The following is a 144179-nucleotide window of genomic DNA, read 5'->3' on the forward strand; positions in this document are numbered from 1 at the left end:
TAAAAATAATTTAAATAAAAAATATAATACAATAGATAAAAATTAATAATGGATATCACATTCACGACAGTTTTAAACTGTCGCAAACAAATAACAAAAATAAAAATCAAAGACATATTTACGATAGTTCCAACCGTTAGGATATCACATTCACGACAGTTTTAAACCATCACTATTTCTAGTTTAAGTCAGTTTCAACCCGTTGTGAACTAGCGCGTCGGTTGGTGTGACGGTTTTGACAATAGTCGCAAAATAGGTTGAGGACACACGATTTTTCAACGGTACCGTACTTTAACCGTTGTAGATTGTAAATTGTGGCGGTTTTAACCGTCGTAATATACCAAAATAACCATTCAATTTTTTGTAGTGATTGGTTATAATGAATAATTTCGTAAAGTGATCGAACCGGGAAGTGATAACTTTGTGATGCATCATTCTAGTAAAATATAGTATTGAACAATGAACTGATTATATATTATAATGAAAAAATTAGGCGATCGAAACAAAATAGAACGACGGCGGCGGCCAGCGAGAACAATAATTTGATGAGAACAATTTTGTGTGATTTAAGGTTTAGTTGTTGGCTCTTTAAAAAAGTAAAAAAGGGTTGGGCTAATGCAAAATTCGAGCTTAACAGTGAACTAAATAAAAGATTAAATAAATAAATATAAATATCGATTTGATTCATCGGTTTGACGGTTTCTAACATTTAAAACCAACAACCAAATCAAACCACGTCGATTTTTATTGGTTCAGATTAATTTTTGAACTTAACCAAAATAATTGGTTTTTTTTTTTTGTTTAGTTTGATTTGAACTATCGATTTAATTGATTTTTTTATTCGCTTACACCCCAATTTCTAGCACTTTCCTTCCTCGGAAAAACAGTAGCATAAAGTAGGATTAATGTTTTCCAATTTTTTTAATTTTACGGAATTATTTAGCTTTAACTTTACTTTTGTCAATTATTAAATATTATTTCATTGAATAAGTATAAAGATGGCGTGGAATAAAAAGCAAAACAATTTTTCCACTTGTTAGAAATAACTTCAACTTTTAACTCTACTTCATGATAAAAACTTTAAAAATAAAATTGGATCAGTAATTTACTTAGTACATCCTTAAAAATGTGATCAAGATGACAACAATGAAAATGATGTTTTTACATGAAGTGGTTCCTTTATTAAAGAAAATATAAGGGGGGAAAAAAAGCTCTATTTACGAAATTTTGAAAGAGAAAAGAACTAAACTTTGTGCAATCTTTTTAGATTTAGCATGATAGACAAAGTTAAGATCCAAAAGTCAAATAACATTAGCTATGCGGATAAATTAATAAAATGAATAACTTTGCACAGAACAAGTTCCCTCCATCAATTAATCACTGAACTTAACTATTGCTGGGCAATTGATATCACATTTTTAACCTCTTGGGCTTAACAATCTTTTTCTCAGCAGGTTTTCGTTCTTCAACGGCAGGAGCTTGTGCGATAGGCTCAGATTATAAATCTCGATAGTCTTTTAAAATACACAACTTTTTAGCATTTTTAGCATCAGATTATATTAATAGGATTCAGTTTCAATATAAAATATACAAGAACTGAACTAAAGAGTAGACTCGCAAATAGGGTCCAATTGGCCAAAAGACTTTTCAGTTACGAAACTAAAAGAAAATCTTAAGACAGAAACAGAATTAGACACTACCTCCTAGTTAGTTTCAAGAGGTGAGTTTTAGTTAGAAAAACAACAGAAGGCCTAACTATGTTGATTTGGTTCTCATACCATAATGATACAAAAACAGAAAATAGATATCTAGGTAGTTTGGTTCAAGTTCATCAATTGCATAGTTTGGTTCAATTCTTCAACCAGAGCAATAGGAAGTAGAATAAGACCTTGGCTTTCAAGTAGCTGACTTGTTGCTTCTGATTGCTCTTCAACTAGTTTTCCCATTATCTCTTCAAGAGGCCCATTCAGCATTTGATCCTTGATATAATGCTTATATTATAACCCTGTAATAAATAAATCAAAAATCAAACTCTACTGTTAATGAATTTGACAGCATGCTATAAGAAGTTATTTGCTTGGACTTGAATTTGAACAAGAACATGATTTCAGAGGTGTACCTCATGAAAAACTAGTGGTATAGCATTTGAGTCATTTTGCAATTTACTTCCACTTAGATCCCGCAGAGGAACAATTTCCTTAGCTATTGTAGAATTTCTATTTGCAATTGATGATAAGTTGGTATTCATTAATCGAATTGAACAAAAAATCTTATTGAGAAGACCTGAATAAATCAATGTTATGCCCATGAAGTTAGTTCATTCTGATACTGCAAGCTCTTTGTGCGCATCAATCGCACGAAACGTTCTGCTCAAATGTTTGAATGAATATTTCGAAATAGCATCCATATTAACAAGTGAGTTAGCCAACTCCATCGCGTCATTTCGCCATCCTCCAAAACCAATCCCTTGAATCAACGTTGTGTAGGTTGTTTCATTTGGCAAGCATCCTCTCTGATTCATAGCAGCAAGCACCTCAATAGCATCTATGACTCTTTGCACCTTGCACAATCCAAGAATAACAGCATTGTAACTAATAACAGTAGGCTGAAACTCGCGACTCTCCATCATGTCAACCAGCAACTCAATTGCTTGATCCACCAACCCATCTTTGCACAAGCAAGAAATAAGTGAATTATAGGTGAACTCATCAGGATCAATGTCTTTGCTTAACATCTCCAGAATCATCCGTAACGCTCTAATTTTATTGCCGCTGCTCCACAATGCACCAAACAAGATATTATAAGAACTTGCTTTTGGAGGATAACCCACTTCACTGAGCTTCTCAAAGATGTCCAAAGCCTCGGCAGCATGTCCATTCTTACACAGAGAAGCCAAGACTGGGATATAGCAAAGAATATCAGACAAATGACCATCTGATATCATGTTATCCAAATACTCTATAGCCAAATTCACTTTTCCTTCTTTGCAAAATGCAGAAATCAATGGATGATAACTATAAGCATCAGGAGCCAAACCTCTCTTCTTCATACTCTTGAACACATTCTCAGCCTCGTAAATTTTACCATCACGACAAAGCGAACTAATCAATGTGCTGTATGTCACAGAACTGGGCTCACAACCTTTATCCAGCATAACTGACGTCAAATTCTTCCCAGCTTCCCATTTCCCCTCATTCAAAAGACTCTTCAACAGAATATTATAAGCACTCACACCAGCAGCACAACCCTTACCACTTATACTACTAAGATACTCAAAAGCTCTATCCAACATCCCTTCTCTACACATACCATTAACAAAAACACTGTAAGTATACTCATCAGGTCGAAGCCCTCTCGATAACATCTCATCCAAAAGCTTCATGGCTTCATCAATACCATCTTGGATAATAGTTGCTTCAATCAAAATATTATAAGTTATAACATCTGGCTTACAATTATCTTTCAACATCTGATCCATAACCCTTAAAGCCAAATCCAGTTTACCCCTCCGACAAAGATTCCCAATAAGAATAGTATAAGTAACAACATTAGGTAAAACGCCTCTCTTTCTCATTCTATCAAACACCTTATTGGCATCATCAACTCTACCAGCTTTACAAAACCCGTTTATAACAGCATTATAAGCAAAAGCATTAGGCTCACCGTGCTTCTCCAAAATCTCCATAACCTGAATAGCTTTCTCGATTTTCTTAGAATTGAAAAAACCCTTGATCAATTTTGTGCAAAAAATAACATCAGGTTCATAGCCCCTATTAACCTTTTGCTGAAGTAAGTAGAGAGACTCATCGTACTTTTTCGTGAAATTTTGATCAAGTTTTGGCCTGATTTGTTGTTGGTTGATTCTTGTTCTTGGGTTGTTGTTGGTGTTACCTTGGTTTAGAAATGGGGTTGAGGAAGTGACGAATGAATGGCGGTTTGGGTGGTTTCTGAAATTGAGAGTGTGTGACAAGAATTCAGTTGAAAATGTTGTCATTGATAAGGACGATGATGCTGTCGGTTGTTGTAGTTGGAGATTCATGGGTTGAGTTTGGAGAGAATGTAGTATCACAGAATGGATAAGGGAAACTCAGCTTGAAACCAACACAAATCAATTCAGACCTTAATAATGGAGTAGTTTATTTTATTTTATTTTTCCATTTTGATTTTATCCTAACCATATCCCTACCATAATTAGGTTTTTTTTTTTTTTTTTTTACAATTTCTCAATGCAGCCAAATCTTAATAGATCTCTTATGCACCACGCAAAATTCTTTTTTTGTCATCAATTTTCGTAGATGCACTTTTGGAAGGACTCATGTTTTGAAAAAAAATGTGTTTCCTTCCGTACGTAGATCTACGGAAGCCAATGATTTCAGTTAAGGAAGTCTTCAGTAGATTCATCGACGGAACGTGGTGAAAACAGAGTGTTTCGTACATCTACGGAACAGTCTGCTATATTTTCAAACCATGTTGATTTCACTTCAAACTCAATTTTTATTGCAAAAATGTAAAATTAAAGTAATACATTTTAAAGACAATAATAGGTAGACCAAAAAACATACATCGGCAGTCATAACGAGCCGGCGGCCAACCATCCAAAATACAGTGCTATCTCATCAAAGGGAACTGTCTCCCGGTGCTCAGCATAGCAGTCATAACGTACGTCCTCGGCAGCCATGCGCCCCGCGGGTCCTCTCCACCTCCTCAAGTGCATCATCCGGATCGCACCCCAGCTCAGCAATCAACATCTCCATCTCTTCCTTCTTCGTCAACTTACCGTGACCAATGAGGGTACCCCTGATATGTAGATGTAGAAGGCATGTCACATCATCAAGAGTGATGGTAATCTTACCGTGAGGAAGATGAAATAACGAAGTCTCCGGATGTCATCTCTCTGCAAATGCCATCAGCATCCCATTATGTATCGTCGTGTAGCCCACCTGACAGAGGTCCCTCAGGCCAAAAGATGCTAGTACATCCTGGAACCACGACTCGTCAGTCTGCGCAAGACCCACAATCTTTTGGTCGTGGTTGTAGAACCTCTGCGAATCCCTATTCTGATTTTTTTTTAAAATAAACACGATTATTAATAAGCAAATTTAGAAACTGAAGAAAAAAATTAATTAGCATAGAAAATTTACCTTTCCATCCCATATACGCCTGGTTGCATGATCGTCATACCCTATCAAAAGGGATGCGTCTATAGGACCCCCCGGGTACCAGATAAGCTTTGGCACCGGTTCATCCTCGTGTCCTTCTGGAAGTGGCACAGTAGATCCTGCATCACCCGTCACTGGCACAGACACATGAGTAGAAGTAGAATAAGTGCCACGACGATGTCTGTCGGGGGTGGCATCTGAGAGGAATAGGGGTGTTCATTGGTCCGGGCAAATCCGAACCAAACCGGAATCCAAACCAAACCAATATGTTCGGGTTGGGCATTTTTTCAGTTCGGGCAAAAACCGAGCCGAACCAATGAAACCCGATGTTAATTGGTTCGGGCAACGGATTTCTAATTTACTACCCGTAAGCCCAACCCAAACCAATTAAAATTAAATTAATTAATTAATATATTAATATATTTATTAATTTTTATAGAATTAATAATGTTATTAGCACTTACCAAGGCAAATTGAAAAAAACGTGTCAATTTATTACCATGGTCCATGAGTGAGTCTTAATAGACTAGTTACTACCATGTACCAAGTACCAACAATATATAATGAAAAAAAAAGCCAAGAGTCTGTGTGTTAACATTTTTCAATAAAAGAAGAAACGGCAGTCGGCGGAGATTATCAATACCAACGTTATCATTTTTATTAATCAAAGCCACAATCAATGATGAAACATAGAGAAACCAAACATCATATTAGAACAGTTATAAATCGAAATCAGTCTCACAAATTGCATATCAAGCATCTGGAATTTCTTAAATCTCAACCTTCTTTCCGAATCGCAAATCCCAAATCGTTATCGGCAAATCGTAAATCACGTATCCAAAGTTGTATATTGCATATCTGAAATTGCAAATCTGCAAATCCCAAATCCCAAATACCAAATCGCAAATCCGCAAGGTATGATTTAACAATACAAATTCTTTTATCAGATACAAACTCGTTGTTTTAATTTTAACACTCCAAAAATTCAAAGAACCTGTCCAAAATAATGATTTGTTATTTATATTGTTTTAACTTTGTTTATGTTATTTGTAATGTTTTGTAGACATGGAAAAGATTACCGATGGTGTTATATCTCCTCAAATTCAAATGTCAGATGCTCAAAATCAACAAAATATTGAAGTTGTTTCTGTTGTGCAAACAAGAGTTGAAGTTGTTGATTTGGTTCATGAACAAGGGCTTGAAACTCCATCATCATCACCTACCAAGGTAAAGAAAAGAAAACCTTCTAGACCTCCTTCTAGTGCTTGGAGACATTTTACAAAGAAGAAAGATTTTGCATTTTGTAACTATTGTTTCACATCTTATGCTGCAAATAGCTCTAGCCATGGAACTAGTAACATGCTGAAACATTTGAAGGTTTGTCTAAAAAACCCATATAGTAAAATTAGTAGTTCACAAAAGACACTTGCACTAGGAAAGGGTAGTGATGAAGATGACCTTAAAAGTGTTAGCTTTAAGCTTGTTGACTTTAATCAAGAGAACTCTAGATTGGCGCTTGCAAAAATGATCATTATAGATGAACTTCCTTTTAAGTTTGTTGAAAATGAAGGGTTTAAGAAGTTTATTAATGAGGTACAACCTAGGTTAAAAATTCCTTCCCGTGTCACTATTGCAAGAGATTGTATCCAAGTCTATAATGCTGAAAAAGAGTTGTTGAAATGTGTTTTGTCTTCAAATAACCAGATGGTTTCACTTACTACTGACACATGGACTTCAATACAAAACATGAATTATATGTGTGTTACTGGTCATTATATTGATGATGGGTGGGCTTTAAAAAAGAAAATATTGCATTTTGGCTTGATTTCTGACCACAAAGGTGAGTCCATTGGAACCTTGCTCATGTATTCACTAAATTTTTGAAGGTCTTTTATGATGCAACACTTTCTTTTTCTGCGTCATTGCATGCTACTGCCAACACTTTCTTCAAGAAGTTGATTGAGATTCAAAAGTCATTGAATATGTGGGTGAATAGTGATGATGATACATTGAAGAAGATGACAACAAAAATGCAAGAAAAGTTTAACAAATATTGGGATAGTGGTGAGATAAACTTTTTACTATTTGTGGCTATTTTTCTTGATCCCCGTTATAAGTATGATTACATTGAGTTTTGTTTTAAAAAGATGTATGGGGTTGACAAGTCTAAGGAGATGATGACAAAGTTATATGATCTTGTGAAAAAGTTGTTTGAACAATACATGGTAGAGTATCCTATTTCTATTGAAACACGTGGGTCTAGTATGATATCTTCAAATGTTGCTGCCCCTGAAGCTAATGGTGGGAATGTTGAGGAGGAGGATTGGGAAAACCAATTTAGATTTAATGTGAGGATAAAACAAGGTAAAGTTCAAAGAAATGAGTTGGAAAGATATGTAGAAGATGGTATTGAGGAAAGTGTGGCTGATTTTGACATTTTGAAATGGTGGAAAGTGAAAGCAAATAAGTATTATGTTCTTTCACGCATTGCTAGGGATGTTTTGGCAATTCCAATCTCTACGGTATCCTCTGAGTCTGCATTCAGTAGTGGTGGTCGAGTGCTTGATGCATTTCGTAGTTCTTTAAGTCCCTCCACAGTTCAAGCTTTGATATGTTCCCAAAATTGGATTAAGTCTCCAAAGATAATAGAATTTCAAGATGAATTGGATGAAGAGGAAAAGATTGAATTCGGTATGTTTATAACTTTTCAGCATTTTAAATTTTTTACTTTTAATTGTTGAAAATTCTGAACTAATTTATTTTGTTAATAATTTTAGAGTTGTCCCAACTAGCTCTAGATAATGATGGGGCTGCAACTGGTGTTGGTCGTAACACATGAAGGTAATTTATTAATTCTTTTAGGGTTGACTTAATTTAAATCATTTGTTATAACTTTGTTGTTGTTAACTTGTTACTAATATATTACTATTGTTATTTTACAGTTTTGGTGTTTATTCCTTGTTTTTGGATGTTGTCTGGTGCTGCTCTGGTATTTCTTTGTTGCTGTTGGATACTTGTTTGCTGCTGTTGTTGTTTGTTTTGCTGTCTAGTGCTCCTATTTTTCTGTTTATTTGTTGCTGGTGAATGTTGTCTACTGCTGTTTAGTGTTGTTGAATGATGCATGCTGCTGTTTGTTGCTGTTGGATGCTGTTAAATGCTGGTTGCTGCTGAATGCTGGCTGGTGATGTTTGTTGCTGTTTTTTTTGTTGTTTTGGTGTTATGTCATGTTGTTTAATTGTTGTCTCATGCTGTTTTAGCATGGTTTTTAAATACTTTATAAGCATTATGATGCTAGTTTAAATATATTTGAAGTTTATGTGGACAGATTATGAATTTTGTATGCATTTTGCTCTTGCTTATTATATAATTCTATTTTAATTTGAGTTATGGTGATTCTCTATTAGATTGTTTTTAGCTTGTATCAAAGCTATAATGGGTGAAGTAAGAATTTACTTGTGTGTAAATAAATTATGTTTTAAAAATATTTTTGTATATTTATTTTTAATATACCCGATCAATCCAATCCAAACCAATCCGTTATTTTTTGGATCGGTTTGGTTTGGGTTTTATGAGAAAAATATTAAAATCCAAACCAAACCAATCCATTTTTTCCATTGGTTTTGGTATCGGATTCTCTCAAAACCGAACCAAACCGGCCCGCGAACACCCCTAGAGAGGAACCCTCAGCATCATCTCGGGGGCTCCGTGGTGTAGTAGTAGACGGGGAAGGCCTCTCAACTGGGATAGAATGAGAAGGCCCGGCTGGAGCGGGTGTATCAACTAGAACAGGCGTCGAGAGCCCCTCAACTAGAACAGATGTAGAAGGCTCCGCTGGAGCGGGTGTATCAGGTGGAAGGGAAGCTCCAGTAGTGACCTGAGATACTACACGCGTCCGTTCACGCCGCACGAATGCGTGTTGTGCAGTCCTCCCATGTATATCCCTATCCAGACCGTGAGTCATAATGTATGCATTGTGATAACATTTACTTAGCTACTACGTATCCATACATGAACAATAATTTATAAATAAACAAGAAAATGAAAAAAAATACTTTATTCGTAGATGTATCTACAGAAGCATATTAGTTTCAAAATTTATGGTACTTCCGTAGATGCATCTACGGAAGACCCTAACGTTCATCTCTTCTGTAGGGACATCTACGGAAGGCACTGAAGCTCAGAAATTCAACAATGACGTAACTCCACTGTTCAATCAACCAAAAACTCCATTTTTTGCTTGATTGTCCGTAATAAACCTCAAACAGCACCTACATTGTCTCTAAACAATATCTCTAAACTTATCCAATCATTTCTACACCTAAATATCAAATTCTAATTCGATTTCAAAAATACTCTAAAATAACTCAATATTTCAAAATCTTACCGATTAAAATATAGATTTGAACTTGATTTGAACTTGATGTTGACAATGTATCCGAACTAGGGAGAAAAAAATTTAAGCTTGGAATTTGGGGTTGAGAGAGTTTGAGAGTGTTTGAGGGTTGAGAGAGTTTGATAGTTTGAAATGAAATGAAGAGAATGAGGGAGGGGAAAGGTCTGGCGCGAGTTATAATGTCAAACCTTTCCGTAAATGCATCTACGGGAGAGTTCTGTAAGTGCAACTACGGAATAAAACAACATTAAACAAAAAAAATGGGTGCTTGCAAAAGTGTATATACGGAAGCATGATGGCATTTTAGTCAATTCGATGGTGTGTTAGAAACTCATGAGGTGAGATGAGAAATTGTCTTTTTTGTTATATGTTAAATATATAAATTTGATTTTAAACATAATAAAAACAGTTTATGGGAAATTCAGAAAATACAACGACTCGTTAAAAAATGAATGTATTAATTTAAGAAGTTATTTGCTTGGAGGTGAATTGAGAGTAGCATAGGTGTACCTCATGAAAAACTAGTTATTAGGGATTGCAGCCAAACTCAAATAAATGGGGCCATCTGTATCCGAACACGAGCCAACGGATGAAAACCATAATTGATTGAGTTCGGGTTCAGGTGCCACTTGATTTTTTGGTGTAAATTTGGGTAGAATAAAACTTGCATCCAAAACCACACCCGCTTAAATTGAAATTACACAAGTGTCCCTAAATATATATAAGTTTAACAAACTTGATGGAAAGTTTTAGACTTTAATTTAAATTTCAATGTTGATGGAAAATTGTAATGTTGATGTTGGAAAGTTGTAGTAAAATTGATGAAAAATTGTAATGTTATTGTTGAAAAGTTGTAGGAAAATTGATAGAAAATTCCAATGTTATTGTTGTATTTTATGTGTTTTGTCGTGGATTCAGGTGAAAAAAACTCGAGCCCAACGGAAGTGGGTGTGGGCATGGGTGTTATTTTGCCACCCGAATAGTCTTTGGGTTTGGGTTTGGGTTTGGGTTCGGGTGATGATTTTGGATGCGGGTTTAGGTAGTGTGAAATTTGTATCCGACTATACCCGTTGTAATCCCTACTAGTGAAATAGAATTTGAGTCACTTTTTCAATTTACTTCAACTTAGTTCCTACAAAGGAACAATTTCCTTAGCTATTGTAGAGTTTCTATTTGCAATTGATGATAACATTAGAACTTAAAAAGTTATCTTTAGTTGATTCGGTAAGCATTTAGCATAGTCGATGATGTCATCCAATATGTAAGTTTGAGCTTGACTGATACAAACCAACTTATATAGGAAAGTAAATAGGAAGAATCTCTTTGGTTAGATAATGATAATGGCAAGAATTTTGAAGGTCTGCATCTCCCCAATGCCAAAATGGCCCTTTTCTAATCAAATTCTCAGATATTCTCTCTCACAATTACCTCCCCTATTTATAGGCAACAATCATTATCCTAATTAAATAATTTCTATTCTAAAACTACAGTTATGACAATTACTGCAATTACAATTACAATTATCTTTAATAAAAATTGTCTATTAATAATAAAATTGTCTCCTATTAACTAACAAGACTCTTGCAATCCTAATTAAGGGCTTGTATCTAACAATACTCCCCCCTAAATAATCACCTTGTCCTTAAGGTGATTACAAGAGAATAAAATAAAAACTAATTACAAAACTACTTTACTCGTATTGTCATTAAAGCCAAAGTGTTTGCAACATCTTGCAGCCCAATTTAGCCTCCAGGGTCCCACAGTTTAGAGGACAGATTACCAACACTCTTTTTTGTCGTTGTGCGATAGATAGAAACACTCTTGTCTGACCATTTCATCACTAGAAATACAGCCAGCATGCAAGATATTTCTTTATTCTTCTTATCCACAGACCCTTCCTCTCCACCAGTTAGATTTACGTTCGGTGATTCTTCCTTCACGGACAATTTTATTTTCTTGATTGTACTCCGTTGCACGCCACCAATTTTCTCTTTTCACTTACCTTTCTTCAATTTTTCTTTTACCTTTGAGCGATCCGAAACAACAAACTTACGACCTTTTTTTTCATTCAAGTTCTCTTCATTCCTCGTTCTTTTTTTACCATGGATATTATGTTTTCTTGAAAATTTCCTTGATTCCACTTCTTCATTCTCCATTCCCAAATTGCTTGATAACTGCCTCTATGAAATCTCTCCAAGTGGAAAATCAATTGGTTGACAACCATTATTGGTACCATGTGATGGCTTTACCACTGATCCATTGCACGAATTTTGGTATTTGATCTTCTTTACATACATCTCTTGCATCAAAATAATTCACAACCTTGGATAGGTGAATTGTATTCAATCGATCCTAAAGAGTAATCACTTCTACACATACTTGCTTCCGGTTATCAAGATACCTAGGTTTTCTCGCTCACCAAGTATCAGTTTTTAGGCAAGAGCATTTATATATACACAATGGGCTTTGTCTTTACCTAAGTGTATTTAATTTACAATTACTTGCTTTCAATTAAGTTCTACTTATATGGTTTTCTCATGACATTTGAATCAAGTAAGATTTCGGTTCAATCATCAACCAACAAGGGTTTTTTATGATTCTACCACATTAGGTTGATATAAATTCATTCAAATTCAAGTGGAAAAACATGTCCACAATATTACCATAAATAATTAGACTCATTAAATATAAGAAAGGAAGAGTTAGAATTAAGAAAAATCAAGTTTTATACCAAAATAGGGTCTCTGAATCGATTCCGGAGAATCCCTGAATCGAGTTGAGTAGGGGTGGCAAACGGGCATGCCCGCCTAGTTTAGGCCCGTCCTGCAAAAGCCCGCGAAAAAATGGGGCGGGGCAGGCATATTTGAGAGTGCGGGTTTAAAGTCTTGCCCTACAAAAAAAGTGAGGACGAGGAGGGGAACGCCTGCAGGCATTGAGCTTTTTAGGCCTAAAAATAGTAAAATTGTATGAAAAAAACTCATGCCCGCAAAAGAACGGGGCAGGTTCATCAAAGAGAGAGGGCCTAAAAACTTTTCCCGGCCCACGAAAAAATGCGGGTAAAATGGGCTTTCCCAGCAGTCCGGGCCCGTTTTGCCACCCCTAGAGTTGAGTAAATAGAGCCAAAATACACTTTCTATGACACTTCATGAATCGAGTCACAGACCATCGAAAATTCGGTTTTTCTCTGTTTTAACACTTCCTAAATCGATTCAAATGGTGCCTGAATCGATTCTTGGGACTGAATCTCAAAAAATTTACCATTCTAACACCCTAATATCATTATCTAAACATACCAATCCATCCCAAACACATACTAACATGAATTAGGGTTCAATACACCAGAAATCATTTACATGCAATAGGATTCAACAATTCAAAATCAAGCATGATCATTCTTCTTAAAATGGGTATCACTCTCATGGAAGCAAGCATTAGAACTTGAAATCATGTAAGATAAACACACAACATGCATATGGAAAAACCCACAACCAACATAAGAGATCAACATGAAATGAAAGTAAGCAAAACATGAATATTACTTATAATCCTCATTCCCACATGCATATCATCTAACTCTAACCCCTTGTACCTATCTAATGGAACCCACCTTCACAAAACTTGAAATTGATGATGATTAAGGTGAGAAGGATGGAATCATGAAATGGAGACGGACTTTGATGCTAAGATGAATTTTTGACAACTCTTCTTCTAAGAATACTCAACATTTACGCATGCAACTCCTTGATGATCCAAGTTGGTCTTCTTCTCCCACTTTTTCCTTTTCCTCACGCCTCTCTCCTTCTCTCTACTCTCCCAATTATGATTTTAAATTACATAGAGAGAGATTGGAATGCTGGAAATGAGGATTTTGGGTTGAATCCTAACTTAAATAGGTAGCATGTGAAAATACTAGAACGCCCGAAGTCGTTAGTTCTTCTACTATTCAAACCACTTAATCTATCTCTTTCTCAATTAGCCCACTTAATTATGATTAAGCTTCTAATTCCAAATACTTAATATTAATTTTCCATAATTGAATATTAAATCTTCTTAGAGTGGCGTCGAAATATTACTAATATATTATTAATTAAAATATGATGATATATATAAATAATTAAAATATCCTTTTATACATAAGATAGATTGTTGAATAAATAATTAAACTTACTAAAAAGATAAATATATTGTATATAAAATATCGGGACATTACATTTCTCAAATCACTATCAAGATTAAAGTTCAAGCAATGCTTGAAATTGTCAATTTTTTAATGAGTAATCCAAGACCAAAGAGAGCAACATAGTTGTTGATGGTTAAATTGGCATGAAATCCTCTGCAGTGGCTGAATGGTCCTGGTCCATCTCAGCCACTCATTTTAATCTAATATAAAAAATCATTAATATTAATTAATGCATAGATGGCTAAGATTTGGAGCAGCATGAACAACATGAGAGAGGGGCAAGAGAGGATTCGTTTTGCATATGGCATATGTGAGGTGAATGACCTCGTTTCCCGAGCCAACTATAAACTTTCACTTTATTCTTGTGTGGTTTTTATTGAGATGCCAAAGGGTATAAATTTTAGAGAGATAGAGAGGTGGCTAAGGTTTGAGTATTTTAGGGGAGAGATTCATTGGGTTGAGAAACACCTTACAAACATTTTGTTAGTGAAATTTCATTAAAGAAATTATCTAAGCTTTTTCTCGTGTTTCTCTTAGGATCTTCTTTGTGAATTGAGTAAAAAAAAGTAAATGGTGGAAATTAAAAATTATTCTTGGAGAACATGAGAAGCTATTTTCTTATAACTTCTTTGCAACTTCGTAACAAATTTTATATTATGGATTTGAGAGTTTCTCTATCCTTCAAACATATATCAATATGGATCGAACTGACTAAACAAATATCAATGTATTTATTTCTCTTTATCATTTATCTCATTCTTTGGTTATTTGTGAATTTTACTTAGCAAAGTAGTTTTTATTATTGCTTGAAATTGTTTTTTATCACTCGTGTTTGCTTCACACATTATTATCGCTGTTGGCTTGAATTATGCACAACTACTGGCAGAGAGGGGATGGTTTTAAACATTGTCAACTCCGCTCAAACCTCCATGTACTATCTCTACCCCCACTCCCAAAACTTTGTCGGGATAATTATTAAGTATTCTCCCTCACCCCAATGGGGGAGAGTCTAGTGGTTTTCAAAATATTATATTTTTGATAGATTATGTAAGACTTTTTAATAAAATTTTAACAAGAAAAAGTCTTTCATCAAAATATGAAAAATTTAAACATTCTTATTTCTATTATGTTTTTATATCTCTCTCATCTCCTTCTTTCTTGCATCTCTCTCATAAGTCATATCCCTTATTTCTTTTATATCTTTATGTTGACTATGGATTCTCTCCTTCCCTCCTTTTTTCTCCTTCACCAAAAGGAGTGTATTAAAATTAATGCAATTAAAAAAATTGATAAAATGAAGAAGAGAGAGAAAAAAATTGGAGAGAGATAGAATAAAAATTGTGAAGGAGATAATTTAAAAGAATAGATTGAAGGAGAGGATTCAAGTCCCTTTATGTATCTTCCATCTTTTTTTATTGTTTAATCTGTTTTTTTGTATGTATGTATATATATATATATATATATATATATATATATATATATATATATATATATATATATATATATATATATATATATCATATTTTTCTAACACTCTATGGAACTAAGGGTGACAAACGGGCATGCCTGCCCCGTTTAGACCCGCAGACGGGGCAGGGTGGGGCGGTCATAGTTAAGGGTACTGGCCTAAAACCTTGTCCCACCCCATAAAAAAGTGAGGGCGAGTCAGGCTAAGCCCGTGGACGCTGTACTTTTTAAGCCTAAAATGCAAAATTTATGTTAATATTCGTGCCCGCAAAAGCCTGCATAAAAAAAAGGGCGGAGCGGGACGGTCACACTAGATAGTGAGGGCCTAAAACTTTGCCTTTCTCGCACAAAAGTGCGGGCAAAAGGGACATGTCCAACAAATTGGACCCATTTTGCCACCCCTATATGAAATGGTAAGGTAAAGTGGGGTAATTATTTTCCAATTCCTTTTTATTCATATAAAAATATTTAGCTTTATTTTTTCTTTTGTCAATCATCGAGTATTAGCGAATAACCTTTATAAAGATGAAGTGGAAACAAAATTTTCACTTTTTAAAAATAACTTCAAATTTTAACTCTATTGCAAAGTGCGTAAAGGTGTGTTTAGAATGGCGGTGGACATAATTAACTTTAGTAGAAATAATTTTATCAGAATTGAGTTTATCGAAATTGATTTATGTTTGGATACATTTATTTAAAAGTGAGTAGAACAATAAATTTCATTGTAAAAATCATCTAGAATCAATTCTTGAGGCAGAATGTAACACCCCATACATAACTGACTAGTATATTATGCATGAAACGTTAAAATTGATATTGAGTACATAGACAAGTCAAGGTACAATATTTGATCCATATAAAATACAGCATGAAAATCTACCAGGAAGCATAATACATGAATCTTCAATGGATCTTGCACAGCGGAATGTCAAAACCAACGAGGTCTTCGAGTCAACACCACTTCAAGCCATCAATCTGAACCTATTATCTATCAAAAGCTACTAAACTGCACCTGAAAAAGATAAGTTGATTGGGGTGAGATTACTAAATCTCAGCGAGTCCTCATATCCTGTGGGTCCACTCGGTTCTACAGGGTACATGCATCAACAAAACTGAATCCACCATTGATCCGGGGTTTATCCTCACATCCGGTACAAGTACGGAGAAAACAAGGAATCGTCCACCATAGGACTCATCATATCACAAGTATACAAACACGTATGCCAAAACCCATACCCGTGTACGGGGAATCCAGAAGCGCGTTAATGCCTCGACTAGGTTATAAAACACACCCTCGATGGGTTACCTCCCATGCATATATGTCAAGAGACTTGTACAAGCACACTGCAAGAATGATTAGACGGGTTCGCACAAGCCTAGATAGCTGCGAGATGACCTTAGCCTAATTGGCGTCATAGTCCCATTAACCATCTTCACGCACGTGTGTTAACGCCGAGTAAAAATACGCCATCTTGACACATGGGCCCACCGGGCGAAAGCCTAGTGCTTAGTCTACTTGACTTCACTAGAGGTGGTTTACCTGTTATACGTAGGCCTACTTAGCCGCATAACGCCGCCATACCGAGCACGCAAGTGTGTTAACGCCAAGTGAGTAAAAAGCCCCGTACGGCACTCACAAGCACACTGCAACGGTAGCTCAGGTGCGAGCCCCAATGATCATAAGATCGAGCTATAACATGGACCACAAAGTCCGGAACACTCCATTGACCACAAGGTCGGAGTCACGTTCCCAACCTAGCCCCCGGCCCGCTTCGATTCAAGCATACACACGCATAACAAGCGCTAAGTCACACAATACAATCAATGTCGATCATTTAACCAAAACAACGGTGTCAACAGGATTTTATGCACATCACATAATTGCATATCATCTCAAATATGGATATAATATTCATAATAGCAATAGGCATTCTATTTAATGTATGATATAATAATTAATAACAATCGGAAACACATAAATCCTCGTGATAATTAATATCCTGGTTTGGGGACCAATTTTATTAGAAAGTACACGTCGCTAGCTTTCCAACGATATAATGTTTGCGCGAAACAGACTAACGACGCAAAAGTTGCGAATTTCTAAAGTTTGCTGATTTTTGCACTTTTGCCCAGGGTAACCGATTACCCAGAGGCCAGTAACCGGTTACTTGCATGCAAAATGCCCAGTAACGCAATTTTCTACAGAGTAACCGGTTACCCAGAAGCAAGTAACTGATTACCCTGAAGCAGAATCAATTTTTCTACTTTTTAAGGGTTCTAAACCAGTCCCAAATGCTTCTAATTGATTCTTAGCATCACCTATATCATTTCCACGAATTTTTAACATGCAACACTGATCAAGATATACCAGCCAATGACTAATCAAAAACAACTAACAATTAACACAATTAACATGTTAGTGACATGAATTTATGATTATCTCTTACAATCCCCAAACCCAAATTGTCCCCAACATGCAAAACCCCAAAGCTTCTATCTAAGGACTCACCTTGGATCAAATGGAGGTTGAGATGATGATCATGCAGCCATTGGACCCTTAACTTGTTCAAAGATTCACCTTCTTCTTCAACAAACCCGTAGCTGCATTTTACACACATTCAGCATGGATCACTCAACTTTGAACCTATTTATCTCCATCAATACAGCACCTACGAACGCAAACCATATATGCAAATCGAAAAGAATTTTGTTAGCTTTCCAACGAGACCAGAATCGTTACAATCGGAGTTACGAGCAGAGAGATATTACCGTTTTAGTGGAGCTGTACCAAGAGTTGCGAAAATGGCTATGTTGAACATGAGTCCTTCTTCTTCCATGCTTCTAATTCTCTCCCTCCTAAATTCTGATTTGGAAAAGATATTGTCTTTACTAACCACTTTAAGATCATGCAAATGAAGAATAATGTCCAATTTACCATCCAACTAAGCCATATTTACAACTTTTCCATGTAGTTCCATTCTAACCAATCCCCTTTGTTTCTAACTACTCCACTAACTCTTTTTAATAATCATTCTTTAGATTAATAGGAAATAAGGCCAATGTGCATTCTAATTATCAATTAACCAATTAATGATAATATCGGGTTGGAGAGTCGGGGTATTACACAGAAGCTACAAATTTTAGCTTCAAATGGTTTGAAGACAAAATCAATTTTACTTTTGTCAAACCAAACATCTTAGAATCACCCATAATCAATTCTACATCCCTAAAATTGCTTTTGACCCTTCCAAAAACTAAACCAATTATGCATTAAATCTTTAGGGCCCGTTGGGTGCGCATGATATGATAGAGACGTGATAGGATATGATACAGATATGATAAGATTTATCTTATCATGTGTTTGATTCACATATAATACCATATAGTATATATATATATATATATATATATATATATATATATATATATATATATATATAAGAAAAGTCTCCCTTTTCTTGATCAATGGGACTGTCCACATTATTCCACATCATCTTCGATCCATAACTTCCAACTCTTCTGCCTTCCAAACTTTTCCCATTAATTTCATTCAATATGTACTTACAATATGCGGTTACCAATGATTGCTCCCACAAACCTTTGTATTCAGTATTTCATATTTTGCAACGGTTCCACGCTTCATTATTCCTCTACTTAATGGGCAGTTTGAAAGTGGTAGATCTGTGATCGAAGAATAACGTGAAATCAAAATTTGTTTAATTATTAATATAAAATTTTTTATCACAATTTATTTTCGGTTCTTTGGTGGGCCGTTTGAAAGGGGTAGATATGTGATCGAAGAATAACATGAAATCAAAAAGGAATAAGGCTACGGTTTTCATTGGTAAATTCTTTGTTTAATTATTAATCAAATTTTACTTTGTTAAGAATTGATTCATACTTACTTTCCGATTGGCGGAGAATCACAATTTTCAATTTTCATTCTTCAAATTACGATTTTCATTGGTAAATTTTTTGTTTAATTATTAATCAAATTTTACTTTGTTAAGAATTGATTCATACTGACTTTCCGATTGGCGGAGAATCACAATTTTCAATTTTCATTCTTCAAATTGGAAATTGAGAAAATATTATTGATTGATTGGTTTAGTGGTCCAAAACCTATCACTATGTAATGGTATTTACATCCTAAATGTAAGTGGCAATGATATGATATTAAAATTAATCAAATTTTATGGATTTACTTATTTTTTGTTTTCATTTTTTCTCTTTCCATAGGAACAATCATGCATTCTAAGGTGGATAAGAAAAAGAAATGAAAGGTTGGAATGAAGATATTCTGATATGATGCACCTACTCAGATGGAGAGGAATTTTGAGATTTAGATGATTGAATAAGTGTCTTCATATGTCTCTATATTGGTGTGTTAGCGTATGATATGTGATAGCAAGATTTAGTTTCTAAAAACTATTTTTTAATTTTTAAAAATTACAAGACCAAAATGCATATTTTAGTGGGTTGTTTTATTCCTTATATATTATAGCGACGGTTAGATTTATGTATTTTTAAATTATTAGATTTGAGAAAATTATCTAATTTTGTAAGATATAAAAGCCTTTTTAACGACCCACACATACGTTAAAATCATTACGTTGGGAATAATTTAATTGATATAGAATCAATACATTAAAATCATATCAATTACTTACCATTATCTTAATTGGTATAAAATAAATACGTATTGTATTGATTTTTTTGATAAAAAATGCATAATTATTATTATAAAAATAAAGTGTTTTAGACATATCATTGCCTTTATATATTGTATGAATTTTCTTCATAAAAAAATACATAATTACTGTTATGAAAAAGTTATCACATATTCACATTAGTGGTATTGATATTAAATTAAATAAAATAAATAATATGTTTTTACTTTCTCTTTTGTTGTAAGTTGTAAGTTATAAGTATTTGTCTTAAGAATTCATATCATGGTGAAGAATAATTCTGGTGTAAAATTCGAAGTACGAAGGTTCCACCAAAACAAACAATTTATTCTTTGTAATCTAATTGTAGTGAATTTTACAAAATAATTAAGAATTTTTTTATATAAAATAATAATTAACATTAATTAAAATTTAAATAATTATAAAATTACAAATAAATAATTACAAATTTCAAATAAGATATCATACTTTTTTTTTTAATATTTCAACATATATTATATGATATATTTATTTTAATTATGTAGATTCATTATGGTTAATTTATTTATATAATATTTGGTTATTATGTACATTATATTAAATATTTAGTAAAAATAAAAGTATTTAATATATAATCATTTTCTATTTAGATAGTTAATAAAAGTGTATTTTCAAAATATTTAAATTACAACATGTGCCATCATCATTCTCTGTATAGAAAAACTAACTAATATTTTCTATTTTCACTTTAATAAAATTTCTTATTAATACTACTAAATTATTTAAAATATAAAATCTGAAAGTATATATATATATATATGACTTGTATATATTGAATAATATTTGACTTGTATAATATATTTTTATATATGGAATAATATATTTGACTTGTAAATTAACTATTGATTCAATTAAGTTTAATCAATTATATGTAAATTAAGTTCAAATGATATATATATATATATATATATATATATATATATATATATATATACACCTTTGTAAAATGATTATATTTTTTAAAATTTATAAATTGGTAAATAAATTTTTTTTTTACAATTAAAAAAATTCATTGACATTATTGATTAAACAATTTCAATTTTTTTTGAAAAAGATCATGAATTCTAGTGTGTGTGTATATATAGATATATATATATATATATATATATATATATATATATATATATATATATATATATAAATATATATATATATATATATATATATATATATATATATATATATATATATATTTATATATATATATATATATATATATATATATATATAATTTGATAAAAAATTACCCATGTAAGAACATATATTTAATTTGATAAAAAATAAAATTATTATTCATATTTTTAAAATTTTAATAATTATTTTATTTTAATATCAAATTAGTTTTTATTTATATTTTGTCATTTAATTTTTTATTTTAAATTATATTTTCGGGATAAATTAGTAAATCATATTCCGGATAACAATTTGAACTAGTGAGGCAAGATAGGATAAGTTTTAGGATTAACTTATCATATCTTGTTGTGTCAACAAACATTGAATTGAGATAGGATATATGATACATATATGTTATCCTGTCTTTTATCCTGCGCACCAAACGGACTCTTAAAATCTTATAATTCATGATAAAAACTTTAAAATTAAAATATGGGTCATTAATTTATTTAGTACATCTTTAAAAAATGACAAAAATGAAAATATTGTTTAATACATGCCTTGGTTCCTTTATTAAAGAAAATGTGCCAAAAAATAAACTATTTAAGAAATTTTGAAAGAGAAAAGAAATAAACTTTGTGCAATCTTTTAGATTTAGCATGATACTCAAAGTTAAGATCCATAAGTCAAATAACATTTAGCTATGATGAGGATAAAATTAACAAAATGAATAACTTTGAAGATGCATGCATGCACAGAACAAGTTCCCTCTATCAATTAACCACTTAACTATTGTTGGTCAATTGATATCACATTTTCAACCACTTGTGCTTAACAATCTTTTGGCAGGGTTTCGATCTTTCAACGGCAGGAGCTTGCGCGACAGGCTCTGATGAAAATATTGATTATAAAAATATAGTGCTCAAAATAACAATAATTTGATAAAGTTTTCATGCAACATTGAGATTTAAGTTGATAGAATAATGAAGACTCTCATAATGTTAAATATATGAAATAATTTGAAACAGAACAGCATCACACACTTCCTCCTAGTACAAAAGTGTTTCAAGAGGTGTGTTTTAGTTAGAAAAACAAAAGATGTGTGCTAACTATGTTAATTTGGTTCTCGTACCATAATGATCCAAACACAGTAAATAGATATCCCTCTAAATAGTTAGCTAGCTAGCTTGGTTCAACAATTGCATAGCTTGGTTCAATTCTTCAAGCAGAGCAATAGGCAGTAGAATAAGACCTTTGCTCTCAAGTAGCTGACTTGTTGCTGCTGATTGTTCTTCAACTAGTTTCCCCATTATCTCTTCAAGAGGCTCGTTCAGCATTTGATCCTTTATATAATGCCCATAACCCTGTAATAAATAAATCAAAAATGAATTTGACAGTATGCTATAAGAAGTTATTTGCTTGGAGCTGAATTCAGAGTAGCATAGTTGTACCTCATGATAAACTAGAGGTATAGCATTTGAGTCACTTTGCAATTTACTTCCACTTAGTTCCTGCAGAGGAACAATTTCCTTAGCTATGGTAGAATTTCTATTTGCAATTGATGATAACATTAGAACTTAAAAAGTTACCTTTAGTTGATTCTGCAAGTATTTAACATAGTCGATGATGTCGTCCAGTATGTAAGCTTGAGCTTGACAACCCTGCAAATTAAAAATTCAGTTCATTATGTGTAAATATTGTGAAGTACTATTCTATCAAATTCATCAGAAAGAAGAACTTTTTGACAAAGTATTTTGACATTGTTTTGACATATGTTAAATCATAAACAAGAGATTACCCCTTCTTGATTTGGAAGCAATTCATGTAAGGCTTTGAGGTTATCAGCAATACGTTGTCTGCGATGCTGTAATCAAAGAGTCCATGGTAAGGAAACTAAGTTGTATGAATGAATTGGAATAAAATTGTTAGCGAGTTGACAAGAACATAGTAATGAAAGAAAAGCTTTACTTACACGGTCAGTACAACGCGATTTCTCACTTTTCTGTCTTGTGGAGCTGCTTCCTGATTTTGGAATTGGAAGTAAAAAAGGTGAAGCATCACCAACCATTCCCATTGAATCAAATCTTGAAGCATTATGCTTATCTCCAACTGAATCACTTGGCCATGTTGCATCACACTGTTACAACAACACTTTAAATAATCAGTTTCAGAGGGATTATAGAAAGATCTTATGTCTAACATGTTCATAAACTGGTTTGCCTCCAACTTATTTCTATAAAAAATTTCAGGACAACTCATACTTTAGTAATAGAAATAGTATACAAAAGCACTTATATAATAAGTGCTTAGTTAATAAGAGCTTAACTAACCTCAGCATTGAGAAGGTTTTGAGTACTTCCAGTTTTAGCTGTAATTGCTTCTTCTTCTTCTTCTCCATTATTTCTCCAAAACCCAGCATGCTGAAAAACAAACATAAAAACAAAAAATCTTCAACTTCCAAATCTCACAACTACTTAATGAAAGTACTAGTTTTTTTTTCTTCTGTTAATTAACGTTACCTTCATAATACCATAGTCATTACTTGAAGAACCAATCGGTTTAAAACCAAAACCAAAAGCTTTTCCTTGATCGTTGAAGCTGTTTGTGCTACCAAGTGTTTGATAATTGTTCCCAACCAAGTTATACTCGGCTGTTGGAAGATAAGTTGAAGATTCAGAGAGATATTCAACATAGTTACTATAAGGTAGTTTTGGCACACAATTCCACTGTGCCACACTTGTTTCAGATTGTTGATTTTGAATGTGATGATCCTCAGGGACTTCATGGTTGCTCGTTTCTTCTTCATTTTCATATGAGACTGGCTCTGAACTGTTGTCTTTGTTGTTACTTTCTCCTTCCATTTTTTCAACACCAAACTAAGAAAGACAGAGATTTAGATTATGAAGCGATTCATATAATACAAAATGAAGAGAAGAGAGAGAGAGAGAGAGAGTGAGGAAGTTAGAGAGAGAAATGGCGTGTTCTGTTTCTGCTCTGTTGGTGGGTAGGCAGGTACATGCAACGACGCTGAGAATGTGAGTTGTTGTGCTGTGGAGTTGTACTGGTTGTGGTAGTGGCATGGACTGTACGGTGGATTTTGGTGCATGCTTTAGTTGAAATGACGCTTGTGCCCATGGAAATAGAAGTATTTATTATACACAGCATGTGGCTAAAAAAAAGGATCATGAAATTATAACTACATTCAAAGTTCATAATAACATGCTAAAAGCATGGACATATCAAATTTAGATTTCTTACTCGCATCAAACACTAATAAAAACAGCATGGGGCTTCTACTTCAAAATCAATCAAAACCACCGGCACTACTATTACAAACTCGTGTTTTACAGTCCTCTTATTTTAGTGTGTAGGGAAACTCTTATGATGTGGTATCCGCGACTCAGACTCTAATGGATGATGTAGTCAATGATATGATAATATTGTTGTACGTATACATTTTTCCCAAGCGTAGGCAGCAAAAGTTTCATTGGAAGTTAATCACACTCCATCAGCATTTGCAGACAAATTGTCACCCTTATCAGATAACATATCAATTATAGAATACATTCTCATATTATTTCATTCACTTCATCTCTATTTAACTTATTTTTTTAAACTCTAATTCAACCGATAAAAAATCACTCAAATATTTGAGTTTAATTCCAGTAAATATTAGATCGGAGTTTTAAAATAATTTATAAAAATGAGTCTTGACACGAGTATCAATTAACCACTTCCTCTTCATAGAGGGCATTTCTTCGGAAAGATCAAACCTTTCCTCATAGCCAAGACCCTCATATAAAGCTTAACGATCTTCCTTCATCTTAATCTCTTCACAAGTAAGAGAATCCAAGGTCACTGTATATTTGCGATAATCTTGTGAGAATCTTGTTTGAAGTGAACCCAGGCCCAACACCTTTGAATTCTATATGTACATTTACTTAGAGGTAAATCCTAGAAGTCAATGGGGGAAAGGTAACTCACCAGGAACCCATCAGAAGGCATGATGAGTATCCAAAGTATGAGAGTTTCTAACACGAAGTGATCCCGGAAATCATCCCTGTCCCCGTTGTAAGCACCATACTAGGGATCATCCTAACATAGTGAGATCAACCACTAATCCCAAAGATTATCCATCGAAGTATGCACCGTGACAAAGAAGTGGTAAAATAGGCAGCAAGAAGGCCCCCAAAGCCCATAATAATCCCAATGTTGAAACACCTTTATTAAAGCCCAAGTGCTCATGGTGGATCTGTGAGGGTGCAATTTTTAAGAACCTCAACACCTCCTCTTTGAATCCAGTCAAGGGAAACCTCACAAGCTTATTTGAGTAAACAAGAACTTGTAGAAGGGGATGAATAATTCTGTAAGTTGCTACAGATCCTTTTACCCAGTTCCACAGGAAGGACCGACTAATTAGAAGGACAAACCACTTATATATTAGCCTCTTCCACGATCGTAGGGCTATCAAAAGAGGAGGGACTCCCCAATATCTCACAATCTACCCAACTATATCGACTTACATCAGACGCCTTAACAAGATCGATGCATCTTTAGGACACACCACTGGCTAATTCTTGAGTACTCAAGCCAATTGATAGTGGTGAATTAAGTCTCAAGACTGATGTGATCCTTAATATCTGCATCACTTGAATTTCGACAAAAGCCACACATATAAATTATAATGAAGGAGTGAGCTTCTTCCCTATTCAAACCAATAAACTCCATCTTAGATGGGGCCAAAATATGAGGGGAAGAGTTCCTGACATCTATGGAGGTAATTGACTTGGGACTATGTAACACCCTTCTAAACCCCACGGAATTTTATAAAATAATTTTCAGAGTAAAACATGAAAACAAGGGTGCCACAATTCAATTCGAAGGTTACTAGGTCTATCAAAATCATCATCTCTTCTCCCCCTCTTTGTCATAATAAAAAAGGATATAAATACAAATTTCAAAAGAAGATATTTTAAGAAGCGTTAATCCCAAAAATTAATTTATGCTTGTTTAGAGTCTTTCTTTGATGCCAAGACTCACAAAAATTAAAAATTAGAGATATCAGAACACAGAATACTCCTTTTAGCATTTGGACTTGTTCATCAGAACTTAAGTCTTCAGATCTTCAGAGCTTATTTTCTTTGGACATCAGAACCTCATAACTTTAGAGTCTTATGTTTTTGATCTGCTACTGTTCGTATAGAGCCTTTGTAGCACAAAAGCGAGAGTTAGGTTCTTCTGAGGTAGGCCACGATGTTCATCAGATTCAGAACCTGTTTCTCAGATGAGACACTCCTCTTGAGTATTAGAATTGGTAAAGATAAGATATCCTGATTATGAACCGTCCTAGGTAACTCCCTTGGTTCCAATAGATTAGATAATATCTTTAGAGTCTTGATACCAGAGATCTTCCATTTTCAGAACCTGATTGATAGATCCATTTCATTAAAATCCTTTTAAAATAATATTATCACATACATACCAACACAAAGGCATTTTTGTATTAAATGGTACATATCAATAAAATAATTAAACTCAAATATTTCTGTTTTGTAATTATTTTAAATGTTTAGTGAGGATTGAGAGCTAGTCCCTCATACCCCCCCCCCCCCCCTCTTTTTGATGTGGTTTATTTTGCACTTGCATATAATATGGCTTTATTGAGAAAAAATCCCTGATCTAGCAAAAGAGCAAGAGGTTAGGGTCACCCTCTACGAATTTTATGGCTCGAGCTCCTACTCCTCTTCCGATTAGATATGACGTCCTTACCATCAACCAAACTCTCTCGGTATCCTCTTGTCAAGGTCAGTATTTTGTCAGGGATGTTTCTAATGGGGTTGAAGAACAAGTTTCTCCTCCACTTGCTAATAATAAAAGTGATCGAGGTAATGACTGCAACATCTTCAAGAAGAAAGCTCATATAAACAGGCATGATTGTCTGTAGACGCCTCCGCCTCGCTTATTGTGTCTTCTAAAGGGTCATCTCCTCTTTTGCTAAAGCTGCCAACCATTCTTCTTTATTAGATTTCTTGTATCTCTCAAGAAGCACTTGTTTCCATATTTGAGAAAGATATTGTCTATCTCCAGAATCTCCCTGAATCAAAGAAGATGGAACTCTTTTTTTATGCTTAACTTTCCATGCTTATCGGACGGCTTCTCTATTTTAAATGGATGTTGTTGATCGGGTGGTGTCTTATCCATGGGCAACATTTATGTAATAATGGATTATGTACATTATATTAAATATTTAGTAAAAATAAAAGTATTTAATATATAATAATTTTCTATTTAGATAGTTAATAAAAGTATATTTTCAAAATATTTAAATTACAACATGTGCCATCGTCATTCTCTGTATAGAAAAACTAACTAATATTTTCTATTTTCATTTTAATAAGATTTCTTATTAATACTACTAAATTATTTAAAATATAAAATATGAAAGTATATATATATATATATATATATATATATATATATATATATATATATATATATAGGGAGCATATCAAGTGAGAGCAATTTTAAATGAGAGGATGAGAGGAATAAATATCAACCTTTAGATTCATCAAGAGAGAGAAATTAATAGCCACATTAATGTATTAACATTCTCTCTCTTGATGAATCTAAAGGTTGATATTTATTCCTCTCATCTCTCATTTAAAAATGCTCTCACTTGATATGCTCCCTATATATATATATATATATATATATATATATATATATATATATATATATATATATATATATATATATATATATATATATATATATATATATATATATATATATATATATATATATATATATTTGACTTGTATATCAATATATTTGCCTTGTATAATATATTTTTATATATGGAATAATATATTTGACTTGTAAATTTACTATTGATTCAATTAAGTTTAATCAATTATATGTAAATTAAGTTCAAATGATATATATAAGGTAGTTTTGGTACACAATTCCACTGAGCCACACTTGTTTCAGATTGTTGATTTTGAATTTGATGATCCTCAGAGACTTCATGGTTGCTCGTTTCTTCTTCATTTTCATATGAGACTGGCTCTGAACTGTTGTTTTTGTTGTTACTTTCTCCTTCCATTTTTTCAACACCAAACTAAGAAAGACAGAAATTTAGATTATGAAGCAATTCATATAATACAAAATGAAGAGAAGAGAGAGAGTGAGGAAGTTAGAGAGAGAAATGGCGTGTTCTGTTTCTGCTCTGTTGGTGGGTAGGCAGGTACATGCAACGACGCTGAGAATGTGAGTTGTTGTGCTGTGGAGTTGTACTGGTTGTGGTAGTGGCATGGACTGTACGGTGGATTTTGGTGCATGCTTTAGTTGAAATGACGCTTGTGCCCATGGAAATGAATTTCAAATCATATGAGTTGTAACTTGTTGCTCAAGAGTGTGATAATGTTGAGGAAAATACTTGAAGAGAAAAACAAGATAAGGAATGATACATTGAAATCATTGTTAAAGACATAAACAAAATTTATGGTGGTTAGACTTTGAGCATTTTTAGTGGGACATGGGGTCAAAGTGATTTGTATGATTTAAAAAAAATGTATAGTTGATTTGAGTAGTTTTTACTTTAATGGTGGTTGTTTATAAAGAACCAAAACTTGATCTCACATTTTACAATTTTTTATTTGTAATTAATTTTGATTCAAGTTAACGTTAATTTAATTATTTTAATTAAAAGACATAGAAGTAAAAATTATATTTTTGACAAAAATATATTAATAAATATATAATATTATAAAATTTAAAATGATACAAAATGCACACCAATAATATATATAAAAAAATTACATTGGGGGTTTGTAAATAATTATTATAAGGATTTCATTGGTTGGGATCCATTTGATAAATTAAATAGGATTGGAAAATAAAAAGAAGAAGAAATTTCAAAGGTAAAGTTGTGTGTAAAAAAAATACTAATTACTACTATAATATTTATATAGAGGTAAAATTATGTTAATATAGCCGTTAAAGTTTCAAAAACTATATAGCCGATGGTTTAATGCCGTTGGATTTTGTTATCAATACATTTAATGATAAAAATAATAATATTTTATGTTTGAAATTGAATAGCTCACGTTGCTTCAATAGATGGTGGAAACTAAATTTTAGTTCATTTAATGCCATGTCATACTTAATGCATTGCAGGTTCCTTATGATTAACGTGAACTATAAAGAATTTTATCTTAAAGCATCATGCGCTAAAGATGCTCTTAGAAGTTTGATTTAGGTGTTACCCTATTTAAGTATCTTGGGCTTTCTATTGGCACAAATCTGAGAAGAAAATAGATGTGGAAGTCAGTGGTAGATTCAATAAAATCCAGATTAAAAACTGACCCAAGCGGGTTGTGGTAGAGAATAGTTCGAAGTAAATACAGGTCGGGAAACGAGAATGTAAGCACAACTTCTTGCCCAATATCTACATGGTGGAAAAATATAAATCAAATTGAGTCTGGAGTGTGGGAGTTCTAGGGTGATTGGCTAAATACAAGATTAAGAAAAGTTATTGGTAAGGGAAACAAAACCATATTTTGGAGTGATTGGTGGTGCAACAGAGGGCCTTTAAAAAAAGTATTTAACAATCTATTTGCACTAGTTAGGGATAAAAACATGAAAGTTGTTGATTGTGCCACGGGGGAGGGTGGATAGAGAAGGTGGATAATTAACTGAATTAGGGGTCTAAATCATAATGAGTGCAAATACTTGAAAGATTTGTTGAACGTATTGGAAGAGGTGGATATGAATGACATGGAGGAAGACCGTTGGATTTGGGAGGATGGAAATGATTGACAATATTCAATAAAATATGCATATAAGGTACTCATGTTTGACAATACAATCAACTCTAATTCAAGTCTCGCAATGGTCTGGCATAGAGAGATTCCAACAAACGGTTCAGTGCTATTATGGAAAGTACCACAGAACAAAATTGCTTCAAAAGATAACCTCTTTAAAAGATGCATTTTGAACCAAAATGAACTAAGTTTGAAGGAAAATTGTGATACAATGCGCAATAGAAAACACAAATTTTTCTTTAGTGAACCCTACGAATTGGCATGATTAGTGATAGAAACGGTTACCTCTTGTGGAGATTAAAACCTTTGATGCAGAGTCGAAGGAGTGATCACGAGCGTTGATGAAGAATAACGCTTCTACTCAATCCACACGAACAAATGTCTTTAGTCTCAGTACTAACTGATACGAATGAAGGTTTTGAGTAAGAGAGAAAGAAAATATGCCTAGGTTTTACAGACCAGATTTTCATCAAGACTGAATGCTTCTGCACAAGGGTTCTATTTATAGAACCACTTGTTGATCGGGACTTTATAAGTCTATCGGGATACTAACTGCAAGTATACAGTCTAGTCGTTTTAGTTTTAAAAGATATCGAACCCACAGAGAATGAGGATCAATATAGTACGATCTTATTTTACTATGTTAGCTAAAGCTATCGATTTCTTGGTTGTTGGGAACAGAAACTACATTATTTTGATTTGAAATCTCAATCCTAGCTGTGACATTTATAGCTGGTACATGTAACTTTGTTACTCTTTTCAAATCAGTAAATGAATCTGGCAATTGGTTTGCTAAATCTCGTAAGTGGACTATTTTCTTTACATTTTCTTCCCACAATCTATTATATGGGTCCAAATGTAGTAAATGAGGTACATTCCATGTTATGTCATTTTCTAGTTTTTTATCCTCTCCCCCTAGAGTTGGAAATATTGTTTCGTAAAAATGACAATCAACAAATCTTGCCTAAAAAACATCACCTATTAAAGGTTCAAGATATCTAATAATAGATGGTGATTCATACCCCACACATATAACTAACCTCCTTTGAGGTCCCATCTTCGTTCTTTGCGGTGGTGATATTGGGACATATACTGCACATCCAAATATCTTTAAATGAGAAATATTTGGTTCCCTACCAATTGCAAGTTGATAAGGGGTATGTTTATGATCAGCACTTGGCCCTAGACGGATAAGTGTTACAGCATGTAAAATTGCATGACCCCAAACAATAACTGATAGTTTAGTTCTCATTATTAATGGTCTAGTAATATATTGAAGACATTTAATTAATGACTCAACTAAACCATTTTGTGTATGTACATGAGGAACATGATGTTCAACAGTAATACCAATTGACATGCAATAATTATTGAATGATTCAGATGTAAATTCACCAGCATTGTCAAGTCTAATTTTCTTTATAGTATAATCAGGAAATTGAGCTCTAAGTTTAATTATTTGTGCAAGAAATTTTGTAAATGCCATATAACGACTTGATAGTAAGCATACACATGACCATCTACTAGATGTATCAATCAATACCATAAAATATCTAAATGGTCCTAACGGTGGATGGATAGGTCCACATATGTCTCCTTGAATTATTTCAAGAAATGCAGGTGATTCTGTCTGAATCTTGCCCGGTGAATGCTTTGTTATTAGTTTGCCAAGAGAGCAAGCTTCACACAGTCTATCTTCTTGTGTAAAATTTAAACTTTTCAATGGATGACCATGTGTACTTTCAACTATTTTACGCATCATTGTTGAACCAGGGTGAGCTAAATGGTCATGCCACAAAATCACAATTTTGGGATCTTCTTTTAGTACTAAATTGCATTCAATTTCATGTATATATGTGTAATGTAATCCAGAAGGCAATTTTGGTAGTTTTTCTAAAATTTTCTTCTTTTCCAAAACATTAGAAGTAATATTGATGTATTTCATATTAACTTCAGTTGCAGTTTCAGTATCATATCCTTGACGATATATGTCATTAAAACTCAACAAATTTCTCTTTGACTTTGGATAGTATAAAGCTTTATTAATGACAAATTTTGTCCCATTTGGTAATACGAACATAGCATTACCCGTTCCTTCAATTAAATCTGCAGGACCTGAGATTGTATTTATTAAACCTTTAGTGGGATTTATTTCAGTAAAATATTTCTTACTTTTGAGGATTGTGTGTGTAGTTCCACTGTCCGGAATGCAAATGTCTTTGACATGTTCCATGTCTAGCCTTCTTGAAAATAAAAATAAGATTAAATACAGTAAATTAACAACATATTTAACATTATTATTTCATACAAACTTAAGATACACCTTAACAACATACAAATTGTTAAGTAGATACATATTTCAAATATAAAAACAAGTACACCAAACATTATTCAAATACATATTTTAAATAGTTACCTAATCTGTTTCACCTCCAACAAAATCAGTAGTTTCAAAATAGGTATTATCATTTATGGGTTCAATCTCATTATAATTCACTTCTTTTCCCTTTTCTTCAACATATGCCATTTGTCTTTTACACAAATGTTCTGGTGTTCTACACACCTTAGACCAGTGACCTGTCTTTCCGCATCTGTAGCATATACCCTCATAATTCCTTGAGGGACCTTCTTGGATATACTTACCCTTTTCTTTGCGATTCCAATTATTTTGGTCATATCTGGGGGATGTATAACTATTCACATGACCTCTTCCACGTCCTCTACCATGAAAATGGTTTCGACCGTGGAAAAGGTTTCGACCATGATATCCTCCTTGATTGTGACTATCAAAACAAGCATAACCATTATTACCATCAAAATGAACATGACCACCACGTCTCTTGAGATGACTAAAGCCACCGCGCCCACGATTAAAGGTCATGGCATTAGTTTCAGGATATGGCATTGTTCCTGTGGGTCGTGCCTGGTGGTTTTTTATAAGGAGCTCGTCATTTTGTTCTGCCACTAGAAGGGCTGCAACTAAATGAGAATACTCAGTGTATTCCCTCATTTTATATTGTTGTTGCAATAATACCTGAGATGCATGGAAAGTCGAACAAGTTTTTTCCAACTTTTCTTTTTAAGTTATAATTTTGCCACAAAATTCTAGCTGTGATATAATCTGGTGCATATCAGAATTATATGCAATGACAATTTTATAATCTTGGAACCTTAACTTGTTCCATTGATCCATTAATGAGGGTAACATGAGTTTCTTCTGATGTCCAAATCTTGATTTAATTTTGTCCCATAAAATATTGGGATCTTTAGCATTTGAATATTCTGTTTGCAATCCATCATCAAGATGATGCTTGATTATTCTGTTTACTTTTGACTTTCTCTTTTCCATTTCATCTAGGTCGTCTGTCGATTTTTCAGAATTCTCTCCTTCAAGGATTTTGTTAAGTCCCTCACATGTAAGGTACTTTATTAAATTGTTGTTGGAGGTTATGAAGTTGTCCCCAATTATGCTTAGAATTTTGAATTGATGCTTAAGATTTGACATGATTATATCTATAATTCAGATGAACATAATCAATATTTAAAACTAAAAGAAATATCAATTTATTCAGTTACAAAATTCACGACTACATATTATTCAAAAACCTCTATTAACAAACCAAGCTAAGATCAGTAATGGTAAGATGATAATTATGATTAAATCTGAAAAATCATTACCTAATTCTTCACGCTTGATAATACTGACAGCAAACAACATAATTACAAGTAGAGAGATGAACAAAATGAGAAATTTAGCCACTTGAAAAATATGGAAAGATAGTTTGAGAATGGTGTGAAAGTTATGAAAGAAGTAGAAGTATTTATAAAGGTAATTTTGAAAAAAATGGTCGTTATATTACCGTTGGGGAAAAGGAAAAAGGAAAAAGGAAAAGTTAAGTGTGATAAAAAAATATTTAGCCAAATTTTAATTGTATTAAATATCATCTAGTAGTTACAAGTGTTAGAGTTAATTATAATCTATAATATATAAGGTAAATGAACACATATGAAAAAAAATAGAATATGCGCATGAGGTTTTTAGACCTCCACTGAATATAAAAGAATATTTGCATTAAGAGTCTCAGACTTCCATTAAATATAAAAGTTAGTAACTGCAAATGGGGCTATAAATCTCCACTAAAATATAAAGGTTAGTAACAACATATGGTGATTTTTAAACCTCCACTAAATATAAACGTTAGTAACAACATATGGTGGTTTTTAAACCTCCACTAAATATAAAAGTTAGTAACATCATAAATATAAATTTATGTTAGTAATTGCATATGTGGTTTTATACCTCCACACAAAATTATAATGAAAATAGTCAGACTTATTATAGAGCACTTGACAAGTTGTCAGTTTTCTATAACAAGGAGTAAAGTAATAACGATAATGATAATAGCCACTCTAGTTATAAATTACTTGACTGATTGTCAATTTTCTATAACCGGGACAGATGAAAAATAGTAGTAACAAAATTAAAGAGGTAAGTATAGAATATATACCTAGTGTATTGAAAACTTCAGATAAAAACGACCGTGTTGTTAACATGTTAAAGAAAAATAAATACAGAGAGATAGAAGAGATTGGTAATATCTTGTTTTATCTTTGAAGATGATTTTTGTGTGACATTACATAAACCAAAGAATGATATTTATAGTGCTAAAATTTGAGTACTAAATATAATGATACATGCTATTATACAAAAGTTTGAAATTTTATGTATAAAGTAGATATATGCTATTCATGAGTATTTCAAAATAGTAATAATAATAATTGCCGTGGCTTTCCCGCAATAAAGTCAGTTAATCTGCCGCCGTTATGCCTCTGCTCTGTGTTGCTGCTCAACCCTTCTCTCTTTCTATCTCTAAAATCTCAGGGCTTGGATTCTACCCTTTTCACAATCGCTACTCTTTGATTCCAGGTTCGATCCACTTCTCTTTGATTCTTGTAAAGGATCTCCTTGTTTCCGGCGTTGATTTCTGTTGTTATTATTATTGTTGTTGTGAATTTTAGGTTTATTTCCTTTTTGTAATTTGGCTTCATTGAGTTGGTTCTGCAATCTCTTTGTGCTTTGGTTTATCTAGTTTCTAATTCGGTTTTGTTTCAATTTATTTTTATTTGAATATCCGTTTCTACTTTTAGGGTTTTGATTTTATGACTTGGATAACTTAGAATAGTTGTTATTTGATTTTGTTCTGTTCTCTTCAATTTTTCTTGATCAGGGAATGGCTGGGGTGTTGAGTAAGGAGTCTGGAGTGGGTAAGTCTGTGGAGGGGATTTCGCGTGCCGAGGAAGCATTGGCGGGATGGGGATCTTCTGAGCAGGTGGAGAATAGAATCACATCTACTTCTCCCCCTTATTGGGACAACGACGAAGACGATGGTGGTAATTTCATTTTCCTTTATTTAATTCCACTTGATGGGCCATGGTTGATTGTAATTTTTTTCCATAAAAAGGTTAAAATTCTTATTTCTTCTCCTTGTAGGACTAAAACCTTCCGAGTTATATGGGAAATATACATGGAAGATAGAAAAGTTTTCCCAGATTACCAAAAGGGAACTTCGCAGTAATGCATTTGAGGTTGGAGGCTACAAATGGTATGAGGGTCTAGATAAACTTATGGAAATGTGTTGCTTCACTTTGATTGACAGTCTTACTCTTTTAGAACTATTTGTATGCATGAATGTTTTGTGGTCCTGTAGCATTAATTCTATCAAAACATCACAGACCAAATTATGTTTTGATTTGTCAACCTAATCATTCTCTGGTTATTGGCAGGTATGTTTTACTTTATCCACTAGGTTGTGATGAACGCAATCATCTCTCGCTGTTTCTGTGTGTAGCTAATCATGACAAACTTCTTCCAGGTAAAATCAATAATTTGTTTCTCAGTTTACATTAATAATTTATTGTTAGTTAACTTTTACGTATTTGACTTGTTTTCCCTTTTCTCATTGGGGTGATACAGGATGGAGTCATTTTGCACAATTTACAATATCTGTGGTCAATAAAGACCCAAAGAAATCAAAATATTCTGGTTTGTTAGCTAATAATTGGCTTCATTAATGGAGATGACAATTTTTTCTATCATTATTACTCATTAGTTGTTCTTGGTCATGAGTTTTTCAGATACATTGCACCGATTTTGGAAGGAGGAGCATGACTGGGGATGGAAAAAGTTTATGGATCTGTCAAAGATGTCTGATGGATTTGTTGACACTTCTGACAATTTGATGATAAAAACTCAAGTTCAAGTCATCAGGTATTCCATTCTTAAATTCATGTTATTTAAGACCCCCAGAGATTGACATTCATGTGCCAATCTTGTTTGCACTTTAACTAAGAGCATTTAATTCTGACGTGGTGACATTATATTTCTTATTGGTTGTTGATGCAGGGAGAAATCAGACTGGCCTTTCCGTTGCCTTGATTGTCTTTATAGGAGGGAACTTGTTAGGGTATATTTGAAAGATGTAGAACAAATTTGTCGGCGTTTTGTGGAGGAAAGACGGAGCAAGCTTGGGAAGTTGATTGAGGATAAAGCTAGGTGGTCGAGGTACTTTGTGCTCTCCTTTAAAACTGTTTTGCTTCTGACATACTATGCCTAATCTTTTTTATCACATGATGTATGCTGTAAATGTTATCTTACACCAAAGCGTCGCCTAATAAAAGCAAGGATCCTTACATTTTTCTTTGACACCCCCTATTAATAATAGCACTCCATACATCCACATGAAAACATGAAAAATCTATTTCTGGGTTGACCTATTTCCTTTTCAATCCAGAAAGGTGAAAAAGTTTGGACAATTGGGAAGAAAAGTTACAGAAGTGATTGAGTTCCTTTGTTAAATCAAGTCGTTGACCATGGTTTGATGTATTATAACAACCGCCTGTGTTTGGAAAATTCAACGTACCAATGAACCTCTTAATACAGCTTAAATATTTAAACCAATTTAATGGTATTACAGCGTGAAGCCATTAATATCTACACTTAATAATGGCTAGTTATTGGGATTGGGATGATAAACTTGTAGGGAACTCAGGTAAAATCACAGAAAATATTCAAACAATTATTTTTAATCTTTTTCTTCATCTCAGTCTTCACATTTGGCTCCTTTTCTTTTTTGTTAGTTGAATTTTGTTCATGTCAGTGTTTACTTTATAACTGAGTTGATGTTTTGAATTATCTATGCATTTATTTATTGTAAGATATAAGTATATCTGTCATGTATATATTATTTTAATGAGTTAAACTTGTGCATTTATTGTACGATATATATATATATATATATATATATATATATATATATATATATATCATGTGTATATATATAAAATAATATATATATATATCATGTATATATATTATTTTAATTAGTTAAACTTGTATTACTCGATTTCACATAAACAAAAAAGTTTGCTTTTGTAACCAAAACGAAAGTTTGCTTTAACTCTTGATTCTGGCAACCTTGGTTGTGGTTGTCTGATTTTATAAGTTAGTTAAACAGTAATTTTCAATATGCAGTTTCTTTGCTTTCTGGAGTGACATTGACCAAACATCTAGGCACCAGATGTCTAGGGAGAAGACAGATGTAATTTTAAAAGTTGTAGGGGAACACTTTTTTATTGAGAACGAAGTCACCTCTACTTTGGTAATGGATTCCTTGTATAGTGGATTGAAGGCTCTTGAGGGCCAGACTAGCAAGAAAGATTTGGTAAAATTGTTGGATTCTGAAGAAATAACAGCACCTATTGTCCGTGTTGAAAAAGACACGTTTGTACTGGTGGATGATGTTTTACCGTTTCTTGAAAGGGCTGCTATAGAACCACTCCCTCCAAAAGATGAAAAGGGTCCTCAAAATCTTACAAAGGTAAGATGTAGAGTAATATTTATTAAAGTAACTAAGGATTTATATGTTGACACCTAATAGATGGTGATATAGATCAGCACTGACCCAATTGACTTGTGATGATATTAATGGAACTTTGGCAAGGGATTTTCAGAGGACTGAGTTTTGAATAAAAGAGTATATCATATTTGTTGAAATCTGTAAAAAAGTTATACTGAAAACTTGGATACTGTATTCTGAATTGAGTATGTTTAGATTGAGGTTTTTCAATTCTTCTTCATCAGCTGGCCATCTAATTTGTCATCCCTATAAATTAATAATGGGTTCAAATATGGATTAGTTAGTTATTCTAAAATTAATAATGGGTTAAAATTAATAATAGTAGTGTACATTTTTACCTATATAATTTTAAAAAGAAACAAATCTAACCTACTGATAATTGAGACATATATATTAGACATTTGGAATGGTATCTTTAGTAGCCTGGTTTATTATTATAAGTACCAAAAGGGCTATGGTATATATGACACCTTTTGGCTTTATAGTTTTGGAATCCTTTTGTTTGCTTAAGAACCTGTTTTCTGTGTTTTTACAGGATGGAAACTCTGGGGAGGATTACAATAAAGATTCTATGAAGCATGATGAGAGGCGTCTCACAGAAATAGGGCGCAGGACTTTGGAAATATTTGTCCTTGCTCATATATTCAGGTAACTAAAACAATACTTTTGTAATTAGTTTCATTCTGTTTCTCAACTTAATGGCATGCTTATACACTACCGAATTTTATCTCTCTGGGTACTGTTTATTTATTTGCTAATATAGTGGGTTGGGTACTGTTATGCATGAGTATGAAGTAATCTTGTTACAAAGTAATCTTGGATACAATTAATTAGAAATCCTAATTCCTAATGTCATGTGTACAGCAAAAAAATTGAGGTTGCTTATCAGGAAGACGTTGCTCTAAAGAGACAAGAAGAACTCATTCCTGAAGAAGAGGCACCGAAGCAAGCTGAAAATGATCAGAAAACAAAAGGTAATAAGTGATTTTCAAGAAGCTATCATCATCCCCTCTTTTTTCAAGAATTATTGTGAGTGATATATAGGCTCCGGATGTAATAAGTGATAAATTTGCCTCAATAATATGGAACTATGGAAGTAACACCGAGGACACATACACATCAGATAATTTATTGTTTTTCTACTGGAGTATCATATAAATTAACTTGTCCATTGCAAAATCAGCCAGTAGAAGGTTTGCAAATGGAGTTAAGATCCTCTCCATTTCTCAAAAGAAATGGAGAATGCATTTACTAAAGTATTGGTGTATGAATATATATATTCTTGAAATGTGTGACATACTTTATATAATTTGACTTGTATTTATTGAAATCATTGGTAATGGTATTCTCCATTTCTCGAGAAATGGAGAGGATCTCAACCCTTGCAAATGACTAGAATCCAATTTATTGTACTTTTTAACATTAAAAGTTATTGGTTTAAGATTAATTATTTGGTAGAATTTGTTCATTATTTCTCAGTTTCAAAAAAATTTACAATTCCATAATTATAATTATGATTTCTATTGTTATTAATAAATACGTATCGAATCTACATAAAGACTCAAGTTAAGGAATAGTTGTATGACAAATTTTTTTAAAAGTTAAGGAATAGTTGTATGACAAATTTTTCTATTTTAAAATTTAATCATCTCTATATGGATAATATAATAAATATGGATAATATAATAAAGTTTATACAAAAAATATAAACTTTATTATATCCCCAAAGTACAACCTCACTTCTTGGTCATAAAGAAATTTAACCCAAAAAGAAATAGATGAACATCTCTAAATAGATGAACATCTCACTCTCACCTCGCGTAATAAGGTCTGTCGATTTACCATGTTGAAAGTATTCGAGAAATCTATCTTGAGCATAGGCAAAGAACAATCTATGTGTCACTTACTTAACACACTGCTGACACTGTGAAAAATGGCCTCAGCATCACTCGATATCCCAACCCCAAACTGAAAGTCATTGAGATAGCATGCCATGTTTTTAGTGACTCCTTTCATAGCATCCTTGAATATCAACTGCCTCCAAATAGAATCCACAACAATTGGTCGTATCTTAACACCAGACTTTAATAGCGGCGTCAAGGGTATAGAGGCAGCAAACTCTGCCAAACTCACATAACAGCTTCCTCCTTGACATAAGTTAATAACCAGTGTGACTGCATATAAAAGATCTCTTGCCACAACTGAACCTTCTCCACACACAGTGCGTCTAATATATGTTGAGCACGCAAACTGTTTCTACCACATGAAGTCCTTTTGAGAAATGATTTAATACACTTGAAGATGACAAGCCACTAGGGGAGCTTCAGAGAACAAGGTGGTTAACATGGAGGGAGGTGGTTTGTACGGGTGCTTAGCCTCCAAAGCGTTTATTGTATGTCTATTATAGGGACCACTTCGAATGACCCCGACACTTTTACAGCCGCAGTGAAATAGTCATCTGCAACCTCGCGAAAGAATTGCTTGACATTATAGCTTTTCTTTTTATCTTTCTCCTTAATATGAACTCCCCGCGACCCAAGTTATCTTGTTCAGAGCTGCCTAACACACTATCAACTAACTTGGCAAGATCAATTATGTCTCTCAAAGTAGCTAAACACTCCTAAAAGTGGCGTTGTTTTAAAACCATAGATATGAAATTTTAATTTTAAATAATATTTTCTTCTTCTACAATTGATTATAAAAAAATCGACTGGAAAAAATAAATATATATATTTTTAAAATATTTTTGTAAAAACGTTTTCTAAAATATTAAAAAAATTATATTCGTTTTTATAAATTAAAAGACTAATTTTAACATCCAGTAACAAATATACATAATTAAAGATTAAAGCATAATCAAAATTACAAAAAGATATATCTCAAAAATATTTTTATGAAAGTATTTAAAGTAATTTTAAATTTAAGTGATTTTTTTAAAATTTTAATATAAAAAAATTATAGTAAAATATTAAAAATAATATTTTAAATAATAATTGTTTAAATTATTTTTTTTATTTAAAATTTTAAAAAATTCTATCATTTTTCTAAGCAATAAAATATAATACTATAAAAATCATTTTTAAAAAAATAGACTCTAAGGGCTTGCTTGATTACTTTTGGTTTTTTGTTTTCAAAATTTGTTTTATAAATTTATTTTGAAAAAGTGTTTTTGAAAAGAGAATAAGAAAAAAAATTGTTTAGTAATTTAATTTTATAAAACTGTTTTTAAAATGAAAATAAGAAAACTTGTTTGTTAATCTATTTTTTTAAAAACAATTTTTGAAATCTATTTTACTATATTCAATTCTAAAGTAAAAAAATAAAAAAATTCATGATATAGTTTATGAATTAAAAATTCATCTAATATATATTTATGAGTAAAAACTATAATAATATGCAATCAAATATTAATAAAATAGTTTTATGTACTTAATTTTAAATAATTAAATAATATCATCTAATCTAATATACATATATAAAAATTAAAATATCTGGAAAAATCAGGTTTAATCCCACTAATAAAAGTTTTAACTAATCTAATTTCAAGGACAGATAAGTTTTAATATGTCATACCATCATTTTTTTTTCTATATTTTTAATTTATTTTTATCAAACATAAATAGTAAATGGTGTGGGCCCAGTTTGAATTATTAGTTGTAAAAAAAATTTATTTATTTTTACGGGAAAAGATTAACTCATTTCATTAATAATAATATTCTGAATACATGTTGGAATATCATAGAAATTATGAAAACTAGCCATAAATGGAGCCACCCGTGCAAGAGCGTGAGCAAACCTCATTAGCTTGTCTTCTAACGAACTTAACATGAGAGTTCCTAAAGAAAAGGGCCATTAACCGGTTACATTCTCCCGTAATAGCTCAAAGATCCGAGTCATTAGGTCTCGGAATGGTCACACTATCCACAACCCGCTTAGCATCTAATTCAAAATTCATATTATCGTACCCCATATCATGGACCCAGTTAACAACTTTCAGAAGGCCTAGAGCCTCTCCAATAACAACATCGGTGCAAGGCGAAAACCATTCAGTCCGATAACAACCGCAGAGGGGAAGATATCATGGATCCATATTGTCTGCCCCTCTGCGGTTTTTCCCATCTGATAATAGCTGGCGGGGAATTAATAATCCCATTATTGGGAAGATATTGCTGGGCCTCTTTCCAATCTGTCAATAACTGATTTTCCCGCTGACAAATAAGCGTCAGAGAGTCTTCCACCTGATTCTAAACCTCCCTTTCCAGATACTCCATAAGGTAACTGAGAAAATCGCTTTTTGGTCTTGATTGGAAACTTGCAAAAAGGAGAAAACCACAAACGCAAATAACTCTCAAGTACTACTAATCCGCTGCAACAAAGGCCACATCAGCTGCTGTCTCCACAATATTCCACATCAGCAGCCTCAACCTTCTATTCTTCCCTCCATAACTTCCAACCCTTCTGCCTTCCAAGCCCTCCACCTTCCACACTCCAAAACGGTTTTATCATTACTATATATAACCGATCATACTTTCACATTCTCTATCATGTTCATCAAACCTAATCGTGGAAATTTTGGTTTATACTATTTTTGCAATTCCAGCCATTCCCACGACTATTCATGGACAGACCGGTATTTAAATTTTGGTTTATACTATTTTTGCAATTCCAGCCATTCCCACGACTATTCATGGACAGACCGGTATTTAAATTTTGATTTATACTATTTTTGCAATTCCAGCCATTCCCACGACTATTCATGGACAGACCGGTATTTAACATTTGTTCCTTTCTTTTCTTGATAGAAAATATCTTTCATATTATTTGCAGGTTGAATTTGTAGTGTATCATTCTGAAGTACCAATTGGCGTTTCATATTATTTGCAGGTTGAATTTGTAGTGTATCATTCTGAAGTACCAATTGGCGTCACTCCATAGTATATGGTTAGTTTTTTACATGCTTGTTTCCAATCCCTATTTTCTATTCTTTTATTCTTTTAGTAACAATTTAAATATTATCCTAATCCATGTGTTTTGGATTTTTTTCTGGTGCAGACAGTAGCAAACATCGTCTATTCTTTGACTGCCCTGAAAGTTTGAGCAATAAGGGTATGTTTGGTTCAAATGAGGGGAGGGGAGGGATTTTAATAGAGGGAAGGGGAGGGGAGGGGAGGTAAGGTAAGGGATTTTTTTTAATCAGATAAGTGTTTGGTTCAAAAGAAGGGAGGGGAGGGGAGGGATTTTAATTAAAAATAGGTTTGGTTCATGAGGGAAGGGGAGGGATTTTATTAATAAATTATATTTTTATCCTTATGATTTTATATAAGTGATATGATATTCAAATATGAAATATTCATACATATTTTTTTTTTGTTATAAAATTTTAATATTGAGGGACTAAAACGTTATAATTTACCATAACGTTAATAAACCGAGTACACTTGATTCAGATTATAACTCTCCGACACAAATAAAACTATAAGCTAATAATAAATTTTAAATTATGATGAATGATCTTTATACGTAAAATAAATAATTATTATTAAAAATAATAATTTAAAATTTTTATTAAATTAAATATACAAAATAAAATAAAGTGAATGATTTAAAATTTGATATAAAAGAAAATATAATAGAATAAATAACACTATTAGAATAAAAAATGAACATAAATAAACATTAAAAAAATTATAAAAATAATACAATAATTATGATTTATATTTAGTAAAAAAATTGAAAAAAATTTAAAGGTAGATAATAATTATAATAAGTTGATGGAAACAATCGAGAAAAGTTATATAGAAGAGAAGCAGTAACATGAAAAGAAAAAATAATTTGAAATATTAAAATTAAATTGAGGATATTTTAGTAACTATAATAATTTTTTACATATTAAAATTGAGATTCCCTCCCCTCCTCTCCAAATCCCTCCAATTTGGAGTGACGCAAAAAGTGTGGTTTGGAGGGATTTTGCTCCCCTCCCCTCCCTTCCCCTCTTAAAATTTGAACCAAACATATTTGGTTAGAAATTTCCCCTCCCCTTCATCTACCCCGAACCAAACACACCCTAAAAATAGAAATCAAGTCGGCTGGTGTCAATATACAATGGAGAATCTGCTTGAAATTACTGGGTTATGCTTGCGCTAGTTTTGTCAAAATTGTAGATATTATAATATGTAAATAAGATGATATTTTATATTAATTCATAGAATGAACTTTAATTTTTTATATTTTAAGTGCAAATGTTAATAAATAAATCTCATAGATTGATTGATTGATTTTATGTTTGAGTGATATTTATATTAAATCTTAGTAATTATCGAAATTGTAGATATTATAATATGTAAATAAGATAATATTTTAGATTAATTCATAGAACTAAAGAATATTTTAGTTAGGTCAAATTAAGAAATTAAGTTTATCAATATATATAAAGTTAGTTTTATAAAATATTATTTGATATTTATTTATCGTAAGGTCGAACAAAACAAATAAAAAATAAAGATATAATATAATAAAATATTACAAATTAAAAATGTATACATAATTTTGAAATGTATAAGAAAATAGAATCAAAGAATAAATAAAAAAATAGTATATTTTTTTAGGTAAATAAAGAGTTTTGAAATAAAAAGACATAAATCATTTACCTATAAAAAAAATTAAATATCATAATCATCTTTAATTGATTGCAACTTTAATTTTTTATTTAATTTGATTGCTTTGATTTATTATTTTGATTTTTGATTTAATGTGATTGCAATTTTTAACTTCTTATCCATATGGTCGATTTGAACGTGATTTTAAAGAATAGTTTGTTGAAATAATGAAGTAGCACACCTATTTTCTTGATATGGAAATAATTGGTATATTATTGCAAATTTTAATAAATAAATTTCTTTGATTAATTGATTTTATGTTTGAGTGATATTTATATTAAATCTTAGTAATTATAAAAATTATAGATATTATAATATATAAATAACATAATATCGTATATTAATTCATAGAACTAAAGAATATTTTAGTTAGATCAAATTAAAAAATTAAGTTTATCAATATATATATATATATATATATATATATATATATATATAATTTATAAAGTTAGTTTTATAAAATATTATTGATATTTATTTATTGTAAGGTCGAACAAAAAAAATAAATAAAGATAGAATATAATAAAATATTACAAATTAAAAATATATACATAATTTTGAAATGTATAAGAAAATAGAATCAAAGAATAAAGAAAAAAACAGTACATTTTTTAGGTAAATAAAGAGTTTAGAATGAAAAGACATAAATCATTTACCTATAAAAAAGTTAAATATCATAATTACCTTTAGTAATCATTGATTAATTGATTGCAACTTTTAATTTATGATTTAATGCATGTGATTGCAACTTTTGATTTCTTATTATTTTAGTACTTACAATATGTATTTTTAAATTATTAGATTTGAGAAAATATTGTACTTTTATATCTTACAAAATTATACTGTTTTTACAATATTGTATGATTTACCTAAAAAAATATAATTATGAGAAAATATTGTATTTTGTATGATTTACCTAAAATTATCTAATTTTGTAAGATATAAAAGCCTTTTTGACGACCCATACTTTAAAATCATTACGTTCGAAATCATTTAATTGATATAGAATCAATGCATTAAAATCATATCAATTACTTACCAATATCTTAATTGGTATAAAATAAATACGTTACAAATATATTTAGTACTCCAATTATATTGATGTTGTATCACCAAAAATTAAGTGAATCAAATTATCATTAAAAATAAATAAAAATAATTTATCTCACTTGATTTCCTTCAAAATTATTTAATAGAAACTTTTCAAAATAATGAATTTATCAACATAATTTTGAAACCAAATTTCATATGGTTAGAAGATTTCTAACCTCTCATTTAACAAAAAGATAAATATTATTAGATACATATTTTAATAAAGTGTTTCAGGCATATCATTGCTTTTATATATTGTATGGATTTTTTTGATAAAAAATGCATAATTGTTATTATAAAAATAAAGTATATTTTCAAAATATTTAAAATACAACATGTGCCATCGTCATTCTCTATATAGAAAAATTAACTACTATTTTCTATTTTCACTTTAATAAGATTTCTTACTAATACTACAAAATTATTTAAAATATAAAATCTGAAAGTTATATATATATATATATATATATATATATATATATATATATATATATATATATATATATATATATATATATATATATTAATGAATTTTTTTAGAGATTATTAAATAAAATAAATATATTAAATTTATTGACTATTTTTTAAAAAACATATTTAAAAATAACTACGGGTGTTAATAAGCATAAGTAATCGAATGAAACATAAGTATTGTATGAATAAATAGTAATAAAATGAAACATAAGTAATATATGAATAAATAATATCAAAATTGTATGATATTTTTTATTAATCATACAATTTGTTTGTCATTTATAAAATTTAAAATTTTAACTGGACAAGTTCATCAATAATCAATATATATTTATCTATATATAATATAATATAATTGAAATATTACCATTAAAACTTTAATGGGTCAATTCTATCCAAATACAAAATAATACATTACAGATACACACACGTAATTATATGGTACACGCATATGGTACTCATATTAACACATTTAATTAAATGTTGAATAATAACGAGAATAAATTTACAATTGATTTAAATAGTTTTATAAATAATTCCAAAACAAAAATATTTATATATAAGAATAATTAACTATTGATTCAAATATTTTTATATATGGAATAATATATTTGATTGTAAATTGAGTTTAATCAATTATATTAAATATTTATTATTAATTGTATTATATAATTTGATAGAATATTTCTTCATTATAAATTGTCTATTTAAGATTTTTGTTATTATAAAATATTTTAATTATCATCAAATATTTTTAAACAATGTTAAAATTAATTTATTTTTGTTTTAAAAATATCATCAAAATATTGAATATTAATAGAAACATGAAGTTATTGGTAAAAAAAGTTAAATATTAACGGGAACATGTAGTTTTTTTTTTGAGAGGGAAAAACAATTACTTCATTTCAATATCAATAAGAGAATGTATACATGTTGGTACATTAGTGAAAACCTGAAAACTAGCGAAGGATGTACGGGAACATGTAGTTATTAGTCAAAATATTGAATATTAATATATATTTTTTAATATTAATGGGTACATTAAGTTACTAATCAAAATATTGAGTATTAAAGGCAATATTAAATTACTGGTCAAAATATTAAATGTATTGAATATTAACAGAAACATGAAGTTACTGATAAAAAAATGGCAAGTTAACGAGAGCATAAAATTACTGATCAAAATATTGAATATTTACGAGAACACGAAGTTATTGATCAAACTATCGAATATTAACAGGAAAACAAAGTTATTGATCAAACTATATTGAATATTAACAGGAACATGAAGTTATTAATCAAAATATTGAATATTAACGAGAACATGAAGTTAGTAATCAAAATATTGAATATTAACGTGAGTATTAAATTACAGAGCAAAGTATATAATATTAACGGGAACAGGAACAAATTTGGAATATTAACGGAAACACGAAGTTAGTTATCAAAATAATGAATATTAACGGTGTAATATCCCAATGTTTTACTCAAGAGATTTAATAATAATAATTTCATTTAGTGGAGATGTAACTAAATGGCACTATGGTAAATAAGGAATAGTTGAGGGGTGTTTTGGTCTATGCACCTAATAACTAAGGCTTAAGGGATTGTTTGGCTATAGACTCATTTGAATTTGTGAACCAAAAACAGAATTTTGTGGAGACTAGAAGAGGGAGAACGTGAAACAAGAAGGAAAAGAGAAGAGAACCCATTTCAAACTTCATCATCAACCTTGCATGCATCCTTGATTCAACCATCTTCTTCTGATTTTCGCAGCTTCCCCAGCTTAATCAGGTGAGTCTCATAGATAGAGACTTTGGGGAAAACATTTTGGGGTTTATGCTAACTTTGGGGATTAAGGGTTTTTGAGTAAATGCTTTTGATCCTCATTCTTTCGCATGTGTTAGACCTTATTGGTAGTAATAATTCATTTGCATATTGTTCCCATGTTTCATTTTCGCTTAAGAATGGATGCATGTTGAAATTTGGGGCTTGGGGACCCCAAATGCGTTTCTGCGTTTTTGCTGTTTTGCAGAGTTCGCTGCAGCGAACTTTCTTTCGCTGTAGCGAATGGTTTGCTGTAGCGAACTGTGTAGCGAATAAACCTGGGAGTTGAATTGACTTATTCGCTGTAGCGAACTTCCCTTCACTGTAGCGAATCGGGGCTTCGCTGGAGTTCGCTGTAGCGAACAGACCTGGATTTGAAGAAGTTTGCTTCTGTTTGAGTTCGCTGTAGCGAACAGAAGTTCGCTGTAGCGAACTAGTCTGATGCAGAATTGATATTTCCCCTATTTGAGTGCAGTTTCGTTTCGTATCGGAATCGAAGGCCTCTCATGACTTGTATGGCATTCTGATGTGTGTTTTAACTATATAAGACCATGATATGACTGAAATCCCTTGGATATGCTTGTATGTTGTGAAATACAAATTGTATGGATTATATCATGGCACTATTATTATTAATCTCGTTTGTTCCGGTCGAACATTCGAGTGTGATTGCTGTGTGATGGCTTATACCGTGCTGTGTGATCTCGGTGATGTGTGTATGCTTGAATCGGAGTGGGCCTGACTAATAGATGATAAATCGCTTAAGACCACGACTATTGCTGTGTGACCTTTAGTTCGTGCCTTGCTGTGTGGTCTGGGATACCTTGCTGTGTGATCTTGGTATGTCTTACGCGCCTGAGCTACCATTGCGATGCGCTGAGAGGGTCTTTTACGGCGTTCCTCTAGCAGGTAAACATCCGCGTGCTTGGTATGGTGAGGTAGTGGTACCATATAGGATGCACTTCTCAGTAAACTCACCTCTAGTGATGTCATGTAGACCATATCACTAGGCTTTCGCCCGGTGAGCTCATGTAGTCTTGATGGCGTTTTGTACATTGTAGCGATCACATCTGCGTATAGTGATTGACGGGGCCGTGATGCCAAGTAGGCAAATCACCGCTGTAACTCGTCGCGGATAAACCATATAGGATTATTCGTTTCACTTGCGATGTGCATGTACAAGTCTCTCGACAATTAGGCATGAGAGGAAACTCATCGAGGGTGTGGATGCGTAGTCTATGTAGCAGGCAAGTAACTTACTCCTGGATTCCTCGTACATGGGTACGGGTCTGCATACTTGTTTGTGATGGCGTTGAGCCTGTTGTTGTTGATGCCTTCTTGGATAGTTATGGGACTTCCATTGAAGGTGTACCCTTGTTTGTATTTGTACCTGGCCGTGAGGACAACCTGGATTCTCGGTGAATCAGTTGATTGCATGTTCCCTTTAGAACTGAGTGAACCCGTAAGATAGGGAGACTCACTGAGATTTAGTAATCTCACCCCATTCCAATTATTATTTTTACAGGTGGTTCGAGGCAGGATCGTGGAAAGGGTAAGATGCCTTAGCTTCGAGATGGTGTTTCTTGGCGATGTGTTCTTTTGTAGTTCATGATCTTTTGTATTATCATCTTTTGTACTATGGATATGTATTTGTACCAGTCAGAACTTATGTATTTTGGCCATAACAGTTTGGGCTTTTGTACTTGTACTTATATATTATCCACTCCGCTGCTTATGTTTATGATTTTCGAGTACCATTTTAATGCCATATGCGTATATCCTAGGCAATGTATGTATGGGGTGTTACAGTTGGTATCAGAGCAGGTCGATTCTCGGCTTTGCCACGAAACATCATAAGTCAGCATAATTCTGCCTCATATGTGTAGTGTCGGCATGATTCCTTATGTCTTACTTATGGAATTAAGCCTGATCAACTTGATCCCGTGTGTAGGACAAACAGGAAGATGGCTGAACAACGCAGAGGTCCCGGAAGGCCCAGAACAAGGAATGTGGAGACTGAGCCTGAAACTGAGAATGCAGGTGTGCCTTGGGTGCAGATAATGCAACAGATGCAACAACAGAATCAGATGATGATGCAGATGATGCAAGGCATGCAAGGGCAACAGCCAACCGCTCCTGCTCCTACTCCTCAGGCTGCAGCAGGGCCTGACTTTCGTGCTTTCTTTCGGATGGATCCGCCAGAGTTCTTGGGTGGCTTAGACCCTGTGATTGCGCATGATTGGCTATATGCTCTGGAGATGATATTCCAGGCTATTCAGTGCACAGAGGAAGAGAAAGTGATATTTGCTGCTCAGAAAATGAAGGGACCGGCAGGTAGATGGTGGAATACAGAGTCTACGTATTTCACTAATCAAGGAATTCCAAAGGATTGGCAACATTTCAAGACAGCTTTCTTGGAGAAGTACTACCCCAACAGTGTGCGTGCTTTGAAGGAGCGTGAGTTTCAGTCCTTCAAACAAGGCAACATGTCGGTGTCTGAATATGCTGAGAAGTTTGAGGACATGGCTGCCTATTCCAGACAAGCGGCTTATGCACCAGATGAGTTGTGGAAGATTGATCAATTCCTCATGGGGCTGAATGCTGATATTGTGCACAGTGTGTCTCAAAGGGAGTTTACCACCTATGCTGAGTGTTTGAGGCAATGCTATGTTGCCGAGAACACATTGAAGAGAGTCCAAGATGAAAGAGAGCAGAATAAGCCGGTTCGTAGGGAACAAGGAAGGTCGGGACAGCAATTGAAACCCCGCAATTCTCCAGCTATGAAGAAACAGGTTTATGGGGATCGTTCTAGTCAACCTCCTCAGTGTGGAAAGTGCAATAGGAGGCACTATGGGAATTGCTCATTCGATGCAAAGAAGTGTTTCAAGTGTGGAATGACGGGTCACTTTGCGAAGTATTGTACAGCCCCAGATGTTCCGGAAAAGACTAAAGGGCGTGTTTACACCTTGGATGCTAGGAAGGCTCAAGGAAACACCAATCTTGTTGCTGGTACGTGTTATGTCAATAATCAGCCCTTGTTTGTATTAGTAGATTGTGGAGCGACACATTCTTTTATCTCTTATCCTTGTGTGCGGAGGCTTGGTTTTGAAACGAGTCTTCTTCCTAATCCTATGATTATCTCGTCGGCTACGGACGATATAGTGGAAGCTCGAGAAATTTGCAAGGAATGTTCTATTACCTTCAATGGTCGTAGGTTCGTGATTGATCTCATCTGTCTACCTCTTAAGAAGATCGATGTAGTACTTGGTATGGACTGGTTGTCAGCTAACTCGGTTTACATCGGTTGTAAAGAGAAGGCTATCTTCATTCCCGCTGAGGAGACTACACCAACCGATGCCATTGAACATCTTCTTGAAGGTACAGTTAACGTGATCAATTACCTTTTTGCTCAAGAGAAGTCTTTCCTTTTGGTTCTTACGTCGGACTCCAAGGACAAGAAGAGTGTATTGGAGATTCCGGTTGTGTGTGAATTTTCCGATGTATTTCCTGAGGATGTTACTTCTCTTCCGCCGGAAAGAGAAGTTGAATTCTCTATTGATCTTGTTCCGGGTACCGCTCCAGTTTCGATCGCCCCTTATAGGATGTCTCCTGCAGAGCTAAGAGAGTTGAAGAGTCAGCTAGAAGAGTTGTTGGCGAAACACTTCATTCGTCCTAGTGTTTCTCCATGGGGAGCTCCAGTCTTGTTAGTGAAGAAGAAGGATGGTAGTATGCGTTTGTGCATCGACTATCGTCAGCTGAACAAGGTAACCATAAAGAACAAGTATCCTCTACCACGGATTGATGACCTCCTGGATCAATTGAAAGGAGCCTGTGTGTTCTCGAAGATTGACCTCAGGTCGGGATATCATCAAATTCGGGTTAAGAGTTCGGATGTATCTAAGACTGCTTTTAGGACGAGATACGGTCATTACGAGTTCTTGGTTATGCCATTCGGGGTAACCAATGCTCCTGCTGTCTTTATGGATTACATGAACTGAGTGTTCCAACCGTATTTGGACCAGTTCGTGGTGATCTTCATAGATGACATCTTGATCTACTCTCGGACTATCGAAGAGCACATGGAGCATTTGAGGATTGTGTTGTCGGTTCTCAGAGAAAAGCAGTTGTTTGCGAAGCTTAGTAAATGTGAGTTCTGGATGTCTGAAGTCAAGTTTCTTGGACATGTCATATCTGGTGGCGGCGTAGCTGTAGACCCTTCAAAGGTAGAAGCAGTGATAAATTGGGAACGACCCAAGAATGCAACTGAGGTCCGTAGTTTCCTAGGCTTGGCAGGTTACTATCGGAGGTTTATTATGGGCTTTTCCAAATTGGCATTACCTTTGACCAAGCTTACAAGGAAGGAAGTTTCATTCGAATGGAATTCAGAATGTGAGAAGAGTTTTCAGAAACTCAAGGAGAAATTGACTACTGCTCCAGTGTTGGTGATTCCTGATCCAAACCGATCTTACGAAGTGTTCTGTGATGCTTCTAAGAAAGGCTTGGGTGGAGTGTTGATGCAAGATGGACAGGTTGTAGCTTATGCATCGAGACAGTTGAGATCTCATGAAGAGAATTATCCTACTCATGACCTCGAACTCGCTGCAATTGTGTTCGCGCTCAAGGTGTGGCGACATTATTTGTATGGAGTTCACTTTGAGATGTTTAGTGATCACAAGAGTTTGAAGTATCTCTTTGATCAAAAGGAACTTAACATGCGTCAAAGGAGATGGATGGAGTACTTGAAGGACTTTGACTTTGATTTGAAGTACCATCCCGGTAAAGCTAATAAGGTAGCGGATGCCTTGAGTAGGAAGGAGATTAAGGTTGCAGAGCTGATGATGTTAGAGTTTGACCTTATGGAGAAGTTCAGAAACCTGGATTTACAATTTGAGTGGGCACCAACGGGTGTGTTGATGAGTAACTTGCGTATTGAGAATGAGTTGCGGGAAAAGATCCGTCAAGCACAGTGGAATGATGTAGAATTGCAAGCTAAAGCAAACCTTCCAGATTTCGTTCGTACATCTGATGGACTCATTCTTTTTGGACAGAGGATGTGTGTGCCAAATGATGCGGAGTTAAGGAGGTTAATTCTGGACGAGGCTCACAAAAGCAAATTCACCATCCATCCCGGGTCGACCAAGATGTATCAAGACATGAAAGGGAATTTTTGGTGGCCTGGTATGAAGAGAGATGTGGCTGATTATGTAGAGCAGTGCGTGATTTGTCAACAAGTGAAGATAGAGCACCAAAGGCCCGGTGGTATGTTGCAACCATTGGATATTCCTGTTTGGAAATGGGACAGTATATCCATGGACTTCATTGTGGGACTACCACGGGTATTAGGTGGGCATGACTCGATATGGGTGATAGTGGATCGTTTGACTAAGTCCGCGCATTTCTTACCGGTTAAGACAACTCACAAGGTTTCTCACCTTGCGAGGCTTTTTGTAGTGGAGATTGTGAGATTGCATGGTGTACCATCTAGCATTGTGTCAGACAGGGATCCGAAGTTCACCTCCCGATTTTGGAAAGCTTTTCATCAAGAAATGGGTACAAATCTGAATTTGAGCACTTCTAACCACCCTCAGACAGATGGACAAACGGAAAGGACTATTCAGACCATTGAGGATATGCTAAGGGCATGTATCTTAGAAATTGGTGGAAGTTGGAAGGATAACTTACCTTTGATAGAATTCGCGTATAACAACAGTTATCATGCGAGTATCGGTATGGCTCCATATGAAGCCTTGTATGGGAGGAAGTGTCGGTCGCTGTTGTGTTGGTCTGAAGTGGGTGAGAAGGGAATTCTTGGACCGGAGATAATTCAAGAAACCACGGAGAAGGTTAAGATGATCCGAGATAAGATGAAACAAGCCCAAGATCGACAGAAGAGTTATGCGGACGAACGAAGGAGACCGTTGGAGTTTGATGTAGGAGATCATGTGTTCTTGAAGGTGACTCCGAGGTTGAGGTTGAAAGGACCGTTTAAGACTTGCAAGTTTAGCCCGAGATACGTAGGACCTTATCAGATCATGAGACGGATAGGTGAAGTCGCATACCAGTTAGCGTTGCCTCCTTCACTATCCGGGCTGCATGACGTTTTCCATGTGTCTCAGTTACGGAAGTTTGTGCTGGATTCATTTCATCCTATCCTGCCAGATACGATTGAAGTAGAACCAGATCTTTCCTTCCAACCGCAACCTTGTCGTATCTTGGAGTATGCTAGCAAGTCGTTGAGAAACAAAGAGATACCTCTTGTGAAGGTGTTGTGGGAGGAGTCGCGTCCAGACGAAGCCACTTGGGAGCTCGAATCAGAGATGCGGGAGTTGTATCCTCACCTGTTCTGGTAAGTTTTCGAATTCGAGGACGAATTCTATTTAAGGGGGGGAGAATGTAATATCCCAATGTTTTACTCAAGAGATTTAATAATAATAATTTCATTTAGTGGAGATGTAACTAAATGGCACTATGGTAAATAAGGAATAGTTGAGGGGTGTTTTGGTCTATGCACCTAATAACTAAGGCTTAAGGGATTGTTTGGCTATAGACTCATTTGAATTTGTGAACCAAAAACAGAATTTTGTGGAGACTAGAAGAGGGAGAACGTGAAACAAGAAGGAAAAGAGAAGAGAACCCATTTCAAACTTCATCATCAACCTTGCATGCATCCTTGATTCAACCATCTTCTTCTGATTTTCGCAGCTTCCCCAGCTTAATCAGGTGAGTCTCATAGATAGAGACTTTGGGGAAAACATTTTGGGGTTTATGCTAACTTTGGGGATTAAGGGTTTTTGAGTAAATGCTTTTGATCCTCATTCTTTCGCATGTGTTAGACCTTATTGGTAGTAATAATTCATTTGCATATTGTTCCCATGTTTCATTTTCGCTTAAGAATGGATGCATGTTGAAATTTGGGGCTTGGGGACCCCAAATGCGTTTTTGCGTTTTTGCTGTTTTGCAGAGTTCGCTGCAGCGAACTTTCTTTCGCTGTAGCGAATGGTTTGCTGTAGCGAACTGTGTAGCGAATAAACCTGGGAGTTGAATTGACTTATTCGCTGTAGCGAACTTCCCTTCGCTGTAGCGAATCGGGGCTTCGCTGGAGTTCGCTGTAGCGAACGGACCTGGATTTGAAGAAGTTTGCTTCTGTTTGAGTTCGCTGTAGCGAACAGAAGTTCGCTGTAGCGAACTAGTCTGATGCAGAATTGATATTTCCCCTATTTGAGTGCAGTTTCGTTTCGTATCGGAATCGAAGGCCTCTCATGACTTGTATGGCATTCTGATGTGTGTTTTAACTATATAAGACCATGATATGACTGAAATCCCTTGGATATGCTTGTATGTTGTGAAATACAAATTGTATGGATTATATCATGGCACTATTATTATTAATCTCGTTTGTTCCGGTCGAACATTCGAGTGTGATTGCTGTGTGATGGCTTATACCGTGCTGTGTGATCTCGGTGATGTGTGTATGCTTGAATCGGAGTGGGCCTGGCTAATAGATGATAAATCGCTTAAGACCACGACTATTGCTGTGTGACCTTTAGTTCGTGCCTTGCTGTGTGGTCTGGGATACCTTGCTGTGTGATCTTGGTATGTCTTACGCGCCTGAGCTACCATTGCGATGCGCTGAGAGGGTCTTTTACGGCGTTCCTCTAGCAGGTAAACATCTGCGTGCTTGGTATGGTGAGGTAGTGGTACCATATAGGATGCACTTCTCAGTAAACTCACCTCTAGTGATGTCATGTAGACCATATCACTAGGCTTTCGCCCGGTGAGCTCATGTAGTCTTGATGGCGTTTTGTACATTGTAGCGATCACATCTGCGTATAGTGATTGACGGGGCCGTGATGCCAAGTAGGCAAATCACCGCTGTAACTCGTCGCGGATAAACCATATAGGATTATTCGTTTCACTTGCGATGTGCATGTACAAGTCTCTCGACAATTAGGCATGAGAGGAAACTCATCGAGGGTGTGGATGCGTAGTCTATGTAGCAGGCAAGTAACTTACTCCTGGATTCCTCGTACATGGGTACGGGTCTGCATACTTGTTTGTGATGGCGTTGAGCCTGTTGTTGTTGATGCCTTCTTGGATAGTTATGGGACTTCCATTGAAGGTGTACCCTTGTTTGTATTTGTACCTGGCCGTGAGGACAACCTGGATTCTCGGTGAATCAGTTGATTGCATGTTCCCTTTAGAACTGAGTGAACCCGTAAGATAGGGAGACTCACTGAGATTTAGTAATCTCACCCCATTCCAATTATTATTTTTACAGGTGGTTCGAGGCAGGATCGTGGAAAGGGTAAGATGCCTTAGCTTCGAGATGGTGTTTCTTGGCGATGTGTTCTTTTGTAGTTCATGATCTTTTGTATTATCATCTTTTGTACTATGGATATGTATTTGTACCAGTCAGAACTTATGTATTTTGGCCATAACAGTTTGGGCTTTTGTACTTGTACTTATATATTATCCACTCCGCTGCTTATGTTTATGATTTTCGAGTACCATTTTAATGCCATATACGTATATCCTAGGCAATGTATGTATGGGGTGTTACAAACGGCAACATGATGTTATTGATCAAAATATTGAATTTTAACGGGAACATGAAGTTACTGAACAAAATATTGAACATCAACGAGAACACGAAGTTACTGATCAAAATATTAAATATTAAGGGGAACATGAAGTTACTAGTCAAAATATTGAATATTAACGGGAAATGAAGTTTATTGATCAAAATATTGAATATTACTGGGAACACAGAGTTACTGATCAAAATATTGAATATTAACGGGAGCACGGAGTTATTGATTAAAATATTAAATATTTAATGATCAAAAATATTATCGAAAACATTCAGTTACTGATCCAAATTTTAAAAATTAACGGGAACAAATTTTGAATATTAACGGGAAGACGAAGTTACTGATCAAAATAATAAATGTTAACGGGAACGCGGAGTTATTGACAAAATATTGAATGTTAACAGGAACACGAAGTTACTGATAAATTTTTGAATATTAACAGAAACATTAAGTTACTAATAATTTTTTTGAATATTAACGGAAACGAATTTGGAATATTAACGGGAACACGAACTTATTGATCAAAATAATGAATATTAACGGGAACAAGGAGTTACTGATCAAAATAATGAATATTAACAAGAACATGAAGTTACTGATCAAAATATTGAAAATTAACGGGAAGAAATTTAAAATATTAACGGGAATACGAAGTTACTTATCAAAATAATGAATATTAACGGGAACATGAAGTAACTGGTCAAAGTATTTTTCTATTAATTATGTATTTTGAATGAATCATTATTATAAATGGAGTTTGTAGTGGTTTCTCATTGGCCTACAAGGGAGAGCTGATAGTTTGAGATTGGGCTGATAGTTTGTAGTTATAATTGAGCCAAAATAATTAATTTTCTCCTTAGCTAGCAAAAAATAATCGATTCTCCTTAGCTGATAGTTTGAGATTGGGCTAATAGTTTGTAGTTTAATCAATTATATTAAATAGTTATCACAAATTGAATTATATAATTTGATTGAATATTCCTTCATTATAATTTGTCAAATAAAATATTATTATTTTTATAACTTTTTCAATTTTAACCAAAACTTAATCTTTTACTAATATCTTTTATTTTTCTCAATCACAATGCGCGAAAACGACGGGTACCCGTGCGAACGCACGGATAAGACACTAGTTTTCACTATCTTTTATGCAGATAGGACTTAAAGGTCACATTGAAAGTTGGACTAACAGGTTGTAGGAAGTTGGTTCCTTAACTATTTAAATCACTTTCTCACACTCCAAAATGGAAGTGTTCATTTTGAAGTTAATGTTTCCACGACTTATCCTAGCCATGATTCTTCTAAAACCTGGTAATAAAACATACATGTTCCAAAATATTTGAAACTGTTTCATTTTTCATACTTTTACAAATGTCTTTGGCTCTTTACTGCTTAATTTTCCTCCCTCTGTTGTGTATGCCTAATGTTAATCTTCAATAATATGTTACATGCAGAAAACGCCGAATTCGTCTAATTGAAAGAGGGAAAATAAAGATCTAAAAAATGAGAAAGAGGATAAGAGATTTTTTTTCTTTTGTCTGTGTAAGCTATTGCAGTGTGAGGAAGATATTTAAATTCGAAAATTTCTTTATCCACCTCTTTATGTGGGTACCCCCAGCGAAAACCCCAACTTGCCCTTGCTTCGGAGATGCATCTCCGAAGTATTTTTTTTCTAAATTTTCCCAGACTTCGGAAGTGCACTTCCGAAAACACCAAATGGGTGGTGTTTTCGGAGATGCACTTCCGAAAACACCTTTTTTCACATTTTGGGGGGTTTCGGATATGCACTTCCGAATTATGCAGAAATTGTGTTTTTTTTATGTTTTTCTTAACAGTCCCGTATTTTTAATTAAACGAAAACGCTGAACAAAATAAACGACATATCAACATAAAATACTAATATGATAAATAAAATCCAAATAATATATATATACAAAACGAGTAATAGTGTGAAAAATACAATCCGAATACAAGAAAAATAAACCCGAACCCCTACTGGGTATGCCTAACCCTCACTCCCTATGACCTCCTCTGCCTCCTATATGCCGCCGCATGGCCCGCATCAGCGACCATCCTCTCCACCACGGAGATTGCCTCTGGACCGCCCAGATCAATGATACCTCGCTCTAACGCGTCCCTCCCAAGCAGCTCTATCCGCTGGCAGATCGGCAGGAGATCAATGGCATGGTCATCCTCGGCCTGCTGGTTCTCTAGGACCTCCTCGTATGCTGGCCTAGGAGCGCCGGGAGCGTCGGGTGTCATTAGAGGATGTGACACCCGATAGAACCATGTGACATACCCCTCCACACTGTGCCAGTCCTGGGTGACCTGTATGCGACGATACTCCTCCGGGACCACATGACGCTCCCAATCTGCAAATATGCTAGTGAGCTCCACTCGGGTAACTGTGTCGGGAGCAGCCTCAAAAGGTGACCTGGGTATCATCTGCACAAATCCAAACTGCCACATGCACCGCTCAGGGAGTTACCTCACCATGGTGTTGGTCCCGCATGCCAACCAGCCAAAATATAACGAGATGCGGTCAAAGGCGACAACAGCAGTGTAGTCACTGAATGGCCTCCAACTAATGTCATCGTGAGCTGTGCGGTCGAGGTACCCACGATATGGTCCCACTGTATTGTTCTCCCTTTGGAGAACGTATTGGGCGGCCCTGGGCATGGCGTCCTTGTATGCCGGATCAATGTGGAAGCCGTGGATGCGGGGGAAGTAGGAGATGATCCAGCCCTGAAACACAAACACGATAATGTATTAAAAATAAATACGAACCATAAATAAATGTGAAACAATTAAAATGAAATGTACCGTCAAGAATGTGGCAGATCCGGTCAACTGCCTGGTCCTCCAGTTGGAGGCCTCATTCAGCTTCTGGTTTAGGTATACCAAAATAGCTGACCCCCAGTTCCACGGGTGAACGATAGTCAAGTCCATGAAGTAGCGGAGGTAGGTCACGTCGACGTATCTTGCACTCTTTTCCACAAAGAGTGCAGTGCCTACCAAAAACATTAAACAGCACCGGAGAGCGCAGGCACGGTGATACTCTATAAATAGGCCGTTCTCCGCATCCTCGGATTCGGCCGCCGCCACCAAGTGGTGCTCGTAATAATCGCTCAATGTGGAGAACCGGATATGAGGCCCATTTGTCGTCCGACACTCAAAATCAACCATATCTGATTCCATACCCAGATAGACCGCCATCCAGTTGATCGCATCGACCCTCTGGATCCGGGAATGGTTCAGCAGCATTCCCCTAATCGGCAAGTGGAGAAGACACTGCACATCGTGCAAGGTGATCGTCATCTCCCCAACCAGTAAGTGGAAAGAAGACGTCTCCCTATGCCACCGCTCCACAAAGCCCCCCTGTATGCCGTGGCTGATGGTGGTATACCCGGTCATGCACAACCCACCTAGCCCTGAAGCTGTCACCGCATCATTAAACCACTGCGCCTCTGGTTTAAAGAGACCAAAAATCTTTCGGGCGTGGTTCACCATTTTTAAAGTCACCCTTTCCTGTTACAACAAAAACAAAATCAAAAAACATTGTTAATCATTAAAAAGGAATAAAAAGCTAAATAAAAAACGATTAAAATAATAAAGTAGGACAAATTATAAAAAATACCTCTCCCTCTCAGACACGTCGAGCGACCTGCTCGTGGTAGGAAATCAGCACGGACGTGTCACTGGACCCTCCCGGGTAGCCCTCCTCCTCCTCCTTCCCGTGCGGAAGGTCAACATCCAGTACCTCCTCCTCCGCCTCCTGGTATCTAACTGCCTCTTCCTCCTCCCGTACCTCCTCCTGACGGGAAGAAGATACCTTAGCCAGCCGACTCCTCGATCCAGACGAGGAACCGGGCTCATCAGTATGTACGGGTGCTTGCACTCCACCCTGTCCCCGCGTCGATGCAAGCTGCGCCGCACGCTCGCGTCTAGCCGACGCTGTTTGTGTCTCTCTCCCCTGTCTGATACGTGCTGGGTTGCCTGCCATATTCTTGAAACAATTGAAATCCATAAAAATGCGAAATAATTAAAAAAATAAAAAAACCACTTCTGGACACATTTCGGAAGTTCATTTCCGAAACTGGTGTGGGAGGTGTTTTCGGAAATGAACTTCCGAAACACCCATGCGAACTCCATTTCTGCAGCTTTCATGGCAGACCCCAAAATTAGTAGTTCAAACATGTTATAATGCTTCTAAACAACCTAAATACTACTAACAACCTACCCCTATATCATTTTTGTAATTTCTAACAACCCTAACATGCATTTCAATCATGGATCTAAAGATTAAGAAACTTACAAATTGAAGTGATTGAGAAGCTTTTGAATGTAATAGAGCAAGTAGAAACAACCTTTGATGTAGCCTTGGAAGTTGGTTTGCAAAAAATCTCTTTGAGGTTGATTTTGAAATTGATTTAGGGTAAATGAATTGGGGGGAGGGGCTGTTTTGCTTAATCTGCTAAACGCGCAGTATTTCGGAAATGCACTTCCGAAATCCTGTTTTCGGAAATGCATTTCCGAAATAAGACAAATTTTGAAAAAAAAAGTGTTTTCGGAGATGCATATCCGAAAACAACATTTTTTTGCACTTCGGAAATGCATTTTCGAAACAAGGGGCATTTTGGGGTTTTCACCAGGGGTCACCAAAAAGACAGAGGGGGTGGATAAAGAAATTCTCTTAAATTCGGAAAAGTATAAACCGCTCAGGATAGATCATAGAGTGAAACTACTATTTTGACCATATGATTTTTAGTTATTCATCTTCCAGATGACATCGACATGTTAATTATTAATTTTAAAATTAGTTACTCTTTAGCTTTATTTTTCTTACAGAATAAATATTGGTTGTTCAATTTATTTCTTCCATCTCTGACAAAATTATCACATTTATTTTAGGTTGATTGAGAGAATTTGAGGATGATTGAGATTATTGTAGATTTTAATATGATTTTATTCTGTTTAGATCCTAATTTGATGATTTCTGAAGATTTAACTTGAAATATTATGGAGATTTGATTGATTCTTTTTTGGGATGATTTGATGTAACTTACTCATGAAAGTTTGGATGAAGTTCTTTGGTTAATAATTGATTGTTTTTTCTCCTCTGAAAATCCGATGCCTTTAAAATCTATGCAAACATGTAAAAACAAACTCCTCTTTTTTTATTCCAATTCTAATTTCTATTTAAATATTACGTATTTGTTAGACTTCGTGGAAACTTTGAAAAAATCTACTATGATTCTTAAATATTAATATTGGTTGTTGCAATAATTAAATTCTTTGAATGATGAGATTTCTATGGCTCCACTTTGATTCCAACATAATTTAACTTTAACTAAAATATATATTTTTTATTTATTTGATTTTTATCAAATCATATCTAATAAAAAGAGGGTTTCAAAAGAATTTATTGATATAGTATTCTAATTTTAATTTCTACTTAAATATTACGTATTTGGTAGACTTCGTGGACACTTTGGAAAAATCTACTATGATTCTTAAATACTAATATTCGTTGTTGCAATAATTAAATTCTTTGAATGACGAGATTTCTATGGCTCCTTTGATTCCAACATAATTTAACTTTAACTAAAATATATGTTTTTTATTTATTTGATTTTTATCAAATCATATCTAATAAAAAGAGGGTTTCAAAAGAATTTATTGATATAGTATAAGTAAAAGATAAATCAAAATTAGTGTTGATATTTATTAAAATATTAATCATATAGAAAACCTTTTATAAACAAAAGGGTTAAATATACAAATCCCCTGTAATAGTAGGGGAATTCGTTTTAAGCCACTGTAATTTTTTTTTTACCAAATTGCTTTAAAGATTCTTTCATCACCATTAATCACTAACCTACTAACCTTCCTCACACTCATAAGAAAACAACACCATTCAATTCGAATCCATCATCATCAACCTTCCTCACCAACACAGTACCATTAAAAGAGCCATTGATAATTAAGTATATTTTCTTTATTGTTTAACACAGCTTATTAATTTGTTCATAGTTTATGTTCCTTAATTTGTTCACAGTTTATGTACTTTCTTTTGGTTTGCAAAATGGAGCATTCAGCTCCGTCGCCGAAAAAAGAAGATGAAGACTTACACGAAGGCGACGATGAAGTGATGAGCGAAGTCCACCTCAGATGCCCACCCAGATTCTCCGGACCACACATTTCCCGTTTCATAATTTCCTTTCTTATTCAACCAATATTCCCTTTATACTTCACTTTACTCAATTCAATTTCAATTTTTCTGTAACTGAAACTGAACTCAGATGCAGCAACAATAAGCCACATACTGGAGGTGATATGAGATGGGATGCAATCAACATGGTTTTAAAAGGGTCAAAGGAACAGGAACATTGGAAGTGTTTAGGCTTGTGAAACGTGTTGGTTATGGTGACATTGGAAGTGTTTATCTTGTTGAGCTTAAAGGAACATGAACATTCTATGCCATGAAAGTTATGGATAAGGCTTCACTTTCTTACCAACCTTGTATTCTTATTTTGAAAATGAAAAGTATTACAGTTTGGTTATGGAGTTTTGTAGTTGTGGTAGTTTGCATTCACTCAGTTTCTGTAAATGAAAAGTATTACAGTTTCTGTAAATGAAAAGTATCTGTGTGTCAATATGACACCACCAACAATTAGTAGCATTCAACAAGCTGTAGAGGGATGTCATCACAGTTCTTTCTCTGTTGAAGATTTTGACTAAGTTTCATTGTTTCAGTGAGAGAAAGTAAGTACACTACACACAGATTCAAGATGTCCCACAACGTTTGATATACACACATAATTAGTATTTATATACCAATTAATCATAAGTCTACGCAAGTTGAAAATAATATGAGTGTATGTGTGGTGACTGGGCTTCTAGTCAAATCTAAATGGGTGTAGGCCCAAATGTAACATTTTGATAATTTCTAAAAAATGCCCAAATGTAACATTTTGATAATTTCTAAAACATATTAATAAAAATAATTTAAGAAAAAAATAATTTCTAAAAAATATTAATAAAAAAATTTAAGAAAACGTAAAAAAAATAAATATAAAATTATTTAAAAAAATTATTCCACGTGGAATTTAAATAATAGCTAAAAATTTAAACAAAAGTCCACATGGACTGCCAAAAATGGAATCTGTGCTGAAATAATGCATCTGGGCCATAGCGAAGGAATCTAAATATTACGAGGGATATGATTATAGAATAAATTTATGTCATAAAATGATTTTTTTAACATATACATACCTTTTTAATCAATATTTGTCACTTTGTATTCATCATTTATTTCTATATTTATAAATGTATTATGCATAATAAATTTATATGTTTTATATAAATTCATTTGTTTCATTATACATAATATTTTGTAAACATAGAGTTAATATAAAAATGGGTTAAGTATGTTTTTGGTCCTATAAATATTGGCTTAAGTATGTTTTTGGTTCCTATAAATATTTCAAATTTCATTTTTAGTCCCTATTAAAAAAATGACATATTTTAGTCTCTATAAAAGTTATATGCATGCAGTTTTAGTCCTTGTTATTTTTTAAAATTTTGAAAACTGTTTAATTACTCTTAAACTTTTAAATTTTTGAACAATTTTTTCATACGTGTTTAGAATACTATAAGATATTTCTTTTCCAAATTATAGAATTTTTTAAAATGAGAAAAATTAAATATGAATTTTTTAAATATCAAAAGATAATGATAAAAGTAATGTAAATTTCGACTTAGAAATTAAATTTTCAGTTCTTTTTTTCGAGAAACTTTTTATAAAGTTATAAACATGTTTGTAAAATAATCATTCAAAAATAGTTAACATACACCAGTTTAATAATAGGGACTAAAACTACGTGCATAATAATTTTGTGGGGACCAAAACATGTCATTTTTTTAATAGGGACCAAAAACAAAATTTGATAATTTTATAAGAACCAAAAACATACTTAACCCTGTAAAAATTGATAAATATATTTACACTAATATTATAAAAACTCAAAATATTTTTTTAAATTTTTAATAAATTTTACTCTATTCTTAAATATATATTAATAAATTTATACTTATATAAAAGCGAGCTAACAATAGTTTATATTATGTTGAATTTTTTAATTAAAATTAAAATTTTTTAGACTTATAAAATTACTAAAACAAAACATAATAGAATCTTAAAAAGTTATTAATCATAAAGTTAAAATTGACTAATAATTGTTTAGATCTTGAGGGAGAAATACATGGATGAAAGAGATAAGACAAATGTTAGACTAATACAAGTACTTTCTAACAATTTATCAAATGAATAATACTCTTGATACTTTTAATCTCAGTTTTAAATAAATTTAGCATGCATGCAAAATGAATTGGTTTATGGTGAAGGTATCAATGTAAAATGAATTGGTTTATTGTAAATGTATAGACAAATTAAATAATTGAAAATGCATAACCACTTTAATTTATCCTTTTGAGTTATGGTATAGTAGAGAAGTTGTTTGTTTATTAAACTTCAAGACTAGTTGAAAGTGTCTTGTTTTAAAACGAGATATATAAACGACATAAAAAAAAAATCAAAAGTGTCTCAAAACAAAATAAAAAGAAGAAAAAAAGAAGGAAGATAAAATTGTAAACTCCCATATTCACAAATACCGCAATCAAAGATAGATTAGAACTCAAGACAGAGAATCACTATTAAAGTAGCAACATCATCTTAAAGCAATTTAGAACTACCTGTAAAAAAACCATATCACACTCTTGAACTGCTGTTGGGTTAAACAAAGGTTTCAATTTACAAGTTAGCTAGAAAAAGAACAAGAATAAGTTGGTTCATACCAAGGTATCATTTATAGATGAGAGAGACACTCCTATCTTTCACGTCTTTCTCATTAATCGGCGTACCTAAAAAGATGAAGTCATTTATGGATTTCCAAATAGTCCACACCACCCTATAATTCTAGCCAAACCTTCCAAGGGAGAAAAACCCCAAACAACAAGATTAAATTTTACGGCAAGACCATTTTCTTATATAGTACATAAAAATCATATATCATAGACTAGCCAGCATTTTGCAAGTAATAAACAAATGAGAGACATATCTAATAAATCCATCACACAATCCACAAGATAGACCATCAGGGTCAATAATAATTTCTCTTTTAAACAAATTCTCTCTAGCTTAAAATTTATTTTGGAGAAGTTACCAATCTAGTATCTTGGAGCTCAAAAAAGCAATCACCACTGGCCAAATCAATTACCAAAGCTAAGTATCGAGTTCTATTAGAATTTGACCTAATTTATCCTTACAAAACCAACTTTAAACCAACTTATAATGTGAGCGGTGTCAGCCTATATAAACTCTTTCAATGCCATATCTCTAACCTATGTTGAATTTGGAATATTTCCAATACACGCCCTCACGTCCAACACTCTTTTTGGGTTTGGTGCGGGGATTTTAAATGGTGGAAGGCCCAAGGTCCGATTGATAGACTCTGATACCATATTAGAATTTGACTTAACTCACTCTCGTAAAATCAACTTTAAACCAACTTAAGTGAATAGTATCACTCTATATAAACTCTTCTATTACTTTATCTCTAACCTATGTGAAACTTGAAGATTTCCAATAGACTCTAGCATAAATTACATATGGCTTGAGTTATTTTTGTCTAAACTCCACATCAAATATTTATTTGCAACTTTGTTGTGTAATAATCTAAATGTAGTCATGCTATCATGCAATCTTATTTTACATACTAGAACCAAATACATTGAACTAAACATTCACTTTCTTCGTGAAAAAGTTGTTGCAAGTAAACTAAAAATTTAACATGTACCCGACCCAACTCTAATTGCATATGCTCTTACTAAAACTTTACCAACTCCTATTTTTCTAAACTCGAGAACCAAACTCGAGATTATTTCTCTCATATAACAATTAGTTTGTAGAAGAGTAGTATTAGAGTAAATATAACAATACAACTGTTTTTAGTGAAATTAATTAGAGTTAGTAAGGGTAGTTACATAAATTAGTTATATTGTATCTAACTCAATACTATTTCACACAATTAGGGTTGTTAAAAAAATTCAAGAACAGAACCGAACTGTCGAACTGAAGTTAAAATAACTGAACCGTTGTGTTTGGATAGTGAATCAAACCATTATGCACAAACATTTCTAGAACCAAACTGTAACGAAACTGAACCCAAATCGAACCAGAATTAAAAATGAAAAATGCTTAAAACAAGTTTAAAAAATTAAAAAAAATTGAAAAATAGCTAAACAGTTCGGTTTGGAAAAAATTATCTTCTAACGGTTCGGAATTTTGAAATGGTATACCAAATCAATAATTTTGGTTCAGTTTGATTCTTACTAAATTGAAACGGTTCAGTTTAGTTCAACGGAATTTTTACTATGGTTTAGTTCGGTTCAGTTTTTCTCACGAACCGTACCGTGAACTAGGGGTGTACATGGGTGGGTAAACCCAATAAACCCAGTAAAATCCACCCAAATTGACCCCAGGTTATTGGTGAACCCACACCTAACCCTCACAACCCATGGGTTATTAAGTGACTATTTTTTGGCTCTTTTTGGTAATTATATATGTGATGACTTTGATGTTTTTAATCTTGGTTGCTTCAATCTCGGCCTTTTGAACAACTTTTATTTTGTAAGTAATGATTTTAACTTATTTAAGATGCCGTACTTTAATTATGTGATGCTAATTCTTGTAAGTTATAAGTATTTTATACAACTTTAGGTATTACTTTAATGTAACTTTAATTTTCGCAAATATGTTTATGATGAATTTTATCATACATTTAGATATTTGATATTTAAATAAATAACGGTAATATGTTAAACTATTTATTAAGAAAAAAATATGACACATCATTAATAATTATATAAGAAAAAATTGGATAACCAACTAGCCAACCCATAAATTTGTGGTTTTAACCAAACCAATCTAATAATATCGTGGTTGATTATTTTACCTCACCCAAATCAACCTACCATCTTGTTAAGAAGTGTGGTTAGGCCTAACTCAACCCTACAAAACCGGCTTGTAGGGTGAGGATTGCCACCACTTATAAGGACATGTTCAGGCTATATATTGTCCGATGTGGGACTCTTAACACACCCCCTCACGCCTAGGACGGTGGGTGGCCCGATAGCGGAAACCATAGAAGGTGGTCCACCGGATCTTAAACGAGGCTCTTGATACCATGTTAAGAAGTGTGGTTAGGCCTAACACAACCCTACAAAACCGGCTTGTAGGGTGAGGATTGCCACCACTTATAAGAACATGTTCAGGCCATATATTATCCGATATGGGACTCTTAACACATCTTCAGCATATATATATATAGATATATATATATAAAAAGCTCTAGACACAACGGAATGTATAAGCCCTACACACACTGTATAAATAGAGTTATACCATGCTTTTGCAATGAAATGAACTCATATACAAAATAATAAAAGAAAGAGTGAAGACCCATTTTTGTCCCCCACAAATAACACATAAGTCAAATTAGTCCTTCACAATAAAATAGACCCAATTTAATCTTTTATAAAATTTAACCGGATCATATTAGTCCTTTTGTTAATATTTTTTTCAAATCTATTTTTTCCTAGTTTTAAACCGTGACTGGACTGCCACGTTGGATTTTATTTATTTTTATTTTTTAAATACTAATTTTTTTTTATTTTTAATTTCATTTTTAAATAATTATAAATTAATAATATAAAAAAGTAAAAATTGTTTCTTATAAGGAGTTGACCTCAGACTCATGTGGTTAATCTTAAATAATTCTAAATTTAAAATAAAAAATATAAAATTTGTATCAATATGGTCTCGAACCTAAGTCCCTTCAGATTAAATGACAGTCAATTTAATATAATAGAAATTGATTTGTGTATTTGTAAATGATAGTCACCTTATTAACAATAGAAATTAATTTGTCTAGTTGTTATTGATAGTCACTTTACTAACAATAGAAATTGATTTTTCTAGTTGTAAGTGATAGTCACTTTATTAACGATAGAAATTGATTTGTTTAGATGTAAAATAAAAATCATTTAACATGAAGGAACTTGGATTTGAGACTTCATAGATAAAAATGTATGTATAGAATTTGGTAATATTAGTAGAAAACATGGAAATTACTTATTTAAAATTTACTTTATAAGAAATAATTTTGCCTTTTTTATATTATTCATTGATAACGGTTTAAAAATAAAATTAAAAATAAAAATTAATTTAATATTTAAAAAATAAAAAATAAAAAAATCTAACGTGTCAGTCCAGTCACGGTTTAAAAGTATGAAAAGAACCGATTTAGAAGTAGGAAAAAACGGATTTGAGAAAAATATTAGCAGAAGGACTAATATGATCCGGTTAAATTTTGTAAAGAACTAAGTTGGGTCAATTTTTTTGTGAGGATTAATTTGACTTATGTGATATTTATGAGGGACCAAAATAGATATTCACTCTAAATGAAAATGAAAACGTGGTGGCATTTAAAACAACCCAAATAAAAAAAACCCGGTCCACTACTTGCATTGCAAGAACACAAGAATATTCTCCGCCGAAGAAAAAAACAATACCTCTAGTTTACATTATTTATTATTTGCTTTCGTCATTTTTGTGTTATACCAAATTCCATTCCATTCCATTCAATTTCAATCCTCTCATAGATCCCGCTTCGTTAGATCCACTTTCTTCCCCAATCATCATCATCATCATCATCATCATGGTTCTTCACAGAGATCTCGACCTTCTCCTTTCCTCCCATTTAATCAACAATCCCAGAGGTTGTTTTCTTACCTTCATTTTTATTTTCGAGTTTCACAAATTGAACTTCAGATCTATTTCTTATGTAAAAAATGTTGTAACTTTGTTTTTTTTTTTGTTATTGTTGTTGCAGGTGATGGTGCGAAATTCAATGCGAATTCAATTGAGAAGAAGATAGAGTTCCTTGAAAGCTTTACTGGAAAGGTACACGTGTGTCTAATACTTATGCTTATCTTGTTAGGGAAAAATTATAAATAAAAATTAGTTTTTTTTTGTTACCCTAGTTATATGAATTCATAATTATACTTATTCCAAGTGTGATAACAATCACATGGAATGAGTTATTTGATTTTGTTATTTTGTTGTGAATTAATTTGAGACTGATGTTAACTGTTTCAGGTCACAAATAGAAGATCTCGTAGGTGGTTGAATGATCGTCTCTTGATGGAACTCGTACCGCGTTTGAATGCCGAAGAAATTAGAGGCTTGTTTGCTCCACCACCTTTCGGTAATTCTTTGGTGCTGTCTGATGTGTGTTATTATTCGTTACAATAATAGATTCTTCTATGCATGAGAGTTTATTTTAAGTTTCGTTGTTTTGTTCTCTGTGTACATGCTTTGTTACCATTTAAGTGCATTGAAATGAAGGGGAATGGATCTAAAATATATATCAAATATCGAGTACATTGTGATAGTGAACTGGCTTCAAACTTTAAATGATATTATTATACTTCTACAGTCACTTTCTAATCTATTCTTTCTTTCTGCTCTTAGAGTACAATGGTCCCAATGATGTTTGAGCCTATGACCTCATGCAAATTGCCCAAGCTCATAACCACTAGCTCAATCCTAGTCGCTTTAATCTTTTTTTCAATTTTCTATGCATTGCCCGATGTTCCCTTTTTTATGTTGATAATATTCGGGTTCATAAAACAGGTGATGAAGTTCCACCTTCGACATTTTCCTTGACTAATGTGGAGGAGTGGGACAGGTTCAGGAATATAGATATGGACAAAGAGGTTATATTTCTTTCTCTCTTTTGCAGATACTTCAAAAATCTCCTCATTTCTTTAGTAGTTGTTTATGATGGGATGGGTTGTGATATTGTTTAGGGTGTGATTTGTTTTTATATTTTTATGTTGCTATAGTGCTTGAGAGTGTTAGTGTAATCATAGTTTTTATGACATTTACGCATGTAGTGGTTTATATGTGTATCATGTTCATGTGAAGCTATGTCTACATACATGAGGAGTGCAATTAGTTTAGATCAAGGTGAAAATGTAATCTCTAGGCTGACTGCTGACATGCTTGTTGTCATATGAAATTGCATTTTGATTATATCTTCATGCGACGCGGTATGTTCACAACTGACAAACATCTATATCTATATGTTTTATCTTTTTGCTAGGTTAATATAATTCATTCCCTTGAAAATTCTTTAGAAAAGAAAGAAGCTCACATTGATGCTGACAAGCTGGCAGTGTTGAATGGTTGGCGTAGAGTTGGTTGTAGAACAAGAGAGGCACTTCGCCGCAGCTCTCTTTTTGAACTCCTAGATGGTTACGAGGTATATCCCTGGTTATTCTGAACTCATAGAGGGTTATGTTATGCCTCATGAGGCGTTTTCCCGATCAAAATTATGCAGCTCTGTTGCACGGGAAAGGGGCTAAATAATCAGTGCTTGTTGTATTTCTCCCTTTCGTTTATAATATGTTTCTTGTCGTTTACATGGAAACATTGTTTACGGCTAGGAATGTCTACGGGCCTTCATAACTGAAAGCACAGATGGAGATGTTCTAGAACTAAGAATCAAGGATCCTTTTCATAGACTGTTGCTGCATGGAGTATGCGAGGTAATATCAGATTATCAGCTACCGATGTTAATGGTGAAAATATGATGCTCTATTATAGTAGAAGGAAAATATGATGCTAGTTTTGTTTTGATGTTTTGTAAACAGTTCTACAATCTGGCATCAGACACAGTGTCGGATATGAATGGCGGTGTGGAGACATCCAAGGCGACTATGATAAAGAAAAAGAAAAAGGGTTCTCCTGAACTCCCAAAGATCACTCTGTCTCATTTCCTGAGAATGTCCAAGGAGGGAAGTTGGTAGTTTGTTCGGGCAGAACTGTTGTCCATTGTCCATACAATAAAACCTTAACATTATTGGAGATTATAGTCTCTGCCTCTGTACCATGTTCACAATCTTGTTTAGTTTATTTTCCTAAATATTACTGTAAATTAGTTCTCCAACCTGTATTTTTAGTTGGTTGATACCATCAGTCAACAATAAAATGTTGGTTGTTGGCTTATATTGTTGTATCTTATGAAATAAGATTTTTATATTTATCACAAGTTTCGATTATCAAATTTTGTGTCTTTATGCATATCTAAATCAAGATGTTTAAGTAATACTTGGAATTTTTTTCCACTTTTTAGATACATTGAATAGTTAAAATGAATAAAAATGTTTACACTGCATACAAATTAAGATATTGATTGATAATGTTGACTAAATTAAAATGAAATAATCAATGTGCAATTACTTTGCAAATATAAATGATTAAAATACCAATTTGCAAAATCATAAAAAGTCTTGAAATTTGACTTGGCTACTTACCAAAACCAATAATTTTTTCCTTTAAAGTGAATAGGCGGAGTGTTACATGATTTGAACTTTATAACTACTATCAATTGAGTTGGTTTAAAAGAGATGAGGTGTTTGTATTATTTTTATTATTATATTATATTATATTGCAGAGCATGAATTGTCTCATGGGAAATGATTTAAAACTTTAAAAACCATTGACCAATGATTTAAAACCGTAACAACTATTGACCAATACATTTGTTTTATCTTGTTTTTGTGGAATCAATACTCTCTCTTGCTATACAAATTGTGAAAACGCGGTCCTTAGTCTAAACTCACCTAACAAGGGTATTGACCAGTGCTACAACCAGCAATATCATCAATGGCAAAGAAACCTGTGAAGTACTACGTGGTATGCATGTTTATTTGTTCGACTATTAAATGTTTTTCTATTATGAAAAATATTTGTTTTGGTGCATGTGAATCTGAGTGATGAGTTACACAGGTGGATGCATTCACAGATTCTGCTTTCAAAGGAAACCCAGCAGCAGTATGTTTGTTAGAACAAGACAGAGACGATGATTGGTTGCAATTATTGGCGGCTGAATTCAATATTTCTGAGACATGTTTTTTGACTCCAATTCATGGTACTTCTGTTCCTCGTTTTGGTCTCAGATGGTTCACTCCTACTACTGAGGTTAGGATCTAGCTTTTAATTATCTTAAACATGGCTTATTACTATTATTAACATCATTTGGATCCTATTGTACTCCAGGTTAAACTTTGTGGTCATGCCACATTAGCAGCTTCACACACGCTTTTTTCATCTGGTTTGGTGGATAACAATGTTATTGAATTTGAGACACTATCTGGAATTTTAACTGTCAAAAAGATCCCTTCGAACGATGCAACCGGTACACCGAACTCGCAGAATGGTGAAGCTCCGGTTGGATTTTATATTGAATTGGATTTTCCTGCAGATCCTACCACAGAATCCAACTCTGAATACACTTCACTCATTTCTTCGGCATTGAATGGTGCTTCAATCATTGATATAAAGAAGACACAAATTGGAGACAATTTAATTGTAAACCCTAAGTCTTCTCTCTTCCATTGATATTAGTTTGTACTAATGGAAAGAACAACATTAACATGTCTGTTTTTCTATTATTAATCTTATTACTTCTCCTAGGTTGTTGTCGCGTCTGGAAAAAATGTGACAGAAGTACAGCCACAACTTGATGTGATTGCTAAATGTCCTGGAACAGGAATAATTCTTACCGGGATTGCTCCTCCAGAGTCCGGATTTGACTTCTACAGTCGATATTTCAGTCCAAAATTTGGAATCAATGAAGTAAGTGACTAAGAACTAAGATAATAATGTTCCTTTAGTTGAATTGATAATGTCTCCTAAGCTATGCAATGAATGAAGAGATGAATACAGAAAATCTGAGATAGTGTTGTTAATAACTCATATTTGCTTTCAGGATCCTGTTTGTGGAAGTGCACACTGTGGCTTGGTACCCTATTGGAGCAAGAAGCTGGGAAAGTTTGATTTAAGGGCTTATCAGGTATCACTATTATTACTATATTTTCGTTGATCTTCATTGGGATTATCTATGTAATTGTTGTACTAATATGTGGTTTACATTTGTGCAGGCATCAGCTAGAGGAGGAATTCTCGATCTTCATCTTGATGAGCAGAAACAAAGAGTGTTTTTGCGTGGGAAAGCTGTTACGGTGATGGAAGGGTTTGTTCTGGTCTAGTCTTGTTCCTAGAATTGCAGTGAAAGTACTTGCATAAATATTTGTAATAAATATAGCAGATTACAAAATTTGTTATTGAAATAGCACTTAGTTATTATGATACTTTAGCACAGAAGTGCTTTTAAACAAAGACTTAACTGTTTAATAAATTGATGTGGTGGTTACTTTTGATTGATAAATATCCAAATTCTCCTTGAAGTAGATGGATGATTTGTATAAATCTGTACTTCATGTTTCATATATTTTTTTTTTTTGTATGAGTAGTCTGTGTTTGGTTCAATGTTCTTGTAATGCAAAGTTTTATTGTGAGTCATTATTATTTAATTCATCTCTTGAAAATTCTTGTATGAAAAGTGATATCAAAACAATGTTATTGCATTTATACATATATGCATACGGGTTTAGATTAAGATCAGGATGAGAAATGTCACAAGGCCATAACTTTATTAATATTTTTAGAACTCAAGTTCATCAGTACAGCACATCCAAAATTTATTTTATTATTATTTTGTTACATAAGATGGCCACCTCGACATTGCATTGCATGAGTTTATTGAGATTGAGGCTGAACCAACGAGCCACGATTTCCATTATACTTAATTTGAGTAACTTCACTCTTTCGAAGTCCGAAAGCATTTGCAAGAACCTCAGCAGGAGTCGCCCTAAACACCTGTTTTACATGGCTAACAGCAGCTCTATCATTTGTCTTGAACACTACATACTCAAAAGCTTCTTCATTTCCTGCTTGTTCAGCCACCACAAAGTTTTGTGGCACCACCACCAATTGTCCCTTTCTCACTTTGTCGTCGAACACTGGATTTCCTTGACTGTTCACTATTCTAACTCTTCCCTGTCCTCTAATCACGTACAAGAGGCTGTTGGCATTGATGTTCCAGTGTGGAGCATATATACCATTCTGCACAGAAATATACACATTAATCATATTATGGAAATATACACATAGGTTAAAAAATTACTAGTACTATGCATACCCTGTAGAGAAGAACATATTCTGCACTGAGGCGTAAATTGCGGAGGATTGGGAGGGTTAAACTGTTAACAGTGCTGATGCGACCAGCACGCGGGTTGTAGAGATCAGCACGTGAAGGGCGAGCGATGTTTTCACGAATCTTTGTAGTGCAAATAGTTTCTTCCAAACCATTCTTACTTCCTTTGCTGTGTTCCCTATGTACTTCTTCCTCTTCCTCCTTTTCTTCTTCCTCTACTTGTTCTTTTTCTTCTCCTTGTCCGTGTGATTCCCGTTTCTTCTCTTCGGTGTGTTTTTTCCACTTTCGACGAGTCTCATGGCTGCGAGGTTCATCCTCATCCTCCTCTTCTTTTTCGCTATGTTTGCGGTATCTTTGTTCTCGTTCTTCTTCATCCTCATCTTCCTCTTCTTTTTCACTATGTTTGTGATGTCTTTGTTCTCGTTCTTCTTCCTCTTCCTCCTCTCTTTGACTGTGACTCTGTTGCTGTTCTTCTTCTTGTAACTCAGGACTGATAATGTCAAGACCATCCTCTATTTTTACGATTTGACCCCTTTTGTCCTGTGGAGATCGAAGTCTCTTGGCTGTATGCTCATTGGTGTTGAGTGATTGTGCTAAAAATTCTGCACCGAAGCCACTCAACACGCTATTACCTTCGTTTTGTTCCTCGGACTCCTCCTGTTTTTGGTTCTGTCCACCTCTACGTCCAAAAGGTACTACGCGTCTTGGTCGTTCTTGTTCCTGTGTTTCGGGGAACTCTGCCTCTGGGTTTCCGCCAAGATAGAATACCTGCAAACACATATTTACATATAATTAGTTGAGTAGAAAATATAATACATTAAAAAAGTTATAATTCTCTGCAACGGCAAGACACTATCAAAATTTGGATAATGTAACAGTTACTTACTCTAGGGGTTGAATCGAGCTGGTTTAGAGTGTTGGAAGTGTCGAGAAGACTAATGGCAACAAGAGGTTCATCACCGTGGTTATAGGTCCAGTATGGAATTCCAGGTGGAATGGCAATGACATCACCTTTAGAGAAGCGTCGAATCTTCTGGTGGCTGTCACGTTGTTGTTGTTGTTGTTGTTTCTGTCTAGATTGTGAGCGTGGTTCTTCATAAGTTTCGGGACAACCAGGAACTGCAAGCCCAAGTACTCCCTTCCCTATATAGAAGAAAAAACATTAATCAGTTACAAAACAATTCAACAAATGCATAGAATATTTAGCAAATAATGAATATTTGATCATATAATAACCTTGGATGATGAAAATCAACTGTGGGGATGGTGAATAAGAAGGCAAGTGAAGGCCATTAGGATCAATGGTGGTCGGATAAGAGATACACCAGCACATTGTAGTTCAGGGTGATTGGGGTTCCATGTTTCAGTGAGACCAGCTTCTGACTCAACGCGGTGATCTGGTTCCAATGCATTGATACTGTCAAGCTGGCACTGGTTGAACCTATCTAACTCAGAGTGATGTGCTAAGCACGCACTCGTGAAGAGCAGCAAGCACAAGGAAAATAGAAAGTGTTTGGCCATTGTGAACTAATGAGATTGATGAAGTGAAGAACCTGCGGTGTGGTTATTTATAGAGATGGGAGAAGGGTGAAGGAGAGACACGTAAGGGTGACATTCATCACCATGCATGGTTTCCAGTTCTTAACTTCTTACACCTCAAATGATGATATATATGTTCACAGTGACAGCACAGAATGAATATTTGCTGTTATCCTTACATATGTAAATGGTCCCAATGCATCTGCTTCTATTCTTTACAGTCTTGTCTTTATTAAGCAACAAACCATTTTGCTCAAACTCATATACATAAAATAGATGCAGACTGTAATCTTTACTGGAAAAAGAGCATGGTATAAGCGGTGATATTTACCTTCAAGTTGCCATTGATGTTTAAATCAATATGTTTGGATATTATCTAGAAAGCTGATTTTTACCTTTATAAAAACTAACTTAAAATATGAAATTTGAGGCTTTGCCTCATGATATAGTTAGCTGCTTCTCTTGTTGTTTTCATCTCTTTAAGGAAAAAATTATGTCATTAGAAAAATAGAAAACAGATAAAAGTTTATGTTTTTGCATTAGAAAATAGGAAACAACTAAGTCATTCAAATTACTTATAATGCAAGGAACCCTTTCCTAATGGTGATGCACGGTCATTGCAAGAAACTAAAAAGCGATTTGAGTCAATCATATAATGCAAACCTTCTATATCATGACTGCATGTACATTCGACCACTGAAGTAGTTGGGGAGGTTTTGTTTAGAACCCATCTGGCCTTTTCTGAATCATTATTGTTATCATTATTATTTAATTGATCTATTGAAAAGTTATTGTTTGAAAAGGGATATTGAAATAATGTAGGGTGAAAGTTTAGTTTAACTGCTTATGCCATTAAGAATTAGGTTTTAGCTCATTGGAGACTCAATGCTATGGGGTTGACATTCAATACACCATCCTTACCTACTTTGTAGATGGATTCACGTTGAGAGTTTGGATGCATATTGAACTTGAGTGTTATAACTATCAAGTTAATGTTGTCTCTACTATGTTGAAGTGTAATCTTAAATTTAACATTTCAACATTTTCATTTCAATTTAATTTGAGTTTTGTATAGTTGTTTACGGTGGTATAAATACTTAACTCAAATTTTAGTTTGGAATAGAATTCACTTTGCTACCGCTTTCAGTTTGAAAGAGAAACTTAATTACAATTCTCTCTCTTCTTCATCTTCATCTTCAATCTCGTGCACTAACAATTAGTATTTAAAGCTCTGGTTAGATTCACAGGGAATACGAGTGTATGAGAGGCATGTGTGATTGATTCCTACACATTCAATTCATAGTGAATTGAATATCAAAATTGAAACAGAATCACATTTATTAATTCTGGGGGATTGGGAAACACGAGCGTGGGGGATATTTGAGTGAATTTGCACAAGAGCAAAGATGAATGAAGGAAACGGTAGCTTGAACACAAAGCTTTTAGTATATGATGGACAAAACTAAAATTAGTGGATGATTCAGGTGCATGTGTTGTTTGGCGCTCAAGATGTTCTTGATCTCGCCATTGATGATTACACGCCGGTTGCAGCAAATATATCTGAAGTGCAAAGAAACGCGCAAAGAGAAACGAGGAAGAAGGATCATGAGGCGTTGTTCTATATCCATGAGTGTGTGGATACAAATAAGTTTGAGAAGATCGCCGATTCAATGACGAAGAATGTTGCGTGGCACACTAGTACGGTGTTACAGCAATGATGCATCAGTGAAGAAGGTGAATCTTCATAGTCTATGTAAGTAGTATGAGAATCTCAACATGAAAAACAATGAGAAGGTACCATATTACATCTCCAGAGTGATTATGATCACCAATGAGACGAAGGCTTGCGAAGAAACGCTCTCTGAACAAGTTAATGTTGAGAAGGTATTGAGATCACTAACTCCTTAGTTTGATTACTTTGTTGTAGCAATTGAACATTCTATAAATCCCAGCTCTATGAGAATTGAAGTGTTGCACGTATTTTAGAGGCACAAAAGTTGCGTCTGACTGAGAGAAACTCTGAAAGAGAGATAGAGCAAGCTCTGAAAGCGTCTTCAGATAAGAAGAATCAGAAGTAGTATTGGCCAGAGGCCAAGAAGATAGATGGTGGTTCTTAGAAGTTAGAAGCCTCCAACTCTGATGAGAAGAAACATCACAAGAGACAAGAGAAAGGTTCAGTGTTACAACTGTAATAAGTTTGACCACTTTGCTTCTGACTGTTGGTCAAACAAGGAAAGGAAGTCACAATAAGCAAATATAGAAAGAGGAGATTCTGATGATGAACCTGTACTATTGATGACTTTTGAATCTGATGGTGGATATTTGGTAGACTGGTGGTATCTGGACAGTGACTGCTAAAATCACTTAATTGGAAACAAATAATGGCTGATTGATTTTGACTCTAGAAAGAGGACAAAATTTTCCATCCTTTGTTTTCTTTCTCATAGTGCATCCCTTCCTTTTTGTTCTCAAGTCTTATTTTCTTTCTTTTCAAAGAACTCACTATACCACCAGATTTTTTCTTTTCTCAAATGAAACGCGCTCCCCAACTTTCAACATTTATGTCTATTTAAACAAGAACATGCTCTTCTACAAGGTTAATTTATAAATGGGTTTAGTGTTTACAAACAAGAAAATTTAGAATGAATTAATATTGACTTTCTTTGATCAAGAACAAAATTACTAAGCGGTCTACTTAACAATTTGTTGACTTTGGATTAATTCATTCAAATTTTTTTGCAAGGCTCAAAAGGGTTACAAATGATGCACACACTATCAAGGTAAAATGAAAATCTTTTGAAATTGTGGTTATTCTCATAATACAAAAAATATTTCTTGATCATTTCTAAGTTTCCATAATTTCTACAAGCAAACAAGATTAAACATGAATCAAACGAGTTAACAACCATTACCAGAAAATCTCTACATTCAGTGAACAATGGAAGCTAATCACTTTTTGTGGTTTTGTCCTAATTGATTCAAATATGAACAAAATTTGCACAATGATACATGATATGATTTTTGCATAAAGCACAAAGTTCATAAACATGCTAACATTCTACAAAGCAATTAACAATGTACCTTTCATGCGCATCTCGTCAATATTCATATAATCACCACCACATTTTTGAGTTGAACACGCTTTGAACTTAATCACCTTTTGCTTATTTGAGCATCTAAAACCAAGAAAAGAAGGACAAACAAGAACAATAATTTGTACAACCACAATATTAAACAAAGTGATTAATAAAATAAAGTACTTACTTAACTATTAGAACATACGTTTAAAACACGTGGGCCTCCAATGGATTTGGCCCAATTAAGAAATCTTGGCCCATCGCTGGGGCTATAAATACCCTCTTTCACTAGAGGGTCAGCTATTCAGTATTCATTCTATCTCACCTTTTCTGTACTTGCTTCATTCTGTAAAAAACTGACTGCTACTTCTATTCAGCAGTTGTAACAATTTTGGACACTTTTAACACTATACTTCCACTGGTGGAAGACTTGCTTTAAAACTGCACTTTTTACTTTCTTGTTGAAAATGAAAATACAAACAAGTATTTATATAGACTTAAAAGACTTCTGCTATACTAAGAAATTAAAGCAAATAAATACTCTTAATATGCCACTGTCTCTTGACCTTCCAACTACAAGAGACCTTATTAATAAAAACTCATTTAACATAACATTAAAGTTTGTTCAACAAAACTCCTCTGTAAACTTAAGTGTTTCTACCATCCATCATTCCTATCAATTTCTTTCGATAATGGTTTTGTGAAAATATCTGCTGCTTGATCCTTGCTTTCTACATGCCTCAATTCGACACTTCCTTCCTTTACATGTTCTCGAATGAAGTGGAAGCGAACGTCGATGTGTTTGCTTCTTTCATGATTCACTGGATTCTTTGCTAACTCAATTGCTGACTTGTTATCCACTAGAATTATTGTTGCACCTACCTGCTTTAGCTCCATTTTGCTTAACAATCTTCTAAGCCATATTGCATGACAAACGCACCAAGATGCTGTTATGTATTCAGCTTCACATGTCGAGAGTGTTACAATCGGCTGTTTCTTTGAAATCCATGTAAAAGCGGTATTTCCCATAAAGAACACATATCCTGAGGTGCTTTTTCGATCGTCTACATCTCCGCACCAATCGCTGTCGGAATAACCAATCAACTTGTAATCTTCTGCTCTTGAATAAAACATTCCAAGTGACACAGTTCCTTGGATGTATCGAAGGATTCTTTTCAATGCCTTCCAATGTGTATAGACTGGTTCCTCCATGACACGACTTACAATTCCGACACTAAGCGAAAGATCTGGCCTTGTACATGTGAGATATCGAAGACTTCCTACCAAACTTCGATATTTGCTTGCTTCAATGCGTTCTCCTCCATCAAATTTCGACAACTTTGCACCTGGTTCCATTGGCGTCGAAATCGGATTATAGTTTTCCATCTTATATTTTTTCAAGATTTCTTTTGCATATTTCTCCTGCGAAATGAAAATTCCTGTTTCTTCTTGTCGAACCTCCAGACCAAGAAAGAATCTCATCAAACCTAAATCTGTCATCTCGAATTCACGTGTCATTGTGCCCTTGAATTCTTCTATCATCTGACTGTTGTTACTCAAGAAAATTAGATCATCGACATAGAGAGCAACGAGTAACAAGTTACCTCCATTCTTCTTTACATACAGAGTATGTTCTTATGGACATTGCTTGAAACTGTTCTCTTTGAAGTATGTGTCGATGCGTGTATTCCATGCTCACGGTGCTTGCTTCAACCCATAAAGCGCCTTTTTCAACTTTAGCATTTTTTCTTCTTTTCCAACTTTCATGTATCCGGGTGGTTGTTCGATGTAAACTTCTTCTTCGAGCACACCATTTAGAAATGTTGTCTTGACATCCATTTGAAATATCGGCCATTTGAATTGAGCAGCTTGTGAGATAAGTAATCGAATTGTCTCCATTGTTGCAACAGGAGCAAATACTTCGTCATAATCAATTCCAGCTTTCTGTTTATATCTCTTCGCAACAAGCCGCGCTTTATACCGTTCTATTTCGCCTTGAGCGTTCATCTTTTTCTTGAACACCCACTTCACACCGATGGGTTGACTTCCTTTTGATAATTCTGCTAGTTCACATGTGTTGTTGCGTTCAATGGCCTTGATCTCTTCGTTCACAGCAGTTTTCCATTTTTTGTCTCGCATCGCCTCTTCGAGGTTAATGTTTTTAGTATCTGTAACACCCCATATTTTCTAATTTTAATTTAATCGGAAATTAAATTATTATTTAGAATTATTTGGTATTTTGTTAAATTATTGGAGAATTATGGATTAAGGGCCATTGGGCTGGAATGATGAGATTAGTAGTATGGGGGTGCTAAGTGAGTAAGCCCGCTACTAATTATTTTATGTTTTCATAAAATAAAGGAAATAAAGAAAATTGGGAAAAAGGAAAAAGGAACGTGAAAAACAGAGCAGAGGAGATGAGAGATTGGAAAGCTGATACGTGAAAGAGGAACAGAAGAGGAAGAGGGCTAATCAAGATCTTTGGCTAAGGTAAGGGGGGACTCTTCCGGTTAACATCTTTTATCGTATTATAGATGATGGGACTGATTTAGATGCATTGTTTGTGTCAATTGGTTATATGTTAGGTTGGGGTTTTGGGATGATTTTGATGGGAATTGTTTGACGTGATGAATTGTATGATTATATGGTTGTTATGATGATTGAATGATCCTCTTTGTGTGTTATATTTGTGTTATAACATGTATGTGGCTGATATGGTGGTATTTGAGGTTCATGATATAACTTGATTTGGGTTTTGGGGATTTTGGGAAGAATCCCGTAATGCTGTCAATCGATGTGAGATCTCTGGTTTTTGCCAGTTCGCGCCGCGAAGGTGGGTGCGCGCCGCGAAGGCGTAACTTTTCTCGTTCCGCGCCACGAACCTGTGTTTGCGCCGCGAAGGCGTGTTTTCTATTCGTTACGCGCCGCGAACTGTGTGTGGCGCCGCGTGCTGTAGCGATAATTATTTTCTTTGAAAAATGTAAAAATGTGTAACTTTCAAACCGTAAGTCCGTTTTAGACGCCGTTTTGGACGTTGTTCCTTAAATTGAATGTTCTACCATATAAAATAAATATAACAACAATAACTTGATTTTATTTTGAAAAGTATCGTTTTCTTCAAATCTGGTTTACTCTTGTTTTGCATAAATGATGAGGTGCAATGGGTTGTTGTTTGCATAATTGAATGTGTGCAATGATGGTGTTGTTATAATATGATTGCTCCTGTTTGTTATACAAATGGATGTTGTTCATGGTAAATATGGTTATCATGTATTTTGATGAATGATGAGGTAAATACTCTATCGTGGATGAGTTGCTTTGTCGTACTTGGTATGCGATTGTGAGGGGTGCTATTGTTGTGCACTATATAATGAATGATTTACCTGCTATGATGCTGTGGTTGTAATTGGTGTTTGTTATACATATATTGTTGATGTAAAATATGTATTTTATTATGGTTGAGAAACAACATAACTGTGTGTGGCTGTTGATTATTGTGGTGGTTGATGATTATGATATCTGGTTGATTAATGTTGATGATGAGCATGTTATGGTTGATACATGCATTTCATAATCATGTTGTGGGCTGTATCCCTTATGGTGGTGGGACTGCGGTAGCTAATTCCCATTGTGTAGAATTGGTGAGAGAAGTAGCCAAATCTTTATGGTGGTGGATCGGTGAGATGAGTTATCCCATGTTTGGTACCACATGCATATAGTTGCATTTGCATTAGGTTGTTGTGTATAATTATAACATGAATGGAAGATTGTCCAATATTATAATATTTGATGGTGGTGTAATTGTTATGGTGATGTCTTTTTGTAATGTATTCTATTGTTGTTGTGTGTTGATAAGTACTCCCTGACAATCTGAATATAATGAAATTGGATGAATAATGTGACTATGATGTGTTATTGTTTATGATTCGATAACATTTATTAATTGTGAATGAGACTCACCCTTACTTTGATGATTTCAGATTGGCGAGTAGCGGCTTTTGGCTCTGGTGAGGATAGCTCATAGGCCAGTTTGTTTAAGTATAGTGTCGGTGTCATGCTCTGATATTGTAACACTGGGGAAACGTTAGATTAGAGTTTATGATGATACTCTATCGTGTTGTTATTGTATTAAATTATGTGGGATATTGCATATATGATGTTATGCTTATCCGTATGATGAATTTTCCGCTGTGTAAACATGAGATGTTTATGTATTATGACAAATTGTTCCTTAGTGAAAGCATGACAATGAATTTATGATAAATTTGTTATAATTGGAATTGTGGCACCCTTGTTTTCATGTTTTACTCTGAGTTATTTTATTAATTTCCGTGGGGTTTAGAAGGGTGTTACAATAGTGGTATCAGAGCAGGTCGGTCCGTCCGGCCAATTATCGAGTCAGTTGAGTTGCACGACGGTTGAATACTGTCGGCATATTATCCCTTGGTACGCGACATGTGAGTGAATCACTGTCGGTACTTTGTTGTTTGTTGTGGAAGTTGGTTTGAAACAAGTGGGGGAGAAGTTTCACTTCTCAGTTATGTTTCAGTTGTAAGATGATTGAGTCAGTCGGCTGTTGTTGGCAACAATGCAAGCATTATTGGGGTTGTTGTTTTCCGAATCGAAGGTGACTTAGAATTAAGACTTGGCTGATAATTAAGTTGGAGCATCTTGAAGGAGGATGATTATATGAAATTGATGATTATTTGTAGGAGAGGAAAATTAGAAAGTTGCAATGTATCAGCTCTGCTGGTGTGCTGCGAAGTTGTCAGTTGTGTAGCCTTACACCTCGGAAGAGAGTCAGCTGCAAGTTGCAAAGAGGATTGATGTTGTAATGTTTCAGAAATCGCACTTCGGCGATAGGATGTGTTGCTCAAGTCATAAGAATGTTTGAAAGTGAAGAGATACGATAAGGGGCTGTTTGGAATGTGATAGAGTTGAAGAGAATGAGTTTTGGAGAGAGATTTTCGTAAGCAAAACGCAGGAAAATTGCTGAATAGCTGCGGAACTTCGAAAATTCATAACTGGAGTTCTGGACATCCGAATTGAGTTCCGTTTGAAGCGTCGGAAAGCTAACGAGATGAACTTTGTTATAAAAATGGTTGCAGCAGCTGTAACATAATTAATTGTGACAGGATGACGTTGGAAGGAGGCGAAGTTACGGTTACTCTTGTTCTTATAACTAGACTTGTTTATTGGTACTGCACGGGATGTCAGTGTCAGTGTTGAACGGATTGAAGGAACGATTAGAAGGTTGTTGAGAAGTGATTTTAAGAATTGAATATGCCATTTGAAGAGATTTAAGAATACCGTATAGAGAGTGTCGGGGCATGATGTCGGTGTTGGATTTTCGGACAACGATTGGAAAATTCATATCTTGAGTTCCGAGTGTCGGATTAACGTGCCGTTTGAACCTATGAAGAGGAGGGATTATGTTCTACATTATGGGAGATTTATAAATACAGTAGAGGTGATCCTATGAGAAGATATTCTGAATTCAGTTAAGGAAGTGTGAAATTTGTTGAATAGGAATGCCTACTACCGTGATCATTCGAACGGAGTTGAGTAAGACATGTTGTTGATGAATAAGTCGATGAGATATTCGGTAATAAAGATGATTTGAGTACCGATGGATTTTAGTGAGAAGCGAATTAGTAGTAAAGATGGGATAAACTTTAGAACTATTGGAATCGTATTTGTGATGGCCAGGTAACGATAAGTATAAAAGAAGAATTTTAGAGAATTTCTGACACTTATTGAATGTAAGGAAGACCTTGTTGAGATGTTGAGTGGGATGATATTTGGGCATGAAAGATGTCATAGAATTTGGAGCAAAACCACGAGTTATGAATGTTGAGTTACTGCTTGAGTAGGAAGTCTTTAAATATGTCGGTGCTAATGGTGAATGAGTTGGATTTGATTGGACAATTTTGAGACTTGAGTTGGTATGTGAAGGCACTCCTAATAGTGTTAGATTGGGTATGCTAAAGATGACTAATGGCATTCTTGACGAGATTAGAGAAGGTCAGCAAGATGATGTGAGTTGATCGATAAGTTGACTTTGAATTACCAAGGTAAAGGCGGTGAATTCAGAATCGACGAGAATAATATAATGAGGTTAGTGATTGGACTGTGTTCCTGATGTTTTTGAGCTTCGGAAGAATATTCTAGAAGAAGGACACCGTAGTGGATTATTGAACTACGACGATGTTAATGAGTTGGGTGCAAACTCGGAAAGGACACTGTTATGTAGTAACGACAGTTTATGCTTAAATATGGATGACGACTATCTATTGACAAATTGAGGACTTGATCACCCTTAATCTCTTGTTGGTAGTAGACGGAAATCATATAAATGAGATGAACTTGTTTTGTTACCTTAATGGTATAAGATGTGATGAATACTAAGCCGTGAAGAATAATCACTCGCTATGTGTGTGAAATTATGAAGAAGTGAATATGGAAGAGTGCAACATGATGGGCAAATGACTTAAAACGGGTAATCAGAGTCGCGCAGCGAAAGTGCGATGTGGAGTAGTGTTATGAGTACTACTCGCGGGAAGCAAGGAATTAATATGTCGGAAGCCTACATAGAGAATATGTATTGATCTATATGTTGGATTTAGAATCCAGTGGATGTAAGGATGTCGTGTCGAAGGATTATAACTCTTTTGAATAATTGTCGAGATGATGAAAATGTTATTACGGTTGTACGTAGTTAACGAGTATGTATTCGGCGAAATTAAAACGAAGAGTTGATACTATATGATGCTGTAATAATTTTGTGTTGTTATTAAGGTGATATTGTAAATTCCAGATATAATGAGTAATTACACTCTATGAAGGACGAAGTGGATTTAATTCTTAAAGAAGAGTGGGATTCGGTTTGAACTAGTATGTAAGCAATGGTATATCGAGGCTGATGAGTGTGATTATAACTACTTGTGCGTACTCGTTCCGATGGACGGAATGTTTAATAGATGTAGTAACGCAGGAATTTGTTTTTGAGTGCGAGTAAGTATTACTGAGTGGTAAAATGGTACCATGAATGATGATGGATGATTCTTGGACGAATGAGTAAAGAGAGTCAGAATCGGGTGAAACTCAGAAATCCATTTGGTATAGATGATTGTAATCAGTAATCAGAGTAGTGCGGAAAAACGGAATGTAACGTGTTGGATAATTACTGGTGTGACTTAAGAGGAGTCAGATAACTGGAATTCAATGGTATAGGAATATGAGTATTGGGTTTCTTGAAGGAAGCGGTTGGTGAAAAGTGTAAGTATTACCTTATCGCTCAGATGGAAAAGCGTGTCTAAGGTTGGTATGTTCGGTAGAAGGGATCCATTACTGTATTGTTGATCAAGTGTGATCATACTATACATTGTGTAATTGCATTACTCGGTTGTTGAGCGTATTGTATAGGTTGTACCTCAATGTTCTGTTGTTGTTAACCTTTTGGAGATATAGCGAGTGGTATATTTTTGGATAGCCAAATGCGACGTAAGAACTGGGATTTAAATGTATGAAACATGTTTCCTGTTGATTATGTCAGATGGATTTTTGGGGATTGACTGATGGTAATATTAATTGAGAGCTGGAGACTCAGGTAAAGGACTCTTTTACGAGCTGGTTACTTGAGGTATGTTTTCGAGGACGAAAACTCTTTTAGTGGGGGAGAGTTGTAACACCCCATATTTTCTAATTTTAATTTAATCGGAAATTAAATTATTATTTATAATTATTTGGTATTTTGTTGAATTATTGGAGAATTATGGATTAAGGGCCATTGGGCTGGAATGGTGAGATTAGTAGTATGGGGGTGCTAAGTGAGTAAGCCCGCTACTAATTATTTTATGTTTTTATAAAATAAAGGAAATAAAGAAAATTGGGAAAAAGGAAAAAGGAACGTGAAAAACAGAGCAGAGGAGATGAGAGATTGGAAAGCTGATACGTGAAAGAGGAACAGAAGAGGAAGAGGGCTAATCAAGATCTTTGGCTAAGGTAAGGGGGGACTCTTCCGGTTAACATCTTTTATCGTATTATAGATGATGGGACTGATTTAGATGCATTGTTTGTGTCAATTGGTTATATGTTAGGTTGGGGTTTTGGGATGATTTTGATGGGAATTGTTTGACGTGATGAATTGTATGATTATATGGTTGTTATGATGATTGAATGATCCTCTTTGTGTGTTATATTTGTGTTATAACATGTATGTGGCTGATATGGTGGTATTCGAGGTTCATGATATAACTTGATTTGGGTTTTGGGGATTTTGGGAAGAATCCCGTAATGCTGTCAATCGATGTGAGATCTCTGGTTTTTGCCAGTTCGCGCCGCGAAGGTGGGTGCACGCCGCGAAGGCGTAACTTTTCTCGTTCCGCGCCGCGAACCTGTGTTTGCGCCGCGAAGGCGTGTTTTCTATTCTTTACGCGCCGCGAACTGTGTGTGGCGCCGCGTGCTGTAGCGATAATTATTTTCTTTGAAAAATGTAAAAATGTGTAACTTTCAAACCGTAAGTCCGTTTTAGACGCCGTTTTGGACGTTGTTCCTTAAATTGAATGTTCTACCATATAAAATAAATATAACAACAATAACTTGATTTTATTTTGAAAAGTATCGTTTTCTTCAAATCTGGTTTACTCTTGTTTTGCATAAATGATGAGGTGCAATGGGTTGTTGTTTGCATAATTGAATGTGTGCAATGATGGTGTTGTTATAATATGATTGCTCCTGTTTGTTATACAAATGGATGTTGTTCATGGTAAATATGGTTATCATGTATTTTGATGAATGATGAGGTAAATACTCTATCGTGGATGAGTTGCTTTGTCGTACTTGGTATGCGATTGTGAGGGGTGCTATTGTTGTGCACTATATAATGAATGATTTACCTGCTATGATGCTGTGGTTGTAATTGGTGTTTGTTATACATATATTATTGATGTAAAATATGTATTTTATTATGGTTGAGAAACAACATAACTGTGTGTGGCTGTTGATTATTGTGGTGGTTGATGATTATGATATCTGGTTGATTAATGTTGATGATGAGCATGTTATGGTTGATACATGCATTTCATAATCATGTTGTGGGCTGTATCCCTTATGGTGGTGGGACAGCGGTAGCTAATTCCCATTGTGTGGAATTGGTGAGAGAAGTAGCCGAATCTTTATGGTGGTGGATCGGTGAGATGGGTTATCCCATGTTTGGTACCACATGCATATAGTTGCATTTGCATTAGGTTGTTGTGTATAATTATAACATGAATGGAAGATTTTCCAATGTTATAATATTTGATGATGGTGTAATTGTTATGGTGATGTCTTTTTGTAATGTATTCTATTATTGTTGTGTGTTGATAAGTACTCCCTGACAATCTGAATATAATGAAATTGGATGAATAATGTGATTATGATGTGTTATTGTTTATGATTCGATAACATTTGTTAATTGTGAATGAGACTCACCCTTACTTTGATGATTTCAGGTTGGCGAGTAGCGGCTTTTGGCTCTGGTGAGGATAACTCATAGGCCAGTTTGTTTAAGTATAGTGTCGGTGTCATGCTCTGATATTGTAACACTGGGGAAACGTTAGATTAGAGTTTATGATGATACTCTATCGTGTTGTTATTGTATTAAATTATGTGGGATATTGCATAGATGATGTTATGCTTATCCGTATGATGAATTTTCCGCTGTGTAAACATGAGATGTTTATGTATTATGACAAATTGTTCCTTAGTGAAAGCATGACAATGAATTTATGATAAATTTGTTATAATTGGAATTGTGGCACCCTTGTTTTCATGTTTTACTCTGAGTTATTTTATTAATTTCCGTGGGGTTTAGAAGGGTGTTACAGTATCTGCCAAAAGACATACAAGGTGTACTTCTTCTGTCATATCATACAAATCTTGAAGACTTCGCATTTTGGGTTCTAGAGGTTCATCTTCATTGTCAGAATCTTCAAGTTCTGTTGAATTGCTTATTGTTACAGCGACTGATGTTTCTCCAACTTCGACGATAACTTCTGTCGAATTATTCCAGTCCCACTTGCTCATTTCGTTTACTCGAACATCTCTACTCACTATCACCTTCTTGCTTATGGGATCAAACAACCTGTACCCTTTTGTCTTCTCATCATATCCAATGAATATGTATTTATGACTTTTGTCTTCAAGCTTTGTTCTTCCTTGATCCGGTACGTGTGCATAAGCCACACTACCAAATACTTTGAAATGAGAAACTGTTGGCTTCTGTCCGCTCCATGCTTCTTGTGGTGTTTGATCTTCTAACTTTGAATGTGGACATCGATTCTGAACATAAATGGCACATTGTACAACTTCTGCCCAAAATTCCTTCGACATGTTCTTGTTCTTAAGCATTGATCGAACCATGTCGAGAATTGTTCGATTCTTCCTTTCAGACACACCATTTTGTTGAGGTGAATATGGTGCAGTTAGAAATCTCCTTATGCCCTGCTCTTCACAATACTTCATAAAGGCTGTCGAAGTATACTCACCACCTCTGTCAGATCGAATGGCTTTGATGTGTCTATCAGTTGCCTTCTCCACCATTACTTTGAACTTTTTGAACACCTCAAATGCTTCAGATTTTTCTTTCAAGAAATAAACCCAGGTCTTTCGTGAGAAATCGTCGATAAAGGAAATGAAATACCTTTTGCCACTGAAAGATTCCGGAGTGATTGGTCCACATATGTCGGTATGAATCAGTTCGAGAATATGTTTAGCTTGATATTCTGCCTTCTTTTGAAATGAGGTTCTTGTTTGTTTGCTAAGCACACATTCTTCACAAAATTTTCCTTCATAGTCCATGTCTAGTAGCCCGTGCACCATGTTCTTTGCTAACCTTCTCAGACTAGCATGATGTAGATGACCAAAACGTAGATGCCACAACGATGCTTTGTCTTCAACAATGGCTTGCAAACATTTTCCTCGAACGCTTCTCAAGTTCAGTTTGTACATTCGATTTTTCCCCTTTTCGACTTGAGCAACCAGATGCCCTAGCTTGTCCTTCAAGTGTAATATCTGATCTTTCATGAATATCGAATAACCCTTTTTTGTGAGTTGCCCCAAACTAAAAATATTTGTCTTGAGATCTGGTACATAGTACACATCTTGGATTGACCCAGTCAAGTCATCCTTCTGCAAGTAACAAATTGTACCTTTGCCTTCGACCTTCACTTTCGATGCATCTCCGAAAGACACATGACCATCTTCAATCTTTTGCATTTCTTTAAATAGTTGTTTGTGACCACACATATGGTTACTTGCCCCTGAGTCAAGATACCACATATTATCATTATTCGCGTCTACTTCTTTTTTAGTCATCAGCAGAAAGCCTTCATTCGCTTCGGCTTCCAAAGCTAGATTGGTTGTTTCTTCTACCTTCTTTTCGACTCGACAATCTTTTGCAAGATGTCCCATTTTATCACAGTTATAGCATTTGTAGGAGTTGCAATCCTTTGCATAATGACCATGTTTGTTACATTTGTCACATTCGATGTTGGAGTAGTTCAATCGACCACCTCTTTGACCACGTCCTTTGCCACGCCAATTTTGCTGGCTCGACTGTCCTCTCTCAAAGTTGCTGCCTTGACCACTTCGACCACTGTCACAACCTCCACGGCCACGTCCTCTTCCTCGAAAGTTTTGAGAAAAGAGCACCTTTTCGTCTTTGGTGGACTCCTTGGTCTGAACTGCTTCGTCGTTTGTCTCCTCCTTCTTTTTGATCTTACGTTGTTCGTGTGCCTCGAGAGAACCAGCTAGCTCTTCGACTGTGAGCGTTGCAAGGTCCTTCGGCTCTTCTATCGCGCACACAACATTCTTAAAGTTATCAGTTAAAGATCTGAGAATCTTTTCGACAATACGAGCATCAGTCATCGTTTCTCCATTTCGATTGAGTTTATTCACCACTGTTTGCAAACGCGTGATGTATTCTGATACATTTTCCGACTCCTTCATCTTCATTCTCTCCAGTTCTCTCGAAGAGTTTGAAGACGAACTTGCTTGACTCGGTCAGCTCCTTTGTATACTTTTTCTAACGTGTCCCATGCTTGTTTCGAAGTCGTTGCACCTGCAATCTTTTCAAAGCCTAATTCATCAACAACTCGGAACAAGATGTACAGTGCCGTCTTATCCTTCGAACGCGTCTCTTTCAACGCCTTGGTTTGAGCTGCTGTATACCCTCCGGTATTATCTGGTTCTGTTAAACCAGTTTCGACTGCCTCCCACGAATCTAGAGATCCAAGAAGAGCTTTCATTTGGATACTCTAGTTTTCGTAATTCGCCTTCGTTAATCGTGGTAGCGGCATTTGACTCATCGTATTCGCCATTAGCTCTGATACCAATTTGTAAAAACTGACTGCTAATTCTATTTTGCAGTTGTAACAATTTTAGACATTTTTAACAGTATACTTCCACTGGTGGAAGACTTGCTTTAAAACTGCACTTTTTTACTTTCTTGTTGAAAATGAAAATATAAACAAGTCTTTATATTGACCTAAAAGACTTCTGCTATAATAAGAAATTAAAGCAAATAAATACTCTTAATATGCCACTATCTCTTGACCTTCCAACTACAAGAGACTCTTTGTTTTTTCACTAACTTATTAATAAAAACTCATTTAACATAATATTGAAGTTTATTCAACACATTCTATCTCACCTTTTCTGTATTTGCTCTCCCTGCTCTCGTACTTACTTTAGCATCGAAGTACCACGACGATACTTCTGATGTAAGATCAAATTGTCTCATTGGAAATGATTTAAAACTTTAAGAGCCATTGACCAATGATATAAAACCGTAACAACTATTGAACAATACATTTGTTTTATCTTGTTTCTGTGGAATCAATACTCTCGCTTTACAAATTGTGAGAACCTGGTCCATAGTCTAAACTCACCTAACAAGGGCTTTGACCAGTTCTACAACCAGTAATATCATCAATGGCAAAGAAACCTGTGAAGTACTATGTGGTATGCGTGTTCATTTGTTCGACTATTAAATGTTTTTTTGTTATGAAAAATAGTTGTTGTGGTGCATATGAACCTGAGTGATGAGATACACAGGTGGATGCATTCACAGATTCAGCTTTCAAAGGAAACCCAGCAGCGGTGTGTTTATTAGAACAAGACAGAGACGATGAATGGTTGCAATCATTAGCTGCTGAATTCAATATTTCTGAGACATGTTTCTTGACTCCAATTCATGGTACTTATGTTCCTCGTTTTGGTCTCAGATGGTTTACTCCTACTACTGAGGTTAGGATCTAGCTTTTAATTATGAACTTTTCAATTCTCTTAAACATGGCTTATTACTATTATTAACATCATTTGGATCCTATTATAATCCAGGTTGAACTTTGTGGTCATGCCACATTAGCAGCTTCGCACACACTTTTTTCATCTGGTTTGGTCGACAACAATGTTATTGAATTTGAGACACTATCTGGAATTTTAACTGTCAAAAAGATCCCTTCAACGGATGCTACCGGTATACCGAACTCACAGAATGGTGAAGCTCCGGTTGGATTTTATATTGAACTGGATTTTCCTGCAGATCCTACCACAGAATCCATCTCCGATGACACTTCACTCATTTCTTCCGCATTGAATGGTGCTTCAATCATTGATATAAAGAAGACACAAAATGGAGATAATTTAATTGTAAATCCTATATCTTCTCTCTTCCGTATTTATTGATATTAGTTCGTTCAATTTATGCTCATTCAACCTTATTAATCTTATTACTTCTCGTAGGTTGTTGTCGCATCTGGAAAAAATGTGATAGAAGTACAGCCACAACTTGATGTGATTGTTAAATGTCCTGGAATGGGAATAATTCTTACTGGGATTGCTCCTCCAGAGTCAGGAATTGACTTCTACAGTCGATATTTCAGTCCAAAATGTGGAATCAATGAGGTAAGTGACTAAAAACTATGATCATAATGTTCCTTTAGTTGAATTGATAATGTCTCCTTAACCATGCAATGAATGAAGTGATGAACACTGAAAATCTAAGTAAAGTAAGGTTCAGATTTCGAGTTTTTTTAACACAATTCAGGATCCTGTTACTGGAAGTGCACACTGTGGCTTGGTACCCTATTGGAGCAAGAAGCTGGGAAAGTTTGATTTAAGGGCTTATCAGGTATAACTACTACTACTATCTTTTCGTTGATCTTCATTGGGATTATCTATGTCATTGTTGTACTAATATGTGGTTTACATTTGTGCAGGCATCAGCTAGAGGAGGAATTCTCGATCTTCATTTTGATGAGCAGAAACAAAGAGTGTTTTTGCGCGGGAAAGCTGTTACGGTGATGGAAGGGTTTGTTCTGGTCTAATCTTGTTCCTCGCATTACAATGAAAGTAGTTGTAGAAATATTGGTAATAAATATAACAGATCACAAAACTTGTTATTGGAGAGCACTTAATTGTTTCGATACTTTACCACATAAGTGCTTTTAAGCAAACACTTAACTATTTAATAAATTGGTGTGGTGGTTACTTTTGATTGATAAATATCAGAATTCTCATTGAAGTAGATGGATGAGATGTATAAATAAGTACTTCACGGAATGCAAAGTTTCTCTATCATGACTTCAAAGAAATTCGACCATTGATGGAACCAGTGGAGATTTTGTTTTGAAGCCACAGGGCCTAGCTGTGCATCATTATTATTTAATTGATCTCTTGAAAAATTCCTGTATGAAAAGTGATATTGAAACAATATTATTGCACTTAAACATATATGCATACCAGTTTAGATTAAGATCAGGATAGAAATGTCACAAGGCCATAACTTTATTAATATTTTTAAAACTCAAGTTCTTCAGTACAGCACATCCAAAATTTATTTTATTATTATTTTGTTACATAAGATGGCCACCTCGACATTGCATTGCATGAGTTTATTGAGATTGAGGCTGAACCAGCGAGCCACGATTTCCATTATACTTAATTTGAGCAGCTTCACTCTTTCGAAGTCCGAAAGCATTTGCAAGAACCTCAGCAGGAGTCGCCCTAAACACCTGTTTTACATGGCTAACAGCAGCTCTATCATTTGTCTTGAACACTACATACTCAAAAGCTTCTTCATCTCCTGCTTGTTCAGCCACCACAAAGTTTTGTGGCACCACCACCAATTGTCCCTTTCTCACTTTGTCGTCGAACACTGGATTTCCTTGACTGTTCACTATTCTAACTCTTCCCTGTCCTCTAATCACGTACAAGAGGCTGTTGGCGTTGATGTTCCAGTGTGGAGCATATATACCATTCTGCATAGAAATATACACATTAATCATATTATGGAAATATACACATTGGTTAAAAAATTACTAGTACTATGCATACCCTGTAGAGAAGAACATATTCTGCACTGAGGCGTAAATTGCGGAGGATTGGGAGGGTTAAACTGTTAACAGTGCTGATGCGACCAGCACGCGGGTTGTAGAGATCAGCACGTGAAGGGCGAGCGATGTTTTCACGAATCCTTGTAGTGCAAATAGTTTCTTCCAAACCATTCTTACTTCCTTTGCTGTGTTCCCTATGTACTTCTTCCTCTTCCTCCTTTTCTTCTTCCTCTACTTGTTCTTTTTCTTCTCCTTGTCCGCGTGATTCCCGTTTCTTTTCTTCTGTTTCTTTCTTCCACTTTTTAATAATCTCATGGATGAGAGGTTCATCCTCTTCGTCCTCCTCTTCTTTTTCACTACGTTTGCCATGAGCTTCTTCCTCCTCTCTTTGACTGTGACTTTGTTGCTGTTCTTCTTCTTGTAACTCAGGACTGATAATGTCAAGACCGTCCTCTACTTTTACGATTTGACCCCTTTTGTCCCGTGGAGATCGAAGTCTCTTGGCTGTATGCTCATTGGTGTTGAGTGATTGTGCTAAAAACTCTGCGCCGAAGCCACTCAACACGCTATTACCTTCGTTTTGTTCCTCGGACTCCTCCTGTTTTTGGTTCTGTCCACCTCTACGTCCAAAAGGTACTACGCGTCTTGGTCGTTCTTGTTCTTGTGTTTCGGGGAACTCTGCCTCTGGGTTTCCGCCAAGATAGAATACCTGCAAACACATATTTACATATAATTAGTTGAGTAGAAAATATAATACATTACAAAAGTTTATAATTCTCTGCAACGGCAAGACACTATCAAAATTTGGATAATGTAACAGTTACTTACTCTGGGGGTTGAATCGAGCTGGTTTAGAGTGTTGGAAATGTCGAGAAGACTAATGGCAACAAGAGGTTCATCACCGTGGTTATAGGTCCAGTATGGAATTCCAGGTGGAATGGCAATGACATCACCTTTAGAGAAGCGTCGAATCTTCTGGTGGCTGTCCCGTTGTTGTTGTTTCTGTCTAGATTGTGAGCGTGGTTCTTCATAAGTTTCGGGACAACCAGGAACTGCAAGCCCAAGTACTCCCTTCCCTATATAGAAGAAAAAACATTAATCAGTTACAAAACAATTCAACAAATGCATAGAATATTTAGCAAATAATGAATATTTGATCACATAATAACCTTGGATGATGAAAATCAACTGTGGGGATGGTGAATAGGAAGGCAAGTGAAGGCCATTAGGATCAATGGTGCGTCGGATAAGAGATACACCAGCACATTGTAGTTCAGGGTGATTGGGGTTCCATGTTTCAGTGAGACCAGCTTCTGACTCAACACGGTGATCTGGTTCCAATGCATTGATACTGTCAAGCTGGCATTGGTTGAACCTATCTAACTCAGAGTGATGTGCTAAGCACGCACTCGTGAAGAGCAGGAAGCACAAGGAAAATAGAAAGTGTTTGGCCATTGTGATAGTGATCATTAACTGATTACTAATGAGATCGATGAAGCGGAGAACCTGCAGCGTGGTTATTTATAGAGATGGGAGAAGGGTGAAGGAGGGACACGTAAGGGTGACATTCATCACCATGCATGGTTTCCAGTTCTTAATTTCTTACACCTCAAATGATGATATATATGTTCACAGTGACAACACAGAATGAATATTTGCTGTTATCCTTACATATGTAAATGGTCCCCATGCACTCTGCCTCTATTCTTTACAGTCTTGTCTTTATTCAGCAACAAACCATTTTGCTCAAACTCATATACATAAAATAGACGCAGTCACTGGAAAAAGAGCATAGTATAAGCGGTGATATTTAACTCAGCTAAGCACTAGAGTATATATTCAAGTTGCCATTGATGTTTAAATCAATATGATTGGATATTATCTAGTAAAATGATTTTACCTTAAAAAAAACTCTAATTTAAATATGAAATTTGAGGCTTTGCCTCATGATATTTAGCTTCTACCTGACGTATAAGTTTGCTGCTTCTCTTGTTGTTTTCATCTATTTAAGGAAAAAAATTAAGTCATTAGAATAATAAAAAACAGATAAAAGTTTATGTTTTTGCATTAAAATAAATACTATTTAAGGGAAACAGCTTAAGTCATTAGAATCACTTATAATGCGAACCTAATGCACACAGCACAACAGTAAAATGGTCATTGCAAGAACTTTTATATCATGACTGCACGTAAATTCGACCACTGAATTAGTCAGGGAGGTTTTGTTTACAACTCATTTGGCCTTTTGGGAATCATTATTATTAACATTAATATTTAATTGATCTATTGAAAAGTTATTGTCTGAAAAGGGATAAAAGTTATTGATCTATTTTGCCATTCAGAATTACGTTTTAGCTCATTGGATACTTAATGTGTCAATAAATTTTATTGGCTTCTTCCTTTTTCCTTGTTATTTCTTGTATATATAAAAATATTAGAATTTAATAGAAACTTTATTTTTCTCATGAACAAATTAATCTATCCTCTACAGTTTTTGTGAAAGATTAAAATGGATTTTCACTATTATTATTATTTTAATGATTAATTTAAGATAATTCAATTTAATATAATATAATTCAGAAAAAAAGATAGAAAATTTAAAATGCAGAAAGATATGAGGATGTGATTTACTCTGTATACTATCAAATAATTATATATTTTTATTTTAATAGAGAATGATACAATAAAATGAAATATAAGGAGTACTTCAACCAAGTCGATCCTGGCATTTTAGAGGTCGCGGGCAAATATTAATTTTTTTTTAATTTTAATTTATTGTTATAAAATAGAGTTTAATAATATATTTTTTTATAAAATAAAATAAAAATAATAAAACTAAACATAAATAATAATATATATTATTTTATTATATAAATATAAATTCACCAGCAGCGCTAAATAGAAGAAAATTCAGAATTTAAATATTTGTTAGTTTTTTCTATGAGAAAAGGGGTGATGCACTGACAGTGTAAAATATTTTTACACGGTCAACCAATCACCACCCATGTATTCAATTAAATCATTTTTTTATTTAAAACAAACTTAATGACATGACACATTTATGATTTTCTATTGGATGACAGTGTCAATGCACTACCTTCTATTGGTGTATATAAATCCCTAAAATATATCCTATTTTAGTTGACGTCTATATAATACGAAAAGAGAATAAGAAAACTTGTACAAAATCTTCACAACCACTGGCATTCAACTATGGCATCAGAGAAGGGAAGTTGTCTCAGTTCTTCACAACAACAACATATTTCAAAAAGGTATTGGTCATGTTTTAAGTAGATGTGGTAAGGTTAGAAATTTAAACTTGACAGAATGTCATGAAGTGAGGCTACTTAAAATGAACTTTGTGGTTCCTCAGCTGGAGGTGTTAAACTTGTCATATACAAGAGTTGATGATAAAACACGAGATCTCGAAGAGTTGTTATGGACTTTTGAAACTATTATTGACACATTGTAATTATGTCACGAAAAAGGGACTGATAAGTGTGGTTGAAAACTGCATAGGTCTTAAGGAGATCAATTTGAGATATTGTAATAAAGTGGAGGCTGATGTCGTTGTCTAAGAGGTTTTATCAAGGCCATCATCAAAAAAGAGGAAACTCTTCTCAGAAGATGAGTGTATTTTCTTCTACTGAATTTTAACTTTAAATTGTTAGATGTTTTTGGTTTTTAGATTTGCTTCATTTACAAATTACTCTTTTATTTTTAAAATACCAATGTAATGCACACAGTTGAGTGTTATATGAAGTTTTGTATTTTAATGTTTTTCCTTACTATTCCTGGAATTATATTTACTTGGATTAGATTTTTGTGTCTCTAGTCTTAAATGACAGACTTATGTTCTTCATACAGTGACTAACTTGACACATTAGTTGCCACAGTAGGATTACATGACAGACTTTGTATTCAAAGAAAGACTACAAACATCCTAATTAATATGGATAGATACCAAACATTCTTCCGTTTTGCATCTTAACTAAGACACCCCATTGCAGAATTTTCTCATTGATCAGGCAAGAGCATTAACATTATCATTAAGTTCTTATTTCATGCAGCAATGAAGTGATCAAAAGATCATACATATTAAGTAGAAATGACCTGGTACAATAATGGTGCATACTGAAACTAGCTTAGGAGAACTTGCCAACAAGGTTGATGCAAGCCGTGAAGAAGTAAGTGTTAAGTCTGGAACAAGTAAGTGTTAGTCTGGAACAAGTAAGTGTTAAGTCTGGAACAAGTAAGGTTGATCCACTATAATTTTTAAATTTAACTCTTTCAATCCTCTGCAATTTCCTATTACTTCCCTCACCCCCTTAGTTGTGATATAGGCATATAGCAACAATTGCGACTATCCAGAAGCAATATTCCATTGCACCACTTTGATATTATTAATAGAGATTCATCTTCAATTCTTGACCTTGACAATTTCAACACCGTAAATTGTGAAATTTCAAACTTGATTTCTCCGAGTGAATGATAGTATCCTTTGAGTATGAAAAAGGTTGAGTTCCTCAGCTAGCAACAACCACTAAGGTTTATAGAGGTCAAGTTTAGAAGAAACATAGATAACTTGTTGATACATTGCTCGGATAGAAAGCCTGCTTTTCAAAGATCTAATCGTTGGACATATTGACATTTGGACAACACATAAAAGATTTCCAGATATGTTTTATTTTGAATTTTAGATTTATTACTACATGGTATGAAGAAACATATGAATATGATCATCAAATTTTCAGATTCAAAAGTGGTTTTAATTTTGTTTTATTTTAGTTTTTGTTTGGAACTTTTTTAGACAGTGATAACATTTTGTTACACATAAAATTTAAGTTTTGCCTGGAAAAAAATCAAGTCTAATCCAAACAAGAGGTTCCTACATGTTTTCTATTCACCATACCACAGTTCTCCGTTTTTGGAGATAGCTTAAATTTAGCAAGAAAAATCAAGTATATTAGATTTATGAATATTTAGTTAATATGTTTCTACTCATTCATGTATTACTGTAGTGTTCTGTTTTTGTTTGAATTTAATTTCTACCTGACATAAGTTTTGTTTCAACATTCCTTTTTTTATATTGGGATGTCTTAAGATATTGTTTATGTCTTTGAGAAAAAGTGATGTTGAACTAAATGTGTTTGTTAAATGAGTTGTTGTAATTGTTTGACTGCTTCATATTTGAAATTAGTCTTGACATTACTGTTTCTTTGCCCAGATTCCGACACAATCCGGAACAATATGAACATTATGACATCGATAAAATATATTTGGTCATGTATCGGACACTCCGATACCCCGCCTAATGTTATCTTAGAGGTGTCCGTGCGTTGCTATTTACTTCCAAAAATTGTAGCTTCTTTACTAAAATAGTTCAGAAATATTGGTTACACATTCAAATTTTATAAAAATTCAATTCTAAATATTTATATTTATACTATATAAATAGATTTACTCAAAAAAGTTTTCCTTTTCTACAATACATACATTTATGATACTTTTAAAATAACCAACTTTAACAAACGAAATGTTGAATTAGGAGACTATGGTTTCAAACAACATCTCCTATATCATCAGTAAATCCATAGCTTGTATTGGCATGATTCGTAGAAACCACATTGTCATTCAAAACATTTGATGCCAACTCAAGATGGAGAGCCTCTTCTAGTTGACATAGTACGTACCCCATGGGTGGTCTGTTCACCCGACGCTCCTCCAAGCACTTCCAAGCCAACTCTAAAACCTTGTTTAGAGAATCCATATTCACTTTTCCAATCAAACTTGGGTCAATCATTTCATTGAAAGTGCCTTTTTTATGGCTGCTTAGTGCCCATAATGCCAAATTCATCTGTTGCGTTGGAAGGGCATCATCTAAAGCAGGCTTCCCACATATAACTTCAATCAACACCACCCCAAATGAATAAACATCTGATTTCTTAGTGAGAAACTTAGTCCTAAAATATTCTGGATCAACATAGCCAAAACTACCCTTCACATTGGTTGTAACATGGCTCTTATCAAGAAGAGGGCCCTTTTTTGATATGCCAAAATCAGCAACTTTTGGCACAAGATTTTCATCCAACAGAATGTTTATTGTCTTCACATCACGGTGAATTATGCTCTGTTTAGCTCCAGTGTGAAGATAAAAAAGACCCTTTGCAGCCCCTAAACATATCCCAAGGCGTTGCTTCCAAGAAAGAGGAACAAAGTCACTCCCATATAGATGACTGCTGAGAGATCCATTTGCCATGTAATTGTACACCAGAATCAGTTCTGAGTCTTCATTACAACAACCTACAAGAGAGACAAGGTTTTGATGACCAAGACCGGACAACAACTCAATCTCATTATTGAATTCACTGAGACCTTGTCTAGATTCAGCATTTGCTACTTTGATGGCTACTATTTTCCCATTTTCAAATGTTCCTTTATATACCTTACCAAATCCTCCTTGTCCAATAAGTAGCTCAGCATCAAAATAGTTCGTTGCTTGTTGGATCTCATGCAAAGTAAAATGTCTTTGATGTTTGTAAGCATTTGGCGATATTTTCTTCAACCACCACGATTTTAGGTAACAAAACGTTAGTCCAAGAAATGCTAGAAATGTTAAAACAAAGACACTAGGTCCAATTATAGTGCCTAATTTCAATTTGAATTTCTTGCTTGTTTTTGAAGATTTTGCTACAACATGGTCAAATTTGTCAACGAACTTCATTATCTCTATCCCATTCATGGTTGCATTTGGAATACTAGATATTGTAGCAGGAGCAACACTTACAGTGAGCGTATCGGCTATGGCATTGAACACATTGTCCTTGTAATACGGCTCGGCAAGGTCACCAGAAACACTTACGAGGTCAAGACTTTGTAAGGCAATGTATCCATTCACAAACAGATCCATAACCAAAGAGTTAGTAGAGTTGCTAATTATGTCACAGAAATGCAGACGAACAAAGTAGAGAGAGTTTGAGCTTACATGGAACTCCCAACTTAAATTGTAGCCTCCTGAGACACTTCCCAAGGCTTTAGCAGTATCATAAACCATTGGCGGTGCTGTATATTCTAAGAAATCAGGATGCTTTATTGTAGATATGTTTGTTGAAATATTCGTAGCAGTGATGGTAGACCGAAAGTAAGTCTCGTCACTCTCCCAATTCCTACTTAGTGTGTCATTTTAAGCATTGATACTTGCACCTCCCACGTTCAATCGATACACTGTTTCAAGAGCGGGTTCTGTGAAAGAGATGGATGGGTTTAGGTATAGGATCTGAGGAAAGAGCACATCAGGCATCGAGACAACTTCAATGGCATTAATAAAAACAAGTGAATTGTGTTGAGGGATGAATGTGATAAGCAATTCATAAGATGTAACAGTGATTGCATACTCCTTCATCAAGTGAGAGCTAGTATAGCTTACAAAAGTGAAGTTATCGACAAGCATGAAACTATCAGCGATTACTGTTATTGAGGCGCGTGTCATGTTGAGGCTGGAATCGGGAAAAGGGTGAAAATAGAGACGGATCCAATGTCTCCCTTGTTGTTGAATTTTGAATTTATATGATGTCTCTTGAAAGAAGATTCTAGCCGAGTTATAGAGTGGTGAAAGGGTGGTGTTGAGTTTTGAAGTAACAACCAAAGATTTGTTGTGTTGAAATTGAAAGTCAGGTATGAAAGTTCGACCCTCAAACGTGATATTGTGGGAAGAACCACAAGCAACCAAATAATTATCAATGGGAATGAATGCTAAGGTAAATGATTGTTCACACCAAGTGTATAGTAAAAGAATTAAAACAAAAGGAGTATACTTGGGAACTATTAGCATAACCATCTCTGTTTGTTTTTATACAATATATATTTTATGCAATCAAGCAAATGAATAGCATTGCTTGAAACTTCCAACCCAACTCCCAAGTTATTACCTAGCCAATCTCTTGCTATATATAGACTTGGTTTCATTCAACTTTCAACCACTTCATTTAATAATCATACACTCTTCTCAAAATAATTTTCTTTAAACACCAAATTACATCTCATACTTCTCTAATTTATTATTTAGATGGAACTAGTCGTATTTTGATTTTTCTATCATCTAGGACTTCATCATTTTGGTGCTTACGCGTGAAACATACATTTTTTTTAAATATAATTTTGTAGAAACAATCAAACAGCTGGAATTTTGATAGAAACCACTTGATATAGAATATAAAATAGGGAAATTATCCACTAACTCTCCTAATAATTTAATATCAGTTACAATTTGAAGAGTCTAACAATACTCCTCCCTAAACTATCACCTTGTCCTCAAGGTGAAAGAAATACACGGTAGGAATTGGATGTGTTGAGATTATGCACAGAAAAGTCTTTGAACTTCATAAATTTTGTCCCACAGATGCAAGTCTGTAACAGCACGCACCCGTTACTCTTGGAGTTTGATTCAATGTGGCTCTGAATTTAAATAAAAAAACTGCAAATCCTCAACAAAAAAAAAAAAAAAGAGGTTCCATGAGATGGCACAAATCAGAATCCTGCCATATTGAAACCGAGTGTGGGCATGTCATAAACAGGGGCCAAAAGACTTGTCTTGGCTGTTTATAGGATAACGTACCTGTGTAGTTAGCCAACTTTGAAGAATGTGTGAAATTTTTTTTTAGGCTTAATACTCAATTTGGTCCTCTACCTTTACATTAGGGTCCAATTTGGTCCTTTACCTTTTAAAAGTTTCAAAATGGTCCCATACGTTACCAAAAAGTATGCACGTTGGTCTTAACCGTTAAAATGCTTCAAACGGTGTTAACATTTGATGACATGGCACGTGAGATGGATCAATCACTGTTCATCATCTCTATTATAATTTGGGTTCTTACTGCAATTTTCAAAAAATCCCAAATCCTCTAACCTAAAATCCTGTAACTCAATCTTGTTACAAATTGACTACAAAATTGCACAAGAAAGCATGAGTTCTGGGCGCATTTCATCCTCAACATCTAGAAATGTGATTGATTCACAAGTTTACACAGGGTTTGCGAAGCTTCTATGCGCGTGTGGAGACAAAGCAATATTGCGTAGGGCGAAAACCGTTAACAACTATGGAAAGCTATTCTGGGGATGCAAGCATTTTAAGGTACTACGAGTTCTATTATTGTTCTGAAGTGTCTTTTTTTCTGTAACCATAACCATCGTTCCCAATATCTTCATAGGGTCATTCCAGTTCTGGGTGTGGTTTTTTCGAATGGTTCCATGAAGAATGTAGAGATGAGAAGGAAGACACCTTGATGAAGCATGAATGGAAGATTCAGGTGCTGAGCCAAGAGATGGATGCTGTCAGGAAAGAGACAGAAGATTTGAAGTTGAAAACATTGGAATTGGGGGAGCTAATTGAGAAGACAAAGAAATGGAAGAGCATTTGGAATTGTTTTGTCTGTTTCATGTTTTTAGTTCTTGTAATTAAGATGGTCTAGTTATGTGTTCTAATGTATTTTGGAACTGTTTTGTCTTGAATTGTTTTGAGACATGTAGTTTGCAAGATGTGTTGCTTGTAAACATAGTATCTTGCTAGAAATAATTGTAATGTTATTAGTGTATTGAAATGTATTTTGAGACAGTATTTTGAGACATGTATTTTGCAATATGTTATTAGACTCAAGTCATTTGCAAGATGTTTATGAGGTACTCAAAACAGACTGCCCAGGTCAAGTCATTTGCAATATGTTCATTAGAACATGACACCAACAAACAGACTGCCCAGGTCAAGTCATTTGCAATATGTTCATTAGAACATGACACCAACAAACAGACTGCCCAGGTCAAGTCATTAAAACAGACTGCCCAAATTATTTGCATCTAAAAGATGTTCAAAACAGACATGGAATCAAGAGTAATAGGTGCATCTCAATAAAGGCAATAACAACAACAAACAAACTGCAATCAAGAGTAATAGTTTTCATCACAACACCAAACTGTTTCAGCTTCATCCATGACATTTAAACAACCCAACATTCAGCTTCAACCCAAAATATGTTCAAAATAGAACAACCCAAAATATGTTCAAAGTATACTAGACAGAACCAAAATATACTAGTCAAACATTACATTAATTCAACCCAAAATATAGTTAACAGACCATAAGAAACTAAATGCCCTTCTTAGTATTGTTTCTTTTTGTGGGAGTGGTCCTCCTAGTGGTAGGACCAACTGCATTTTGAGATGCACTAAGCCTTGTTGTTGGACCCACATGTGCTGGTTTCCTAAATGGTATTATGTGTGGCCTAGCTGTTGGCATCTTTTTATGAGTCCCTAGTGTAGGTGGTGCCCTTGAAGCTTGTGTTGGTTGAGTTCCTTGTGTCATTGAAGTTTGTCTTGATTGAGATCCTTGTGTTGGCTGAGATCCTTGTGCCCTTGAAGATTGTCTTGGTTGTGACCCTTGTGTTGGTTGTGATCCTTGTGTCCTTGAAGCTTGTGTTGGTTGAGACCCTTGTGTTGGTTGTGATGTTTGTGGTGGTTGAGTCATCTTGCAGGTGGATTTGTTATGCCCAATTTGCCTACACCTTGTGCACCTCATTATCATACCTGTCTTCATCATTTTTCTGTCTGACCCATCAATTTCACCAGCCTCACGATTCCTCCTCTTCTTAGGCCTTCCAGGCATTTTCTTGTACTTTGGTGGTTGGACATCTGGGAACTCTGTTCTGACCCATAAATTTGTTCCATTTAATGGATAAATTATAGGATCATAAACAGACATATACCTAGCCTTTTTATAAATGTCAGAAATGTAGTCTTCAATAGGTAAACCTCTGCTCTTCAATGCAGCAATAGCATGCACACAAGGAAGCCCTGTTAGTTGCCACTTTCTACACATGCAGTTGTATTCCTTTAGGTTGACAGAAAAAATGTCACCTGGGTTCTCAATGTGCCTAACCTCATAAATGTATTCAGCTGACATCCTATGTACACAAAATACAACAGAAAATGAATAACAGAACAATACAACAAAATATACATAATTAGAACTTGTTAGGGAATCAATGAATAACAAAAGATACCTAACAATCCATGAATTTGTGTAGGAACTTGTTCTCTCCACTTTTTTCTTTATGTTTGGCAATACATCTTCATTACTTAAGTTGGGAAATTTCACCCTATTTGTTGCCCATTTCTCCATTATGTAGCCCCTAATTTCTTCTAGCATTGTCACAATTGGCTTACCTCTAGATTCCACAATGACACTGTTGAAGGCTTCAGACATATTGTTCAACACAGTATCAGACTTTGAAGTAGTCCTAAAATAAGACTTACTCCAAAATCTAGGTGGAGTCTGCATCATATGCTTGTATGCCTCTTCATTTATCTGCCTCATACCTCTCATCTCCTTTTCCCATGCTTGTGGGTAAGTTGCCCTAGCTGCTCTCCAGATTATCTCCTTCAACATTTTTCCTGGGAACTTTTTTCTAAAGTTGTTGTATAAGTGCCTAACACAGAACCTTTGTTCCACATTTGGAAGCAACTCATCCATGGCAGGAAGTAGACCCTGTAACATAAAGAACAACATAGATATAATCTCATAAATGTGAATACAAATTAAAAAATAGATCAATTATAGAATGGTACCTTTTGCTGGTCAGAAATGAATGTGTAGGTTCTACATTCTTCTCTGCCACCTAGGTCATCAATGAGTAGTTGCAAGAACCATAACCAACTGTCCTTTGTTTCCCCTTCTACAACAGCAAATGCAATAGGTAACATCTGATCATTTGGATCAGTCCCAATAGCTGCTAAGATCTGACCTCCACATAATCCTTTTAGAAAGCAGCCATCAAGACCAATAATAGGCCTACACAGTTTGAAACTTTGCTTACAAGCAGCATAGCATACATATAACCTCTTGAAAAAAGGCCTTGTATCTTCAGCACCCTCTTGAACTGGTGTGACACTTAGCTTGACAGTAGAACCAGGATTTGTCCTTAGTATCTCATGACAGTAATCATATAACCTTGTGTAATCTCCTATAAATGAACCATCAACCATATCCCTAGCTAAACTTCTGGCCCTAATTGCCTTTGTCTTACAAACCCCCACATTCCATTTCTTTATAGCCTTTTCCTTAATGTCTTTAACTTTCAACTTAGGATTAGATTTCAATGAATTTTGTAACCTTGTGCTAAGCCATTTAGTAGACATCAGTGGTACATTGAATTCTCTAGAACAAGTGTGTGTATCAACAAGTTTTCTAATTTGCCAAGTCTCCTCATTAGGCAACTTCCCACAATAAGCCTCCCATTTGCAGCCTTCTTTACATTCAACCTTCACTCTCAGCTTGTCATTTTTTACAAACTTAAGAGCTCTACCAGTTTGAACAGAATAGGTTCTTATAGCTTCTTTAAAATCATTTTTTGAGTTAAAAAAAGTTCCCAATTCCCATTTATATTGAGACATGTCTTTTAATAACTTGAAAGTAGGATACCTTTTCTTTCTTATGTTACCACTATCCTCACAATCAGACTCCTTAGAATCACTATCACACCCACTATCTAATTCCTCACTATCATTGTTCAACTCTTTGTCATCACCACCATTAACTCCTTCCATAGGCTTCTTACTTTTGCTTGTTGCTCCTTCCATAAGATTGGCAAGATCCTCATCAGAATAATCCATACTAGCATCAGAGTCACTAAAATCAACCTCCATAGCACTATCACAATTATATGTCTCATCCTCACTATCATCAGAGTCATCCTCACTATCATTCACACCTGCATTATCTGCTTCAGTCTCCTCATTAATCAACAATTCCTCACTTGCAATCATAACCTCATCAATCAGATTGTTCAGGACTTCTTCATTTGAATTTAGGACCTCAACACCCTCATTGTCCATGTTTCCTTGACCTGCACTCACCCCTCCATCAGCCTCACCCTCACCCTCATTGTCCATGTTCCCTTGACCTGCACTCACCCTTCCATCAGCCTCACCCTCACCCTCATTGTCCATGTTCCCTTGACCTCCACTCACCCCTCCATCAGCCTCACCCTCATTAAGTACTTCATTAACAATATCCTGAATTGTATCATAGTTTTCTGTATCAACCCCATTCAAAGGTTCTTCAACAGTGGCTTCTTCAACAACATTAGGACTACCAATAAATTCTGGTTGGGATAAGGGGTGTTCTATGTAAATATCCACTTTAAGATGTACCCTAAAGAGGTCAGCTATATCCAAGGCACCCTTATCATCTATGAGAAGGTTCATCCCAAATGTTGGGTCATTGTAATATATACTACAAACTTCACTATAACCAAACTCTTTCAAAAGACCCAACAATTCAAAGTAAGACCACCTATCAGCATCTACTACCAGTTTGTCACACATGCCCCCCTCATAAACCGTTTTTTCCGAGTCCAGAAAGCTACCACTATGGTGCACAATAAAGGTCAAAAATTCATCCATTTCAACCTAATAGATGAAAATACGTAGTTTTAGCTTGATTTCTAACAAAACGTAAACCAGAAAATCCAGTAAAACAGGAAAAATGAAGAAGGGGAAAAACCCTAATTTTCATACGATACAGAAACCCTAACCTATAAAGAAGAAGAAGAGATTGAAGAAATAAGAAATCTGACCTTCGTATATTACTTCGCAATGTGATGATAAGTCGTCTTCTTCGTCTTCGCACACTCCTCTTCGTCTTCGCACAAGTCTTCGTCTTCGACACTTCTCTCCAGAAAACTTCTAACCTTGCTGAACGAAAAATGGAACATGGATAATGAGGGTACCCTATTTGCAAATGAAAATGACAGGTCATCAATATTATTACCCTACCCATGACACCTAGGAGCCACGTTGGAATATATTTAACGTTTCAAACGGTTAAGACCAACGTGCATACTTTTTGGTAACGTATGGGACCACTTTGAAACTTTAAAAAGGTAAGGGACCAAATTGGACCCTAGTGTATAGGTAGAGGACCAAATTGGATATTAAGCCTTTTTTTTAATAATTGATGGTGTTTCTAAATCTTGGAATCAGGCCACCAAAATCTATATTCTGTTTGAATCACTGGAATGAAGAGCCACAAATGTCTAATTACTAGCCCATGGTTTATAGGATAAGTACTTGGCTGAGATGTGAGTTTATGCATTTATCATTCCAAACTCGAATGTGCATCCTTTTCCCGATAGTTCATCTTAAACCTTCTCGCACAATAGCCTATAGCCACATTATTCCAAGAGACATCACGTCAAAGACAGGACTATAAACAGTATCACTCTGGGTATACAAATCATCAGTCTCATTGTTTAAGTCATCAGAGTGAGTAAGCATAATGCCATTGAGTTAACAAGTGAGCTAATAGTGTTGTGTTTCTTTCTAGCAGTAGCAGCAACAGGGAAGAATTTTGTGTTGAGATCACAATCCGGGAGCCAATAAGAAAGCAAATAGTCTTAGTTTCTTCTTTACATGGAATATTGCCGCATTCCTGTCCTAGACTGAAGAAAGCCAATTGGCTCTAATTCCTTTATATATCCACCAATCTCATGCGTCATTCGCCCATTCAACTCATTTGAAGGTAATGAACTTGGGTAAGAGTAGGACTTCATAAAGTATTTTCATGACAAATGTGTTTGCATTTTGTGGAAGTTTTTATTCTGCCTTTGATGTTCGTCTAAACTTCATTGGGTCTGTATTATTATGGACAGTCACGGGAAACGGGGCCACTTGAGTGTTTTTGGATTCTATTATGAACACAATCATTTCATCACTTATGTCAATCTATGTTTAATTAATCAGTGGTGTACATGTTTTATCATGAGTTCAAAAGTGTCAAGACGTTAGTGGATTGAGATAATAATCAACTTTTTGGTGTGATATATGATAACACATGCATGTGTATTTGTAATTCCGTGTTTTGCAGAAAAGAGGAGGTGTAGCCGTTGTTAGTGATGAAATTCTTCATGACTCTGGAGCCTCTCAGAAACTTCACTCACGTTGGACTCATGTTGGGTGGGATGTCACTCTCTTCCTCTACATGAGTCAACAAGTCACGCTGCACTTATGTATGAAACGAATGCACTTGTATTTAACTTCAAAAAGAACATTTGCAATTTGAGTTGGCATGAATACAACAAATAATCAAAAAGGGCTAAAAGAATATCAAATAAGCTACTCAAATAATCTAAGGCATGGTTATGACTTATGAGGTTACCATCTATGGGAATGTAATTTAGAGTTAGCTGGCAAGAGTACACATCAATCTGTAACTTTTCAAGGATGTTTTTGAAATATTTGAGCATTGTAACTGAGTTGGTGTTGGTTACTGTTGAGAATCGGTTACAAATCAATTAGTATTGATTTGTATTCAATTAGTCATAAGTGTAAATTATATCGTTACCTATTGTGTATACATATTTTGCATATAAATATACAGCATGTGTGATCATATTCGACACACAGAAATACAATCACAACATGGTATCTAGAGCTGGTTGACCCACTGTCTTCCAGAGAATTTTTTTTTTTTTCGTTTCCGCAAAACATCCGGCCATTCACGGCACTACACGAGCGCACCACCGCTCCTGACGAATTTTCCGGCGAAGTAACCATACTGTCGACATCGTCTCCTTCCAATCGGCAGGTATCACAAATCGCCGCCGCGGTCCGCCTTACAACGCGCCCTCACACGCCTCTGTCGTCGCCGTTTTCGCCGCCGACATCGCCTTCCTGTGCTTTTTCCAGATTTGCTCTCGGTTTTTGCATCCAAGCAACCAAAAATCATGGGAGATACCGATTCCGCCACTTTTACGAAGGTTCCACTTATCCCGTGTGAGAAACTCACCGGAACAGCCAATTATAATATATGGGCTGGTGCTGTCAAAATGTGGTTTCATGGTCAAGGACATGAAGATCACTTAACTACAAAAGCAGAAAATATTACCGCCGCCAAATGAGATAAGTGGAAACAAACAGATGCTTCTCTATGCACTGTGTTATGGTTTTCCATAGCAACTAATCTTCAAGCACAATACCAAGCCTTTACCACTTGCTATGAGGTTTAGGAAAAGGCTAAGAAAGTGTTCTCCAATGATGTCCATAATCTTTACAGCGTCATCACCAAACTCAACTCTTTGAAATTGGAGAATATGGATATGCAAGCCTATCTGAGTAAGCTTGACGCGTTAAAGGCAAATTTCACAACCCTAATGCCCTTTACCAAAGATCCAACAACTTATGCTGAACAACAAAGTAAGTATTTCATGATCGTGGCACTTGCCGGACTACCATCAGAGCTTGATTCTGTCCGGAACCAGATTTTATCAGGATCCAATGTTCCAAACTATGAAGCAGTTAGTGAACAACTATTGCGTTTGGCTACACCTCACGCCTTTGGACCGGTCTCCACTCCTTCTCCCACTGAATCATCTGCTCTTGCTTCCAACTATCATGGTCGTGGTGGACGAACCGGCGGAAGGGGTGGACAACGTCATGGTATTCGTTGTAACTATTGTAATCGTTACGGTCACATTGAAGCTGATTGTCGTACAAAGGCAAGAGAACAACAACGACAACCACGGGTCGCTGCCGTTGCTCAACTGGACAACACTAAAGACATTACAATTTCCGCCGCTGATTACAATGATTTTCTCCAATTCAAAGCAGCCCATCAACCATCATCATCTGTTGCTGTTGCTCAGTCGGGTAATCCTGTAGCCTTTGTATCTACATCTTCTCTTGGTCCTTGGGTCCTTGACTCTGGTGCCTCTGATCATATGACTGGTAATAAATCACTTTTATCTCACTTGTCTTATTCTGATTCTTTGCCTTCTGTCACTGTGGCTGATGGTTCTAAAATCAAAGTTCAAGGCCTCGGTCAGGCACACCCACTTCCAAACCTGTCTTTAGAGTCTGTTCTTTACATTCCTGGTTGTCCTTTTAACCTGATATCTGTTCATAAGCTTACTCATACTCTTGATTGTTCAGTCATTTTTAATAATAATTCTGTTTATGTTCAGGATCGACGTACAGGACGGACGATTGGAGCAGGGAGTGAATCTGGAGGATTATATCATCTATCTCTACCGGTGGCATGTTCAATTTCTTCTCAAGACCTTACACATCAACGTTTGGGTCACCCTAGTCTTAATAAAATGCATCTTTTAGTTCCTGGTTTTTCTAAGCTTTCATCTTTTGAGTGTCAGTCGTGTCAATTAGGCAAACATATTCGTAGTACTTACTGTCAACGAGTAAATAAAAGTGTTGCATCACCATTTGCTTTAGTTCATTATGATATTTGGGGTCCTAGTCGTGTGAAGTCTACCTTAGGATATTACTATTTTGTAACTTTCATCGATGATTTCTCACGATGTACTTGGTTATTTCTAATGAAAAATCGTTCAGATGTTTTCCAAATATTCCAAGAATTTTATGCTGAAATTAAAAATCAATTTAACACTTCCATTAAAATTTTACGTACTGATAATGCTCGTGAATATATGTCATCCCAGTTTCAATCTTTTTTAACATCACAGGGAATTATTCACCAATCATCATGTGCTCATACACCACAACAAAACGGTGTTGCCGAACGGAAGAATCATCATTTAGTTGAAACCGCTCGGACTCTTTTACTTCACCATAATGTACCTTCTCGTTTTTGGGGTGATGCCATCCTCACAGCTTGTTATCTTATCAACCGAATGCCTTCATCGGTCCTTCAAGATCAAATTCCATACTCTATCTTGAATCCACAACATGACCTCTATCACATTCCGCTTCGCGTCTTTGGTTGCACATGCTTTGTTCAAGATCTTAGTCCAGGTAAAGACAAACTCTCTGCCAAATCTCTAAAATGTATTTTTCTAGGCTACTCTCGTATACAAAAAGGATATCGTTGTTTCTGTCCTCAACTTCAACGGTACATTGTTTCCTCTGATGTTACATTCTTTGAAGGTTCCCCATTTTTCTCTGCCTCTGTGTCACCCGATGAGACTTGTAACTTAGATGCTCAAGATGTCCCTTCTGTCATTCCCACACCCATTAAACCTCCATTGCAGGTCTACCAGCGTCGGACACCCCGTCCATCGGAAGTTAGAGATGATATTAATCCACCAGCACCATCTCCTACTCCAACTGTTCCTCCAGCTACGTCACATGAACTTGACCTCCCTATAGCATTACGAAAAGGTATTCGATCTCATACTCCAAATCCTAAATATGTTTGTGTTTTAAATTATGACCGTCTTTCTACTTCCTATGTGTCTTTTGTGTCTGCTTTGGATTCTGTGTCTATTCCTAAGTCTACAGGTGAAGCTATGACTGATCCCAATTGGCGTCAGGCGATGATGGAAGAAATGGCTGCATTGCATTCAAATAACACTTGGGATATTGTTACTTTACCTTCCGACAAAACTACAGTAGGATGTCGATGGGTTTATACAGTGAAGGTTGGACCAGATGGTCAAATCGATCGTTTTAAAGCTCGTTTGGTAGCCAAAGGATATACACAAATATTTGGTCTTGATTATGGTGACACTTTTTCTCCAGTGGCCAAGATTAGTTCAGTCCGTCTCTTCCTTGCAATGGCTGCTATTAATCATTGGCCGCTTCATTAATTAGACATTAAAAATGCCTTTTTACATGGAGAATTGGAGGAGGAAGTATATATGGACCAACCTCCAGGTTTTACCGTTCCCGACAATTCTAGACTTGTCAGTAGGCTTCGTCGGTCTCTTTATGGGCTGAAACAGTCTCCACGTGCTTGGTTTGGTCGCTTCAGCTCTGCCTTGATACAATTTGATATGACTAGATGTGAATCAGATCACTCGGTTTTCTTTCTTCTTTCCTCTACCGGTCAACGCATCTTTCTTGTGGTCTATATTGATGACATTGTTATCACTGGAGATGATACAGAGGGTATCCAACGGCTCAAAACGCATCTTTTCAACAACTTTCAGACAAAAGATTTGGGTCCACTCAGATACTTCTTGGGTATTGAAGTTGCTCATTCCTCGCCAGGCATTGTAATTAACCAACGTAAGTATGCATTAGACATCCTCAATGAAACTGGTATGCTTGATTGTCGTCCAATTGATACTCCTATGGATCCCAACGTCAAGCTACTTCCGGGTCAGGGGGAGCTGTTGAAAGACCCGGGAAGATATCGACGTCTAGTGGGTAGACTCAATTATCTTACCGTCACCAGACCAGATATTACTTTTGCAGTGAGCATTGTGAGTCAATTTCTGAATGCTCCTTGTGATACTCATTGGAATGCAATTATTCGGATTCTCAGATATATAAAGAATGCACCAGGAAGAGGCCTATTATATGAAGATAAGGGTGATGCTAAAATCACGTGTTATTCCGACGCAGATTGGGCAGGATCACCGTCGGATAGGAGATCCACTTCTGGATATTGTGTTCTTATTGGAGGAAATATGATCTCATGGAGGAGCAAGAAACAAAACACAGTTGCACTATCTAGTGCTGAAGCTGAATATTGTGCTATGGCAGCAGCATCAAAGGAACTTGCTTGGCTCAAGAATTTACTCTCTGAACTTAAGTTGGGAGACCTTCAGGACACAAGACTCATATGCGACAATCAAGCGGCACTTCACATTGCATCCAATCCGGTATTCCATGAACGGACCAAACACATAGAAATAGATTGTCACTATGTAAGGGAAAAAGTACTATCAGGAGAAATAACCACAGAGTTCGTCAAATCTGAAGATCAATTGGCTGATATGTTTACCAAGTCTCTTAAGGGTTCTCGAGTGAATTATATTTGTAACAAGCTCGGATCATACGATATATACGATCCGGCTTGAGGGGGAGTGTTGAGAATCGGTTACAAATCAATTAGTATTGATTTGTATTCAATTAGTCATAAGTGTAAATTATATCATTACCTATTGTGTATACATATTTTGCATATAAATATACAACATGTGTGATCATATTCGACACACAGAAATACAATCACAACAGTTACATTGTAATTTTGAAATATTCACCTAGTTCTCTATCTCAAAATTGATGAAATAGTTTCAATACTTGTAGCTTCTGATGCTTTGAAGCTTCATTCATTATTCAGTATATCGAAAAAAGAGTTATAAACATAGAACAAAAAGGAAACACTTTACCATGAAACTAGTATTCATCATGTTGTAACACTAGTTTACAAATTTCTTACTAGTGTCAATAATTTACCCCCTATTTTATGAGGGGTAGCCAATAATTTACCTTAAGAAAATAGTAGCATGTGGTACTTACTAGTAATGAGCATCACATTTTTCATTTTGAACGCCTTTACATAACTCTCTTGTGTGGCTTATAAAAAAATGGTTGAATAAACCCCTTGTTGCTTGTCTAAATGGAAATATATGAAAAAGCCTAAACTTAAAGTGTACAAGTTAACGTGTGAAAGTTTTGTCGGTAACGTAATGTTCGTTTTTGAATGTTGATAACACATAAAATTAAGAAAAGTAACTGCAGAGAAAAGTGTACTGCAACAAATATCCAAATTAATTCATGCTTCCAGGACACAATAATATTATCCAAGTAATCTAATTCAAGGCAAACCAATAAAAACAAAAAACATCTTACATGTTAGAGTTCGAACATCAGCGGCTTAGTTTTACTTGCAGAAAAGACATCCTTGACACGACAAGAGTTTCAACTCTTTGTTGCTGAAAAGAGACCGAGTCGGAACAATTATCTTCCTCAACGATGGCCTTGAAAATACCATCGAGTGAAAAACATCTTTGTGCACTTTAAGACAACCTCTCAAATTGATCTGTCTCAATTGCGAGCAGTTTTCTAGCACGTGTTTCACACCCTTGTCCGTGACATCATTACAATGTTCCAACAACAATTGCAAAAGCCTACGACAAGTCTTTGAAATCACATAGAGTGTCTTGTCATCAACATGTGTACGTGACAAGTTTAACACTTCTAGTTTGGGAGTTTCAAAGTTCATTCCAAGTAGCTTAACTCTTAAGCAGCCGGATAAATTCAAATGTTTAATCTCACAACATCTCTTTAAAATATGAAAAATACCTTGTTGAGATATGTTAGTGCAATAACTCAAATCAAGTAGCTGCAAATTGGGGAAAACGGAAGCAAATGCTATGATGCTTTCATCTCTCAACCGTGAATTGTGAGCCAGGCGAAGGGACTCTAATTGAGGTCTTACAAAAAAGTCCATAAAAGAAATAGAATTTTGTACAATAAAGTTGAGGCTGTATTCCATTCGGATTTCAGTAAGTGAAAGATTGTTCCTAAGGATATCAAACAAAGTTGAACCATCTTGTGGCTCAGAATAATTGGTAAAGGATAAAAACCTCAGTGTTGGTCTCTCAGCTAGAGCAGAAACAATACCAGAGTTGGTTAGTCGATGACAGTCCAATAGGATGGCCTGTTCAAGAAATTCACAATTCTTGAACAAGTGGAAGAGAGATGGATCATTGATATAGCTATGACCGGCGAGATTAACCTTTCGGAGTTTGGAAAGCGCCAATGAAAGTGGTTCAAGTGGTTGTAGTGGCCCATTTAGGATGTTGTAGCTGCATTTTTTTAGGAAAACTGAGGTCGAGTTCTTGAAGCAAAGGAAAACATTGTGCAATGAGAATTATGTGACTAGTATCGAGAAAGCGAATGCCGGAACAGGTGAGTGAAGTTAATGTTGTAATTTTCTGGGAAAAACGTATCAAGCCAGTTGAAATTTCAGATCGATAAGTGGAGAGATTGAGTGATGTGATGTTTAGTGAGAAACGAGAGATTTCATGGAGAAGATAGCCAATACAATTGGTGTAGTAAGGGAAGTGAAGAGAGTTGAGGTTGGAGAATCTACGGAAGAGACGACGACGCATGAGAGAGCTTGTTCCGTCGCGGACAGGGAGTGAGTATTGGAGACGACTGGTGATGGATAGTAATTGTTTGGAGACAAGGGAGAGAGATTTAGGGTTGTAGTAATCATCCTTCATGAGAAATTTGAACACATGTTCCCAACAATCATCAGGTAAATAAAGATAAGTTGCAATCCTTCTTTTGTTTGAAGAAGAAGCCATTGATTTGATACAAGTTTGATTCGGCAGCCCTTGTTTTAGTTGAAGAACAAGTCGTTGATGTGATGGATTTAAATCTCCTGCATGAAAGTGCATTGTGTGGGCTAATTATGTCATTTACTCTTTAATTTTTCTCTTTCCAACCCATCTTGTATGCAGGATCTGCGGAGAATCCAAAAATCATAAATAATAGTATCTTCAATTTCCAAAAATATTTAACTGATTGAATAAAAATTTAATATGACTTATGAAAAAGGTTCTACTATAATAAATAATATTAATAATTAAATAACAATTAATAACCTAAACCCTTTTTTGAAATGCCAAAATTTGCTCAAACATAATAAATAATAATTATTAATTACTAACTTTTAGAACCGTTCAAAATGACAATTCTTGTAAAATTTTAAAAATTATACTAGTAATAATTAATCTCCCATATTTCTAATCAATTAATAAAATTTATAAATTTAACCAATGTTCCCATTTTTCTAATTAATTAATAAAATTAAAAAAAAATTAAATACATATTTAAAATTAAATGCTTCTATTAGAAATTTGGCTAAAATATAGCCATTTAAATAGGACTTTTTTTACCCTTTAAAGTTGCATTCGATCATTCAATGTCAAATTTTGCTTAAAATAATAATAATAATAATAATAATAATAATAATAATAATAATAATAATAATAAATTAAATAACAAAAAATGTCAACCCCATATTACCAGTTAATTATTAAAATTAAACGTTAAAAATAATTTAAAAATAATTACTAAAAATAAACTTTAAAATATATTTAAAAAGTATACACATATTATAAAGAATAAAAATAATTATCAATTAACTAATAATTATTAAAATTAAAAGCAAAACATTCAAGATTTATTTATTTATTTTTGAAAAGCAAGATAGAATATATGAGAGAATTGAGGGTTCTCCAGTCTGTTTACACAGAGACGCGGTAAAAGCTCGACAAAAGAAATTACTAACTAATTATATTTACGATAAAAAAAAGTAAAGACTCTTTATTAAATTCGTAAAAAAAATAATTAGAATGAGTAATGTCTATACAAAACGACCACCTCCACACCATAATTTTCATATTCCAAACCAAATCATCAAAACTCCAATCCTCCTCCCGAAAACAAACTTCATTCCGAACCAATCAAATAGACCAAGTCGTAGCTAGTCATATGACATCTAATTTTTTCACATCCATCTCTTTAGATTTACAAAATGAGTGTCAATCTATAAAACTCTACAAACACCCCTTTTTCCTATCCATAAGGCTATCTCCCTCCAAATATTCTTTACCAAAGGACAACAAAAAAAAAATCTGATTTTCCAAATCAATTCCACAAAAACAACACTTCAAAAGCTCAAAAGGAATAAAAATATTTATATACACCAAAAGATCTTTAGTTGAAAGTCTATTAGCTTGAAGCCTCCAACCAAAAGATCGAGATTCTTTATTTCACTATATTCCTGAGTATTCTTTTGTGCTATTGATCAAAAGCTAAAAGATCGAGATATTTTATTTCACTATATTCGTGAGTATTCTTTTGCGCTATTGATCAAAAGCACCATTTATCACAATTGATAGCCAAAACAAAACTATAAACATTGTTTTTAAGTTGTTCATAGAAAGATTATTAATATTAGTCAAAGAAAAGTATATGATAGCCAAAACAAAACTATAAACATCGTTTTTAAGTTCTTCATAGAAAGATTATTAATATTAGTCAAAGAAAAGTATTCTTTTGATTGGGTGATAGGGATTGCTGTGATAAAACTAATGGAAAAGAAAGTTATGGCTATGTCTTCAAATTCCACATGATTATTTACTCATTAAAAGTTCAAGTGATTCAACTGTATTTATTTTTCATAACAATTTATCCTTCTTTGTTGGATAACATGAATGATTCCTTTTCCTTAGCCCAAAAAAATAATATTGTGGATGTCATTAATTACTATAGGTCAGTTTGTTTTATTTTTTTTAATGATTTTTATAGTGTTAAATATTTTAATTTAAAATCTTTTTATAAAAAACTTTTAAAATAAAAATTTGATTTTAATAGTTATTTTTAAAATATTATTTTATATATTTTATTATCTTTATTACTAAGAAGGAGAATTTTTATTACCAAAAACACCAGATTTCAATAAGTCATGAAGTACATATGAATTTGGGTGACCAAGACGCTTATGCCATATTTGAAAATCAACAGTAGCTGAATTGCAAGAAACAAAATGTAATAAAGAGCGTGGAGACAAAGATAAATAAAGAGAAAAAAGATGTCCAACTCTAGGCCCCTTCGCAATCAGTTTCCCTGAGTGTTGATCCTGCACAAGACAACCAGATTTTGAGAATTCAACTCTGCAATTATTATCAACTAATTGTCCGACATAAATAAGATTACTAGTGAGACTAGGGGAAATATAAACATTGGTTAAAGAGGAGGAACTATCACCAATTTATGTGATAGGTAAATTATTCTCATCAGTTGTGTGAATTTGAAGATCACTAGAATATTTTGTAACGTTTGTAAGAGTATCAACATTGTTGGTTATATGATTGGAGGCCCCAAAGTCAAAATACCAATGAGAACAGGAAAGAGAAGGTTTACCTGAAATTCCTAAAGAAGAAAAATCTGAAATTATCATTTGTTAAACCATTTAAGGAGTCATGTTCTGGACATTGGTGGAATCAATCTGATCCATACAACCAGTTGTAGAAGAGGAACCAACAGATGTAGTAAAAGAGGGTACAGTTTTCTTTGGAGGTCTTATAGGGCATTCCTTAATGATGTGGCCTTCTTTTTTTTCAATTGTTATAGAACTTGTTAGGAGTGTGTGAAGCAAAATGTCCAAGTCCTTTGTAGCAGAAACATTGGACATCACTCATATCTCGTCCTCTAGGCTTGCCATGTACAACATATGCAACAAGAATATAAGACGATTTATGTTGTTCCATTGTTGTTTGAGTTAGGAGGCTTGTTCTTCACGAAGAAACTCATTAAAGCATGCATCAAAATGGGGACAATGGCTCTATTCATGAGATTGGACCAAATATCTTCAAAATTAGATCCCAGTTTTATAAGAAATTGATCTCTTTGAGTGGTTTCATGAACTTTTCGCAGTGCAATTAGATTGCTAGTTGACAAATCTTCATAGACAATGCCAGTGTATTCAGCCCAAAGATTGATAAAATGATAATTAAATTGATAAATTTATAGACTATCCTGTTGATAAATGGCAATGTCGTGTTCTAGCTGGAATCTACGAGCTGCGTTAGTTTGGATGTATACTTTCTTTAGATAGGCCCACATCTTTGCTGCAGTGTTAAATGGTCGAAGATTGAGAATAATTGTTGGATCAACGGAGCCTATAATCCATGCCATGACTTGAGCATCTTTGACTATCCGTTTGGCATGTTCATTCTTCTGTTTCTCTTTGTCACGAGTAGGTTTTTTGCCATCAACATGACCCAAGGATTCTGACCAATGACAAAAATCTTGAACTGAAATGCCAAGTGTAACACCCTTCTAATACCCCGCATAAATATTAAACAATAATCAGAGTAAAACATGAAAAGGGCATTACAACTTCCATATAATTAAAATAATACTCATGTCATGCCATAAAAGGAACGTTAAACCCAAATATCATTCAGATCGTCATGTCAACACAGCGGAATTATATTTAACATCTGAACAATGCAACATCCAAAGTCATAGACTTATAACACCACCATAAATAAAATACTGAATAAAAGCGTTCCACAAATAACTCTAAACAACGTCCCCAGTGTTACACGACCAGAGCATGACACAGACCCAACTGACTCTAACGAACTACTTGACGAGCTAATCCTCACCAAGTACAGGAGCTACTCCTCAATCTGAAAAATAACAACAGTAAGGGTGAGTCTCATTCACATTTAACTAATGTTATAAGATATAGATAATAAAATATCATTTCACATGCCATTCACCCAATCACAGTTACGATCAGATTCAAATCATACAATCAGTAAGCAAACAACCAAATCAACACATATTATAACATTGGACAATCTTCCATTCATGTTATAATAGCACAAACAGCCTAATGCAATGCAACTACATGCATGTGGTACCAAGATCTGGGATAACCCAACTCACCGACCCACCATCGTCAAGGATACGGTAACACCCACTCACTAATTCCACACAATGGGAATTAGCTACCACTGATCCACCATCGTCAAGGACCAGCCACAAAATGATTATAAATGCATGCATCAACCATAACATGCTCATCACCCACATAAATCGACCAAATGTCATAATCATCAATAAAACACATATTTCACGCCAACAATACATGTATAACAAACACCGGTTATAACCACAACATCATACAGGTAAAACATTCATTAGTGTACCTATAAGCATAAACCACCACAACCAAATAAAATCGAGTAATTTTAAATAATTTCGAGTCACAAATCAAAACATCATTTTATTATGTAAATTATCTGATTAGCTTCACCATGCTCGAAACGGCACAAAAATCCGGTTTACGGTTTAAAAGTTACACATTTTTAAACTCTCAAAATGGCCTGTCACCAACAGCACGCGGCGCCAACCTTGGTTCGCGGCGCGAACTGAGCGAGTCAAAAATTCCCAACATTCTGCCAAGCACTTCGCGGCGCAAACATGTGTTCGCGGCGCGAATTGAGCAAAGTAGTACGCCTTCGCGGCGCGGCCATATGTTCGCGGCGCGTACTGAGCACAACAAAACTTCCTGGCTTTCTGCCAAGCAGTTCGCGGCGCCAATTCCTGGACGCGGCGCGAACTGGCGATTTCCAGAACTCCGAATCTCAGAAAACAGCCTGCGATTTTGCCCTTCCTTCATCGAATCACTACCAAACCAATTCCATTCCAACCAGATTTTACGTACAGCAAACAAGCAAATATTATAACACATTTATAATACATTCAACCATCCAATTAACACCATACATGATCAATACAATCATTATAAATCAATTCTCCCTAAAAACCTAACAATTCTACAACCTAAGCATAACCCAATTGATACGAATAACACGATCAAATTCTATCATACTACCTATAATCCCATAATAGAAGATAAACGGAAGAGTCCCCCCTTACCTGAAGGTTGATTCTCCGCTCTTCCTCTTGTCGCACTTCTCCGCTCCTCTTCTCTTTTCACGTTTAGACTCTTTTCCCAAAATGCTGTAACCCTCTCTATTCCACAACTCCTTCTATTTTATTAAAATTGAAATAAAATTATTTTAATTAGTAATAGGGCCTACCAATGCACCCCCTCTTTACTAACCACAACTCAAGCCCAATTGCTTAATTCCTCATAATCTTCCATAATTCCAAATAATTCCCCATAATTCAATTAAATTAATTAAATTAAATTAAATTATGAAAATAAATGGAGTGTTACAACTCTCCCCCACTAAATAGTTTTCGTCCTCAAAAACATACCTTAGGCAAATAACTCTGGATAGGAGTCCTTCATCTGACTTTCCAGTTCCCAAGTCACATTCCCACCTGCTGGTCCTCCCCAAGCTACTTTGACCAGTGCTATCTCTTTGCCACGCAATTGTTTCAGCCTTCGATCTTCAATCCTCATAGGCAAAGCTTCAACTGTCATGTTATCCTTTACCTGTACATCATCGACTTGGATCACATGAGATGGATCAACAATGTATTTCCTCAACTGCGACACATGGAATACATCATGCAGATTCGCAAGTGTCGGTGGCAACGCAATACGATACGCCACTTCTCCAACCCTCTCCGTAATCTGAAACGGACCAATGAAACGCGGAGTCAACTTCCTTGACTTCAGTGCTCTACCAACACCTGTTGTAGGAGTCACCCTCAAGAACACATGATCCCCTTCTTGAAATTCAAGTGTCCTTCTCCTTTTATCATGATAACTCTTCTGACGACTCTGAGAAGTCTTCATCTTCTCCTGAATCATCTTAATCCTTTCTGTTGTCTCCTGAACAATTTCCGGCCCAATCACAGCACTTTCGCCAGATTCATACCAACATAAAGGCGTCCTACACCTCTGACCATACAAAGCTTCAAACGGAGCCATACCAATACTCGAGTGAAAGCTATTATTGTAAGTAAATTCGATCAAGGGTAGATAACTATCCCAAGCACCGCCTCTTTCCAACACACAAGCACGCAACAAATCTTCTAGTGATTGAATAGTCCTTTCCGTCTGTCCATCCGTCTGCGGATGATAAGCAGAACTCAATCTCAGCTTAGTACCCAAAGCCTTCTGCAAACCTTCCCAGAATCTGGATGTAAACCTTGGATCTCTATCTGATACGATACTCGAAGGAATACCATGTAAACTCACTATCTTCTCGATATACAATTGAGCCAGCTTCTCCATTGGGTAATCCATTCTCATTGGTATAAAGTGAGCAGACTTTGTCAACCTGTCCACAATAACCCAAATAGCTTCACAATTCTTCACCGTCCTCGGCAAACCTGAAACAAAATCCATAGATATACTATCCCACTTCCATTCCGGAATAAATAACGGTTGCATAGCTCCATACGGTTTCTGATGCTCAATCTTTGACTTCTGGCAAGTCAAACAAGCATAGACAAATTCAGCTATCTCCTTTTTCATTCCAGGCCACCAAAACAACTTCTTTAAGTCATGATACATCTTGGTAGCACCAGGATGAATACTCAATCCACTACGATGTCCCTCCTCAAGAATGCTTCTTCTCAATTCGGCAACATCAGGAACACAAACACGATTACCAAACCTCATTATACCATTCTCGTCGATTCTGAATTCACCTCCTTTATCTTGGTCAATCAGAGTCAACTTATCAACCAACTCTACATCAGTCTTCTGACCCTCTCGGATTTCCTCAAGAATACCACTAGTCAGCTTCAGCATACCCAATTTAACACTGGTAGGAGTGTCTTCGCACACCAGACTTAAATCTCTGAATTGTTCAATTAAATCCAATTCTCTCACCATCAGCATAGACATATGCAAGGACTTCCTGCTCAAAGCATCGGCAACCACGTTTGCTTTGCCCGGATGATAATTCAGTTCAAAATCATAATCCTTGAGAAATTCTAACCATCTTCTTTGCCTCATATTTAGCTCTTTTTGGTCAAAGAGATACTTCAAACTCTTGTGATCACTAAATACTTCAAACCTTGAACCATATAGATAATGCCTCCACAATTTCAGCACAAATACCACTGCTGCCAACTCTAAGTCATGAGTCGGATAGTTTCTCTCATGCACTTTGAGTTGTCTCGACGCATAAGCGACTATCTGTTGATTCTGCATTAGTACACCTCCTAATCCCAACAACGAAGCATCACAATAAACAACAAAAGATTCCGCCGGATTCGGCAAAATCAAGATCGGCGCACTAGTCAACCTCTTCTTCAACTCTTGGAATCCTTCTTCACATTTCGAATCCCAGACGAAAGCTTGACCCTTCCTAGTCAACTTAGTTAACGGCAACGCTAACTTTGAAAAACCTTCAATGAACTTTCTATAGTAACCCGCAAGACCGAGGAAACTACGGATTTCGGAAATTGACTTCGGAGCTTCCCACTGAGACACTGCTTCTACTTTCGTTGGGTCAACGGCAATACCACCCTTGGAAATTACATGCCCAAGAAAGCTCATTTCATTTAACCAGAACTCACACTTTGACAGTTTTGCATAAAGTTTCTTTTCCTTCAATAGTTCCAATACCGCTCTTAGATGCTCTGCATGCTCGTCTTCACTTTTAGAATATATTAGAATATCATCGATAAATACTACTACGAACTAGTCGAGGTAGGGATGAAAAATCCTATTCATATATTCCATGAAAACCCCCGGCGCATTAGTTACCCCAAAAGGCATCACTGTATATTCGTAGTGACCATACCTTGTTCTAAATGCCGTCTTCTGGATATCGTCCGTCTTCACCCGAATCTGATGATATCCCGACCTCAAGTCAATTTTGCTGAACACGCTCGCACCAACCAGTTGATCCATTAAATCATCAATCCTCGGCAATGGATACCGATTCTTGATAGTAACTTTATTCAGTTGCCTATAATCCACACACAACCTCATTGAGCCTTCTTTCTTCTTCACTAGTAACACCGGTGCACCCCACGGTGAGACACTAGGACGAATAAATTTCTTCTCAAGTAACTCTTCCAATTGACTCTTTAGCTCAGTCAATTCCGATGCCGACATACGATAAGGTGCCATCGACACAGGACTAGTTCCAGGAATTAATTCAATAGCAAAATCTACCTCCCTCTCTGGCGGTAATTCTCTTACATCTTCTGGGAAAACTTCCGGAAATTCACATACTACCGGTAAGTCATTACTCACCGCTTTCTTTTTCACTTCCATGGATGCAATCAACATAAACACAGCAGCCCCGTCCTTCATTGCTTCATCCACTTGTCTAGCCGTCATCGCTAAATCCTCAACACTGACATCTTCATGAAAAATAACCGTCTTCGTGAAACAGTTGATATGAACCCGATTAAATTGCAACCAATTCATGCCCAGGATAACATCCAGTTGTTCCAACGGAAGGCACACTAAGTCCATTCCGAATTCTCTACCAAAAATATCAATTGGACAGTTCAAACAAGCAAACGAAGTAGTCACTGAACCCGACGCAGGAGTGTCAATGATCATACTTCCATTAATATCAGATATTTCCAAATTCAGGCGTTTAGCACAATCCAATGAAATAAACGAGTGAGTTGCTCCAGTATCTATTATTGCAATTAAAGGAGTGCCATGGATAAAACACGTACCTTTAATCAACCGATCCTCTGGAGTAGTCTCTGAACCAGATAAGGCGAACACCTTACCACCAGCTTGATTCTTCCTCGGCTTAGGACACTTAGGACTAATATGACCTTCTTCCCCGCAGTTGAAACAAGTTACAGTGTTCCCTTTGCACTCAATAGCAATGTGACCTGCCTTTCCACATCTATAGCACTTCTTTTCCTCACTTTTGCACTCGTGAATGCGATGTCCAGGTTCTCCACACTTGAAGCACTTAATAGGGGCACTAGAGTCTCCCCCACTAGGTTTCTTCCAGCCTCCAGCTTTCTGGTTACCCTTACCATATGGCTTACCACGATCCATATGCTTTTTCCCTTTCCTGTCGACTAACTCGCGAGAGTGTGACGACTTCAGCTTAATATTGTCCTCTTCAAAGATTCGGCTGCAGTCAACCAAATCGACAAACCTGCGAATCCTTTGGTATCTGATACCCTGTTTAATCTCATCACGGAGACCATTTTCAAACTTAACACACTTCGAGAACTCGCTAGCCTCATCATTATTGTAGTGGACATAATACTTTGCCAGTTCAACAAACTTGGACGCATACTCTGGCACGGTCATGTTACCTTGTGTCAGCTCCAAAAATTCAATCTCTTTCCTGCCTCTAACATCCTCAGGAAAGTACCTCCGCAAGAATTCTCTCTTGAACACAGCCCAAGTGATTGCAACACCTGCAGCTTGCAGTTCGTCCCTACTAGCCATCCACCAATCATCAGCTTCTTCAGACAGCATGTGAGTACCATATCTCACCTTCAGATTTTCGTCACAATCAATCACCCGGAAGATCCTTTCAATTTCCTTTAGCCACTTCTGGGCGCCTTCGGGATCGCGAGTGCCTTTGAACAACGGAGGGTTGTTCCTCTGAAAACTGTTCAGCTGCCTGTCAGCACCAATTCCAGCTCCATTGGCATTCCCTCCCAACACACCAGCAATCATACCGAGAGCCTCAGCAATCGCGTCGTCGTTTCTTCCTCCTCTTCCGGCCATTGCTCTGCTAAGTATAAAACAATATTTATTAGAACAAGAAGTATCGACAGTGTCAATCTTACACTAATCGCATACGAGGGATCTGTTGCACCCCAAAATTTGCCCTCTTTATTTGAGCTATAAGTTAATAATGACGTTTATTTCGTCATTCGAAAATTGAAGAAAAATGATAAAGAACTTTTGTTGTTTCGAGATCATTAAGTCAAGGGCCTATGAGGTGAATTGCAAAAGATTGAGTCATGGTACGAGGTTATGAAGGCACCGCTACACTTTCAATTTACTGGTGGCTTATCATACAAGTTTGGTTTGAATTAAGGAATTGAGGTTGAATTAAGGTCCTAATAATTCAAGGATGAATTTGATGTGATGATCTAATTGACTCTATAACTCAAATTTTTGTTCAAAATATTTGATTCATCAGGAGTTTAATTCAAAATAAGATTCATGTGTGTTGTTCGAAGTTCATCCAAGGTTGTCATCATTTCAAAGTGTCACGATCCATTGATTCAAAATGGTGTAATCTCAAATTCAAGACTCATGAGTTCAAGTTACAAATATAGTCTATTTTTTTTCCTTCAAGGTATTCAAGCTCATTGTTTCTTCAACATCAATTCATTCAAGTTTCATCTATAAACATCAAAAGAGTTTATTCAGGTGTCATCAATTACATTCATTCCAAATCACATACAAACAATCTATACAAAATAGAATCACACAAAGGATCAACCAAATAGCTTTGTGTCATGTACAGAACATAAACCATAAAGAATTCTGAGCCTAATTTTTTGCGGCCAATCTCCAACCTCTTCCGATCAAACCGTAGCCTCACCAAAACTCCCTGCATCGCAAATAAACCGAACCAACCCTGCACATGAAAAATAACGGGCTCAATGAACAGAATGGATGGAGAAACCGAAACGAAACTCAGCATAACCCAGAGTCTAACAACATATAACAGAAAAAAACTCAGAACAAGGAGGAGGGAATAGAAGCTTCACAGGGGAAGAAAGAAAAGCTATAACAGAAAAATCAGGAAAACTCAGAATCAAAAGGAAGAGAAACATAACAAACCTTGAACCGAAATATAACAGACTCTTGAAGCTTCATGCTTCTTCATCTTCATTCATCCACCATCGCAACCGAAAACTTCAGAAAAAACTCTTTGCAATCTTCTTCCAAAACCTTCATCGATCTCTAACCGATTCACACATCTTTCTCTCTTCATCAACCTTCAGAAAATCTGTAACAAACTATCTTCAATTTCTTCCTCGATTCATCATCACCAATCATCATCTTCAACAAACTTCACCGCTTCTCTGCAGTCATCTTCACGCTTCGCCTTCAACTGTAACAATGACAGATAATCAGCACAGATAAACACATTACACTTACCACAATTTCAACGTAACACATCGCAAAGCTTCATCATCACAGCGCCGAGTCAGAGACGTAAAAATTAAGAAGAAATCAACGGAGAAGAGAACGAATCCGCACCACATACCTACGACGCAACAAGAAGAGATCGAGAGAGAACGAGGAACGAAATCATGAGACAGCGGGCGAGTCAGAGCGAACGGTGATTTGATTCTTGATACGGAGATTAGAGACGACGGGATCAATACGAAGAAAGCGTGACCGGAGATATGAGATCAGGTCGTTTTGTTCTTATTAGCGATGGCGCTTTGAAAGATGATCGGAGAGAAGAGGGAGTTCCGCCGCCGCGCCGCGGCGCCGCCGTTCACCGCTTGACAAGAAGAACGTGAGCATCTCACGTAAACACAACCCTAATCCCTTTCTTATTTTGATTATTGGTCTTTTAATTAGAATTGAATGAGATTAGTGGTAAATGTGTATTAAATCTGAGAGTTAATTGAGTTTGAATTGGTATTAACAATCATTAATGAGAACCTGATTCATTGAACCAAAGTCTGAATGATAAAATTGTTGATGGATCATCACGTTTTGGGCCAAAGAACGAGATTATTGCTGCCATACACCCCATTTGAGCCCAACATCACTTTTTTGCCACAAAATTCTGAACAAAAACAGTTCTGGACCAAGATGCTATGGGCCTGCGACCAAACTACCCTATGTACCACTGATTTCAATCTGAACCCCCCTTGTTCAAGATTTTTTAGGTGTTTAAAATTAGATTTTGTACATATTTTTCTTCTATGATTTTCTATGCAATAATAACATGAATATTATATTTGATTAGACTTTTGCATGATAAAAAATAATCAAAAACATGTAATATTTTGCTTGTTAGACTTTAATTGTTCCGTACATAGTTTTGTTCTAATTGTTAGATAAAAATGTTATAAAAAACAATTTGATTTTGCCAGTTTTTGTTTTAGGATTTACTTAGAACTTAATTGCTAGTATTTTCTATGGCGGTGAGCGCTTGCCTTGTTACTACTGATTTGTTTGCTGAGATGTGCGAGGTACTTCGAGAGAGCCTTCGATTGTGATTCGACTTGCTTCGTGTTCCACTTTATTTGTGGGACACGAATTCGCTTCCGATGCGACTTGACTTGTGTTGTGTTCCACTTTATTTGCGGGACACGAACTTATTCCTGATGTGATTCATCTGATCTCTCATTCATTGAGATGTATATTCCTGTATTGTCTGGATTGTATTTCTTGCAGGTTGCTTGTGTGGTTGTGTTTTACACGCACCACATAGCGGTTCTGATTTATTTTCACACTGCATCGCTTTGACGCTTATGCTGGACTCCTGGCTTTTGCTGGATGTTAGATTACGTGAAGTTTCTTAGTTCTGCTTGCGTTGCTAGCTCACTGCGGATTTGCTATCCGCTCGGTATCTCCTTGTCCCTTTTATCGCTTTCTCGCATCATCCTATAACATGAGAAGTAGGACCTAGACATGCATCTGGCCAAGCCCTCGAAAGAGGCTCTGTTTTTGTTGGTGTGTTTACATTTGTGCTTTGCGGCAGGGAGTCACGGTGTAATAAGTCCTATATGGCACTCCGTTAAGTCCTCATGGAAGGCATGCGGAAAGGGTTAGTAATCAACCCCCGCCTAGTCTCATCGAGTCCGTTTGGTATGCGCACGCTTCGCGTTGCTCGCTTCTGAACTTGCAAAAGATCTTGTTATCGAGTATGTCAGGAAAAGGGTTCATGTAGCCGGACCCCCGCCTTTCCTATAGCTCGCGTCGCTCGACGTTGATGCTCGGTGTACGCACGCACCGTTTTCCTTTACGATCCGTGACGGCTTGGTTGCTGAGAGGGGTCCGCCCTCTTGTCTATGGCCCGATCATTTTCATGAGGTCTAATGCTTGGTTGACTTGGGTTGAGCTGCTCCCCTTGGCTATGGCGGGACCGCTTTTCTACCACTCGGTCAGTACCGTTGGTTTGTTTGCTTTACGAGCGGATGCTCGTTTGTGTGATATTATTGTGTGCTTCCCCTTTTTCTCGTAGGTTGTTACCTTAGCTTAGATTTGCACCCTTTGTATGATAACATTAGGTAGCAAGCTTTCCCCTTAGCTTAGGTCTTCCTCATGCATTCTTTTAAAACACAAACCACACTCTTTGATTTTCTTTTCTTAAGAGCTTGTTATTTCCGCTCCATTCCCAGCATAAGTCTCCAAAGGTCGAGCAGCGGAGTGTGAATGTAACTTGTTCATCTAAAAAACACAAAACAAACAGAAATTAGTTAGCCGAGCTACGGTAGCTCTGATTTTGCGAAACAGATACGTAGGCAGCGGGGTAGGGCCCGTGCGAGCACAATTCTTTATTTTCCCTACATTCTGCATTCATTTTTAGTCCAGATTAGCGTAGATTTGTTACACACCCGTAGATTTAGACACAGGCGTGGATACCATCGAGTACGATGGGCGCGAGGGGTGCTAACACCTTCCCCTTGCGTAACCGACTCCCTTACCCTTTTTCTCTGGTCGTGAGACCGTTGTTTTGTTTTGTGGTTTGCTGGCATTCCCTTCCTTTTCGGGATAAATATGTTAGTGGCGACTCTGTTAATTTTCGCGGTAGCGACAGCTGGCGACTCTGCTGGGGACGTCTTGACCTGTTGCTGGTCCGGACTCAGCAAGTCGATCCTAGCGCTTGTGTGTTTATCATTGGGTGTTTTTACTGCTTTGCATATTTATCTGTTTGCATTGCATTCTATGTGCGCTTTTACTTTTCTGCATCATATTCTGGACTGGCTGGATCTCTGTCTGTTGGGTGGGTGTTTCAAGAGGTAAAAGGCCCAATACCCAGGCTATGTGTGAACCATAGGAACCCTAGGATAGAGTGGGAGCATGGTTTGTCTCGAGGTGTACGTCTCGGGATGGATTATGTGACCATGAGCAGAGTAGTGGTTTCAAACGGAGGTATTATCGTCACCCGCTTACGCGCTGTGATGATGCTTACCTTCGGGCGGACCGTATACTGCGTTTCATGACCTTACCTTGGCCTAGATTTTACCCGTGAGTGGGGCGGGAATCAATGATTATATAACAGGTACATTGTTGGTGACCGCTGTTCTTGTTCGTGGGTTACCGCTGTTCTCGTTCGTGGGTTACCGCTGTTCTTGTTCGTGGGTTACTATTGGTTCCTGTTCGTGGGGTACTATGGTTCTTGTTCGGGTGGTAATCTGTGTTCTATTCCAGTGTGTTATTGACTATGGGCTTTGGTTCCGTGGATTGACATTCTATGTTCCGTGTGGTATATCATTTGGGGCCGAACCTTTGGCTTTGTACTATGTGTGTTACCGGCAGTGCAGAATGCCTGGTGGGCGGCAACAAGTCCCACCACTTTGCATCATTGCATATTTACTTTCCAAAAAATGATGTACAAAAAAAATAACTAGCATACTAGCATGCATGTTCCTTCCATTTTCAAGGAATCATATCTTTAAGCCTCGTGTCAAGCTCTTTCATCTCTTGCTAAAAATCAAAACATGAGAATTCCTTGGAAATCGAATGAACATGGCACTGCATTCATATCATGCATCTCATACATTCCATGCTTAACAGGTATTCAGGACCGAGGATCTATTATTCAGACTTGGTGCTCTCTTCAGGCTCGCACACTTGACTTGTTACTGTTGTGAGCTCAAAGATTGGTCATGGAACAACTTTGTGGGGATTTTATCCAAGGTGAAAACTCAATTGGGTTTCTTTTTGAAGACAGGTCTTATTCTCATTTGCTTCCACGGATGCTTTATTTGCAACTGGTTAAGTTCCGTACTGTATTGATGTTTGCAAGTTCTCTGCTTGATGATGATGACACTAGGTGTGAATTCTATCCTTGAGCACCTGGTCGTGATGTTAGGATCTACAAGTCTTTGAAATTGCTTGGGGCTCCCGCACGAGGGATAAGCAAGACACTGTCTATCTTGAGTATTGCACCATTCGCATTGCTCGAATCCCTAAAGCATTACAAATTCCGTGTGACTTCAACTTAATTTTCTGCCAGACAGTAATTAAGAGTGATCTGCAAGGGCACACCTCTCATTCTCAAGGTTCTGCTTCACATCCTGAGTCATCTCCTCCTAGAGTTTCCTTTTCAGCAACCTTTACTTGTCAACAGAGACGGAAGGTGTATAAGAAATAAGCTGATGTGATCACATTGCCCTTATGTCAAGTTGCTTCACTGCTTGTTGGAATTTCAGTTGGTTAAGATTCTTGCTTTGAGTGTTTCTCACCACGGATGGCTCTCTTGATTTTGATGACAATACTCGGTGTTTCCATGCTGGGGAAACCTGATCATTATGTGTCAAGCTTTACAAGGTGTTGCGGTACAAAGAGTCCAGAACTTGCTCGACGTAGAGATGTTTGAGTTTACTCATAATGGTTTCTGCTGGTCAATCCCATTTCATCTACTGCAAGTAGAATGTTTGTTCTTCCTCGAGAAAGTAACTCATGAGAATCACTTGCAACCTGTACTTCCAGAGGCTTCCTTCCCAACAACTGTTGTGTGTGCTAATTAATGACTTAGATGGCTAAGTATCAGATGTTATTGTTGTTCGCCGATAGCAACACAAAGTTCCTCCATTCATGTTGGTGATTACTGTTTCAACAGTTATATTTAGGGCTCCCGACCGAGGGATAAGCAAGACTCCGTGTTCTTGAGTTCGCATCATTGGCAGCTCAAATCCCTAAAGCATTCACAACTCCAGTCGCTATATTTGGGGCTCCCGACCGAGGGATAAGCAAGACGCCTTGTATCTTGAGTTTGTGCACAACTAGCATGGCTCAAATCTCTAAAACTTGGATACTTACAATTTCTATATTACTTTGCTGGAATCTTCTGCCAGGAAGTGAATCTAAAGTGTTCTACAGAAACATATGCAACGCTTGGTGTGTTCTCCATTCTGGGGCACCTGGTTATCTGATTGAAGACTGTAAGTCATTCAAAGACAAGGTTCAAGACCTGATTGACACAAAGGCTATCACATTTGCACTTGAGGTCCATAATTGAAGTTCTCCTCTATCTCATCGGATCTTCTGAAGCAATAAGTCCATACGGAGAAGATCTCCTCAATGTTGGCAATTCTTAAATCATCATATGTTCATGTTTAAGCTTTCTTGTTTTGTTCAATACTGTTTGCATGAAAAACTTGTTTGTTTTTGAACTATAATCATAATGCACTGAATATGTTTGTCTTAAAAAAAAAATCCATTCGCTTTTGCTCTTATATGTTTTTTATGCTTTTTGTGATACTTAACTCTTGTTAACAAAGCATGATAACTCCGTAGGGAGAATGATGAACATAATACCAAAAACCTCAAATGGTATGCTTTTGAGTAGAACCCTGTTGATGATGTACAGGCATTGTTTCAAATCCCCAAACACTGGAGATATAAGGGAGTGAAACCTTCGTTAACCCCTCTGAGTCTTCGAAGTAGGAGTTTCTTTTCTATTCATGAAAAAACCCTTATTTTTAACCCAGGGGCAGGGTAGTATTCAGTTAACCTGATTGAGCATTCAAAATTCATGAGAAGCACACATCTAAGGATACAACAATGGCTATCTTTCAAAAGTTTGAGGAAATTCAAATCCACAACGATTATCCCTCACTTCAGGAGGTCGAGACAACGATTATCCCTCACATCAGGAGGACGAGATCAACTTCAAAGTCGCTGTGGTTTATCCCTCACATCAGGAGGTCAAGAGAAATATCAATACCACAATGGTAGTTCCTCATCAATCAAAGATTCAGGAAGTCACAATCACTTCCAACAAATCTGAGATTCATGATCACACGACTTGTTCAAAAGAAAAGAATGAAAAAAAGAAAAAGAAAGCCCGCTAAGTCAACAACTTGAAAACATGTGACTTAGGCAAAAATTAGGGCATCCCGCTGGACATCCAACTCAAAATGCAAAAGAATTTGTCCAGGCAAAAGTTAGGGAAACAAAAAAAAAAGCAAAGCAAAAGCGGAAAAAGGATTACAAAATATGAATCCCCATCAAAAGAACCAAGTCGTGTGATCAGACACCAAAAACGAAAGGTAAAGTGACTGCCGTGTTCAAATACCTCATTGATTCCTCAATCATCTCAGACTCCTCTTGAAAGATGAATGCTTGCATCGAGTTAACTGAACTTAGGACTGGAGAACATCACGAAGGGGGTGGGCACCAAATAATTTTGAGCCTAAAATCCTTTTTTCTCAAACCGTGAACCTGGCCACGTTACAACCCTCAAAAGTCCTAACTGAAGCAGGGTTAATTTGAAAGCAGACTATACACGAGAATTCAGTAAGCTGACTCCTAGGAGATTCGCTAAACGCTTGAGTTGGTATCACACCATCTTTTCTGTCTTTCATAAAAAAAATCGATGTTACGACATCCTTTCATAAAGTTTCTTTAAACTTCAAGACAAACATACTCTTTGCATTAGAATTATATTTCTCATAATAAAATTTTTTTGCATATGAACAAGTGCTTAACATCAGGAAAGTTTCCATCATGAACTTCAGATGAAAAGTCTTATCCTCCTAAAGGACGAGTTGTCTTCAGAACTCCGTTGAATTGAAGCAAGAATATTTCAAAGTCTGATCACCCTCAGAGGCACAAAAGCAGTTAAATACTTTGTCGAGCAAGTTTTCAGTCAATCTGAGGCAATCAGGTCAAGATTCGAATAATCTCTCAAAGTGCTAAGCAATCAGGGGCATTCACCCAAGTGCATTTGAAGCTACCTACAACGTTGGTCAATCAGGGGCATTGTTCTAAAAGTCATGATACTGGGGCAAGTTTTTTTTATGATAGCACAAATCTCAGAAAGTCTTTACGAGATGAATCTTTTCAAAGTCATTACAGGCTAGGGCAAAGCACTATGCATTGGCATTTTATCCTCATCAGGAGGTGATCAGTTTAAAGTTCGGGTGTGAGCTAAACAACTTATGAACTTGAGAACCGTCAGGGTCATCATCCTCAACAGTCAGAAGCTGAAAGTCCAATACTTGTTGGCATTCTTGCAATCAATACGAATATGCAGAACACTATGAAAGCCAATGCCTGTTTGGTCCCTTTGAAGTCAACACTTGCTTGACCCCTTTAGCCCACTTCCTGGTGGCACTCTCTCGGAAAGTCAATGCCTGTTTGATACTCTGGCCGATACTTGTTTGGTGTTCTAATCACTGCTTGCCTATCAGCTCATTGAATCACTTGAGCATCTTTGACTATCCGTTTGGCATGTTCATTCTTCTGTTTCTCTTTGTCACGAGTAGGTTTTTTGCCATCAACATGACCCAAGGATTCTGACCAATGACAAAAATCTTGAACTGAAATGCCAAGTGTAACACCCTTCTAATACCCCGCATAAATATTAAACAATAATCAGAGTAAAACATGAAAAGGGCATTACAACTTCCATATAATTAAAATAATACTCATGTCATGCCATAAAAGGAACGTTAAACCCAAATATCATTCAGATCGTCATGTCAACACAGCGGAATTATATTTAACATCTGAACAATGCAACATCCAAAGTCATAGACTTATAACACCACCATAAATAAAATACTGAATAAAAGCGTTCCACAAATAACTCTAAACAACGTCCCCAGTGTTACACGACCAGAGCATGACACAGACCCAACTGACTCTAACGAACTACTTGACGAGCTAATCCTCACCAAGTACAGGAGCTACTCCTCAATCTGAAAAATAACAACAGTAAGGGTGAGTCTCATTCACATTTAACTAATGTTATAAGATATAGATAATAAAATATCATTTCACATGCCATTCACCCAATCACAGTTACGATCAGATTCAAATCATACAATCAGTAAGCAAACAACCAAATCAACACATATTATAACATTGGACAATCTTCCATTCATGTTATAATAGCACAAACAGCCTAATGCAATGCAACTACATGCATGTGGTACCAAGATATGGGATAACCCAACTTACCGACCCACCATCGTCAAGGATACGGTAACACCCACTCACTAATTCCACACAATGGGAATTAGCTACCACTGATCCACCATCGTCAAGGACCAGCCACAAAATGATTATAAATGCATGCATCAACCATAACATGCTCATCACCCACATAAATCGACCAAATGTCATAATCATCAATAAAACACATATTTCACGCCAACAATACATGTATAACAAACACCGGTTATAACCACAACATCATACAGGTAAAACATTCATTAGTGTACCTATAAGCATAAACAACCACAACCAAATAAAATCGAGTAATTTTAAATAATTTCGAGTCACAAATCAAAACATCATTTTATTATGTAAATTATCTGATTAGCTTCACCATGCTCGAAACAGCACAAAAATCCGGTTTACGGTTTAAAAGTTACACATTTTTAAACTCTCAAAATGGCCTGTCACCAACAGCACGCGGCGCCAACCTTGGTTCGCGGCGCGAACTGAGCGAGTCAAAAATTCCCAACATTCTGCCAAGCACTTCGCGGCGCAAACATGTGTTCGCGGCGCGAATTGAGCAAAGTAGTACGCCTTCGCGGCGCGGCCATATGTTCGCGGCGCGTACTGAGCACAACAAAACTTCCTGGCTTTCTGCCAAGCAGTTCGCGGCGCCAATTCCTGGACGCGGCGCGAACTGGCGATTTCCAGAACTCTGAATCTCAGAAAACAGCCTGCGATTTTGCCCTTCCTTCACCGAATCACTACCAAACCAATTCCATTCCAACCAGATTTTACGTACAGCAAACAAGCACATATTATAACACATTTATAATACATTCAACCATCCAATTAACACCATACATGATCAATACAATCATTATAAATCAATTCTCCCTAAAAACCTAACAATTCTACAACCTAAGCATAACCCAATTGATACGAATAACACGATCAAATTCTATCATACTACCTATAATCCCATAATAGAAGATAAACGGAAGAGTCCCCCCTTACCTGAAGGTTGATTCTTCGCTCTTCCTCTTGTCGCACTTCTCCGCTCCTCTTCTCTTTTCACGTTTAGACTCTTTTCCCAAAATGCTGTAACCCTCTCTATTCCACAACTCCTTCTATTTTATTAAAATTGAAATAAAATTATTTTAATTAGTAATAGGGCCTACCAATGCACCCCCTCTTTACTAACCACAACTCAAGCCCAATTGCTTAATTCCTCATAATCTTCCATAATTCCAAATAATTCCCCATAATTCAATTAAATTAATTAAATTAAATTAAATTATGAAAATAAATGGAGTGTTACAACTCTCCCCCACTAAATAGTTTTCGTCCTCAAAAACATACCTTAGGCAAATAACTCTGGATAGGAGTCCTTCATCTGACTTTCCAGTTCCCAAGTCACATTCCCACCTGCTGGTCCTCCCCAAGCTACTTTGACCAGTGCTATCTCTTTGCCACGCAATTGTTTCAGCCTTCGATCTTCAATCCTCATAGGCAAAGCTTCAACTGTCATGTTATCCTTTACCTGTACATCATCGACTTGGATCACATGAGATGGATCAACAATGTATTTCCTCAACTGCGACACATGGAATACATCATGCAGATTCGCAAGTGTCGGTGGCAACGCAATACGATACGCCACTTCTCCAACCCTCTCCGTAATCTGAAACGGACCAATGAAACGCGGAGTCAACTTCCTTGACTTCAGTGCTCTACCAACACCTGTTGTAGGAGTCACCCTCAAGAACACATGATCCCCTTCTTGAAATTCAAGTGTCCTTCTCCTTTTATCATGATAACTCTTCTGACGACTCTGAGAAGTCTTCATCTTCTCCTGAATCATCTTAATCCTTTCTGTTGTCTCCTGAACAATTTCCGGCCCAATCACAGCACTTTCGCCAGATTCATACCAACATAAAGGCGTCCTACACCTCTGACCATACAAAGCTTCAAACGGAGCCATACCAATACTCGAGTGAAAGCTATTATTGTAAGTAAATTCGATCAAGGGTAGATAACTATCCCAAGCACCGCCTCTTTCCAACACACAAGCACGCAACAAATCTTCTAGTGATTGAATAGTCCTTTCCGTCTGTCCATCCGTCTGCGGATGATAAGCAGAACTCAATCTCAGCTTAGTACCCAAAGCCTTCTGCAAACCTTCCCAGAATCTGGATGTAAACCTTGGATCTCTATCTGATACGATACTCGAAGGAATACCATGTAAACTCACTATCTTCTCGATATACAATTGAGCCAGCTTCTCCATTGGGTAATCCATTCTCATTGGTATAAAGTGAGCAGACTTTGTCAACCTGTCCACAATAACCCAAATAGCTTCACAATTCTTCACCGTCCTCGGCAAACCTGAAACAAAATCCATAGATATACTATCCCACTTCCATTCCGGAATAAATAACGGTTGCATAGCTCCATACGGTTTCTGATGCTCAATCTTTGACTTCTGGCAAGTCAAACAAGCATAGACAAATTCAGCTATCTCCTTTTTCATTCCAGGCCACCAAAACAACTTCTTTAAGTCATGATACATCTTGGTAGCACCAGGATGAATACTCAATCCACTACGATGTCCCTCCTCAAGAATGCTTCTTCTCAATTCGGCAACATCAGGAACACAAACACGATTACCAAACCTCATTATACCATTCTCGTCGATTCTGAATTCACCTCCTTTATCTTGGTCAATCAGAGTCAACTTATCAACCAACTCTACATCAGTCTTCTGACCCTCTCGGATTTCCTCAAGAATACCACTAGTCAGCTTCAGCATACCCAATTTAACACTGGTAGGAGTGTCTTCGCACACCAGACTTAAATCTCTGAATTGTTCAATTAAATCCAATTCTCTCACCATCAGCATAGACATATGCAAGGACTTCCTGCTCAAAGCATCGGCAACCACGTTTGCTTTGCCCGGATGATAATTCAGTTCAAAATCATAATCCTTGAGAAATTCTAACCATCTTCTTTGCCTCATATTTAGCTCTTTTTGGTCAAAGAGATACTTCAAACTCTTGTGATCACTAAATACTTCAAACCTTGAACCATATAGATAATGCCTCCACAATTTCAGCACAAATACCACTGCTGCCAACTCTAAGTCATGAGTCGGATAGTTTCTCTCATGCACTTTGAGTTGTCTCGACGCATAAGCGACTACCTGTTGATTCTGCATTAGTACACCTCCTAATCCCAACAACGAAGCATCACAATAAACAACAAAAGATTCCGCCGGATTCGGCAAAATCAAGATCGGCGCACTAGTCAACCTCTTCTTCAACTCTTGGAATCCTTCTTCACATTTCGAATCCCAGACGAAAGCTTGACCCTTCCTAGTCAACTTAGTTAACGGCAACGCTAACTTTGAAAAACCTTCAATGAACTTTCTATAGTAACCCGCAAGACCGAGGAAACTACGGATTTCGGAAATTGACTTCGGAGCTTCCCACTGAGACACTGCTTCTACTTTCGTTGGGTCAACGGCAATACCATCCTTGGAAATTACATGCCCAAGAAAGCTCATTTCATTTAACCAGAACTCACACTTTGACAGTTTTGCATAAAGTTTCTTTTCCTTCAATAGTTCCAATACCGCTCTTAGATGCTCTGCATGCTCGTCTTCACTTTTAGAATATATTAGAATATCATCGATAAATACTACTACGAACTAGTCGAGGTAGGGATGAAAAATCCTATTCATATATTCCATGAAAACCCCCGGCGCATTAGTTACCCCAAAAGGCATCACTGTATATTCGTAGTGACCATACCTTGTTCTAAATGCCGTCTTCTGGATATCGTCCGTCTTCACCCGAATCTGATGATATCCCGACCTCAAGTCGATTTTGCTGAACACGCTCGCACCAACCAGTTGATCCATTAAATCATCAATCCTCGGCAATGGATACCGATTCTTGATAGTAACTTTATTCAGTTGCCTATAATCCACACACAACCTCATTGAGCCTTCTTTCTTCTTCACTAGTAACACCGGTGCACCCCACGGTGAGACACTAGGACGAATAAATTTCTTCTCAAGTAACTCTTCCAATTGACTCTTTAGCTCAGTCAATTCTGATGCCGACATACGATAAGGTGCCATCGACACAGGACTAGTTCCAGGAATTAATTCAATAGCAAAATCTACCTCCCTCTCTGGCGGTAATTCTCTTACATCTTCTGGGAAAACTTCCGGAAATTCACATACTACCGGTAAGTCATTACTCACCGCTTTCTTTTTCACTTCCATGGATGCAATCAACATAAACACAGCAGCCCCGTCCTTCATTGCTTCATCCACTTGTCTAGCCGTCATCGCTAAATCCTCAACACTGACATCTTCATGAAAAATAACCGTCTTCGTGAAACAGTTGATATGAACCCGATTAAATTGCAACCAATTCATGCCCAGGATAACATCCAGTTGTTCCAACGGAAGGCACACTAAGTCCATTCCGAATTCTCTACCAAAAATATCAATTGGACAGTTCAAACAAGCAAACGAAGTAGTCACTGAACCCGACGCAGGAGTGTCAATGATCATACTTCCATTAATATCAGATATTTCCAAATTCAGGCGTTTAGCGCAATCCAATGAAATAAACGAGTGAGTTGCTCCAGTATCTATTATTGCAATTAAAGGAGTGCCATGGATAAAACACGTACCTTTAATCAACCGATCCTCTGGAGTAGTCTCTGAACCAGATAAGGCGAACACCTTACCACCAGCTTGATTCTTCCTCGGCTTAGGACACTTAGGACTAATATGACCTTCTTCCCCGCAGTTGAAACAAGTTACAGTGTTCCCTTTGCACTCAATAGCAATGTGACCTGCCTTTCCACATCTATAGCACTTCTTTTCCTCACTTTTGCACTCGTGAATGCGATGTCCAGGTTCTCCACACTTGAAGCACTTAATAGGGGCACTAGAGTCTCCCCCACTAGGTTTCTTCCAGCCTCCAGCTTTCTGGTTACCCTTACCATATGGCTTACCACGATCCATATGCTTTTTCCCTTTCCTGTCGACTAACTCGCGAGAGTGTGACGACTTCAGCTTAATATTGTCCTCTTCAAAGATTCGGCTGCAGTCAACCAAATCGACAAACCTGCGAATCCTTTGGTATCTGATACCCTGTTTAATCTCATCACGGAGACCATTTTCAAACTTAACACACTTCGAGAACTCGCTAGCCTCATCATTATTGTAGTGGACATAATACTTTGCCAGTTCAACAAACTTGGACGCATACTCTGGCACGGTCATGTTACCTTGTGTCAGCTCCAAAAATTCAATCTCTTTCCTGCCTCTAACATCCTCAGGAAAGTACCTCCGCAAGAATTCTCTCTTGAACACAGCCCAAGTGATTGCAACACCTGCAGCTTGCAGTTCGTCCCTACTAGCCATCCACCAATCATCAGCTTCTTCAGACAGCATGTGAGTACCATATCTCACCTTCAGATTTTCGTCACAATCAATCACCCGGAAGATCCTTTCAATTTCCTTTAGCCACTTCTGGGCGCCTTCGGGATCGCGAGTGCCTTTGAACAACGGAGGGTTGTTCCTCTGAAAACTGTTCAGCTGCCTGTCAGCACCAATTCCAGCTCCATTGGCATTCCCTCCCAACACACCAGCAATCATACCGAGAGCCTCAGCAATCGCGTCGTCGTTTCTTCCTCCTCTTCCGGCCATTGCTCTGCTAAGTATAAAACAATATTTATTAGAACAAGAAGTATCGACAGTGTCAATCTTACACTAATCGCATACGAGGGATCTGTTGCACCCCAAAATTTGCCCTCTTTATTTGAGCTATAAGTTAATAATGACGTTTATTTCGTCATTCGAAAATTGAAGAAAAATGATAAAGAACTTTTGTTGTTTCGAGATCATTAAGTCAAGGGCCTATGAGGTGAATTGCAAAAGATTGAGTCATGGTACGAGGTTATGAAGGCACCGCTACACTTTCAATTTACTGGTGGCTTATCATACAAGTTTGGTTTGAATTAAGGAATTGAGGTTGAATTAAGGTCCTAATAATTCAAGGATGAATTTGATGTGATGATCTAATTGACTCTATAACTCAAATTTTTGTTCAAAATATTTGATTCATCAGGAGTTTAATTCAAAATAAGATTCATGTGTGTTGTTCGAAGTTCATCCAAGGTTGTCATCATTTCAAGTGTCACGATCCATTGATTCAAAATGGTGTAATCTCAAATTCAAGACTCATGAGTTCAAGTTACAAATATAGTCTATTTTTTTTCCTTCAAGGTATTCAAGCTCATTGTTTCTTCAACATCAATTCATTCAAGTTTCATCTATAAACATCAAAAGAGTTTATTCAGGTGTCATCAATTACATTCATTCCAAATCACATACAAACAATCTATACAAAATAGAATCACACAAAGGATCAACCAAATAGCTTTGTGTCATGTACAGAACATAAACCATAAAGAATTATGAGCCTAATTTTTTGCGGCCAATCTCCAACCTCTTCCGATCAAACCGTAGCCTCACCAAAACTCCCTGCATCGCAAATAAACTGAACCAACCCTGCACATGAAAAATAACGGGCTCAATGAACAGAATGGATGGAGAAACTGAAACGAAACTCAGCATAACCCAGAGTCTAACAGCATATAACAGAAAAAAACTCAGAACAAGGAGGAGGGAATAGAAGCTTCACAGGGGAAGAAAGAAAAGCTATAACAGAAAAATCAGGAAAACTCAGAATCAAAAGGAAGAGAAACGTAACAAACCTTGAACCGAAATATAACAGACTCTTGAAGCTTCATGCTTCTTCATCTTCATTCATCCACCATCGCAACCGAAAACTTCAGAAAAAACTCTTTGCAATCTTCTTCCAAAACCTTCATCGATCTCTAACCGATTCACACATCTTTCTCTCTTCATTAACCTTCAGAAAATCTGTAACAAACTATCTTCAATTTCTTCCTCGATTCATCATCACCAATCATCATCTTCAACAAACTTCACCGCTTCTCTGCAGTCATCTTCACGCTTCGCCTTCAACTGTAACAATGACAGATAATCAGCACAGATAAACACATTACACTTACCACAATTTCAACGTAACACATCGCAAAGCTTCATCATCACAGCGCCGAGTCAGAGACGTAAAAATTAAGAAGAAATCAACGGAGAAGAGAACGAATCCGCACCACATACCTACGACGCAACAAGAAGAGATCGAGAGAGAACGAGGAACGAAATCATGAGACAGCGGGCGAGTCAGAGCGAACGGTGATTTGATTCTTGATACGGAGATTAGAGACGACGGCATCAATACGAAGAAAGCGTGACCGGAGATATGAGATCAGGTCGTTTTGTTCTTATTAGCGATGGCGCTTTGAAAGATGATCGGAGAGAAGAGGGAGTTCCGCCGCCGCGCCGCGGCGCCGCCGTTCACCGCTTGACAAGAAGAACGTGAGCATCTCACGTAAACACAACCCTAATCCCTTTCTTATTTTGATTATTGGTCTTTTAATTAGAATTGAATGAGATTAGTGGTAAATGTGTATTAAATCTGAGAGTTAATTGAGTTTGAATTGGTATTAACAATCATTAATGAGAACCTGATTCATTGAACCAAAGTCTGAATGATAAAATTGTTGATGGATCATCACGTTTTGGGCCAAAGAACGAGATTATTGCTGCCATACACCCCATTTGAGCCCAACATCACTTTTTTGCCACAAAATTCTGAACAAAAACAGTTCTGGACCAAGATGCTATGGGCCTGCGACCAAACTACCCTATGTACCACTGATTTCAATCTGAACCCCCCTTGTTCAAGATTTTTTAGGTGTTTAAAATTAGATTTTGTACATATTTTTCTTCTATGATTTTCTATGCAATAATAACATGAATATTATATTTGATTAGACTTTTGCATGATAAAAAATAATCAAAAACATGTAATATTTTGCTTGTTAGACTTTAATTGTTCCGTACATAGTTTTGTTCTAATTGTTAGATAAAAATGTTATAAAAAACAATTTGATTTTGCCAGTTTTTGTTTTAGGATTTACTTAGAACTTAATTGCTAGTATTTTCTATGGCGGTGAGCGCTTGCCTTGTTACTACTGATTTGTTTGCTGAGATGTGCGAGGTACTTCGAGAGAGCCTTCGATTGTGATTCGACTTGCTTCGTGTTCCACTTTATTTGTGGGACACGAATTCGCTTCCGATGCGACTTGACTTGTGT

The 144179-nt window shown here is 35.6% G+C and overlaps 11 protein-coding genes and 2 pseudogenes across 12 annotated transcripts; 5 read left to right on the plus strand and 8 right to left on the minus strand.

Annotated features, from left to right (window-relative positions):
• Window positions 1-1631: 1631 nt before the first annotated feature.
• LOC131644390 (pentatricopeptide repeat-containing protein At3g04760, chloroplastic-like) lies at window positions 1632-4119 on the minus strand. Of its 2 annotated transcripts, none has more exons than XR_009296441.1 (2): window positions 2120-4119; window positions 1632-2005 (listed from the first exon to the last, which is right to left on the minus strand). XR_009296441.1 is itself a non-coding variant. In XM_058914878.1 (2 exons), exon 1 carries the CDS (start codon window positions 4037-4039, stop codon window positions 2318-2320), a length of 1722 nt encoding a protein of 573 aa, XP_058770861.1. In that variant the 5' UTR covers window positions 4040-4119; the 3' UTR covers window positions 1632-2005; window positions 2284-2317. The 2 variants fall into 2 exon arrangements, 1 of the variants encoding a protein (XP_058770861.1); XM_058914878.1 differs by having other exon boundaries at window positions 2284-4119.
• Window positions 4120-4886: 767 nt separating this feature from the next.
• Window positions 4887-5668, minus strand: LOC131656288 (uncharacterized). Its single transcript, XM_058926035.1, has 3 exons — window positions 5659-5668; window positions 5142-5293; window positions 4887-5057 (listed from the first exon to the last, which is right to left on the minus strand). Exons 1-3 carry the CDS (start codon window positions 5666-5668, stop codon window positions 4887-4889), a joined length of 333 nt encoding a protein of 110 aa, XP_058782018.1.
• Window positions 5669-22035: 16367 nt separating this feature from the next.
• LOC131618698 (transcription factor LRL2-like) lies at window positions 22036-24186 on the minus strand. Its single transcript, XM_058889868.1, has 7 exons — window positions 23559-24186; window positions 23370-23459; window positions 23012-23176; window positions 22838-22903; window positions 22629-22700; window positions 22491-22550; window positions 22036-22403 (listed from the first exon to the last, which is right to left on the minus strand). Exons 1-7 carry the CDS (start codon window positions 23898-23900, stop codon window positions 22218-22220), a joined length of 981 nt encoding a protein of 326 aa, XP_058745851.1. The 5' UTR covers window positions 23901-24186; the 3' UTR covers window positions 22036-22217.
• Window positions 24187-32280: 8094 nt separating this feature from the next.
• Window positions 32281-32874, minus strand: LOC131656307 (uncharacterized). The gene has a single exon (XM_058926052.1). The coding sequence runs from the start codon at window positions 32872-32874 to the stop codon at window positions 32281-32283; it is 594 nt and encodes a 197-aa protein (XP_058782035.1).
• A 1758-nt stretch (window positions 32875-34632) lies between these two features.
• LOC131644392 (TNF receptor-associated factor homolog 1b-like) lies at window positions 34633-39208 on the plus strand. Its single transcript, XM_058914879.1, has 10 exons — window positions 34633-34791; window positions 35093-35255; window positions 35356-35467; window positions 35649-35737; window positions 35839-35907; window positions 36000-36132; window positions 36268-36426; window positions 37396-37741; window positions 38316-38428; window positions 38645-39208. The coding sequence occupies exons 2-10, from the start codon at window positions 35096-35098 to the stop codon at window positions 38763-38765; spliced, it is 1302 nt and encodes a 433-aa protein (XP_058770862.1). The 5' UTR covers window positions 34633-34791; window positions 35093-35095; the 3' UTR covers window positions 38766-39208.
• A 10723-nt stretch (window positions 39209-49931) lies between these two features.
• LOC131656319 (uncharacterized) lies at window positions 49932-54179 on the plus strand (annotated as a pseudogene).
• A 14865-nt stretch (window positions 54180-69044) lies between these two features.
• LOC131644395 (uncharacterized) lies at window positions 69045-71611 on the plus strand. Its single transcript, XM_058914881.1, has 7 exons — window positions 69045-69260; window positions 69374-69444; window positions 69640-69748; window positions 70177-70259; window positions 70649-70807; window positions 70992-71093; window positions 71199-71611. Exons 1-7 carry the CDS (start codon window positions 69200-69202, stop codon window positions 71352-71354), a joined length of 741 nt encoding a protein of 246 aa, XP_058770864.1. The 5' UTR covers window positions 69045-69199; the 3' UTR covers window positions 71355-71611.
• Window positions 71612-72059: 448 nt separating this feature from the next.
• LOC131644394 (uncharacterized) lies at window positions 72060-73915 on the plus strand. Its single transcript, XM_058914880.1, has 6 exons — window positions 72060-72243; window positions 72337-72528; window positions 72607-72918; window positions 73024-73185; window positions 73319-73402; window positions 73491-73915. The coding sequence occupies exons 1-6, from the start codon at window positions 72214-72216 to the stop codon at window positions 73596-73598; spliced, it is 888 nt and encodes a 295-aa protein (XP_058770863.1). The 5' UTR covers window positions 72060-72213; the 3' UTR covers window positions 73599-73915.
• Window positions 73916-74023: 108 nt separating this feature from the next.
• Window positions 74024-76141, minus strand: LOC131644393 (legumin B-like; annotated as a pseudogene).
• Window positions 76142-92065: 15924 nt separating this feature from the next.
• LOC131644397 (uncharacterized) lies at window positions 92066-93771 on the plus strand. The gene is made up of 6 exons (XM_058914883.1): window positions 92066-92226; window positions 92320-92511; window positions 92605-92916; window positions 93010-93171; window positions 93314-93397; window positions 93486-93771. Exons 1-6 carry the CDS (start codon window positions 92197-92199, stop codon window positions 93591-93593), a joined length of 888 nt encoding a protein of 295 aa, XP_058770866.1. The 5' UTR covers window positions 92066-92196; the 3' UTR covers window positions 93594-93771.
• Window positions 93772-94035: 264 nt separating this feature from the next.
• LOC131644396 (legumin J-like) lies at window positions 94036-96101 on the minus strand. The gene is made up of 4 exons (XM_058914882.1): window positions 95771-96101; window positions 95430-95677; window positions 94603-95310; window positions 94036-94526 (listed from the first exon to the last, which is right to left on the minus strand). Exons 1-4 carry the CDS (start codon window positions 96069-96071, stop codon window positions 94161-94163), a joined length of 1623 nt encoding a protein of 540 aa, XP_058770865.1. The 5' UTR covers window positions 96072-96101; the 3' UTR covers window positions 94036-94160.
• A 4060-nt stretch (window positions 96102-100161) lies between these two features.
• LOC131618707 (receptor-like protein kinase THESEUS 1) lies at window positions 100162-102249 on the minus strand. Its single transcript, XM_058889875.1, has one exon. It carries the CDS (start codon window positions 101653-101655, stop codon window positions 100162-100164), a length of 1494 nt encoding a protein of 497 aa, XP_058745858.1. The 5' UTR covers window positions 101656-102249.
• A 12961-nt stretch (window positions 102250-115210) lies between these two features.
• On the minus strand, window positions 115211-116229 carry LOC131656349 (uncharacterized; the record flags this gene model as incomplete). The annotated part of the gene is made up of 1 exon (XM_058926087.1): window positions 115211-116229. A coding segment is annotated over one exon (993 nt), but the record flags the coding sequence as incomplete, so codon positions are not given.
• Window positions 116230-144179: the final 27950 nt, after the last annotated feature.

This window comes from Vicia villosa, linkage group LG1 (genome assembly GCF_029867415.1).
Source record: "Vicia villosa cultivar HV-30 ecotype Madison, WI linkage group LG1, Vvil1.0, whole genome shotgun sequence".
Classification (NCBI taxonomy): Eukaryota; Viridiplantae; Streptophyta; class Magnoliopsida; order Fabales; family Fabaceae; genus Vicia; species Vicia villosa.

Bases quoted from the DNA above. Each gene is read 5' to 3' on its own strand.
- LOC131644390 (XM_058914878.1), bottom strand. From the start codon at position 4,039: ATGAATCTCCAACTACAACAACCGACAGCATCATCGTCCTTATCAATG.
- LOC131656288 (XM_058926035.1), bottom strand. The intron at 5,058-5,141 runs GTAAATTTTCTA...AAAAAAAATCAG, and splicing joins GGCGTATATGGGATGGAAAG to AATAGGGATTCGCAGAGGTT.
- LOC131618698 (XM_058889868.1), bottom strand. From the start codon at position 23,900: ATGGAAGGAGAAAGTAACAACAAAGACAACAGTTCAGAGCCAGTCTCA. The intron at 22,904-23,011 runs GTAAGTAAAGCT...CTTTGATTACAG, and splicing joins AATCGCGTTGTACTGACCGT to CATCGCAGACAACGTATTGC. The intron at 22,701-22,837 runs GTAATCTCTTGT...TTTAATTTGCAG, and splicing joins TGCTTCCAAATCAAGAAGGG to GGTTGTCAAGCTCAAGCTTA.
- LOC131656307 (XM_058926052.1), bottom strand. From the start codon at position 32,874: ATGAGGGAATACACTGAGTATTCTCATTTAGTTGCAGCCCTTCTAGTG.
- LOC131644392 (XM_058914879.1), top strand. From the start codon at position 35,096: ATGGCTGGGGTGTTGAGTAAGGAGTCTGGAGTGGGTAAGTCTGTGGAG. The intron at 35,908-35,999 runs GTTTGTTAGCTA...TGAGTTTTTCAG, and splicing joins AAAGAAATCAAAATATTCTG to ATACATTGCACCGATTTTGG. The intron at 37,742-38,315 runs GTAAGATGTAGA...GTGTTTTTACAG, and splicing joins GTCCTCAAAATCTTACAAAG to GATGGAAACTCTGGGGAGGA.
- LOC131644395 (XM_058914881.1), top strand. From the start codon at position 69,200: ATGGTTCTTCACAGAGATCTCGACCTTCTCCTTTCCTCCCATTTAATC. The intron at 69,445-69,639 runs GTACACGTGTGT...TAACTGTTTCAG, and splicing joins TTGAAAGCTTTACTGGAAAG to GTCACAAATAGAAGATCTCG. The intron at 71,094-71,198 runs GTAATATCAGAT...TTTTGTAAACAG, and splicing joins TGCTGCATGGAGTATGCGAG to TTCTACAATCTGGCATCAGA.
- LOC131644394 (XM_058914880.1), top strand. From the start codon at position 72,214: ATGGCAAAGAAACCTGTGAAGTACTACGTG. The intron at 73,186-73,318 runs GTAAGTGACTAA...ATTTGCTTTCAG, and splicing joins CAAAATTTGGAATCAATGAA to GATCCTGTTTGTGGAAGTGC. The intron at 73,403-73,490 runs GTATCACTATTA...ACATTTGTGCAG, and splicing joins TTGATTTAAGGGCTTATCAG to GCATCAGCTAGAGGAGGAAT.
- LOC131644397 (XM_058914883.1), top strand. From the start codon at position 92,197: ATGGCAAAGAAACCTGTGAAGTACTATGTG. The intron at 92,512-92,604 runs GTTAGGATCTAG...ATTATAATCCAG, and splicing joins GGTTTACTCCTACTACTGAG to GTTGAACTTTGTGGTCATGC. The intron at 93,398-93,485 runs GTATAACTACTA...ACATTTGTGCAG, and splicing joins TTGATTTAAGGGCTTATCAG to GCATCAGCTAGAGGAGGAAT.
- LOC131644396 (XM_058914882.1), bottom strand. From the start codon at position 96,071: ATGATCACTATCACAATGGCCAAACACTTTCTATTTTCCTTGTGCTTC. The intron at 95,678-95,770 runs GTTATTATGTGA...TCTTCTATATAG, and splicing joins GTTGATTTTCATCATCCAAG to GGAAGGGAGTACTTGGGCTT. The intron at 95,311-95,429 runs GTAAGTAACTGT...ATGTGTTTGCAG, and splicing joins AGCTCGATTCAACCCCCAGA to GTATTCTATCTTGGCGGAAA.
- LOC131618707 (XM_058889875.1), bottom strand. From the start codon at position 101,655: ATGGTTTATGATACTGCTAAAGCCTTGGGAAGTGTCTCAGGAGGCTAC.